Raw genomic sequence first — 101,500 nt, 5'->3', positions numbered from 1 at the left:
GACGGAGGCCACTGTTGGAATAAAGTTATATACGAAAAACTTCACAAAAGCTACGTGTGTGGGCTTAGATGTGATGTATTGTACATGTAGTCCCCTCACAAGTTTGTTTTAGTCAGATTCTTGAAATAATACTTGGAACCATCGAAGGGACAGCGTTTTAACGTACGGTAATGTAAACTTTTGAAAAGATCTTCTCGAAGCACAAGGCCCAAATATAAAAGTATATGTTTACACGAAGCATTAACTAGTGGACTTGTTCCAGTATGATCTGTAAGAAGGTCTTTTAGAAGTACAGATCACGACAGGTAACGCAAATGTGCCTCACTCCTCGGGAACACCATCTTTCACTCGTTATACAGACACATTGAACAGACACTAAAAGCTTCAGGAAATATATGTACGAGCACTTTAAAGGGACTTATATGACACTAAAAGATATAAAGGTCCTATCAACCTTAGCCTGCTGGCGGCAAGTGATTTTGCCTTTGTGACCAGTGCAGACCAAGATCAGCCTGCACATCCATGCAGGCTGATCATAATCTGCACTGTTCGCTATCCAGCCACTAATCGTTCGAATAATAAATGGTAATGCCCAAATTAAATGATGGATCAGTCCATTTTAGAAATTTAGCAGGGTAAATTAAGTTAAAACCTAGAATGCAAACAAGCAAGACAATAACATATTCAGTTTCAGTCTCTTCGCTAAAGGTAATGAAATGTACCAAACCTAATGCACCGTTTTGACCTCTGTTGTTCATTAGCTTTCAATTTGAATGGGTTCCATTATCTCAAAAGACCAGAAAATGTAACAATCCTCGTACGGGGAGACTTCTACAGCCACCAGAGGGCTCCTAAATACTCCTGGTGTGATAGATAATAAGGTGATATCTATAATAGATCTTTTGAAAGCATAGAAAGCAACTAATTTACGCTGATCCTGTGGTCAATTTATGGGATTTAAGCTACAGTCTGGCTGCTTTGATGAAAGTGTTCAATTTTTTCACTCAGGTTTCTAGTAACAATATTTTTTCTTTTGTAACTACAGACATTTTCATGCAAGACTGTGTTCTCGTTTGGTGTTTTTATGGAGTGATGCTACACCAACACGATGACAAAAGCGCGATGTTACTATGTCATCGTACCTTCGCTCCATCAGCATCGTGCTATCGTATTTTTTTCAGTTTCTTGAAATTGTATCTCAGTATCCATCATAAACTTCACGCGCCCCACAATATCCCACTCTCCAGCCCTGTATTTTTCACTGTCAGTTAAGTTTCTTGATATTGTATCTTGGTATTCTTCCTCCAAAACTCTATACCTCATACTCTAACCCCATCACCACCATATACCCCTTTCTCCGCCCCTGTACATTGTAACCCACTTTCTGTACCCCCTCCCCGCAACACGTAGCACAAATTTACCGCTCTTGTAATCTTTGTTTGGTTCCCTCGCCATCCAATTGCATCCCCCCACTTCTCCCCCACCCTCCCAACACATTTTCATTTAGTAGTCAATGTGTTTCATGCTTTGAGTATCCACTTTCATAGTCCTATCAGATTCTGCATGCGAACTGGCGTACTATATCCCGTTAGGCGGAGCTCTTGTTATTTTAGCATTAATGTCGCCTCAATTAGACGGAGTGTTGCGCGCAATTCCCAAGTCCATATCTCATAGAAACAGGCAAATAGAAACAGAAGTTTATATACGTCTTACCAAAAGAAGAATAGATTTAGACGAAGATTACAGAAATTCAACACCCAACTTATGAGCTTTCAAATGATACTTTTTCTATGCGCTTGAGATCAGTTACTTTTTCAATCGTGCAACATCGGGCATTTCCGTATTCTCCGGTAAATACGCCTCGTCTGTTGCGTAGCATAAAGGCCGAGGTGATCAGATTGTTACTTTTTGTGTCGTTACGTCGTATGATTATTCTAGCATAAAGCTGATGTTCTTGTCACTTTTCGGGGGTGTTTTAACAGGAGAGAAAACGTATATTAACAGAGCGCTCACGTACTGTTAAAACACCCTTTTATATACATGTATGCCCGTTCCGTGCCAAAGCGTAAACGCATTACGGCCCCAAAACGTATAATTCAAAGGAAAAGACGTCAACGTGAAAAAGCAACGCAGATGTTCGCGCGCGATCCATGGAAATTTATTGACGTTGAGGGATACTTTATTCGTTTATTAGTTTTTACGCGTTTTATGCTAGAATAGCTTGAACGCATGATCAGTTTTTGTTTTAACATCTTCAGAATCACTCGGGAAACGTTTGTACCCGAGCTCTGTACCTACAAATCCCTTGGAATTCTGAAGATGTTATAACACACACACGCATACGCGCGCGCACACACACACACACACACACACACACACACACAAATGCGTTATCCCAACAAATTAATGATCTATTTGATGTTTTCAAAAAAATAAAACTGTCAGGAAAAACGTTTTGCCATGAAAACCTTATTACGGGTTAATTGTTTTGCTGCCATATATTATATTATGTTACACCATATTTATATAGCACCCTCATTTCATGATAAACACGTGTATGGGTGCTTCAGATGAGAGAGAGGCATGTCCGGACAAAAAGACTGCATGTTCTTTACACACCCCGCCCGGTTTACAGCAACGATAAACGAAAATGCTATATTTCCTGGGGAAAAGGAGCGCTGGCCTCTTAATTAGATTGGAGAAACTCTCGTATTAATATATATATACATGCACTGCCTGTTACGGAACTCGGAACCCGGACCTCTGGATTGACAGCGTGTTGCCACTAGAACACCGGGCCACGCAAAACTGCCGCCAGTTTAGCCTTAATATTTTTCTGAACTGTAGATCTATATTATCCATTTGAATTAAACAATCAGGCAACATGTAGATAGTTATGAAAACATTATATATTACAAATACATTGAAAAAAATAAAGAAGACAGTTGAAATCTACATATAATACATATCTTAATCATGCAGTGGTAAAATAATAATTGTAGAATTTATATTTCATATGCCCATGTAATCTGAACGAAGTACATTTGGAAATCGAATATAGTATTTTCTGTCTGTGATTAAAAAGTTTTAAAAATTTGTATAACACCCGGACGGACTAACTCAAGTCAAATGTCAAGTGGCTTTGTACTGATCACTTGTGCAATTGAGATGTCTACAAATTGCGATTGTACTCTGTGACAGCTATGGGCGGCTTAAACTTATATATTTATGTGTAACTATTTAGACTTAACTTCAAAATCCTCCCCACCCCCACCATACACACACCCCTTGAAATAAAGGGTGACAGGATTGTTCATTGTTCAAGTCAACATTTAGGTATTAAAAAATCAATTATTTCAATTACTTGAAATGAAATCGCTTTAAATGTTTAAAAAAACAATCAACAATTTTGGCAAGTATATGATTCAACAGTTTTTTTCCTTTTTTTGATGGATTTTAAACCTTAGCCTACTGGCGACAATTGATTCTGCCTTTGCGACCGGTGCAAACCATGATCAGCCTGCACGGATGTTCGCCATTCAGTCAGTATCGTTTTGGTAAGCACCCTTTTTAACAGTTATGGTACTGTCCAAATTGAAAGACGGACAAGTTCATTATAGAAATTTAGCAGGGTAAAGGTTAAATCACACCGACACAATTTTAGGTGGCAACGGAAAACCACTGGTGCCCTTCTGGGTAATATTTAAGGCACCTGGATAGAACCATCGACGTTCTAGAATCCAGCTGAATGACTTCTTAAAAGTGTGATTTCGGACGAACAGCTGCGAGGGTAAGTAATTCGAAGCGACGACAATAAACATATATATGGACGCGAAAGCCACGGCACCCCAACGCGTGTAGAAAGGTTTGGACATGGTATTTAATCCAAGGAGAAACGGGTAAATTTTGGATATCTGGAAGTGGAATGGTTTTAAAGACTTTCGAAATATAGCAAATTAGTTAACTGTCACCATACGCACACGATTCTATAAAGGAGAAGAGCCGAAAACTGTCCATTGTGTGGAAGAATGGTCAATTCGTGGCGCAACGCGCCGAGATTCTAAGTGTTTAGGTGGTAAGTTACCGTGAAAAAAGTTACCCGAGAGCCAGATATTTCATTCGCTCCTTCAACCAGTGATAGATTCCTTTCCTTGCATACCGTATTCTTCAATTAACAGAACGGAAGATTTTTTATTATTTTAGCGTATGAAGTTACGCATTCATTCATGCATTTCCGGGCAACACGGGAGTCATCTTAAAATCCCGCAGTGTAAGATGAGTTTTCCCAGCACCGGTGGAAACAAGGAAAAATCCTGTCTGGCATGCAAAAAATGTCCATTCTTTAACATGGTGGATAGTTTGAGGTTTTTATCTGACTAAAACATGGTCCTCATGAAATGGTCAACACTGATGATATGCAATGCTGATTCTCAAGCAGATGTTTTTTTTTGCATTTGTCTTCTTTCGTCTTCAAGAACCAAATAAAAATACGCATCATTCTACAGGTCTTCATGGGTCTAAATGTCAGTGATGAGACATGGTGCATTTTTGCCCTTCCTTCAGTCTGTTTACTGTGCCAGAAATTGGCAGTTTTGTTGATGTTAGAAAACAATATATATCCTGGTCATTATAGAATATTCTGTCTTGCTCATTAAAAATATAACAGGCAAGTTCACTCAGTTTTTTCTTTTGTGAAATAACTACTGCATGCTTGTTTCTTCTACTTGACCTAATCTACTGTTATTACGATTGTGTACCTATTTAGTATTCAAATGGATGAAGATTTAAGTGTTAGAATAAAATTTGTTGTTTTTTTTCTTTCATAAAAGGCTGATGAATTCTGTAATGGCGAGAAGGTTCAAGCTCTGTGGAAAGATGAGACTGGTGAGAACTGGCTCAGTGCTAGAGTATTAAAGCTTAACAAAAATGGTATGTGTTAGATGATTGAATAAAATTTAATTGAACTTTTCAAATATGACAAGGGTACAAAATTAACCTCAATTGAATCTCAGTTTAAGGTCCAGGTTAAGCTTAATTGATTTTCTGTGCCCTTCTAGCAATCAGTGATTTTATCTACAGAATTCTGGGATCAGTTATGGGCAGTGTTTATTACAACAGTGAGATTTTTTAATCTTTAGCTGTACGGTACTTATTTGACACTGTTCAAGGGTTGAAGTTAATTTTCAGTACAGGGTTCTGCCGAGGCTGTGATATCGCGAGAATCAGGCATAAAAAATATAAATGTTGCACTAAAATTGGTATAGAAGCATCAGTTGTGGCGTTAGAAAAATTTTGTGGCCAAATGTTCACATGGGAAAACCAGAACTGAGTACGAATGGTACCATATTGGAATAGAACAATTTCCAGTAAAAATATGATTTTTGATCACCAGTGAAAAATTTCAAGCTACATTTCTATATCTGCAGACAAGAAAAAGGATTCATTGTTATGACTAGTACTTGTTGTTAACCGTTTTCCACCCACTGTCTCGGCAGGTGAAATGAAAGCATGTCCGTTGGCTGCTTAAAATCTGTCAATACTAATTGCCTCCAAAATTGAAAATGCGTCACAAAATCAAACCACAAAGGGTGCAGAAAATTCATTGAAACCAAGAAGGGAAATGACTCCAAATTTCAAGATCATAATTGATTCAAAGAGTATAGATCATTGGACTGAAAAAAAGACTTCAGTTTTAGTGATGTTACTGTCTTATTTTATTGCCATATGGTCAAAAGTTGTTATCCCCAAGATTTTGAAAATGTCCCCACATTTTTCATACCAAGGGGACATCTGTCCCCACCATTTTTCATCGTCGGCAGACCCTGTCAGTATGAAAGGGCTTTAGTTGTGACAGATTTTTATGATGTTGAATTTTTCAGACATAGCAAATTTCTTCCAGTAATAGAAATTTACTTGTATTTCAACTATTTTGAATATTATTTACAGATTATATTACTTGTGAAATAAAACAAAACATCCTTTACATGATTAAAAAATATTTCAGGTGCCAGAGTCCAGTATGATGTTGACAGTGGAGTGGCAAATATACCTTTCGCTTGGCTGAGAAAACTGGATAGTTGAAGTTACAGATACCAGTGTGTGTCTTGAAAGACATTAAAATGTATAATTGTTGTATGGTTTAAGTAAATAGTTATCTAGATGAAATAATATATATGTATATATATTAATTTATTATTAAGAGTTCACTAGTGATATATTAATGCTTTCATCATGAACTGATAGCAAAACACATTTAGTAGCTTGTAATCTAAGTTAACACACAGAAATTTGCATGAATTCGCTTATTTCAATGGAAAAATATAATTTTTTGTTGTCAAGATTTATCAAACTCATCCATTATATGGTAAGCAGTTGCACATGGTTATTAAAGACACTGTGAAAATGTTTGCTTTAAACATTCATGTACAAACATCAATGCTTTTAGGTATTTACGTTGGAAATCATCGATGTTATATATATATATATATATATATATATATATATATATATATATATATATATATATATATATATATATATATATATATGTATATGGAGTATTCTAATATGCTTGTCTCTGTTAAAACACTTTCGCTAGAATGATGTCATGTTAATGTGTGATAACGTAAATTTTTTGTATTTATTTTATTTTGTAATGGTGTATTAGAAATCAAAATGAATGATATCAAAATTGTGTTTAAGGATATTTATACACTCTGGCGGTAATACATCATACAAATAATTTCACCCAAGCTGTGCACTCATGAAATTAGTGCGCAGGATGTTTAACAACCCATCATGCATAAATAGTGTTAAAATAGTTTTTTGCTATAAATTATTTCATAAATATTTGTTGCATTGTGTTGCTTTTATTCAAAGTGAATATGAATAAATTGAAATTGGACATGCATGGTTTACACTTTATCTATTTCAAGACAGAACAGAAATTGTAAGTTATCTAAATATAGCGAAATAATCTTATAACCAGCCTACAGTTAAGAATACAAATACACCTTTTTTATACAATTGTCCATTGGAAATTTTATATCAATTCATGTACTAGAAATTCATTCATTCATTATGCTGGCTTATATGTGGTTAATTAGGCTTTGGTAAATAGGCAGGCTAGTTCAGAATTAGCAACTCATCATTTACATTTATTTGTGTTGACTGAGTTTTAGTATATGTTAGGTTTTCACTGCAACTATTTCTAAAATTTGATTTTCCTGTCCTGGTTGTCCAAGATAGCATTATTTAGGCATAGATATAAATTTAATAAATATATTTTGCCAAAGGAATAATGTGAGTATAAACACTATTGTCTTAATTTGGACAAAACATTGACTAATATTTCCTTATTTAAATTCATAGGGAATTCATCTTAATTATTACCGCCCTTTACCTGTTGCGATTATGCAACCAAGACTGATCGAAATATAGGAATTCCAAAGATACACCTTAATTTAAAACTTTTTGTTTGTTTTTTAGATAGTTGAATAATCAAATAGTCATCTAACGAAAATGTAAAACTGAAGATTATATTGTAATCTACAGAAATAGTCCATATTCAAATACTTGTATATTAAAGGGAGGTAATCCCCAATTTTCATAAAAATTGATAAAATGTTCATTCCGACAGGTATCAAACTCTGTGTATTGACTCTTTTGTTCCTTAAATAAATCTCTTAACAGAATGTATGAAAACTGAAAAAATTAATGAAATGTGGCTTAGCAATGACTGACCACCGTCCACAAATAAATATTGGAAAATGAAGGATGCTTTTTACAATATTTATTTGAAGAAACTAAACCTGTCTCATTGTTAAGCTAGTCAAACAGATATAAGCTCTTTTATTCATTTTTGTGCAGTACTTAATCTCACAAGTTACTTTGTTATGCCAGTTTAGCAAATTGTAAGAAATGTATGATGGTTATTACATGTACCATATTTTTTCAATGAAACTTTTATGTCTCCTTGTTAAGCTGGCTGAAAAAAGGTCTTTTTTTTTTTAAAGTGACTGGCCTCCTAATCGCTAGAAAACAACAACAACAACAAAAATGTGTAGATATCTTGAAACATGCAAATCTTGAGTTTCGTTTTCGTTTCAAGGTTTAACAGGGTTTTGGAAATAACTTGCGTGATTACTTTGGAACTTATTTAAATACTCTTTGGAATTATCCAGCATATCTTTATTCCTGTAAATCTTGTTTTTTTTTTGTACATTCGCTCCAGATTTGCTGATATGTATGAAGATCAATAGAGTAATACTCGCGTTGTTTCTGTTTTTAATATGTAATTGAGTAATTTCTGTTGATGCACTCAGGGTCACCCGTTAGGGTAAACTAATTAAGGATTATTTTGTGGTTTCCCATGTTTCTTCGTCCCCTCACTTGAAAGCAGGCTATATGTCTCTGAGTTAGGAGTCAATACTTTGGTTTTCTTGTAAGCGGTATTATGACACTTTAATTTGAATGTTTTTACTATAAAAGTAATTGTATATGTGTTATGCTCTTTACAACTGGAGGAATAAAAGTATCTGACTATAGAAATTGAAGTGTTTGTCACGCTTATATTCAAGGTAAACTGTCTTTAGATAATAGCGCTTTTAGTTATGATGACGGGAAATGCCGTTGTGATCCAGGGTTCGCGGTTTTCTTTCTTTCTTGATTTAGAATTTTTTAAATATTCAAGAAACAAAAATTCATATTCTAATATGTTCATAATATGACCAAACTTCAGTTTGAAAGAAAGATTATATTTTAGCCAAATCTGGTGGTCAGTGCCTTTAAACTCACAAATTATTTTTGGTCATTTCAGCTTAACAAATTGAAAGAAAGGAATCTTTGTTTTCACTATATTTGTTTCTAGAAACCAAACATGACCTTTTGTAAAGCAAGCCAAATAATTTTAACCTCCTTTTATTTGTTTTTCTAAAGAACAATTGATTTGAAATATATTAATTCTTGTATCACAGATTAATCCACTTTTCAATATTTTTAAATAAAATTATGGTTTTCAAAAACTTTAAAGTTGTCCTATTGTTAAGCCTGGCTAATAAATACTATTTTTTTTTTGTTTTATTTCTGCACAAAACTGTTTTATATCAAGCGCTTTTATCACCAGTTAATTTGTTATGCCAGCTTAACAATTTGTAAGAAATGCATTAGGGTTTCTATCATATATGTTTCAATAAACTAAACATGTTTCATTGTTAAGCCGGCCGAACAAATGTCACCTCTTTTTTATTTCTGTACAGAACTGTTCTATATATTAAGTGCTTTTATCACCAGTTAATTTGTTATGCCAGCTTAACAATTTGTAAAAAATGCATTATGGTTTCTATCATATATGTTTCAATAAACTAAACATGTTTCATTTTTGGCGAAAACGTATTTTGTTTTTTTTGTTAAGCCGGCCGAACAAATGTTAGATCTTTTATTTATTTCTGTATTGAAGGTACATGTACTATATCAAGTGCATTTATCACAAATTAATTTGTTATGCCAGCTTAACAATTTGTAAAAAATGCATTATGGTTTCTATCATATTTGAACATGTTTCATTTTTAGGCGGCTGAACAAATGTCAGCTCTTTGGTTTATTTCTGCACAAAACTGTTTTATATCAAGTGCTTTATCACCAGTTAATTTGTTATGCCAGCTTAACAATTTGTAAGAAATGCATTATGGTTTCTACCATATATATTTTGATAAACTAAACATGTTTCATTGTTAAGCCGGCCGAACAAATGTCACCTCTTTTTTATTTCTGTACAGAACTTTTCTATATATCAAGTGCTTTATCACCAGTAAATTTGTTATGCCAGCTTAACAATTTGTAAGAAATGCATTATGGTTTCTACCATATATGTTTCGATAAACTAAACATGTTTCATTTTTGGTGAAAATATTTTATTTTTTTTTTTGTTAAGCCGGCCGAACAAATGTTAGATCTTTTATTTATTTCTGTACAGAATTGTTTTATATCAAGTGCTTTTATCAAAAGTTACTTTGTTATGCCAGCTTAACAAATTGTAAGAAATGTATCATGGTTTTTTCCATATTTGTTTCGAGAAACTGAACATGTTTCATTGTTAAGCCGGCCGAACAAATGTAAGCTCTTTTAATGATTTCTGTACAGAACTGTTTTATATCCAGTGCTTTTATCACCAGGTAATTTGTATGCCAGCTTAACAATTTGTAAGAAATGCATTATGGTTTCTACAATATTTGTTTCGAGAAACTAAACATGTTTCATTGTTAAGTCGGTCGAACAAATGTCACCTCTTTTAATTATTTCTGTACAGAACTGTTTTATATCAAGTGCTTTTATCACGAGTTAATTTGTTATGCCAGCTTAACAATTTGTAAGAAATGCATTATGGTTTCTACAATCCGATATTTGTTTCGAGAAACTGAACATGTTTCATTGTTAAGCCGGCCGAACAAATGTTAGCTCTTTATTTATTTCTGCATTGACTGTATTATATCAAGTGCTTTTATCACAAATTAATTTGTTATGCCAGCTTAACAAATTGTAAGAAATGCATCATGGTTTCTACCATATTTGTTTCGAACAACTAAACATGTTTCATTGTTAAGCCGGCCGAACAAATGTCACCTCTTTAAATTATTTCTGTACAGAACTGTTTTATATCAAGTGCTTTTATCACGAGTTAATTTGTTATGCCAGCTTAACAATTTGTAAGAAATGCATTATGGTTTCTACCATCCGATATTTGTTTCGAGAAACTGAACACATTTCATTGTTAAGCCGGTCGAACAAATGTTAGCTCTTTATTTATAGTATTGGCTGTATTATATCAAGTGCTTTTATCACAAATTAATTTGTTATGCCAGCTTAACAAATTGTAAGAAATGCATAGTTTCTACCATATTTGTTTCAAGATACTATTTATATCTTTTTGTTAAGCCAGCCAAACAAATGTTAGCTCCTTGCTGCTTGTTTTGAAAATAAATAGGCTTCCACCAGAATGAATCTGTCTCATTGCTAACATAGCTGTTACATCGATGTTTTTGATAAGATTATGTTAAGCCGGCTTAACGATTCCTTGAGCTAACTTGTACTTTTGGAATAGAAAATAATTTACAACTAGAAAATTCCGCTTGCCGAACAAATTCTGCTTTAAGAAATGATTTAAAAAGACTGGTAAATTTTTCATGATACGATTTTGTTAAGCCAGCATAACAATTATATTGTTACAGATAGTTATTGTTAAGCTGGCTTAACAGTTGTTAACCGAAACATTAACATTTCAGCTCAGTTGTTATGCTGGCTTAACAAATGATATAAATATGTATAATAAATGTATATTTTTGTTTATTTATTTTCAGATTAAATGACTTTTAATTAAATTGAAATAAATTATTTAACAAATTATACGTGTTTGTTGTTGTCCTTTTATCATCAGAGGTAAAATAAGGTCATTATTTAGCAGGGTAAATTGGCCATATTTTGGATTTTAATTGGGAAGGTCTGGACATTCCCTTTTTAAAATAGACAGCGTTATATATTATAAGAAAATGCATTTTTTACAAGGAAATCTCCTGCAAATTGCAACTTTCTGTTTACATTTCACTTTATAGCTGAACTGTGTATGAGAAATTCCAACATCAAACATTACAAAACTTTCAATTTCAAATGCGTCAGATGTTTCTAAAACACAAAATGGAATTTTAACAACCTCAAAACTACTAAAGTCGAAGAGATTCGTTTGTGAAAAACTGAGATTTTTATCTTGTAATTGCGAGTCAGATTTTACATCATTATTACAAGAACATTACCTGTATCACGTAAAAGATCGTTATGACTTAAAATCTCGTTTTTATGAGAAAATACTGCATAGTATCGTTATTACAAGAAAGTCGTATCGAAAAAATTAAATTATATTACGGCCAAATTTTTCCGTAATACCGAAACGTGTAGTGAAAATTTAGGGAATGTGTCTTTTTTGAACTTTGTAGTAGAAAGGTGATATTCCACATTTCTGTGGGTTCTGATAGGAATTCGATAAATGTCTGTTATGGCAAAAGCTATAACCAATTTGCACATACAAATAGGCAATGTAGTGTACAAAAAAACAACAACATAATTTTCCTTCTTTTTCATATGCTGATAAAAACAGGTCTTCAGCATCTGAAAAAGAAGGAAAATTATGTTTTTTGTTTTTTTTTTGTACACTACATTGCCTATTTTCAGCTGTATTTCTGTGATTAAGAGGCATGATAGTGAGGGTTTTACTACATATGACGCTTGAAGATTTAGACTTACTAATTTTGGCATATTATTCGATTTTCATTTTTTCTGATAAATTGGGAAGATTTTGATCAAAGTCACTAGTACCCTTTGAGAATTTTTATGCAGCTGTATAATTTCTGCAAAACGTTGCAGTTTAAACTTTATATTTCAAGTCTTTGAATGAACTTACATACCAAAACGCTTAAAGTTTGATCATTGTCCATTCTTAAATTTTTAAAGTAGCAATTGTTTTAAGAGTTAATAATGGATAGTTATAGTAAAATTAAATAATCGTGTGTGTACAGTGGTCTATATCACAGGAGCTCAGTATACCCGAGTTTGTGAGTAATTTTTAAAAGTTGGTATAAGGGAATCGTCCGCCAATACATAAAGGCCTGATATGGCCGAAAAATCTGCGTTCCCGACCTTGAGCTAATGGAAAAAAGTAAAGTTCAAGTTCATTGAAGTTGTACTCAACACGTGGGCCTAATACCATTTAATCAGCTTATAGAATAAAAGATAATATTATGCAAACTTACAATAAAAATATGTTTCATGATAAAATCTTTCATCGAGCTTAGAATTGCGTAGCGTAATATATCATTGAAGAATACATTATGCAACTTTGAGTAAATTATCGGATTTATTGTAAGAAGTATTAATTCGACATGACACCAATTTTTGCCCTTTATGCCACTACCACTTTTAAAAAGAAGCCGTGACTCGGCGTATTAATTCGATATGGCACCAGTTTTTGCCCTTTGTGCAAGCACTATCACTAAAAATGAAGACTCGGGGTCCAGTTTTTTTAGTTTTCATGCAGACGAAGTTACTCAAGTAACATAGGCAATATGGCATTTTATGCTTTATATATCTGATAAATAGCGGTATGAAAATAGAATGTTGATATCTAAACCCTTACCCCCAAAACAGTCCAATCAATGAAAATGTAATTCTACTTCCTAGCATTTTTTAGAACTGAAATTAATAACACCATGTCACGTATAATTGTATTGTATTTAGAGCAAATGTTCGCTCATACATCGTGTAATATGATTTGAGATGAAATAAAGTGTTGTCTATGTCTATGTCTATGTCTAAAAATTTAAGAGCAATAATGTCTAACCCATTATTTGTTGACATACCGCCTCAATGACTAAAACATTTCAGTCATTTAAAAAAAAAAAAGCTCTATAAAAGTCAAAATTACAGCGTCAGTTAGCTATGACACGACCTTTGACCCCTTCAGTGTGACATTGACCGTGGCGATAGGGACCTCTGCGTCCCATGGCTATACTCTTGACCTTGACCTCCGATCGGGGTTTGGAGTTTGTGCGCGACACCTCTTCTCATTGTGGCAATTATTTATGCAAAATAATAGTGTGCAGGTGTGGAGTAAGAGATATCAGAGGGAGGATACCAAAATACAATATCAAGATTAACTGAAAGTGAAAAAAAAAAAAAAAATACAGGGATAGGAGAGGGAGTGAGTGCGTGTATGTTGGAATGTGGATCAAGGATACTGAGGTACAACATCAAGAAGCAGAAATGAACATGATAAAAATAGCAGTAGTAAAAGAAAAAAGGGTATGCGGTGGCGTGGAATGTGAATGAGGAATATTAAGATATAAGAAACTGAACTGGTGAGGGAGTTATTCGTGTGGCCTAGACTTCCCAAGATCAATATGGGCCATCCTCAAGTAGTTCTTAAGCTTCCACAAGTAGTTCTTAAGCTTCCAAAGGAGCTTTTAAGTTTTTACAGATTTTATTAGTCATGGTATAAAGTCTGAAAGCCATAACTGTCATACTTTCTGACTTCAAAGTCCGGAAAAGAAAAAAAATACCAGAAATTAAGCAAGTTCCCTTTGACCTTGACTTTTAAACCACTGACCACAAATCAATAGGGATCTTCCATTAGTGGTCCTTAGTAACTGCGTTTAGTATGAAAGCTGTAGCTACTCTGTTAGTCAAGAAGCAATTTTCAGTCTCAAGGCTACTGTGACATTGCCTTTGACCTATAGTATCTACAAACAACAAGGATCCCTCTAAGGTGGTGCTTACTCATCCTGCTCTACATAGTATTATACTTTCTTACCAGAAGTTGGCCGATGGACAGGTGTAGTAGTACTATCTGCTCAAGGCTACTGTTACATTGCCTTTTGACCTATAATACCTACAAACAACAGGGACCCCTCTAAGGTGGTGTTTTCCGGTAGTCATCCTACTCTAGTATTATACTTTCTTACTTAAGAGTCCACACACTGAAGTTGGCCGATGGACAGATGTCCAAGTTGTACAATCTGAAAGTCTTTGACTAAGGTCGCGTTTCACGAGTCTAAGATGCACTATAATTACCGCTAAAAATAAATAAAAGACAATTATAAATTATATTTTCATATTGCTTGACACAAATAACGAGAGGGTCATGATGACCCTATATCGCTCACCTGTTAAACTTGGCCTTGGAATCATCAAGATAAATATTCTGAACAAGTTTCATGAAGATAGGATCATAAATATGGCCTCTACAATGTTAACAAGCTTTTCCTTTGATTTAAGTCAGGTAACCTAGTTTTTGACCCATATGACCCAGTTTTGAACATGGCCTAGGAATCATCAAGATATTATATACATTCTTACCAAGTTTTACGAAGAAAGGGTCATAAATATGGCCGCTATAGTGGTAACAAGCTTTTCCTTTGATTTGAGCGGGTAACCTAGTTTTTGACCCCACATAACCCAGCTTCACACTTGGCCTAGGAATCATCAAGACAAACATTCTGACCAAGTTTCATGAAGATAGGGTCATAAACGTGGCCTCAAGAGTGTTAACAAGCTTTTCCTTTGACTTAATCGGGTGACCTAATTTTTGACCCCATATGACCCAGTTAGGAATCATCAAGATAAACATTCTGACCAAGTATCATGAAGATAGGGTCATAAATGTGATCTCTAGGGTATTAACAAGCTTTTTCTTTGATTTGACCTGGTGACCTAGGTTTTGACCCCCGCATGACCCAGTTTCGAACCTGGCCTAGAGATCATCAAGATAAACATTCCGTGCAAGTTTGTATCAAATAAAAGCAAAAATGAAACCTCTATATGGCTGAAAGGGCCAAAATAAAAAAGTTTGCCTCTTTCTGGGGCAGTAACTCTAGCACCCATGATGGAATCCAGCCGTTTTTTAAGACCAAGATCTTATTGTGACTTAACTTGGTTAAATTGAATGTAAAATGTCACTTCTATCGTGTTCACAAGGTAAAAATTAACAAATTTTGGCTCTTTCAGGTGTCAGTCAGGGACTGTAACTACAGAATCTATGAATGGATCTGATGGATTCATCATGGAACAGTGCTCACGTTGCCAGTCGCCATTATCGCCATTTGCGATTATTTTATTTAAATGGCGAATATTTTTTCATTTTGGCGACAGGAACTGGCGATTATTTTATTCAGAAGCTACATAATTAATTATGCCAGGTGATCAGCTAGTGTAGAAAATCGATAGAGCGGACTGTTTATTGCCTCGTGTATTCCAAACACGTGTCAACTGTGCCGAAAGCATTTAGCCCAATGCGGTAGAATGCAGACGACAATAAAACCGATTATAACCGAAGTTAATCTTATCTTGCTATTTATTTTTATTTTGCAATTACATAGATTACAAACATTAGCACATATTATATAGTATAACAAAATAAAATATTTTTAAGAAATAAAATAGATTAGATTGACATTTAAATAAAATAACAGCATTTCTATTGCACGGATTAAATTTTGATAAATTGCAAGTTCTGCATTCTTAAAAACAAAAAAAAAGCCTGTGTTAGTAATTCCCACTAGATTTGATTTTCCACACAAAATAGTATGATCAACAGTATCGAAAGCTTTCTGTAAATCAATTATTACCATCCCAGTAAATAAACCGCTGGAATAATTGTTCATTCTAATATAGTCTAAAAGATGAAGAAGACAGGTGTCAGTAGAGTGTGAACCCCTAAAATCCGACTGATGTTCGTACAATAAATTATTTCTAACTAAATACATTTCTAACTGCTTGTATACAGCTCTTTCTAAAATCTTAGAAATAATACTTAAAATGCTAACAGGTCTGTAGTTACCTACATCAAGAGTACTATTCTTTTTGTACAAAGGTTTGACCCAGGCAAATTTCATTTCATCAGGAACAGAATTTTCAACAATTGACATATTAATAATAAAAGTAACAGGCAACTTTAAAAAATCAGCACCTTCTTTCAAAATCTAAAAGGTATTCCGTCAAGACATGTACTTTTACATACATTTAAATTCAAAAGTTCTTTATATATAAAATTCTCAGACACAGTTTTCAAGTAAAAAGTTTCCCTATTTGTGTAAGAATTAGAATAAAAATCTTTAACAATACTAGAATCCAGAGTATATTAATTTTGTTTTTTCCAAGTGGAAGCTTAGCTACCAATTTCGAAGCTACCGTTGTGAAAAATTCATTAAAATGGTTAGCAACAGATGTTGAGTCATGACAATGTTCACTATTAATACTAAGTACAATGTTTGGACAAGAATTCTGCTTGTTTTTATAACCAAGAGATTTTAAATTTTGCCATAACTTCTTGGGACAAAATTTATTCTCTTCAACTTTATTAGAGAAATAGTCAGACTTTACTTTTCTGATTTCCTTTTGTAAATTGTTTCTTAGTTTACAAAACATTTTATAATCCTCTTTACGGCCATTCTTTTTAAATTTGTATAAGTAGAGGTCTCTTTGCTTAATTTGGTCAATAATATCTGAGGTCATCCATGGTTCAGTAGATTGCTTAAGTTTAATTTCTTTAATGGGAGCAACAGAATTTAATACTTTCAAGAAAATGTCTTTAAAAGCCAAGTTTACATCTTTTTGTTATAAAACAAGCATCCCAATTTTCACTCCAGGTCAATTTATACACAAAATCATCTTTATTATAATTTTTTAGAGATCTCAGTTTAACAATATTTTTTATAGTTTCTTTGTGGGTACCTTAACCGACTTTCGAGTATAAAATGTGAGGAAGTGATCACTAATTCCAACAGTTCCCGACTGGAAAAATTTCTCAGAAGTATTACAGATAACATGATCTAACAGACTACTAGTAGTATCTGTAATTCTTGTTGGTTCAGAAATAATCTGCTTAAGATCAAACATTCTTAAAATATTAGAATACAATTTAAAAATATTACTTGATTTCTTTTTAAAACAAATGTTAAAATCACCTTGAATTATGATTTCACAATCTGTCCTTAACTTAGACAAAGTACTTTCAAAATGATCCAGAAAGTCTGTTTGTTTGTGGGGTCTGTAAAATGTACCAACAATGATAGGTTTTGTTCAAGGAAGTAAAAGTTCGAAAAACAAAAATTCATTAGATGTATCATTTAAATCATGTCTTGTAGAAAAAGCGAGATCATTACGGATGTATGTACAGACTCTTCCACCATTTCTATTTCTGTCTTTGCGTAAAACAATATAATTATCTATGTGTATTTCCCCATCAGTTACTGTACTATCTAACCACGTTTCGGTTATAGAAAGAACAGCGGCATTGGTTTTTTGAACGATATATTTGACTTCAGACATTTTTGATACCAGAGATCTACAATTCATATGTAAACAAGAGGACCATGATGGTCCTGAATCGCTCACCTGTCTCCACATGACCCAATTTACATGAAGATCCATTAAAAATATGGCTTCTAGAGAGGTCACAAGGTTTTTCTATTATTTGACCTAATGACCTAGTTTTTGAAAGCACATGATCCAGTTTTGAACTTGACCTAGATATTATCAAGGTGAACATTATCACCAATTTCCATGAATATCTCATGAATAGTATGGCCTCTAGAGAGGTCACAAGGTTTTTCTATTTTTATACCTACTGACCTAGTTTTGACCACAAGTGACCCAGTTTCAAATTTTATCTAGATATCATCAAGGTGAACATTCAGACAAATTTTCATGAAGATCCATTGAAAAATATGGCCTCTAGAGAGGTCAAAAGGTTTTTCTATTTTTAGACCTACTGACCTAGTTTTTGACCAGTTGACCCAGTTTCGAACTTGACCTAGATATCATCAAGATGAATATTCAGACCAACTTTCATACAGATCCCATGAAAAATATGGCCTCTAGAGAGGTCACAAGGTTTTTCTATTATTTGACCTACTGACCTAGTTTTTGATGGCACGTGACCAAGTTTTGAACTTGACCTAGATATCATCAAGATGCACATTCTGACCAATTTTCATGAAGATCCATTGAAAATTATGGCCTCTAGAGAGGTCACAAGGTTTTTCTATTTTTAGACCTACTGACCTAGTTTTTGATCACAGTTGACCAAGTTTCGGATTTGACCTAGATATCATCAAGATGAACATTCAGACCAACTTTCATACAGATCCCATGAAAAATATGGCCTCTAGAGAGGTCACCAGGTTTTTCTATTATTTGACCTACTGACCTAGTTTCTGAGGCACGTGACCCAGTTTCGAACTTGGCCTAGATATCATTAAGATGAACATTCTGACCAATTTTCATGAAGATCCATTGAAAAGTACGGCCTCTAGAGAGATCACAAGGTTTTTCTATTTTTAAACCTACTGACCTAGTTTTTGACCGCAGTTGACCCAGTTTCGAACTTGACCTAGATATCATTTAGATGAACACTTAAACCAACTTTCATACAGATCCCATGAAAAATATGGCCTCTAGAGAGGTCACAAGGTTTTTCTATTATTTGACCTACTGACCTAGTTTTTGATGGCACGTGACCCAGTTTCGAACCTGACCTAGATATCATCAAGATAAACATTCTGACCAATTTTCATGAATATCCAGTGAAAAGTATGGCCTCTAGAGAGGTCACAAGGTTTTTCTATTTTTAAACCTACTGACCTAGTTTTCGACCACACGTGACTCAGTTTCGAACTTGACCTAGATATCATCAAGATGAACATTCTCATCAACTTTCATAAAGATCCCATGAAAAATGTGACCTCTAGAGTGGTCACAAGCAAAAGTTTACGGACGGACGCACGCACGGACGGATGACGGACGACACGCAATCACAAAAGCTCACCTTGTCACTTTGTGACAGGTGAGCTAAAAATGCAACCCTTTACTAGAAAAACATTGAAAATGGTCTGTATTTTCCTTTGAAGGTAAAGTGTTGGTAAAGCAGTTGAGCTTTCATACTCAAAATCATTAACATATATATCTGGAAGTTCAGAAAAGGTACACTTTCTACAAGTAAAACCAAAGTCTGTATTGTTTTGTACAAGTAAATGAGCCGTGCCATGGGAAAACCAACATAGTGGGTGTGCGACCAGCATGGATCCAGACCAGCCTGCGCATCCGCGCAGTCTGGTCAGGCTCCATGCTGTTCGCTTTTAAAGCCTATTGGAATTGGAGAAACTGTTAGCGAACAGCATGGATCCTGACCACACTGCGCGGATGCGCAGGCTGGTCTGGATCCATGCTGGTCACACACCCACTATGTTGGTTTTCCCATGGCACGGCTCAAATCATACTGTTCATTTGTAATGGACGCACAGCATTTAAAACGTGTGTCCAATCCTGGCAAATGTCACATTCAACGGCTTTGCTACGGGAAGTAACGCCTCTCGAGCGTATTACACATGTGAATTTGGGTTTCCTTCCTTTGGTATTGGATACTGTTGTTGTAGAAATGTTCTGTGTAGAAGATACAGGACCTGGATTTAAATGCTGTCAATCAGATTGAACTGTTTTCGAATGGAACCGAGATATTATGCCAATACAAGTTGACTGCAAGGTTGATTACAATCAATTGCAAAATGTGGTCTCTATCATGTTCACAAGAATTGTGGCGGATGGACGGACAAAGGGCGATCACAAAAGCTCACCTTGTCACTGCGTGACAGGTGAGCTAAAAACAATTATATATTATATTTTCATATTGCTTGACACAAATAATAAAATTAGCCAGGCCCAAAAAATGTGGAAAAGCAAATGTGTATACAAGTATATAGGGATATCCTTAATACAAATTCAACCACAAAAACTTTTTTTTTTCATTTTATTTTCCAAATTGAACAACTTTAAAGCAAACATACATACAAAACATACACTAACTGACAAATTAACAACAAACAAACAGACTTACACTACAATGTCAACCTGTGATTCAGAGAAAATTTCTTTAACCCTCGACTATAGAAGTCTGTTTCAAAATTTGTAGTAACTGTACATGTGCCATTATTATAGTAAAACTTGTTCATAACATTTTAAAGACCATTTTTGGAGGATCCACCTGCACAATTCAGGTTATATGGTGACTTTTTCGGCTTTTCATGCTGGCACCTACCTTCTATAATCTAGCTTGATGATTTCCTCATATGAGCCGTGCCATGGGAAAACCAACATAGTGGCTTTGCGATCAGCATGGATCCAGACCAACCTGCGCATCCGCGCAGTCTGGTCAGGATCCATGCTGTTTGCTTTTAAAGCCTATTACATTTAGAGAAACGGTTAGTGAACAGCATGGATCGTGACCATGCTGGTCACAAAGCTACTATGTTGGTTTTCTCATGGTGCGGCTCATATTAAGAATTGTATAACTCGAGCAATTGTATAACTCGAGCAACACTTTGAGCCCAAATTGGTGAAGGTCAAGACTGACTCAAAGCCAGTGACCGTAACCACTCAGCCACAGAGGCCACTCTATGATGATTTTTGGATCAACCTAAGAGACATTATATAGACTGGTGAAAATCTACCATTTTTCATGTGCATTTAAGGTAGTGGCTATCAGTTATATCCGTGCATTTAAGGTAGTGGCTGTCAGTTATATCCGTGCATTTAAGGTAGTGGCTGTCAGTTATATCCGTGCATTTAAGGTAGTGGCTGTCAGTTATATCCGTGCATTTAAGGTAGTGGCTGTCAGTTATATCCGTGCATTTAAGGTAGTGGCTATCAGTTATATCCGTGCATTTAAGGTAGTGGCTGTCAGTTATATCCGTGCATTTAAGGTAATGGCTGTCAGCTATATCCGTGCATTTAAGGTAGTGGCTATCAGTTATATCCGTGCATTTAAGGTAGTGGCTATCAGTTATATCCGTGCATTTAAGGTAGTGGCTATCAGCTATATCCGTGCATTTAAGGTAGTGGCTATCAGCTATATCCGTGCATTTAAGGTAGTGGCTGTCAGCTATATCCGTGCATTTAAGGTAGTGGCTGTCAGCTATATCCGTGCATTTAAGGTAGTGGCTGTCAGCTATATCCGTGCATTTAAGGTAGTGGCTGTCAGTTATATCCGTGCATTTAAGGTAGTGGCTGTCAGCTATATCCGTGCATTTAAGGTAGTGGCTGTCAGCTATATCCGTGCATTTAAGGTAGTGGCTGTCAGCTATATCCGTGCATTTAAGGTAGTGGCTGTCAGCTATATCCGTGCATTTAAGGTAGTGGCTGTCAGCTATATCCGTGCATTTAAGGTAGTGGCTGTCAGCTATATCCGTGCATTTAAGGTAGTGGCTGTCAGCTATATCCGTGCATTTAAGGTAGTGGCTGTCAGTTATATCCGTGCATTTAAGGTAGTGGCTGTCAGTTATATCCGTGCATTTAAGGTAGTGGCTGTCAGTTATATCCGTGCATTTAAGGTAGTGGCTGTCAGCTATATCCGTGCATTTAAGGTAGTGGCTGTCAGCTATATCCGTGCATTTAAGGTAGTGGCTGTCAGTTATATCCGTGCATTTAAGGCAGTGGCTGTCAGTTATATCCGTGCATTTAAGGCAGTGGCTGTCAGTTATATCCGTGCATTTAAGGCAGTGGCTGTCAGCTATATCCGTGCATTTAAGGTAGTGGCTGTCAGTTATATCCATGCAGCTGTATATTCTTGCATATTATTTTGGCATTTCTCGGACATTACTGTAGCTCATAATAAGCATATGGTTTTCCGTTCATGCCTGAGAATGCCAAAAACACATATGGAAAATACGTAATCAAATGGGAGTTTCCAACTGTTATTACACGTCCACTACCTTAGAATCGTAAGTTGCCAACTGTTATTACAGGTCCACTACCTTAGAATCGTAATGGAAGTAAGAGCCAAAGGCTACTCCGATGACAAGACAACAAAGAATACTGGTAACTTACATTACAACAGAAGTACAAGACTCACATAGACCAATGTTCCGAAGCAAACATAAGCAATATTTAATGTTATACTGAAAGCCTTTTCAATTATAAAAAAATATCATCTTTAACTTATTATGGACATTCATGAACTTATACCAAGTCTTATCTAGATGACATGCTTGTGACATTTTTAAGATTTTGATTTCTTGACATAAGTAGGTCAGGTTATAAAGTTTTATGAAAATTAATTGCTACAGAAAAATTTAATGATTTTTACACCAATCTACTTGTTTTTTGATTTTCCTTAATCAATTAAATATGACACTTAATTTTCAATGGGCAGATATTTTAAGGGAGACAATTGTAACACAATTTAGATTATACCATATACAGTCAAACCTGTACTTAGCAGCCAGTCAAGGCAGTAACATAACTTGGATGCTTAAGGAAGTTGGCTGCTTAAGTCAAGTTCAAATATGAAAAAAAAAGTCAATTTGCAAAAATTGCTGACTGGCATCTTAAAGTAAGTGGCTGATTTATTACAGCTGGCCTAGGTTTAACTGTACAGTCAAATGACAGTTAAAACAGCAAGTTTAGCTAATAAAATTTCAATAAACATATATCATGAAGAAGTATCAAGGAAATGCAAAATCATGAATCAAACGGTCATCTCCAATCAACATTCATACAAACTTTAACAGGCCCCAATATGGGCAATAACTAAGCCAAGACAATTTCCATATAAAACAAAACAAAAAATACTAGTAGTAAACCTGAAAGGGATATACAGGTTCACTAGTGAAAGAAAAAATCAATATTGTAACAGTAACAATACTTCTCACATCTTATTGAGAGACATGCATGTAGTTAAAATGGATAGATTACTGTTTACTTTGATGTCTTGAGTATATAATTTTAGTTTATACTAATTTGTTTTAGCTTGATTGTGATGAAAGCTTTAAGGTTATTGGAACCACTCTTGAGTCCGCTTCCTGAAAAAACCAGTACTGGTGTCATATGAGAAGTCATGGTTGTGACCCCTGGATGAGCGGCCAACACCTTATCCACAAGTATAATGCATAATACGAGGTTAGGATGAATTGTTATAAAATGTCATATTCCACTTTCATTCAAAACTTTATTTATTTTGACCATACACATATTGAAATAACTAGTTTGATTGTCAGATTCAATACTAGATGATTTGTTGCATTTTATTGGCGACTTTACATATAAACATAACGTAATTATTATAGCAAAATATAATTTGATAAATAGAGAATATTAATTTTGTTTGTTTCAGTGTAAGACTGAAATATCTTTCACCAGTGAACACCAGATGCAGTATTTTTATGAGCGGCATACCCTCAAGTGAAAATGTAAGATGTGGTGTTCATAAGTGAAAGATATTTTGATATTACATGTAAAAAAAAATTTCTTTTCTGTCATGTTTTGACTAAATGTACCAAATTTATAGTTTCTTACCAGTGAAAAATATAATTATGTGATATTCTTCACTGTGAAAACACCAGATATATTTCACCCTAAAACTGTGATAACTCATTGAAAAACATCTAATAAAATGACATCTCTTTGTTGCCTTAAATTGATCAAGTAAAAAAAAAAGTGTAAGTAAATCATGGATATATTTCCTGGAAAAATTACCTGGCTATCCCTTTAAATGTAACATTAAAGAACTGAAACAGAAATGAAATATCACAGCTAAAATTGGTACTATTGTAGTGCAAACAAATAATAAACTATCAACCATGATGCACTAACACCCTTGACGCACTAACACTTAAATTCACTAACAATCATAGAAAACTGTTTCAGTTCATTTCTAATTTAGGCAGAAACTTTTACAGGGGCAAATCTCCAATTTAAGATACATAACAATATCTGAATAATTAAAACTGACATTAGAGTCTGTAAAATATCAAAAAGGGTAATTCAAAAATATAGGATTGTGTTTTCCAGTTTGTGTCTTTTTACAAACTTTTCAGTCATATAACAATTAAGTGTCTACTTGAAGCCATGAACATAATAACAAACTTTCTTGAACTGCCTTGTTAAAACATTACACTGTTGACACATGACACAATACCTGACCCGTCCACATTATTTATTCTATTCTGTTGGGTTTAACGTCGCACCGACACAATTATAGGTCATATTGCAACTTTCTAGCTTTGATGGTGGAGGAAGACCCCAGGTGCCCCTCCCTGCATTATTTCATTACAAGTGGGCACATGGGTAGAATTACCAACCTTCTGTAAGCCAGCTGGATGGCTTCCTTACATGAAGGATTCTTGCCCTGAGTGAGGCTCAAACCCACATCAATGAGGGGCAAGTGTTTGAAGCCTTAACCACTTGGCCATGGAGGCCCCTCCTAGCCACATTAGATACAAATTTCAAGATACAAATTTTATTTAAAGTCGGTGTTACATATATAGACAACATTAAACCAATATCAGACAGACCAGTTTTAGAACTATCCTACTTAACTTTAGTACCTCTTTTATAAAGGATTCTATCTGACATAACTGCGGATCAAACCCCGACTTCTCGCAAGCAAGGTAGAAACTCTACTACTGAGTCATTGTTCTGTATTTTTAATGTCATGTAAGTTAACATTGTAAACCAGCACATTTTTACTGTGTGACTCACACTGTAAAGAGCTTTTCTAGATACATTATGATTACACTTGTGTTTTTATAAGTAGATATTAGCTAAAACTGCTTTTTCTTTTGATTTTTGTTATTGCAGAAATTAGATTAGTCAAAATAATTAACATACATCTGGAGTTTTGCCCCTTTGAATCCTTAAATAAATATTGCAAATTACAAATATCACAAAAAACTTAAAAATACTGTTAATTATATTTTATAACACAGAAAAAAACTGACAATAATAACAAACAAGAGCTGTCCGTAAGACAGCGTGCTCCACTATTCGGCGATTTGACAGTACTGTAAAATGAATTAATGTCTCATAAAAAAAAAAAAATTAAGTATGAAAGGGGCATAATTTGGTCAAAAATACAAATCAGAGTTATGGGGATTGTTACCACACATGCAGATGATGATGATAAAGATACATTTTAAGTTTCAAGTCATTATCTTATACTGTACTAAAGTCATATCCAGAAAGCGAAAATTGCCAAAAAACTTTAAGTCATATAATGAAAGAGGCATAATTCTGTCAAAAATACAATTAGAGTTATGGGTATTGTAACCACACATGCAAATGATGATTATAAAGAAATGTTTTTAATTTCAAGTCATTATCTTTTAAAGTACCAAAGATATGTCTATAAATGAAGCTTTCGAAAATAATTCCAAGTATAACAACTTGGTGACCTTGACCTTGGGTATAATGGGCCCAGCCCCTGCACATACTTTGTTTGTATGCTGGACAATGTTTATGTGAAGTTACAGAAAGATATAAGCAATAGTAACAAAGATATGACAGAAAAACAAAGGTTGCCAAAAAACTTTAACCAAGAAAGTGACATGCTGACGCCCACGCAAGTAGAATAGCACCCCCATTCTCCGAATGGTGGAGCTAAAAAATTAAAATCAAAATAATAAATTTCTCAAATAATACAAAAAAATCTGATTAAAATAGTTTGTGGTCCTACTTTTTACATGAGTATAAACAGTCAAAAGCATATTCATCATTACATCATACAAAACTTTTCATAAGCTCATTTAAAATGACATAACATCCATGATACCTTCAAATGATGGCATGTCTACATCAGCCAAAGTTATCTGAAATACTGAAAAGCTTTCCACTTTTAACCCTTACCCTGCTAAATTTCTATAATAAACTTGTCTATCTTTCAATTTGGACAGTACCATTAACTGTTAAAAGGGGTGCATACCCAAAAGATTGACTGAATGGCGAACAGTGCAGATCATGATCAGACTGCACAAACGTGCAGGCTGATCATGATCTGCAATGATCGCAAAGGCAGAATCAACCATGTCCAACATGATAAGGGTTAAAAAAAGTCAAATGATTTTTCTACATTGGAGCTTGCAACACACATGCATAAATTACTACATTAGTTGATTGCATGCAAAATGAAAAAAAAAAAACAACAGAAACAACAACAACTTAAAATCAACATTCTTACCATAATGAGAATTTTCACTGCTTGAAACACATATTGTTTTTTTCTAATTTCCTTTCAATATAATTTCAGTGGCATACATTTAAAAAACAGTGTTTTATATACCAGTCTCAGACTGCAGTCTTCCCAGTGGTTAATTCAGGGACTGAGATCAGAATCAACCAATCAGATACCAGTATTTTGTGACTGCTACCTTAGACACATATTTTAATGTCCCAACTCTATTTGATTCATGAGGCACACAACTGGTACAATAATATGATAATCTTAAAAGTCTTTGAGAGCCTCCATCATAATTGCGATTATCGAATATTACAAATATGAATATTACATAGGAAATGGCACCTCTATGTTGGCATAAACTATAATTTTCACAAAAATTTACAGAAGAAAAAACAAGAGCACCGCCTTGCGGGTGCAGACGCTCATCTGATTTTTTTTTGTCTCTGTATAATTGAAATATTGTCCTACCCATGATTTTCTAAGTCCAAAAGGGGCCAAAATTCTTGCAAAAAGCAATGTATTGTTACGGTACTTGCTGTGCAGAGTCAGCTTTAAATGGCACATAACTGCTCCAAGTTTTAAATCAATAGCTTTGACCGTTAAGGAGAAAAGTTGACCTAAACGTAAAACTTAACCAAGAAATCTGATATTTTCTAAGTCCAAAAGGGGTCATAATTCTTGCAAAAAGCAGGATGTAGTTAGGTTTCTTGCTGTACAGAGTCAGCTATTGATGGTGAACAAGTGCTGCAAGTTTTAAAGCAATAGCTTTGGTAGTTTAGGAGACAAGCTGACCTAAACATAAAACTTAACCAGGCAACGCCAATGCCGACGCCTACGCCGATCAGGTGATGACAATAACTCATCTTTTTTCTTCAAAAAATCAGACGAGCTAAAAAACCATTTAGTATTTAACAATACAATTTACTGCGGTAAAAGGTCTTAGTAACCATTGTTACAGAATAAGATTATTCAATAAATGAATATGCTTAATCTATGGGAGATTTTCACAATAAATGAGCCATGCCATGGGAAAACCCAATATCATGTTGGTTTTCTCATGGCATGGCTCATTAATAATGAATATTTGTTTTGGTGAAAGATCAAAATATCTGTTACCAAAAGGACACCAGAAACATTAGTTTAATGAATGGTGTAGCCAGAATTGAAAAATTAAGATATGGTATTCACTTGCAATAAACATTTTGACCTTACATGTACAATAAACACATTTTTATGGATTTTTAAAGTGAAAAATTCATTAAATTTTGATATTTTTCATTGTGAAAATGTCAGATGTATACATGTATTTCAATCCAATGTTGCAATAACTCACTGAAAAACATGTTAATAAACAGATTTATCTACAAATAAAAAAGACAGAGATTCTTTTCTTAATATATACACAACAAAAAATGTAAGAAACAAAAGTAATAATTTGAAACTTTAATAAATGACTAGGTAATGAAAACTTTAAAATTCAGATCAATGAATAACATCTGACTCTTGAAATATTTTGATTAAAAACATTACTGTAATCTAATCACACTTAAAATGCTAAGGGCGCTGTTTTGTGTAAAAGATTTAGCTTTGTGGAAAAAAGTCAATGATCATTAATAATAAAGTTCCTGGCAATGTTTTTTTAATGAAACAAGAAGCTGCGTTCAATAAACGCTTGATGCCCCTGGTGGCATCCTTGTCGGTACAAAGCAACCTAAGTCCAAAACGAGGTCAAGGTTAAGGTCAAACTGAGGTCAGGTGATGTTTGAAGATGAGGAATGGTCACAGGTTACATCTGCATTAGTATCAAGTCATTCTAGTAAGGGGTATTGATGCTAGAGGAAACGGTCCCATTTGGTTAACCAAGAGATGGCCCATACAAAGCACCCTAAGTCCAAAACGAGTTCAAGGTCAAGGTAAAACTGAGGTCAGGTGATGTCTGAAGATGAGGAATGGTCACAGGTTACATCTGCATTAGTATCAAGTCATTCTAGTAAGGGGTATTGATGCTAGACAAAACGGTACCATTTGGTTAACCGCATACAGACGGACGAACGGATGGACGGACAGGGCAATCACTATATGCCTCCCCCATCAGTAGATGTCGGGGGGCATAAAAAATGTTTTCTATAAATAATGCCCACTAATCTTGTCAATGCCATAATTAATACACTTTAAAGGTGTGGCTAACATTTTTGTTTTTGTTGTGAACATAAAATACATTTATTTCTTGCCAATTCCTTTTTTTGATAATTGTTTCCTCTAATTTTGTCACTAAGTTTTGAATATTGTTTAACATATTAGAAAGTTTTATTGAATCCTATGTTTCTGATTACATCCCTTTATGACTGTAGCTGTACATGCTCATGTGCAGTATTGAAAGTAGTGCTTTTCTAGTCATGTAAATATGCATAACATCTATTTGGACATCTGTTTTAACACAAAATTAAAAGACTTACATAACTTAAGTTTTGTTTACAAAAAGTTATATGAAAATTTTTCAGAAAGTATATATTGAAGAACTATATAATATACAGAATAAGATTACAACAGACCTAGGACTTCCTGTTTTCAAGATTTGCATCTTTCTGACTAAGTCAAGGGCCACAACTCTGGTCTGCCACAACTCTGGTCTGGCTGTGTGAAATCCCAATGACAACACCAGACGCAAGAACTTCACATAATGAATAACAATCCTGTGAGGTATGATGACTCTATTTGTACAAATGGACGGACACATGCAGACATGGAAAGGGGGGGGGGGGGGGGGGGGGGGGGGGGGGGGACACAAAAATGTATTATTGTTAAATAAAGGTCATCTTCATTATAATCTACAATCTATAATAACACTCTGGGAACCTTTAGAATGACACACACCAATCATTTTTATTGGGTTTAAAAATTATAAAGACATTTCTAAAACCCTGTTACCACACTGAAGATACACAGGAGCTGACATATGAGTAAAACTATAAGATGGATCTAATCATTTTGGTTATCCAGCAGCTACTTACAACTGTTATATTAAGTTAATAGGACAATAAATTTTAATACTCTACCCTACTAAAAGTTATTCAAAGACAATTATTTTATTAGCAATAAATTAATAAGTAACTTATAATCTTATGAAGCTTCAATAATGTTATTCAATCCGGCAATAAACAGAAGTTATCCCTAGGAGTTTGGGTAGGAGTGGTGGTGTGGGGGACAACCTTCCTATGAATTGCCGTAACTATAGGTCACATACTTCTTGAGATATCGTCACCTTAGCGCAAAAAGTGAACAAGTCCTTCTTTAAGTCAATGCAGTTTTCCACTTTTTGCGTTGAGTATTAGATAGGTCTGATGACTATGTAAAACACTTTTTGAGGTATGCTGAACACAAATGATGGACAGATGGACAGACAGACAGAGGCAAATCTAAGTGCATCCAAAAACGTTTTATGTGGACACAAAAAAATGTATGAAGCTGTAAAAGGGCTGCTTTTTTCTTTTAAAAATAGAAAACTCATTTATTTATAACTAATAATTAAAAAGAAAGTCAAATTTCACAATACAACCACAAATAACATTAACAGTTATCTACACTTTTCCAAGCTGAATAACTCAATGTCTGATTGTTCAACTTATGATAAGGTTTCTCTCCCTTGGATTGTAAGTGTGATATCATATCACATTGTTTTTGCTTTTAGTATTCCAAGATTTTGTCTTTTATATTCAAAAGTGAAAAGAGAGAATTCTTGGAGAATTTAAACAGTGCTAAAACAACAATTTCATATAAAGATTAGAGTGGCTACATATTTACAAAAGGGAAGTAATAAAATATTCTCTATTTAAACAAAACAATTTATCAATTTTAAAATTTTCTGAGAAAAAAAAATGTGTACAAAAATAGCAGATGACATGAAACTTCTGTAAAATGAGATATTTGAGCCGCGCCATGAGAAAACCAACATAGTGCGTTTGCAACCAAGATGGATTCATACTATTCACTTTCAAACCCTATTCCATTTAGAGAAACCATTAGCGAACAGTATGGATCCTGACCAGACTGCACAGATGCACTATGTTGGTTTTCTCATGGCATGGCTCATTTCAAGAGGCTAAAAATTCACTATTTTTAACAATGTGTGTGCTTGGCAGAATTTGGCTATATATGCCCAACTTGTGAAACACATAACACTATCAGCTCTTTTACAAGCAATTATATCTACTGCAAATACAGACAGGCAGACAGTAAAAACAGCAATAATCAATCAATCATCAAAAGGTGTACAAAAGGATTTGTAGAAGAAAATGGTCCAAAATTTCGAGAAACTTTGAAAGTTAATGGCAACATGTAAAATAATTTGCTATTATTACGCTGATATTTCATTATAATAAAAACTGTCTCATAAAGCATGAAAATCTTAGTAAAAGGACTCCTTACCAACATTTTCATCAAACTTTGAAGATGAATGCCCAGTTGTTTTTGTTTTTGTACAAAAAAATGGCAAAAATATCTATATCTGTGACGATTCAGAAGCAATTCTTTATGCTTTATAAGACATCTGTTTACATTAAACATCAAGGCAATTAACTTCTGAAACTTCCAAAAATTATAAGCCATTTCCCACTGCAAATCCTGTGTAACCCTTTCTGACATTTGTAATACTTTTGTTCCTAGTCTCATTTACAAATCTTATAAAGCACATTTAACACAAAAGCTTTGTAAAGCGGCTAAAATTTTAATTTCAACCATAATCTATTCTGGTTTTTTCTTTGGCGAGCTGGGATACTGTTGAGACAAGGGAACTAGGCTGAGCAGCATCAAATGACGCTGGTATTGCTTGCTGTTCCGGAACTGTACATCGGTACCATGTAGACGATCCAGGACGCCAAGCACTCCATAGTTCTGATTAAACCTGTAAATGGTCAATATAATGTAAATGTAAAATTTAACATTTTCTGTTGACAAAAGGAATTTTGTGTTGATAGATGAAAAAAGAAAACAAGAGAACAGCCTCTGGGTGCCAAAACTTACCTGACAAGGGCCAGACATTAAGCGATATGCAAGACAGAGTTACTGGCTCTGTCTAACTACCCAAAATTTTAACCAAGAAATCAAAATGCAGATCATAATTCATACAAAATGTGGACAGTGATATTTTTTTGACCCACTCACTCAAAAAGTGATGACAAACTAGTGACTAAAGTTTCAAGGCTATAGCTGTAATAGTATTCAAGAAAAGTGGATCTAAAAATTAACTAAGAAATACCAACTTTCTAAACACAAATGAGCTATAATTCTGAAAAAAAAATGCAACAGGGTGTTAATAGTTCATGCTCTTCTTATTTACCTAAAGATAATAGACTGGTATACAAACTTTCGAAACTCCCGGGGATATTTCAATTCTTTTCAATTAAAGTTAACTTAAACAATGCCAAAACTGAAGATATAAGACGTTAAAACAATACTCCTCATGATTTAAAAATCAAATGAGAAAAACCAAAAAGGCAATTAGAGTGAAATCATTTAATTCTGTGAACATGTAGGTAATTTGATTGTTTCAACCATGTCAGCTATTTCATAAGGACATGATTTCATGAATTTCAAATGTAGAAGTGAAATTTATAATGAAAACTTCATCAATTCATTAAGCTTTCAAATTCCAGAATTGACAGAACCTCAGAAAAAAAAAACAAGAAATTTTGTTTACCATGAATTGTCAAGATTTTACAATATCTTACTTGAGGTGATGATAATCGTGTGCCTCGGGGGACGGAAACAGAGGGAGATGGTATCCACAGTGGGAGATTGTTGTCGACATCAGTGCAATGCTGAACCACAGTAATGCGGTCGCTGAAACAGGAACATTTTTAATTTATAAAAAAAAACATTTCATCACTGTAACACCTATGTAGGAAATTCTTTTGGAGTAAAATCTCAGGTCCAGCAAAGTGAGTCCCTGGGGTAACAAGTTTAATAGCAATTGTGAGTCAAAGGTTCTCCACAATGCTGTTTAGAGAAATGTTTTCAAAATATATTCCTTCTTCTCTCCTATCTCATTTAAAGAATGTCCGCACTAATGAATGGAGAACAAGCACGACTTGCAAGAGATCTTTGTAACAACTTCAACATAGGATTACATCAGGTAGTGGATGCATAATGACAATTGGCAATCCTACTTGATTATGTATTCTCAGAATACAATTTCTTTTTCTGGAGATGCTGATACTCCATGATGAGATTTAAGAACTAATGTATAGAAAAAACGTGCTTTAACGTTATTAATGAATGGAAGAGCTTATATGTTTGCCGAAGAAATTTCACAAGGGCATAGCCCAAGTGAATTACACTGGCAATGTATAACCGATTTTGAATGTATTAATTAAGGTATTCTCAAGATACTGGACTGAAGCCGTTTTTTGTAACAACAGTCACCTTGACATTGACTCACAAACATCAAGTTAGAGGATAATAGATCAAAGCATTCTTATATTATTCTGCGGAAACAAAGTTTCTAGCAGACAGAATACCAGTAAATACCACCTAGTACTTCCGTTTAAGCATATAGGGATGACACAATATCTTTGACCTCTAACTGTGACCTTGACCCCTGTGCTAGGAATCTGAGCATCATATGCATGTAACACATTGCCTAATTATGGTTTGTATTTGCCAAGTGACCTGAATATCCCTTTATGCATACAAAAGTTACTGACCTTATTTTTTTTTACCTCCAAGTGTGACCTTGACCTTTGAGTTCATGGTCTGGGCCTTGTACATGACATAATTGTTGATTTATGGTGATCATAATTATGTGCTCAATTGATTATTTTGAAAATCCAACTATGTGTGGTAAAAAAGCTAGACTGATAATCATATGTATAAACTTGCAATGACATATAAACATCTAGCATTTTGAATTAATATATTTACTGCCAGTAATAAAAACACTAGCTTTATTCAATACGAATATATTCAGTAAAACAGATGTTAACCCTTAGCCTGCTAAATTTCTATAATAAACTTGTCCATCTTTCAATCTGGACAGTACCATTAAGTTGTAACAAGGCAGTCTGAAAGACAGCTAAATCCCCAACCACTGTTATAGTAAAAGAAAGAGTAAACCTTTGACCTTTAGCTGTGACCTTGACCTTGAACTGACATGGCTGACTCATGAATTCTGCACAACGCCTTGATGAGGTGATCATTTGACCAAAGTTTCATGAAAATCCTTCAAGGGGTTTAGGAGATACAGAGCTCAAACCTTTGACCTTGAGTTGTGACCTTGACCTTGAGTTTACATGGCTGACTCATGAGTTCTTGATGAGGTGATCGTTTGACCCAAGTTTGATGAAAATCCTTCAAGGGGCTTAGGAGATACAGAGTGGACACAAAATGGAAGGCTCAAACTTTTGACCCCTAGTTGTGACCTTGACCTTGAGCCGGCATGGCTGACTCATAAGTTCTGCACATCATTTTGATGAGGTCATCATTTGACCCAAGTTTTATAAAATTCCTTCAAGGGGTTTAGGAGATATAGAGCAGACACGAAATGGAAGGCTAAAACCTTTGACCTTGATACCGAGTCGGCATGGCTGACTCATGAGTCCTGCACATCGCCTTGATGAGGTGATTATTTGACCCAAGTTTCATATGAATCCTTCAAGGGGATTAGGAGATACAGAGCGGACACAAAATGGAAGGCTCAAACCTTTGACCCTCAGTTGTGACCTTGACCTTGAGCTGGCATGGCTGACTCATGGGTTCTGCACATCAACTTGATGAGGTGATCATTTGACCCAAGTTTTATAAAATTCCTTCAAGGGGTTTAGGAGATATAGAGAGGACACAAAATGGAAGGCTCAAACCTTTGACCTTGAGTTGTGACCTTGACCTTGAGCTGACAAGGCTGATTCATGAGTTCTGCACATCGTTGAGGTGATCATTTGACCCAAGTTTCATGAAAATCCTTCAAGGGGTTTAGGAGATATGGAGTGGACACGAAAGTGTTACAGACAGATGCACGGAAGGACAGAGACCATTCCTATAACCCCCCACTACTTGTTGCGGGGGGATTAAAAAGGGGTGTTAACCAAAAAGATACTGACTGGATGGCAGACAGTGTACTTCATGATCAGACTGCAAGGATATGCATGCTGATCATGATCTGTACTAGTCCCAAGGGCAGAATCAATTGTGTCCAGCATGATAAGGGTTAAATTATCATGACAATTTAGACTCACTACTGTCATGCTGATCTGATCTGCTATCAATCTTGTAGTTGTAAACATTGCTTTTTATCTAATTTTGAAAAAAGGCCATACCTGGGTAATACCTGTCTGACATTTGTTATACTAGGACTTTTCCAGGAAGCTGACTCAAAATGTTTCTCCTGTGTAATATTTTAACATTTATATTAGTCATTATATTATTCAGTCTGCCTTGCTGGTTAAGCAAGTTACACAGAAAACCACAAGTAAAAAGGGTCACAAGTTTAACCCTTATCATGCTGAACACTACTGATTCTGCCTTTTCAACCATTGCAGAATATGATCAGCCTGCACATCTGTGCAGTCTGATCATGATCTGCACTGTTCTCCTTCAGTCAGTACATTTTTTGGTATGCACCCCTTTTAGCTGTAAATGGTACTGTCCAAAGTGAAAGATGGACAAGTTCATTACAGAAATTAAACAGAATAAGGGTTAATGCAACAGTGAGGTGTATCTGCTCCTTGACGATTTCACTGAATATGAAGTCACTTATAATCCACAACTGAGACCTTGGGAGAAGATGTCAGTTACTTGCAGAAAACAAGTCAGTTCTAGAACAGTAATTCAAGGTCACTGGTATGGTAAATTGACAGCTGTTGCATATATAATTGAAATGTTGCTACACTGGCATAACAAACTCATCAAACAAATGAACCGCCTCGATAGCCTAGTGGTTGAGCGTCTGCTTCGAGTGCGGGAGGTCGTGGGTTCGATCCCCGACTGCGTCATACCAAAGACGTGAAAAATGGTACCAGTAGCTCCCTTGCTTGGCGCTCAGCATTAAAAGGGAAACTGGCTTCTTCTCTAATACCCTTGTGGCGATGGATTCCATCAGGAACGAGGTGTCGAGAGTGATTAATATAAGTTGTAGAACTTCCTTCACAATCGACCTAAAATAAATTCTGTATAAACTAAACAAATGAACATCTTCACAACAGTCACTTAAATACTTACCAAGATGGGATCCCATGAAGAGGGGACCCAGCGCTGGAGGAAGAATATTACTGATCAGGTGCTCTATTGGGTGAGCATATATAGCCACTATGCCGATAGGAGCCGTCCACTCATGGTGCCTCTTGTGAATGTGTTTATACAGACGTGGGTGATGTAGTAATCTGAAATAGAACAATCCATGAAATTGAACATCCTTTCAAACCTCACATTGAAAGGGATAGGTAAGTAACCTGCTGTGCTTTTAGAACTTCATTTACAGATGTAGTGCAATAATTATAATGGTCAGATTCTAGACTCAAAATTTCTGTGACTTCTCTGTTTGTCTGCTAGTAATATTCCAATATTTTTTTTTTATAAAATGACTTCTTTCAATTCATCTTTCTCTTATAAACTGGGTAAAAATGAATCATAAAAAACTAAACTTCCCTTAATTATTTTATTGAGTTTAGTTTATACTCATTTACTTATTTTGTTCCACTAAAGTGAACACTTCAAGCTTATTGAAATTACTCTCAAGTCCACTTTCTGGAAAAACTATATAGTTCCATGCGAGAAGGCAAGGTTGTGTCAGTGGTGTTTGAACCCATGACCTCTTGCATGAGTGGCTAACTTCTTAACCACTGGACACTTGCTCTCTTTTCTATGGCTTTAACATTTTAAGCCTGCTGGCGGCAATTGATTTTGCCTTTGTGACCTGTGCAGACCAAGATCAGCCGGGCGCACGTCCATTCAGGCTGATCAGTGTCTGCACTGTTCTCTGTTCAGTCATTAAATTTTCAGTGAACATCCCTTTGAATAACAAGAGCACCGCCAAGCGGGGCAATATATGCCCAAAGGGTTATATCATAGGATGGGAGCAAAACTAAAATAAAGAACTTGACTGCTGTAGCCCAAAGGACTGGAACAACAAAAGGAATACTTCAAAAAACAAATCTAAGTCCACAAAAAAAATATTCAAAGTCTACAAAAAAAAATCCTTATCAGGTACAGGTATGTAAAAATACACCTAAAAATTGGAGGTACCATCAATGTTGTACCAGAGAAAAGTGGTCTCAGCTTTTCCCTACGGCCAATAATAAAAAAGTTTCAAAATAAGCTATTTATAGTAACATAAAAGGGAAGTAATTCAAAAAAAAATTATATTAAGTGAACAAAAAGAGATCTGCCAAAAAAAAACAAGAGCACTGCAATGCAGAGCAATATACACAAAGCAAAGTCATATAAGACCTTTGACCCTTAAGTGTGACCTTGACCTTGAAGCGAGTCATCTGCAACATGCGCTCTGCAAGTCGTCTCAGTGTGGTGAACATTTCTGTCAAGTTTCTTTGAAGTCCTTCCAGCAGTTCAAGAGTGACAACGCGGACACGAAACAAACTGATATGACATTTGTCTCCTAAGTGTGACCTTGACCTTGAAGAGAGACATCCAAAACATATGCTCTGCATGTCGTCTCAGTGTGGTAAACATTTGAGTCAAGTTTCCTTGAAATCCTTCAAGGGGTTCTAGAGTTACAGAGCGGACACGAAATTGCTAACAGACAGACGGAGGGACGGACACCAGCGTCATAACATAATACGTCCCTTCGGGCATATAAAAAGTCAAGTGGAAGTACAAAAGTTGTACGGTGGGACGGTCTATTTCAGGAATTTAGCAGGGTAACTGTTAAGTCACACTGTCACAACGTGGGTCATATGGCAACTTTTCAGTATTTGACAACCGAGAATCAATTGACCCCCTCTGGGCATTTTTCAGGCTAGGGCAAGCAGCCAACTGGATGGCTTCCTGTAACAAACATATAAACTGGCTCGAACCCACAGAGATGAAGGGCAAATGATCTCAAGTCACTGACCTTAACCATTTGGCCAGAGAGCCCTATAATACCTTTTTTAAAGAAGACATTTGTAATACCTGTGTGAGTAATAGAAGAAGAACTCCTCAACAAGTGAGAAGATGAGTATTTCAAACATCACCCAGGGAAACGATGGTAACTCTCCACCAATTGAGTTTCCACGCTGTTGAAATGCAAATGCCACACCGTAACAAAACACCAGTCCAATTACAATCTGGTTGAACAAAACCAGCTTGAGAGTTTTCTTAAATTGTGGCATGTCCAACTGAAAATAGAGCAAATACAGAAAGAATTAAAATTCCAGTCACATGACAAACAAGGGGGTCATGATGACCCTGGATCGCTCACCTGAGTAATATGAGCTACACGTTTTAAATGTCAAATGATGCTAAAATATTTAGAAAGTAGGTCTGTAGGTCACAGTTATGGTCACTGAGTCAGAGAAAGAAGGTCAAGGTCACAGTCAAGTAATCCCTAATCGCCTGGGGTCATCAGGTAATTATAATTAAACAGTCTAGAAAATATGATCTGACAATTTTTGAAGCATTTTTTCCTGTATAACTCATATAACAAGTGACCCCCCAGGGTGGGGCCTCTTTTCATCCCATTGGCATAATTTGAACAATCTTGTTAGAGATCCACTAGGCAATGCTACATACCAAATATCAAAGGCCTAGGCCTTGAACTTTTTTATTAGACGAGCTTTAGTTTTTTTCCTATATAAGTCTTTGTTAAACTTGGTACCCCCAGGGCACGACCTCTTTTCACCCCAGGTACATAATTTGAACAATTTTGGAAGAGAAACACTAGGAAAGGCAACATACCAAATATCAAAAGCCTTTGCCTTGCAGTTTCAGACAAGAAGATTTTTAAAGTTTCTTTCCTATATAAGTCTATGTAAAACTTGAGACCCCACCAGACAGGACCTCTTTTCACTCCAGAGGCATAATTTGAACAATTTTGGTAGAGGACCACAAGGCAATACAAAATACCAAATATCAAAAATAAAGGCCTTGCAGTTTCAGACAAGAAGATTTTTAAAGTTTTTCCGATACAAGTCTATGTAAAACTTGAGACCCCCCGGGGCAAGGCCTCTTTTCACCCAAGGGGCATGATTTGAACAATTTTGGCAGAGGACCACAAGACAATGTTACATACAAAATATCAAAGGCCTAGCTCTTGTGGTTTTAGATAAGAAGATTTTTAAAGTTTTTTATATATGTCTTTGTAAAACTTGTGACCCCCGGGGTTGGGCCTCTTTTCACCCTAGGGGCACAATTTGAATGATCATGATAAAGGACTATAAGATGATGTCATATGCAAAATATGAAGGCTGTAAGCCTTGAGGTTTTAGACAAGAAGATTTTTTAATTGTTGAGTTTTTCATGGAATTCAATTCTTTGAATAATTTTGAAAGGGGGCCACCCAAGGATCATTCCTGTGATATTTGGTGTAATTCTGCCCAATGGTTTTTTAGGAGAAAATTTTTTTTAGAAAATGCTGACGGACGGATGAAGGATGACACACGACAGACATTAAGCGGTCACAAAAGCACATCATGAGCCTTAGGCTCAGATGAGCTAAAAAAAAACAAAACAAACAGATAATAATTAATATATGGAAGGAAACTGAAGTAATTCCTTTCTAATACTTAACTATTGTGAATTCATAAAAAATGTACATTACACAGAAATGAAAAAAAAAAAAAACACTCAAAACTAAATTGTTACTAATCACAGTGAATCTAGTAACTAGCATAATATTATGACTGTTGGTAAGAAATCTCAATTTGAGGCAACCTTCAAAGCCAGTCCAAAAAGCAGAAACTGAAACTTGTAGATAACGTGAATATTATTCATGTAAATTTCTTGCAGAATGGGAATATCCATGCAATTCTCTTTGGTTACTGTTTTTGCAGAGACTTGGCAGAACCTAGTCATCACCTTAATATTGTTAACAGTGACACAGGAACCAGATTTTCCCCACCTGAAACCAATAAAACAATTAATTTACAGAAATCAATGATATTTGTTTAAAGTGATAAATAATTCATAACTGACCGTGACTTCTTCCTGTATCTTGTACTTTTTCAGGCTTTGTGGTATCCCGGTTATATCCAGCAACATAAAGAATGAATTACCCAGCCAGAACACACAACTGGAAACCAACCACATTGCTGTAAAATAGAAATGAGCCACGCCATAAGAAAGTCAACATAATGGGTTTGCGACCAGCATGGATCCAGACCAGCCTGCGCATTCGCGCAGTCTGGTCAGGATCCATGCTGTTCACTTTCAAAGACTATAGCAATTAGAGAAACTGTTAGCGAACAGCATGGATCCTGACCAGACTGCGTGGATGCGCAGGCTGGTCTGGATCCATGCTGGTTGCAAAGCCACTATGTTGGTTTTGTCATGGCACGGCTCAAATGTAGTAAATGTTTGAGAAATATTGTTAATAGTATTAATGATATGTTGATCAATCATGTTGAAGATTCCTAAATAAATGATCTATGACATCATAACACAATTTTTGTCATTACAAAAGTTGACTTTCTAATAATGCCCCATAAATTAATCTAGCAAAATTTTCACCCTTAACTATTTAAATAAATATAAGAATAAATAAAGTAGAGGTACAACATGCCTAAACACCAGATAGGTTTTAACTGTATTTATTTATAGATTTAAGTACATGTAAAATTATTTCTTGTTAGTACTCAGAATTGTGCCAAATGACAATTCCTGTGCATTGTGTTCAAAAATACCAAATTTCTTTGAACCATAGTGACATGTATAGCTTTTTATGATCTTATTTTAGCCAAATCTCACAGATACATCTGAATTTCATCATGATAAATCAATGAGAATGCATTTTTTTATTCTGATAAATCGATGCAGAAATTTGGACTGATTTTCAATATATAGACAACAGTCAGATTCTCAAAATTAGATAAGGAATGTCAAAAGAACAGCATTTGGGCAAAACTAGAACTGTCACAGGAGTGACTTATACCCCCACAATACGGTCTTGTCACAGAAGAATGGCAACCATAAGTAATTTTAAAAATACTTAGAATAATCATAACAAGAGGACCATGATGGTCCTGAATCGCTCACCTCTTCCCACATGACCCAGTTTTGAGTATGACGTCATCTTTTCTATTATCTGACATAGTGACCTAGTTTTTGAGCTCATGTGACCCAGTTTTGAACTTGACCTAGATATTATCAAGATAAAAATGCTGACCAATTTTCATGAAGATCCATTGAAAAATATGGTCTCTACAGAGGTCACAAGCTTTTTTTATTATTTGACCTACTGACCTAGTTTTTGATGGCACGTGACCCACTTTCGAACTTGATCTAGATATCATCAAGATGAACATTCAGACCAACTTTCATACAGATCCCATGAAAAATATGGCCTCTACAGAGGTCACAAGGTTTTTCTATTATTTGACCTACTGACCTAGTTTTTGAAAGCACGTGACCCTCTTTCGAACTTGACCTAGATATCATCAAGGTGAACATTCTGACCAATTTTCATGAAGATCTCATGAAATATATGGCCTCTACAGAGGTCACAAGGTTTTTCTATTTTTAGACCTACTGACCTAGTTTTTGACCGCACATGACCCAGTTTCGAATTTGACCTAGATATCATCAAGGTAAACATTCAGACCAACTTTCATACAGATCCAATGAAAAATATGGCCTTTAGAGAGGTCACAAGGTTTTTCTATTATTTGACCTACTAACCTAGTTTTTGATGGCACGTGACCCAGTTTCAAACTTGACCTAGATATCATCAAGGTGAACGTTCTGACCAATTTTCATGAAGATCTTGTGAAATATATGGCCTCTAGAGAGGTCACAAGGTTTTTCTATTTTTAGACCTACTGACCTAGTTTTTGAAGGCACGTGACCCAGTTTCAAACTGAACTAGATATACATCAAGGTGAACACTCTGACCAATTTTCATGAAGATCTTGTGAAATATATGGCCTCTAGAGAGGTCACAAGGTTTTTCTATTTTTAGACCTACTGACCTAGTTTTTGAGGGCACGTGACCCAGTTTCGAACTTGACCTAGATATCATCAAGATGAACATTCTGACCAACTTTCATAAAGAACCCACAAAAAATGTGACCTCTAGAGTGGTCACAAGCAAAAGTTTAAGGACGCACGGACGGACGACGGACACCGCACGATCACATAAGCTCACCTTGTCACTTTGTGACAGGTGAGCTAAAAACGTGAAAAAAACTTACCGCTTTAAAAAAATTTTTTTTACTCGTCTTTGGAGTACTTCATCCTGGGCTTCTGCAGAGTAAGTAATACTAGTATATGTGCCCAGGATGATGGATGAGGTAAATATAAAACTCTCTAATATTAGAGATACACTAACAGTGAATACAAAAAAGTGTCTTATTGACACATGTTACCACAGAAAAATGTATTTACTTTTTACAATTAGGACTTATAATAAAAAAGTTAGAAAAATGCCTAAAATATTGAAAATCTAAAAATAGAATTTCTAAAAATAGACTAATTCTTGGAATTTAAGGGAAAGTAACTCAGTACAAAAGTTAAACAAGAGCTGTCACAGGAGACAGCGAGCTCGACTATTTCGATGATGGATAGTGAAACTGGGCACATCTGAGGAAGCTGGAGCTGTCACTAGGGTGTTTAATGAATCCAATGGTGGATGAAGATATTGCACAATAGCTTGAGTCTGTGTCAAAAATATTAAGTTATAAGAGGGATAAAGATAAAGTGTATCAAAACACTAAATAAGTATAATTCTAAGCAAAAAGGGGGCATAATTCATAAAATATTGGTGCAAGAGTTATACACCTTGTGTCATATGATAAAGGTAATGATGTCGAACAACTGCTTCAAATATGAATCAAATCCATTCAGTAATTACTAAGATATAGTGAAAACGCATCAAAATTAACTTTAAATTCTAAGTAAAAGGGGCATAATTCATGAAAAATTGGTGCCAGAGTTATGCATCTTGCGTCATATGATGTGGGTGATAAAATGGAACAACTATTTTCAGTCTGAATCAAATCCATTTAGTAATAACTGATATAGAGTGAAAGTGCACCAAAACTTTAACCTGAAATTCTAAGTAAAAAGGGGGATAATTCATAAATATTGGTGCAAGAGTTATGGCTCTTGTGTCATATGATGTGAGTGATTATGTTGAAGAACTATTTTAAGTTTGAATCAAATCCATTTAGTAATAACTGAGATAGATTGAAAGTGTATCAAAACTAACCTTAAATTCTAAGTAAAAGGGGGCAAAATTCATGAAAAATTGGTGCCATAGTTATGCACCTTGTGTCATATGATGTGGGTGATAAGATGGAACAACTATTTTAAGTCTGAATCAAATCCATTTAGTAATAACTGAGATAGAGTGAAAGTGCACCAAAACTTTAACCTGAAATTCTAAGTAAAAAGGGGAGATAATTCATCAAATATTGGTGCAAGAGTTATGGCTCTTGTGTCATATGATGAGAGTGATGATGTTGAACAACTATTTTAAGTTTGAATCAAATCCATTTAGTAATAACTGAGATAGAATGAAAGTGCATCAAAACTTTAACCTGAAATTCTAAGTAAAAGTGGGGGATAATTCATTAAATATTGGTACCTGAGTTATGGACCTTGTGTCATATGAAGTGGAAGACGATGTTGAACAACTACTTTCAGTTTGAATCAAATCCATTTAGAGTGAAAATGCACCAAAACTTTAACCTAAAATTTTAAGTAAAATGGGGAGATAATTCATCAAATATTGGTGCAAGAGTTATGGCTCTTGTGTCATATGATGTGAGTGATGATGTTGAACAACTATTTTAAGTTTAAATCAAATCCATTTAGTAACAAGAGATCACAGAGTGATCCTGGCGCCCACCATTGAGCGATTTTTGATTGTTCCAAATTTCAAGACTCTCTTAAGGTCAAAATCAAGGTCAAATATCATTTCAGTACACATCACTGTGCATGTGGTCTATGCATGTGGTCCAAATTTGAAAGCTGTAGCTTTAGAAATGTGAAAGTAGGTCACAAGATCAATTTCAAGGTCAAAGTTCATTTCGGTATACAAAACTATGCATGTGCTTCAAATTTGGAGGCAGCAACTTGAGAAATGTGACAGTAGGTACTAGATAAAAATCAATGTCAAATTTCAATTCAGAACACAAAAGTATGCATGTGGTCCAAATTTGAAGCCTGTAGCTTGAGAAATGTTAAAGTAGGTCACTAGGTCAAAATCAAGATCAAATTTCATTTCAGAACACAAAACTATGCATGTGGTCCAAATTTGAAGGCTGTAGCTTGAGAAATGTGGAAGTAGGTCACTAGGTCAATGTCAAGGTCAAAGTTATTTTCGGTCCATAAAACTATGCATGTGGTCCAAGTCTGAAGGCTGTAGCTTGAGAAATGTGAAAGTAGATCACTAGGTCAAAATCAAGGTCAAATTTCATTTTGGAACACAAAACTATGCAAGTGGTCCAAATTTGAAGCCTGTACCTTCAAAAATGTGAATGTAGGTCACTACGTCAATGTCAAGGTGAAAGTTTTTTCCAGTGCACAAAACTATGCATGTGGTCCAAATTTGAAGGCAGTAGCTACAGAAATGTGAAAGTAGGTCACTAGGTCAAAATCAAGGTCAACTCAAGTCAATGTTCATCTTGCCACTCAAAATATTCATGTGGTCCAAATCTGAATGTTGTAGGTTATTGACAAGAAGATTTTAAAAGTTTTTCCCTATATATGTCTATATGAACCATGTGTCCCCCGGGGCGGGGCCATATTTGACCCTAGGGGAATAATTTGAACAAACTTGGTAGAAAACGACGAGATGATGCTACATAAAAAATATCAAAGCCCTAGGCTTTGTGGTTTGGACAAGAAGATTTTCAAAGTTTTTCCCTATATAAGTCTATGTAAACCATGTGACCCCCAGGGCGGGGCCACATTTGACCCTAGGGGGATAATTTGAACAACCTTTGTAGAAGACTACTAGATGATGTCACATACAAAATATCAAAGCCCTAGGTCCTGTGGTTTTGGACAAGAGGTTTTACAAAGTTTTTCCCAATATAAGTCTATATAAATCATGTGACCCCCAGGGTGGGGCCATATTTGACCCTAGGCGGATAATTTGAACAATCTTAGTAGAAGACCACTAGATGATGTCACATGCAAAATATCAAAGCCCTAGGCCTTGTGGTTTTGGACAAGAGGCTTTTCAAAATTTTTCCCTATATAAGTCTATATAAACCATGTGACCCCGGGGCGGGGCCATATTTGACCCAAGGGATATAATTTGAAACATCTTGGTAGAGGACCACTAGATGATGCTTCATACCAAATATCAAAGCCCTAGGCCCTGTGGTTTTGGACAAGAAGATTTTCAAAAATTTTCCCTATATCAATCTGTGTAAATTATAAAAATAAACAAAGGGCCATAACTCACTCAAAAATTGTTGAACCAGTCTGATTTTCAGGGGGGACACAACTAGGGTACCAATACATCATTCTGACAAAGTTTGGTCAAAATACCCCCAGTAGTTTCTGAGGAGATGCGATAACGAGAAATTGTTAACGGACGGAATGACGGATGGACCACGGACGCAGAGTGATTTGAATAGCCCACCATCATCAGATGGTGGGCTAATAACTGAGATAGAGTGAAAGTGCATCAAAACTTTAACCTGAAATTCTAAGTAAAAAGGGTGGATAATTCACGTAATATTGGTGTGAGAGTTATGGCCCTTATGCCTTATGATGTGGGTGATGAAGAGGAATAACTATTTTAAGTTTGAAACAAATCCATCAAGTAATTACTGAGATAAGGAGAAAAAAGAGAAAGTGTAAAAAAACTTTAACCAAGATGGGGACATGGAAGGACGCCGATGCCAGGCTGAGTAGAAGAGCTCTCCATATACTTCGTATAGTCAAGCTAAAAAAAGGTTACTTTCCTTTGGCTCTAAGCCAATCAGAATGACATGTAGTGAAAATAAATCAAAATTAACCTTAAATTCTAAGTAAAAGGGGGCATAATTCATGAAAAATTGGTGTCAAAGTTATGCATCTTGTGTCACATGATGTGGGTGATGAGATGGAACATCTAATTTAAGTTTGAATCAAATCTATTTAGTAATAACTGAGATATAGTGAAAATACATCAAAATTCATCTTAAATTCTAAGTAAAAGGGGACATAATGCATGGAAAATTGGTGTCAGAGTTATGCACCTTGTGTCACATGATGCGGTGATAAGGTGGAACATCTATTTTAAGTTTGAATCAAATCCATTTAGTAATAACTGAGATAATAGATTTTGCGACGGGACGCGACAGGACGGAACACGACAAAACTGACTCCTATACAGCCACCAACCAAACATGTTTGGTGGGGGTATAAAGATGTGACTAAAGAATCTAAAAGTATCTTACCAGCAAAACTAAACATAAATTCATTGTCATGACCCCACTTGTTGTAGATGTAGTCCCAACAACTCTGCCAGAGACTCCCAGTTGCTCCCCATATTCTGTGAATCTGCCTGCAAAATTTATAAATAACATTTCATTTAATTTTCAGACAGTGTGCATTACTTTTGACCTTTAGCCTGTTGGTGGCAAGTGATTCTGCCTTTGTGACGAGTGCAGATTAATAATAACACACACCTGGCACTAATGCTCTGCCATAAATAACTTTTTTTAGTCTAGTTTTGATACAAATTCTGGCAACAACACAAGCAGATTTATAAACAGGTTATGGATGACTTTATTTCCACTTAATATTGCAATAACTTAATTTGAAAACAATTTCCAAATTTCTTTTTTTCCATAAATCTGCCAATTAACTTCACAAACTGAACATGGTTTTCAATTATTCATGTTGTTGAGAGTAAAATACAAATGGTTTTCTTCTCTGTTTTGAACATTTCTCTATTATTAGCAGACAGTTTAAAAGTTTAACCCTTACCATGCTGAACATGATTCATTCAGCCTTTGCGACCAGTGTAGATCATCAAGATCTGCACTGTTCGCCATTCAGTCAGTATCTTTTTTGTAAGCACCCCTTTTAACAGCTAATGGTACTGTCCAAACTGACAGATGGACAAGTTCATTACAGAAATTTAGCAGGGTAAGGCTTAAAACACATACTGACTATGAATTATTTAATACATGAAGAAATAACACATACCAGCAAAAGTGAGGTTGACAATATCTTAAGATCTGGCCTCTGTCATTTGTTTATTACACTGGACAACAACTATTAATTGGAACATTTGTCTGTACCACGGTTTTGGAAATGAATTAGTCCAACTAATTTGATGCGATCCTAGGAAATATTGAATTTTATATCTCGTTGCCCGTCACAAATATAAAACAATCTGACCGTCGGAATTATTTTGACTAGGAAATGAATAACACTTATTCTTCGTCACCTGATGAAGTCATTGGAAAACTTGCTCGTTTGGGGTTTCAGAAACAAATATAACTGTTAGGGACTGATTATATAAAACAATCATCACTCAAACAGAAATGTTTAACAATGAGTCTATAATTCACCTAAGGTATTCTTGTAACTTTTTCAGGTTGGGCAAAAGACAAGGAGTCAACCTCACAGCTCCTCAAAACCCTCAGATGCCCTAAGAGGCCTATACTGGCTGAAATATTTGACCACTTTGAAACTTCCTTTCAAGACTTGATAATTAAATTATTAAATGAAGTTATAAACTTTTACATTACATCTAGATTCCACAGTCAAGGTTAATTAATACATTTCATTTCATGCTTTTCAGTGAATTATTAAAACATTAAAATGAAATTTATCTGTGATCTAGAGGTTGTGGATTCGAATCCCTGTGAGAAGGTACATTGAATACACTCACAATCTCTCACCAAGACGCAAATACAGTGTGATCAGAAAGTCCAGGAAGCTGTCACTAACATCTTAGCCTACATTCAGATAGCTTCCTCTGCTCCTCCAATGAAAGATTTCAATGCTGAAAAAGTTCCATAGCAGTCAAGAGAGCTCAAAGTGCATGTGTTTCAACGTCAGCCTCCCAGATCACGTTTAGCTATGAAACTATCCAGATAACACAAACCAATTTGGCAATGTAAACAATTAACCTAAATCTGTAATTTTAAATACTCAGGTCAGTCAATCAATCTGGGCAATAACTTGAATCCAAGTGTTCACTGAATTTACTACTGAATAGTGCATGCACTGATCAACTCAGGATGTGCAGGCTACTTGGCTGATGGTCGCAAGGCAATATCACTTGCCGCCAGCAGGCTAAAGTTAACATTTAAAAACACATCCTTACCAATGGAATGAGTTCCTAACTGCAGCAAACAGTAGAAGACCTGTTCCCATAACAAACAAATACTTCTTCACTGAGTCTAACAGCCGTACAGACTTAGATCCTTTCACTTCTTTGGCCCCACTGGACTCTGGATATGCCTCAGTGCCCATATTGTAATACCTTGAATAAAAAGGCGTTATTTCAGAAAAGATTATACAAGTAACAAGGGTATTTTCAGCAGATGTTTATTAAAATATAATTACATGTACTTCTTTGATTTATTATTAACAAGTGAATGAAGTCCCCTACTGGAAGGCACCTTATTGTTTCTACTGCAGTATAACATAATGAATCGATATATGTCAATGATGTATAAACAATATTGTACTCTATATACAATATGTTATATACATGAAAAACCTATAGTTGCTTTCATATGTATTTATTTTGGCCAATTATGAAAAAGTTATCATATAAGTTATAGTAACAACAAAGGAAAATTAGTAAAAAAAAAAAAAATCTATTAGAAAAAAAAAATATTACAAGTCCACACAAAACTCTTTACCAGGTAGAGATAGGTCAAAATACATCTAAAAATTCAATGTAACACAGAAAAGTGGTCTAGATTTTTCTCTATGGCCAGTAATAAAAAAGTAACAATATAATCTATTTATAGTAACAACAAAGGGAGGTAATTCTTAAAACAAGAGGACCATGAAGGCCCTGTATCGCTCACCTGACCTATTGACCTAAAGATCATTAAGATCAACATTCGGACCAAGTTTCATAAAGATATGGTCATAAATGTGGCCTATAAAGTGTTAACTAGCTTTTCCTTTGATTTGACCCAGTGCTCTACATTTTGATTCCACATGACCCAGATTCGAACTTGACCTAAAGATCATCAAGATTAACATTCTGACTAAGTTTCATGAAGATACAGTCATAAATGTGGCCTCTAAGGTGTTAACAAGCTTTTCCTTTGATTTGACCTAGTGCCCTAGTTTTGATCCCATCTGACCCAGATTTGAATTTGACCTATAAATCATCAAGATCAACATTCTAACCGAGTTTCATTAAGATATGGTCATAAATGTGGCCTCTACAGTGTTAACTAGCTTTTCCTTTGATTCGACCCGGCAACCTAGTTTTTGATTCTACATGACCCAGACTCAAACTGCACCTTGAGACCATCAAGATAAACATTCTGACCAAGATTCATGAAGATATATTACAAATGTGGCCTCTGCAGTGTTAACAAGCTTTTTCTTTGATTTAACCTGGTGACCTTGTTTTTGATCCCAGATGACCCAATATCAAACTCGCCCCAGATTTTATTGAGGATAACATTCTGACCAAGTTTCATTAAGATTGGGCCAAAATTGTGACCTCTAGAGTGTTAACAAGCTTTTCCTTTAATCTGACCTGGTGACCTTGTTTTTGACCTCAGATGACCCAATATCAAACTTGTCCAAGATTTTATTGAGGGTATCATTCTGACCAAGTTTCATTAAGTTTGGACCAAAACTGTGACCTCTAGTGTGTTAACAAGCCTTTCCTTTGATTTGACCTGGTGACCTAGTTTTTGATCCCAGATGACCCAATATCGAACTCATCCAAGATTTTAATTAGAGTAAAATTCTGATCAAGGTTCATCAAGATTGGGCCAAAATTGTGACCTCTAGAGTGTTAACAAGCTTTTCCTTTGATCTGACCTGGTGACCTAGTTTTTGACCTCAGATGACCCAATATCAAACTTATCCAAGATTTTATTGAGGGTAACATTCTGACCAGGTTTCATTATGTTTGGGTCTGTATAGATATAGTTACAAATGTGACCTCTAGAGTGTTAACAAGCTTTTCCTTTGATTTGACCTGGTGACCTAGTTTTTGACCCCATATCACCAAATATCGAACTCGTTCAAGATTTTATTAAGGGTATCATTCTGACCAAGTTTCATTAAGATTGGGCCAAAATTGTGAACTCTAGAGTGTTAACAAGCTTTTCCTTTGATTTGACCTGGTGACCTAGTTTTTTACCCCAGATGACCCAATATCAAATTCATCCAAGATTTTATTGAGGGTAACATTCTGATCAAGTTTCATTAAGATTGGGCCAAAATTGTGACCTCTAGAGTGTTAACAGTCAAAATGTTGACGACGGACGACTGACGGACGGACGACGACTGACAACGGACACAGGGCTATCACAAAAGCTCACCTTTGAGCACTTCGTGCTAAGGTGAGCTAAAAAGGGTGTCTCATGGCAATGAACATTTGTGCCAAGTTACATCAATATCTCTCCATGCATGGAGAAGAAATGCTCTGGACAAAGTCATTCTTAAATTTAACCTTTGACCTCTAAGTATGACCTTGACCTTAAACCTAGAGACCTGGTCCTTGTGCACAACAATCCGTCTCATAGTGGTGAACATTTGTGCCAAGTTTCATCAAAATCCCTCCATGCATGAAGAAGAAATGCTCCAGACATAGTCATTTTTGTATCTGACCTTTGGCCTCTAAGTGTGACCTTGACGTTATACTTAGGGCCCGGGTTCTGCGCATGACATGTTGTCTCATCCAGAGAAATATTTGTGCCAACTGATATTTAAATCATGCCTTGCTTGACAAAGTTATAGACCGGACAGGAAAAAAATCCTATTGACCTTTGATCTCAAAGTGTGACCTTGACCTTTAAGCCAGGGTTCTGGGTGTTGCGCATGACACGTCATCTCATCATGGGGAACATTTGTGCCAAGTAATATTAAAATCCCTTCATGGATGGGAGAGTTATGGACCGGACAGGAAAAAAGCCCTGTTGACATTTGACCTCTAATTGTGACCTTGACCTTTGAGCTAGAGGTCTGGGTCTTGCGCATGACATGTTGTCTCCTCATGGGGAACATTTGTGCCAAGTGATATTAAAATCCTTTAATGAATGACCGAGTTATGGACCAGACACGAAGCAGACCCTGTTCATGCCATGTTAATGTTAGACTGCTAAGTGTATGTGTATGTGTATGTTCGGGTTTAACGTCTTTTTCAACAATTTTTCAGTCATATAAACGACGGTGTCTACTTGTAGCAGTGAGCACAATGCCCAACTTTATAGTGCTGCCTCACTGGAATATCACGCCGTAGACACATGGCATGATACCCCACCCAGTCACATTATACTGACACCGGGCTGACCAGTCCTAACACTATCCCCTTAATGCTGAGACTGCTAAGTGTAACCTTGACCTTTGAGCTAGGGGTCTGAAAGTTGGGCATGACACATGGTCTTATTATGAGGTGCATTTGTGCCAAGTAATGATAAAATCCCTTCATGAATGGGAGAGTTATAGACCAGACAGGAGAAAAGCCCTGTTGACCTTTGACCTCCAATTGTGACCTTGACCTTTGAGCTAGGGCTTCGGATCTTGCGCATGACATGTCGTCTCCTCATGGGAAACATTTGTGCCCAGTGATATTAAAATCCCTTAATGAATGACAGAGTTAAGCACTGGACACGAAGCAGACCCTGTTCATGCCATGCTAACATTTGACTGCTAAGTGTGACCTTGAACTTTGAGCTAGGGGTCTGAAAGTTGGGCATGACACATCGTCTTATTACGAAGTACATTTGTGCCGAGTTATATTAAAATCCCTTCATGGATGGGAGAGTCATGGACCGGACAGGAGAAAAGCCCTGTTGACTTTTGACCTCCAATTGTGACCTTGACCTTTGAGGTTGGGGTCCGATCTTGCGCAAGACACTTCGTCTTCTCATGGGGAACATTTGTGCCAAGAGATATTAAAATCCCTTAATGAATGACAGAGTTATGGACTGGACACGAAGCAGACCCTTTTCATGCCATGCTAACATTTGACTGCTAAGTGTGACCTTGAGCTTTGAGCTAGGGGTCTGAAAGTTGGGCATGACACATTGTCTTATTATGAGGTACATTTGTGCCAAGTAATATTAAAATCCCTTCATGGCTGGGAGAGTTATGGACCGGACAGGAGAAAAGCCCTGTTGACCTTTGACCTCCAATTGTGACCTTGACCTTTGAGGTAGGGGTCCGGGGTTTGCGTGTGACACGTCGTCTCATCATGGGGAACATTTGTGCCAAGTAGTATTAAAATCCCTTCATGGAGTTATGGACCGGACAAGAAATTGCGGACGGACGGACGGAATGACGGAAAAGCGCATTCCTATAGTCCCCTAAACTGGTTTTCAACCAGTAGGAGACTAATAAGTGGGAGAGATGAAAAAACAAATTCTTTTGTTGGGGAGGTAAGTATTGAAGCTCAAGAGAATCTAAGAAGCAATTTAAGAGATGTTAGTGTGAAAAATATAACAGGGGCCGAAACTGGTTTAGATGGAGGCTGGGGGTATTGTGGGAAATTTGCAGGTGTGTATAATTATAGGGTAGGTAGAGAGGTAGTGGTTAGAAGTAGGGTAATGGTTTTGAAGTGGAGCATATGAGCTAGGGATACTTGTACTAAGAATTATAAGTCAAATTGACAAGAGTGCTATAAATTTAAACCAACAATACTGACCACAGTGTCTGACCCTAAACCAAACAAGACCTGTTTGTAAAACATATATGCCCCCCTCCCATGACAGGTTGTTTCATTTTCGGTCCCGGGACCTACTAATACCCAAAACATTAGAGGTCATCTACTTCATAAGCCCAATCATGCTATCCAGTTTGAAGATACTGGTTCAAGTTGTTCTCAAGTTTAAAACTGAGTGGAAACTGTTTTCAAGGTTCAGTCCCCTGAGACCTTGACCTTTGACTTACTGACCTCAAATAAACAATGACTAGTATCAAGTTTGAATGTTGTTGGTCAAGTGGTTCTCAAGTTACAATGCAGAAATAGTTTTCAAAGTTCACTGGTCATGTACTTCAAAAGCCCAACCATGCTATCAAGTTTGAAGATTCTGGGTCAAGTGGTTCTTAGGTTATTGAGTGATTAATGTTTTCAAGACTGAGGCCCCTGTGACCTTAACCTTTGATTTACTGACCCAAGACAGTAAGGGTCATCTACTTCATAAGCCCATGGTATCAAGTTTGAAGGTTCTGGGACATGTGGTTCTGAAGTTACTGTGCGGATATCAAAGTTCAGGCCCATGTGACCTTGACCTTTGACCTACTGAGCCCCCAAAACAATAGGGGTCATCTACATGATAAGCCCAATCATGGTAACAAGCTTGAAGGTGCTAGATCAAGTGGTTCTCAAGTTGATTAGAGCAAACATTTTCAAGGTTTGGGCCCCTAAGACCTTGACCTTGGACCCCTAAACTATAGATGACATCTACTTCATAAGCCCAATCATGCTACCACACTAAGTTTGAACTTTGTGGGTGACTTGGTTCTCATGTTTTAGGCAGAAACTGTTCTGACTCTAAGGACCAGCTGACCGACGCGAATGACAGGAGCAAAGCAATATACTGGTACCCACTCTTTTTCGAAGGGGAGGGGTGGGAGCATAAAATGTGTGCTCTTTACTAATTACGAATAATGCCTGTGTGAGGTTTGATAATCATTTGGGCATAACTAAGTTAGGAAAAGTAGTGAGATTGTGAAGCTTACCCCTGCACTATCATAATATTCAAACCCAGTGACCTTGACCTTTAGGATACATAACCCTAAACTATAAGATATTTGCTATTTTTACTACCGATTATGTGAAGTCTGATGATATAATGGAAAGTAGTTAAGAAGATATAGTGGGAATTATAAGCTTGCTACAAAACTTTATCCGCATAATATCACAATGTTTGAACACAGTGACCTTGACCTTTAAGATACATGAGGTTAAACTACCCGATGTCTGCCATTTACCAATACCAACCCTTATTTGAATTATGATGATGGGTCGTCAGGAGATCCAGTAACCAGACCTCTAGTTTCTGTGTTTTGAAGTTTGGTTCCCAGACCCCTAGTCACATTCACATTTTTCAAGTACTGGTACTAGTTTTCTTTATTTCTATTGCATTGAAAGACTTACTCCTGTCCCTTATTTATAATGTTTGTATTGCCATATTTCTAATATATTGTTTTAATTTTCTTCATTTAACAGTGTTAGTAACTCCACCAGGTTGTTTCTATATTGACATTTTTAAAAAAGAATTCCCCTGGCTTTGAAGAGTCAGATAAAAATGTGCTATTTTTGAGGCTTATTTGTTTGTTTGTTTTGGGTTTAACGCCGTTTTTCAACAGTATTTCAGTCATGTAATGGCGGACAGTTAACCTAACCAGTGTTCCTGGATTCTGTACCAGTACAAACCTGTTCTCCGCAAGTAACTGCCAACTTCCCCACATGCTTAAAATCAACTTATAAATTGTTTGCAATTTTAAAACAAGAGCTGTCTAATGACAGGGGGCTCAACTATCTGAAGCCCTTCCACCTAATACAAATTACATACAAAAGCTTTAGCAACATTTTCTTAGTCGAGCAAGGGGCATAATGTTTCTTAGAATAGATGTAAATCAGAGTTATGAAACTTTGCCAAGTGAGGTCATCCCATACTGCCAAGTATGGGTGGTGAATCCGAAAACATCTGGTCAAGTAACTCCTGAGAAAAATGCTTACATCATCGTGCAAAACTTTAATCAAAATTCCTATGATAAAAAGGGGCCTAATTTTGACAAAATACAAGCTAGAGTTATGCAAATTGTCCCATGAAGTCAACTTGTGATGCAAAGACCTTTAGAGAATCTGAAAACATTTGGTCAAGTAATTCCACAGAAACACATTTACATGCACTAGCTGTCAGTCACAAAATTTCTATGTTATAAAGGGGCATAACCTTAATAAAAGCTGGAGTAGAGTTACTTGCCTTGTGAGGTTATCTCATGATACCAAAGAAATACATGACTGTGTAAAGTTAAAGCAGTTAGCCTAGTAGTTTCTGAGAACCCTGCTTTTTACATACAAAACTAAACTTTTTCCTGAAATTCTAAGTTAAAAAAGGCCAAGCATAATAAATCTTAAAAAAATAAAAGCTAGAGTTACGTAAATTGTCCTGTGAGGTCACCTCATGATGTCAAAGACGTATGACTTGTGAAGTTTGGAAGCATGTGGCCCAGCAGTTTATGAGAAACCTGCTTACATGCAAAACTGTAACCTTTTGTGATGCCTATGTACACTGAAGCCTGATGAAAGAGTGATTTCAAAAGCTCTACTATTTAAAAAAGTTCAACCAGTACAGTCAAACATTATAAACCATGCAGGGTTTTCCCTTGGAAATTTTGATAGGGGGTCATAATGACCCCTTCAAGTTTGACTTTGGGGGTCATTTTCAATCTCAGGGAGTCATTTTTGTAACTTATACTAAAAATGAATAGATAATGAAACTATATGAAAATCCAAGAGAAACCACTGTGTTTTTATATATTTACTAAAATTTAATGTGACCTTTATAATTTTTTTTTTTCACACTTTATTTTTTAATATCAAGACTGCAGTTTCAACCCTTTGACTTGAGTGCATCTGCGTGACTAATGGAACTTTGATGACGAGCAAGTGTAGTGTTGCAAAAATATTCACAGCCCAATACGTATGGATTGCTTTGGCTCAAATTAATACAAGGCCAGCATTTCATCTTGCCATTTTCGAAAAACAGCCAGTTGGATTTTGACAACCATTAAATGTTTGCAGATTCAGTTTCGGTTTTGTTCGAGGTCGAAGCAATGACAGGGTTTTCTTCACATGCAGAAGACGGAAAACATGTACTTTATAAATCTTTCGTTGGTGAGCCATTTTTGTTTTACCAGTATACCTTACTACTTTGAACCTACGTGCGAATTGGTTACTACCTACAATATTGGCTACCAAAATTCGCTCTGCCATAATTTCAGCCGCATTCAGAATTATTTTGACTGTCATTTTGAAAATCAGTGTGCTTTGTGCAACGGGGAAAACCCTGCCCATGCATGCAAGACAGCCAAGCTGTTGCATTAATTGCAAAATCTAAGTTGGATGTTTCTAAACATATTGAAATTGTAACAAAATTTGCTTCATTACAGTGACCTGTGCTATGTTTAAAAGAGCTTAAATGTAAAAACTGAAAAATTGACAGTCATACAGTTGGCAAGGGCTGACGACTAACTAAGGGTGCCAGTTACTGTCCCCAACTTGCAAAAAGTCACAGTCAGTGATCAAGATGTCTTTGTACAGTACTGAATAGTATTTCACAAAAATAAAATTTAGATAAATCTATTGTTATAACAACCAAATAACAATGTGGTTATGTCATAGTAACCGATATTATTTTAAACGTTACACATACTGACCTCTTAGTTTTTTCGCAGTTCGCTTTTAAGCGTTACTGTATACGTTACCAGGCAAAAAATATGAAAGAATTCTAAAACAGATATCTGTTTTAATTAACAGATTATGTACTCACGATGTAGCGGGCGTTTTCTCCACAAATTAGGAAAAATTAAAAATTATTCTCAAATGTCAATAGAACGGAACACAGGTGCCAGACACATAACCAAATATTTTACTTAATAGACCTATATATGTATATAATAGACTTTATATACATATATAGGTCTATTAAGTAAAATATTTGGTTATGTGTCTGGCACCTGTGGAACGGAAGTACACACAAGACGTAAATAATATCTGTTACGTGCCGTACCTGATTCAGGGACAGTTTTTCCGGATACCCGTGTTACTGTCCTTTAACCATTTCAGTCTTATATAACAGGATAGTACCTTTAATTTTCGGAGATAGAAAACAAGATAGAAAACTCTGAAATGTTCAAAGAACGATGAAGAGCAGCAAAAATATCGTTGCATTTTTTCGATATTGCATGGGCAATGCAACAAGACCGACTGGACGAAATGGTCAGAAATCAGTCACCGTCAGCAATACACTATTACTTTTTACTTCCCAGTTTTGATATATTTTAAGTTTGACGAAATATTTTTGCTTGCATTAATATACTGAAATACTATGCAAGACTTAGCTTAAGCAGAAGGATCTATTAACCTATTAACTGAAAATTAACTGCTCCCCCCCCCCCCACCTCTCTACGAATTATGCCATGATTCAAAAATACATTTTATTTATTTATTAATGTAAATATTCATGTAAATAAATAAAAAGTAAAAAAAATGTGGTTCAGAAAGTCCAAGTCAGTATTTTTATAACACGCTATACAATTCGTTAGACAAACACTTAATTATCAACGCGTTAGTAAAGCAGTACTACAGTATTAATTAAGTTCGTTTAGGCAGGAATAATCTATTTATGTCTCTGGTTTAGGTTAAAATTAAAAGTTTTAATGTTTTCGTACATTTAAATATCACCTTAGATTAATTCTAAATTATGTGGTTGGGTGCGCATCCTACTTCCTGATTATTGATAACGACAGATATGGTGCAATCGAAACTAAATAATAATCGGCAAATTCCCTTCGACTCCGAGATTTCAACATTCTCCGGTAACCGTTGTAATTAATTAACAGCCGAATATTGCCGAAATAGCATATTAGAACACGTGATAGCACGGGAATTTCCGTCAGACAATGAATTATGAATTATTAAGTTAAGCGGCGTACATGCAAGCGCGTGTGCGCTTTAAGTGGCAGGAACACACCCATGTTTTAACCATGGTCAACCAATTCATATATTAAAACAGGTCAGCTTTTTAAAATTGTATTACAACTAATGTGTTGCACACATGTAAGAGTTATCCCTATATTTGGCCTCTAAACAATACTTTATCCCTGATATCATAATCTGCTACAATTTTACAGGTTATGCAAATACATCGGCGCGTTATCTTTCCCTCAAATGTCCGGCTTTTCAAATTTCAAAATGGCGGCGCATAGAGAAATTCATTTATGTGGAATTTTTATTTGTTTTATTTTCCTTTTAATCAATTCGACAATTGGTAAGTGTTTATTCATGTAGATTTATAGCCCTGCTGTGGTTTATGATTCATGACAATGAAGATTTATTGTTAAGCATGTTATCTCTTAATACAAGCGGTAAGATCAAAGTTTCAAGGATGTACATGTACATTTTAAATCTGATGCTTAAAATAGTTCACAATATGCTCACAATGCTACTTTTTTAAAAATTCTTTAACATCAGTAATACAAAAAACTTAATACATTATTTGGTGTTCCACCGCAGCAAAACGTAAATAAATATAGCATGGTTTCAGGTTTGAACAATTATATGAGCAAGTTATTAAAATAACATTTCTAGTGTCATTAATTATAGCGTCACTTCATGATTTTTTACTGATAATTGAACAACGCATAATACACGATGATAAATTAGCTTAAAATAAATAAAGTATATTCAGGATGTGGACTGACTATAATTTTCTCGCGTTAATTAAGGTAGTTTTGCACGTTCGGATCATTTTTTTTCTACAATGTAGAATTTGATTAAACCCTGATTTTTCAACTTCAAATTATACTTAGAAAATTCTGCGAAAAAAGATAGGTTCGTGTGCTTGATTTTATGCTAGACTGGTTTGGAAAATTTGGACCTCACGCAAGTTTTCATAATGGGAGCCTATAACAATTTTCGTAACATTTTTGCGAATAGAAATTTTTCTACAAAGTACATTTAAATGAAATTTCTCAAAGTCGTAAATAAACATATGACCTATGAAATGGTGAAATAAAATATATATAGGTCCGTGTGCTTGTTTCTGAGATATTTGCCCATGATTAAAGTAATACATTTTTTTTGTACACACTTTTCAAGCTGGTTTTAAGTTATTATTTTGAATTATTTAACGTGTCAGATGTTTTAATATCATATTTTAACCATAGAAAGAGAGTAACGTTGTCATTGTAATAAATTTACTCACGGATTGCCATTAATTCATAAAATGATTTTCATTTCCGTACGCCGAACCCAGGCTTTATTCTACGTTATCCGGAAAAATGACGTTACGCAATCACTTCCGGTTTATAAAATGTGCAGAACTACCTTAAGTCTTTTTTTTTGTTGGATTTAATTAACGTCGCACCGACACATGATAGGTCATATGGCGACTTTCCAGCTTTAATGGTGGAGGAAGACCCCAGGTGCCCCTCCGTGCATTATTTCATCACGACCTTAAGTCTACCGCTAAAACTTATAAAATGCAGTCATGAGTTTCAGTTGCACGAAAACGTGTAAACATGTATTTGAAGACTGTAATAAACAAGTTTCGGTTGTGTACATAGAGAACATGTTTACGCATTTTAAGGTATTTGAAAATACACGTATTGTGCCCATGTACGTTGTAGTATTTTCACAAACAAAGCTACAGAAATGAGCCGCGCCATGAGAAAACCAACATAGTGGGTTTGCGACCAGCATGGATCAAGACCAGCCTGCGCATCCGCGCAGTCTGGTCAGGATCCATGCTGTTCGCTAACAGTTTCTCTAATTGCAATAGACTTTGAAAGCGAACAGCATGGATCCTGACCAGACTGCGCGGATGCGCAGGCTGGTCTGGATCCATGCTGGTCGCAAACCCACTATGTTGGTTTTCTCATGGCACGGCTCAAATTAATATATACACTATTCCAGTCACTTAGAAAAATATTTATGTTTCCATTTCCTATGACTGATTTTTGACCAATCTGTTTTTAAGTATGGTTACTATAGGCTGCTTTGTTCTCAAAGTAAATAGTTTTAGACATTAAAAAAATTCTTTTCATTTCATCATATTTGCGAGGCAAAATAAAGCTGTTTTTTTTCCTTCAAATATATAACTATACAACGCATCAATCATTTTGATAGTCTCTATGAAATTGTGCTGAAATGGTGGGGATTATTTTCAGTTATTCCTTTTAATGTATATTTAGCAACAAATTTTTAAAACCCGTGAGAACAAATCATATAGGACACTGTAATCAAAATCTATTTTCGTAGTGGCCTTGTAAAAATGTAAAATATTTACGACAATATGATGAACTGCTATTAGTGTCAAGTTAAACACAACTTTAACATTATCAGAGCAACACCGAGATTAGAGAATGACTCGCCGTACGCTTCATGATAAAATAAGTTAGTAATCAATAATATTGTGTCAACAAAACTTCCCACATCATTTTTATATCCCGGCCGCTATCGACAAGCTTATCTTAACGATGAGTCAATTTAGTCGGCGCTTGTATTTAAGAAATTTATTAGCCTAGCTAACACATAGCTAAGTAAGAATGTAAATAAATATTACGTAACAAAATGTACTAGTACATATGATGTTTAAAGATATATATGAGCAAGGGTTAAAGGCTCATAATGTCTGTGTTTAACCTTTAGCCTGCTAAATTTCTAAAATGGACTGGTCCATCATTCAATTTGGGCAGTACCATCTATTATTTGAAGGGGTGTTCACTGAAAATTTACTGTCTGTATAGCGAACAGTGCAGACCATGATCAGACTGCACGGATGTGCAGGCTGATCTTGGTCTGCACTGGTCGCAAAGGCAGAATCACATGCCGCCAGCAGGCTAAAGGTTAAAATTTGGCTGCCATGGCATAAAACATATATTATTTTCTTGTTAAATCGTCTTTCGCATGTATTTGCCACTGGTTTGAATATTCAATTAACATAGTTTAAAATGTTAAAATGGCTCTAACTGTATAAGATCATGTACAGTAATACTAGTATTAAGTAGGTGTTTTAACTATTTAATTATGCATACTAACATTCTTCATATGGACAGATGCTTCATATGGTTTTAACAAAAAATTACAAGCCACGTGAAGCTTAACTCTTTGGATATATACAAATTTTAGCAACGGTTTTAGAATATCTACTCAAAATCAACTTGCATCTAACTCGGGGAAAATAGCAGTAATTGTCTACTTTCCATGAAATGACAAATATAACAAGTTTAAAGCATAGCAAAAGTTCCTTCTAGGGCACATCTATATAAATATATAATGATCATCTTGTAAAATTTTGGTTGCAATGTCTGTTTTAAATACTGGTTATCAGTGTGTGGAACCCCAGGTTCGGACACAAGGACAAGACCATTCTACATTATTGACATTCGGTATCCCCCTGTTTAATCAGGGAGTCAGTGGCGCATTGGTTAGTAGTTTGGACTACAACGACAGCGATCCGGGTTCGATTCCCGGACCCAGATCGATTCCCGGTTGTGGCTGATATCCCAGCTAGTATTCAGTGGTTGGTGATTTAATTTACTTGATACTGTTTCCAAGAGTATCTGTCTAGACTGGATGTAGGGGAGGTAAATATGACGCCTACCGTGGGCTCGGCTGGAAATAAGTTGTTCCATCCATTCCAGGTGAGGTTTCGTGAACTACCCATGTTAAATGGCGTCCCTGGGGGGTTACATTTTGCACCAAGGTTGCGTTTATTTCACTAAAATTTTGAAAAAGAAGTACATGTTGTTTTATACTGCCAAAAAAATGTCAAGTAAGTATTTAAGATTGTTAAATTGTTAAATACTAATTGTTAATTCCAACAACAAGGAAAATCCGTTACCACTTTCAGTTGAGTAAATACGGCAATAAGACATTGACCCGGTCAATCCATTTCCACATGTAATGTACAATTCGATGCATAGAGAAGGAACAATTACATCACTGAGCTTTCTTGAACAGCTTGTAATATTTCATCAGCTTTCTAGGTCAGCTGATCAGTCAAGTGTAGCTTACCAAATTAAAGAATTCCTTCTCAAGAGAAGGAACAATAACTGTTTGGTCTGAGATAAAAAAAAACAAACTGTGTGGTCAGTAAAAGAACTAGTCGAAGTTCAAATTCTGTAAGGTACTAATGCAATCGGCTTCATCTGTTCCGGATTTTGTTGACCTTCAGAGGTGATCAGTCAATACGCGTCAACTGATACTGACTGTCGTTCCTTACAATACATGCTGTGTGATTTTCCCTGTTATTCCAACTGATCCAGAGAATGTCATGAAAGTCCACTTGCGACAACCAATACTGGGTAAAGCCAAGTCGGCAATTTACGCAGCACATATCAATTTGTCTTCGTTCCGTTTGTATCATTACGCACAATTTCCAATTTAAACTTTTAGTTCAGCAATTTCCATGACAGCTTCTTGTCCTTCTGTGACCATAAATTACGACCTCGTGCCACTTACTGATTTGAATTATATCTGGTTTTCTGAAATACATTTTCTTGTCTCATTTCCTTTCTTTAATCGAGAATAAGTTCGACATTATTCTTCTGCTTCTAGTAAACGTCGCCTTCTTCACATGGAATATATCAGTCAGTAGTGTTCAACCTGTCCTTCCCCATACAATGTGCTATTCTTCTAAGTTATCGTGTCTCCTTCAGTAGCGCCCCTTTATGAATGCAATAATGTTCCAGTGTAAGATCTGTCATATATCAGCCGCACAATGACCTTAGCAGAAATGCTACTTTTAAACGATGGTTACATGCCATGTTTACCTATTTCGGTTTATCTTCAAAGGCATGCCATATTTTCCGTACTATTTGTCAAAGAGCTCAGCCGATTTTGCTCTTCTTCTTCTTCTTCTATCTTCTTTATCTTTTTCTGGATCATATTCCTTCTTTCAGCTTGGTTTGTCTTAGCCAACTATGTCATTAATCGCCGGTAGAAACCGGCGACTATATTTGATACGCTTTTGGATTGTGCAGCTGATAGGAGAAGTTATTAAAATGTGACAATGAAAAAATGATCATATTTTAAATATAAAAGAAAAATAAGGCAGTTAATGAAAGGCTTACATAAAGGAATTAGGAGCTGAAAATTGCATAAGATTTTTATTATTTCAAAAGATAGCTTTTTAGAAAAATAGGAAAAATGTATATAGAACTTATCCCTTATATAGAACTTATCCCTATACTCCGTATCAATAGCCCTATCACGTGATCTGAAACAGGTAAACATTCTCACTACACTGCAGAGAGAATGCCTTTACAATGGGTTTACACCATGTCAGATTAATATCCACAGCTAATAAATAAACAATTAGACCCTCAACCTACACAGAATCCTAATTTAATCCCAGTCTTTACAACATTCTACAGATAATTTCAAAAATGGCCTCTAGTAGTTCTTTGAATTGGAGTAAAAATAAAATGGAATTCTAAATTATTGTTATTACATAAAAGAATGAGGAAATAAAACTTGGTCTTTGAAAAATGATACATTTTTTTTTTAAATTGAAAGTTATGTACACGATGAGTTTGTAAAACAGACAATAAATTCCTTCTAAAAGCAAAATGTTGTCGAAGTCGGAGGAAACATGAATTACCAGTACACATACATTGTCTAAAAGAATCAAACGTTCTTGACGGACAATGCATCTGCATTGTTGGGTAAATAAAAAAAAATGTGTACTTTCATTTAAACAATTGAAACTTTATTGAATTTTTGTGTGTTATTTATTCAAGATAATACAAGTTAATCTTTGCAATGTGTACATGTGGTATGTATCTAAACACACTGGCTGGGAAACTGTTTTCGGATCACGTGATAAATTTTGTCGATATGGAGTATATGTATATCATTAAATTTCGTTTTTTTTTACCTTATTGTAAATTCAGTTTTCCGGCGATTTGATGCTCTGCATCAAAATTTTACTTGTTTTTTTGTTGTTCTAATTCCCAGGAAGCCTACTGTTGGTATGGCCCTAGTAGTTTTATGCCCCAGTGCACTTTCAGCATGGCTTACTGTCTTTTGTGCTGACCCCTTTCTTCCGGAGCTCTTAACATTCCAGCTTTTCTTATTGTCTCCCTCAGGTCGTTTTGGTCAACGTTTTATTTAAACTGTAGCTTGAATGAACAGTTGTTCAGTACAATGCCTGTGAAACTATCTGTTACTCGTGCAAGCACATTTAAGTCTATTTTGCCACCTCGTACAACATTAAAGGCCAATACAATCTTGGAAGTACTCTGCTTCCCTTATTTCTTTACCCAGAGCAAGCAAGTTTTATGTACTAGTTTCAAACTCTTTGAAAGTTTGTACTTATTTCATGGAGACCGGTGTTATCCCTCATATTTACATAAAATCCCTTCTAAAAGGTTCGGATTGAGCTTAGATCTACAATTAATGGGATTTATTATTACATTATCATTTTTTTTACAAGATTTGTTCCTCGAAGAAAAGACTGAAAAGTCGATCCGCCTGACTGCAAGATGGTTCTTTCCACGTTTTCACTAAAAGCGTAGAGATACAATTATAAAATAATTATGTCTGATGATGTTTTATACTTTTTTATTACAGGTGCGTCTCCCATTTACACATTTAATGACACTTTCCATGCTGCAGCTGTACAACCAGCAGAACATAATACTCACTTGGTGAATGCGTCCGTACCAATCATATATAAAGGGAAATCTTACAGAGAATTTTTTGTAAGTAGTCAGAAGAGGGCTTCGGGACACAGTGTGTCCAAAAATTAGTAAAAAAAAATTTTCAGGAGGCAGAGGTAAGCTACTTGTTAACAAGTTCATAGTTTAGTTGGAAATTTGAACATATTCATGTTCATGGGCTTTATTATATACGTTGAAAAATACCATAAACGAAAGAAAATCTTTACAGAATATTTCTGAAAAGAAAGAACAATTCAATGTATACATTTACATTACATATGATATTATGAACGAGAAAATATGAAAAATTTGTATCATAATTTTTAAAAGAATATTAAAGACTAAGTGATTTTTTCATCTCCGTCCAACTTACTTTTGCAGAGCTGCATAAAGATATTCAATGACCTTGTTTCTGAGTAGCAAAGATGGACATCTTTTATCATAACTTATAGTTGCCCATTAGAAAAATTGCATTCATTTAATATCAACCTTTTACAATCATTAAAACTATTAATATTGTTTATTTGCTAAGAAACTATTATCATTATGTCGATAAACAGCTTTTCGATAATGTTTGCTTGTTTTATTTATTTATGTGTTTTTGTTTGTTTGCTTTTTGTTTACAAAATGACTATAAATAAAGTTTCTTGTATTATGTTTTTAGATCAGCAAAGATGGACTCATTGTGTTTACTAAAGAAAAAGCTGCGGTCACTTATCACTCTCAAGACTGGTCAGCATCAAATATTGCCCCCTTTATTGATCTGCCATTTATAGCCCCTTACTACCATAATGGACAAGCCCTGGACATTCTCCAAGATTACACCGGGCACGTGTTTTACCGAATTTTCGACAACACAAATGATAACACACGTAGCATAGACCTTCTTGATCTTGGCGGATATATTCGAGAACAAGTCGTTGGCAGTACGCACTTCGATCCGACCTGGGGCATTGTCATTACGTGGGAAAACGTGACGGCGACACATATAATCCAGGATAATTCGTGTTTAGGAACAACTAAAAGTCCATGCCCGGTTTGTTTTTATTTTCGAATGAGCGAAAAAAATACTATTTACTACTGTAAAGTCACCGTTTCTATATTAAGATCAGGAAATATAGTGTGTTTCACCATTTCTCGTTCACATAAAGACATGCAAGTGTTTTCTTTTTCCTATACGACAGGCGGCATATATAATGATGTTTTAAACAAAGTAAAAAATAATTCATGTAAAAATTAAAATAGTGGGGATACTCGTAAACCGAATCTTTATTTTACCCTTTACTATATGTATAGTTATTTGTAGAACAAACGCACAAAACTACTTTACATATATTTCACATTATACATGAAATCTTCAATAAACATACCAAAATCGACCTTTTTTCCAGACAAATACATTCCAGTTAGTTCTTCTGACAGACGGCACTCAATCGTATGCTATCTTTAATTATGGAACGATGGACATGACTCCAGCAAAATATGATCAGGTATAGAGTTGTTTCTCCTTTGTAAAATAATACTACTTCAGTTGTTATTAATATAACGTATAAATAATTGTGAAATGCAAGCATTTGATATGTATAATGTTTCATCACTTTTTGTTTAAGAAGTGTGAATAATTTCTATATAAAGCATATCAATAGAACAAATGAACATAATTATTTTCGAACAGTTTATCCGTAGAACAAAGATACACAATTATTCTTGACCATCAGTGAGCAAAAATAGCATAGATTCACAGCAAACTATTGAATTTCTCCGATGATTTATACATGAATTGCAAAATTAATACACGTACTTACCCGCCCCCCCACCCCCCACACACACCCAACACACACCCTAAAAAAGTGTAGATGCAGAAAATTTACAGCCATAGAAGTTTTCAATGTATTGCTGTCAAGTTACATCCAATATACTTATTCATATACTTTGTACTAGCATACCGTTTCTTAAAACTATTTTAGGCTGGTTTCAATGGTGGAAGTGGCACGGGGTTTACAAATATTGTTCCAGAAACACGATCCATTAAGTCGTTAAATCAGATACAAGGAAGTGATAAAATTGGAAGATTCATTTTTAGAATTTCTTCAGGGAAGGTATTCCATGGAGGTTGTTCTGATGATACGGCTTACAGTAAGTGTCTCAACAGCTTTTCTGCATTTTCATTCCGTGGAATATTCAATGTTCCTAAAAGTAGTAAGGCCTAAAAAAAAAATTCTTTGTTTCCGGTAACATGCTCAAAAAAATTAGGGTAGGTAGGTCGGAAAACTTTTTTTTTTTGGAATTTTTTTTTATCAAGGGAGACTTTTCGGAAATTATTTTTTGGTTAAAAAATGATTACAAATAAGGGGGTTATGCCTTTAGAGCATCAGTAAGTTGATTTCTAACATCACTGGCCATGTTTAAAGCATAAAAAGTGCAGTTTTGCATCTTTTTGTTAAAAAGTTGAAAAAAATATTCTCCAAGGCCATAAAAACATTTAGGGTCGGGCCAAAAATTTAGGGTGGGTCGGGATACCGGAAACAAACAATTTTTTTTTACGCCTAATATAGAATGTCTTAATGCCATCATTTGTTGCTTAAGTTAAAAAAAAACATTGAATCATGTAGAGTGACAGTGAAAGGCGCTTATACAGAGCATTTTTGGGCTTTTGGTGCTTCCATTAGAAGAGATTCCAGATAACTGAAATCTCATTCCGGCCCGTCACACAGGTCAATATTACGATATGAGCCGCGCAATGAGAAAACCAACATAATGGCTTTGCGACCAGCACGGATCCAGACCAGCCAGCGCATCCGTGCAGTCTGGTCAGGACCCATGCTGTTCACTAACAAAGCTTACTGCAATTAGAGAAACCGTTAGCGAACAGCATGGATCCTGACCAGACTGCGCGGATGCGCAGGCTGGTCTGGATCCATGCTGGTCGCAAAGCCATTATGTTGGTTTTTTCATGGCGCGGCTCATATGATTTTTGGTTAAAAACAACGAAAAAAGAGCGGAGCTTTCGAACCCAATGGAGGCTTTTTAGACGCCTGCTGGTTGAAAACCAGTTTCGGGGCCTATAGGAATGCGCTTTTCCGTCCATCCGTCATTCTGTCATTCCGTCCGTCCGTCCGTCCATCCGCAATTTCGTGTCCGGTCCATAAATCTGTCATTCATTAAAGGATTTTAATAAGGATTTTGATATAACTTGGCACAAATGTTCCCATGATAAGACTGTGCGTCATGCGGAAATCCCGGACCCAAGGCTTAAAGGTCAAGGCCACAATTGGAGTTCAAATGTCAACAGGGCGTTTTACCTGTCCGATCCATAACTCTGCCATCCATAAAGGGATTTTAATATTACTTGGCAAAAATATACCTAAAAGAAGGCAATGTGTCATGCACAACTTTCAGACCCTTAGCTCAAAGGTCAAGGTCACACTTGGCAGTCAACTGTTAATATGGCATGAACAGGCTCTGTTTCGTGTCCGGTCCATAACTCTGTCATTCATTAAGGAATTTTAATATTACTTGGCACAAATATTCCCCATGGTAAGGCGACATGTCATGCATAAAATCCGGACCCCTAGCTTAAAGGTCAAGGTCACAATTGGAGGTCAAATGTCTACAGGGATTTTTTCCTGTCCGGTCCATAACTCTGCCATCCATGAAGGGATTTTAATATTACTTGGCACAAATGTACCCCATAATAGGAAAATTTGCTATCCCCTATCTTAAAGGTCAAGGTCACACTTTGCAGTCAGATGTTAACACGGCATGAACAGGGTTTGTTTCGTGTCCGATCCAGAACTCTGTCATCCATCACGGGATTACAATAATACTTGGCATCAATGTTCCCCATGATGAGAGGACTTGTCGTGTGCAACATCCAGAACCCTAACTTAAAGGTCAAGGTCACAATTCGAGATCAAATGTCAATAGGATTTTCTTCCTGTCCGGTCTATAACTTTGTCATGCAAAACAGGATTTAAATATCAGTTTGCACAAATATTTCCCAGGATGAGACAACCTGTTATGCGAAAAACCGGGCCCTTAGCTGAAAGGTCAAGGTCACACTTGGAAGTCAAAGGCCACAAGGGCTTTTTTCATGTCCAGTCTTTAACTCAACAATCCTTAAAGGGCTTTTAATATTACTTGGCACAAATATTCGACACCATGAAACGGAGTGTCATGCACAAGACCCAGGTCCCTGGGTCTAAGGTCAAGGTCACACTTAGAGGCCAAAGGTCAGATAGAGGAATGTTTTTGTTCGGAGCATTTCTTCTTTATGCATGAAGGGATTTTGATGTAACTTGGCACAAATGTTCACCACAATGAGACACCCTTGTTTTTAGAATTACTTCCCTTTGTTTTACTATAAATAGGTTATATTGTAACCTTTTTATTACTGGCCATAGGGAAAATTCAAGACCACTTTTCTGTGGTACAACATGCATGTTACATCCAATTTTTAGGTACATTTTGACCTATCTCTAACTGGTAAAGTGTTTTGTGTGGACAATTATTATATAGATTTTTATGCCCCCGAAGGGAGGCATATTAGTTTTCAACTGTCCGTCCGTTCGTTCGTTAGTTAGTTAGTTTGTTAGTTAGTTCGTCACAACGTTAACTTTTTGTATGAAGGCACTTTACTCGCGAACCACTGCACCCAGGACCTTCAAACTTCACGTGCTGATAGTACTTATTGAGTACACCACCCCTACTGACTTTGGGGTCACCAGGTCAAAGGTCAAGGTCACAGGGACCAACGTTAACTTTTTGCATGAAGGCACTTTACTCGCGAACCACTGCACCCAGGACCTTCAAACTTCACATGCTGATAGTACTTAATATTGAGTTCACCACTCCTACTGACATTGGGGTCACCAGGTCTAAGGTCAAGGTCACAGGGGCCAACGTTAACTTTTTGCATAAAGGCACTTTACTCGCGAACCACTGCACCCAGGACCTTCAAACTTCACATGCTGATAGTACTTATTGAGTACACCATCCCTACTGACTTTGGGGTCACCAGGTCAAGGTCACAGGGGCCAACGTTAACTTTTTGCATGAAGGCACTTTACTCGCGAACCATTGCACCCAGGACCTTCAAACTTCACATGCTGATAGTACTTATTGAGTACACCACCCCTACTGACTTTGGGGTCACCAGGTCAAAGGTCAAGGTCACAGGGGCCAACGTTAACTTTTTGCATGAAGGCACTTTACTCGCGGACCACTGCACCCAAGACCTTCAAACTTCACATGCTGATAGTACTTATTGAGTACACCACCCCTACTGACTTTGGGGTCACCAGGTCAAAGGTCAAGGTGCTGCGGGGGCATTTGTCACAATTAGTGACAGCTCTTGTTTTAGGATTAACTTCCCTTTGTTGTAACTATGAATAACTTATATTATAACTTCTTTTTTCTTGGCCAAAAAAAAATCCATATGAAAATACAGGTGCTAGTGTAAAGAAATTTTATATGATGGGCGTATATTGTGACATTCTGGCACTCTTGTTATATTGATGTTATGAAACAATCAACAACTGTAGGGTTTTGTATATGCAAATTGTAATCAAAGTGTTTTGTTATAACATACTAGTATTGTAGATATAGTATAATAGTGTTTATATATCATTGACAGATATCAGTTCATTATGTTATACTGCAGTAGAGAAAGTTAGGTACCTTCCAGTAGGGGACTTTGTATTGTAGGGCAATACTACAGCACAAGAAACGGACCGCTTGACCTTGTTTTATAAAGGCCCCTTTTATAAAGCAGCTCTAGTATTATCTGTACAGATTTAGTAAACAAAGAAGCTTGGGTTTAGCTTTTTCATTATCCTGCAAACGTTTCAAATAGAAGTACCTGTTACAAGTTATTTTGTTTAGCTAACCTTTATTTCAGCGCAATTAAATGTAAATCCTAACTATGCCGGTATGTTTGGAGGTAAAATGATTGAGATTTCTGGTCCCTGTTTCACCGACAGACAACAGATCTTTTGCCGATTTGAAGATGTGAGTAAAAGATTACTGCAAGAATGGTAGTTAACTTCCTATAAGATCTCTCTTTGTCATACTTGTCAACTGAATACATACTCTTACATGTAGCCAGGGCCAAATGTCAGTTAAAGTGGTTAATCAGATTTGATGAAGTAATAGACGTCTGTTCGAAAGTTTAACAAATGATCATTTACAAGTGTTTGCGTTCACCGAGTGTTTAATGTGTGTTAGGCTTTCACGGGAAATATTTGTAAAATTTGATTTTCCTATTCTGATTGCCCAACCAAGAGAGAGAGAGAGAGAGAGAGAGAGTTATTTTCGCATAATATGTACATATTTTATAAATCATATTTTGCTTAAGAACGATATGCATATAAGAACTATTGCGCTATAATTATCTAAGATTTATATTAACAAATAAATGTATATATATTTAGTAGAAATCCAGTTTAGAAATGCATGTTTGTGAAACAAAAGAGAAATATTACATCCCTTTATCAATTTTGGTCGCACAGCTATGATAGATTGGAAGTGCATGAATTCTGACCCTACAAACAAACAGTTTTAGAATTTGCCTTTTGCTTCAGATATGCCATTATCTATCAAATGCAGATTATAGGAAATACATTTTTTAAAGCAAAATAACTGTAAGAAAACTGTGCCTTCTTTTTCAGCAAAACCACGTAACATCAGCATCTGAAGTACTGGCTTCCTACGTCAGTCGAACACATGTCAGGTGTGTGGTGCCACGCCTCCTCGTGCGTGACCGCGTAATTCTAAGCCTATCAACGGACAATGGGCGGACCTATCCTTACAGCACAACGTTCACTATTGGTAAAACAAATTAATTTCAGTCTGAAAACTGCTATCTGTATTGAGTTTGGATTTAGTAAAAAGTTAATTTATATTTGTTTCCAGTAATGCAAGAAATAAATGGTTAAATTTAAAATTATTAAATTTTGTAATATCAGAATAATTTATTTCGGCAAAAGATCAAAATTTACTTCATTGAGAGAGCAAAGTAGGTAATATTTCGACTGGCACCAGAACAGAAAGAAAATGCCTCTGTACATGTTATACCTTACCCCTAGGTATTCTATAAGAACCATGGTCATGAAGGGAAAAATTTACTAACCCGTTTCAATCGTGCATTTCATACTTAAAACACGCAGTTCCGTAAATGTGTACTATGGATATCAAACATGCGGTGATTTATTTTCAATTATGTCCCGGTCACATTTCTTCAATACTTCTTATCTTAGAAAAACAACGCGTAGTTTATAGTTATTTCAACGTTACACAAAAAACTTGCTTGACATTTCCTGGTGAAGTTCCGTCCTAGATTACAAAACCATTCTGATTGGCTGTAAAGTTGTGAAAATGTATGTCAATCGTCATTTTACTACACGTGTTCGCTAAAATGTGAAAATGCGGCATAAATGTGCAAAATGAATAAAATAAACAGAACAGATGCAGACCAATGTACGATTTCAAATTAAAAATCATAAACAAGATGAATTCCATTCATCATTTCAAGTTTTAGTGTAAAACGATATTTTTTTAAATTCTGTTTTTGTCTGTTTACATTTCGCCATACATGTGCACACAGCCGTGACCTCTAGACCGGATGTTCATTAGGGAAGGTCAAGCAAGTTTTTTCTGTAACGTTGACGAAAGCATAACATATATGTTGCTAATCTCAGCAATATGGAATATTGAGACAAGGTGACTGGTGCACGATGGAAGATAAATTATCTCTTGTTAAATATACTAGGTACCCATTCACCGAACTTCGCGTTTAAGTTGAGAAATACGATTGAAACGGGTTAGTATATTCTAGTTCATGACCATTGTTCTTATAGAATACCTAGAGGTAGGGTATAACATGTACAGAGGCATTTTCTTTCTGATCTGGCGCCAGTGAATATTTCACGAGTGATCGGCCAGGAACAAAATACTATTTATGATGTTCATGAAAAGAAAGAAGCTAAAAACATGTTTATTGATTGCATTTTACACAACGTAATACACAACAAAGATCAAAAAGAAGATTTAATTTTTAATTGTGATATTACATAACCAGTGTTATTTTTAAGGTGATGTCACTTTTTGAATTTCCGGTGAATAACAAAAAACCAAAGAATATTCAGTTCTTTCCAAAAACTGTTATATTATGATTCAACCAAATAGTTTACATTGTCTACCAGAAAGGAACAATTCTTACATCTTAATATTGAGATTTGATACCTTTATAACAGACAGTAAACTAAAACAATAGACATTCATATGTGACGTCGGTGAGCTCAACAAAGCAATTTCAAGCACAACTATTAATGTGGAATGTAAAGTAAGTTACACACTACAATATCCGTCCAAGATACTTTCAAAAACAATGCATTTGCAGAATAGAGAGATAAAAGTAATTTTGACAGCTCGTGAAAACTAATGACAAATTTTGACAGGTATATGATGACTCATGACCTAATTAATTTTTTTCTGTTATTTCTAACTTCCAGTTTGATTTTCATAAAATGGGTATTCTTTATTGTAGCTTACAATTCATACATTAAAACAATAAAAGAATATATTGTTACCTCACTGTCGTTTTGTCTGTCCATCTCTCGTACGAATTCCTATTGTTTCAGTCATTTGTTAGTAATTAGAGCAACTCACAGTGTTGCAATCATACAAAACACATCCCTTATTTTCACATAGATATTGAGGATTTATCTAATGAGCACATGTATTGGAAACACAATTTCAATACCGACTGTGTATTGTAATAATGCTAAACTATCTCAGCCGTGACATCTCCTTAAAGGGAAAAAACATACTTGCGACGGAACTTAAATTCTGAATCTATTAGTGATGAGTATTTAAAATTATTTAAACCCGTATTCTTTCAGTAGTAACTAAGACAATAATTCCATGTACTAGCAAAACTGGTTTGGATAATTCCACTTCTTAAACCAATTAAATTACGACCTTATATTTGAATTTATTGTTGTATAGTACATTTACGAGAATCTTTTCTTGTTCTAACATAAGATAATGCCTATTATGCACTCTATGTTGACGAATTTAATATTTACACAAAGACTTAAAAGACTTGTACTTCGAGAAAACATATGAATATGCATGTAATGAGTAATTATGTCTCCCATCACACAGTGGTGTGGGAGACATATTGATTTACTCCTGCCTATGTGTTTGTGTGTGTGTGTGTGTGCGCGCGCGCGTGTGTATGTGTGTTTGTCTGTCTGTCACAAAGCTTGTCCGCACTCTAAGCCGAACATTTCTCATCCGATCTTCACTAAACTTAAAGAAAATATGTTTGCCAATACGTCCTCGGTCAAGTTCGATAACTAGCCATGCAAGTCGGCTTACTAGGCACTTCGGAATTATGGCCCTTGAAACTTGTTTTTGATAATCAAAGCACTCAAGTCTGATGAGGCAGTTGAGGTCTTGGTGCATGGTTGACTCATATACTACATACTACTATTCAGATGATTAAACAGTTGTGGGAGACATGCGCTTTTCTCAAAAGCATCTCTACTTTATTTCGAAATACAGCAAAAAGGTAATATTGATCAAACACGGCAGTTTCCAAATTATATACTTTTATCCATATACAGTTTTTCCTGGAAGAATGTCTGACTCGGAGCATGTTAAAGCTGTGTATAAAGCAAATGATCTTGGATGGTACTCACATAATCCTACCACACTGAGCCTGACATGGAATAATGTGTTGTTAAGCAACAATAGCAATTCTCTTGTTGACATACATCTTATTGGTTACAGAGAGATTAATGGCGGGGTAATGAATATTGCTATGCTTAATCCTGTTTTTATTAAGATTTACATGTATTTAGCGCTATTCGGTAAAGAAAATAAGATTTTATTTCAAATATCAGTTGTTCTCATCAGTACGAAATGATTATTGTTTTAGTTATAATTTTCACTGTATGTTATTTTCCCCTTGTCTTAAAGGAGGGATCATTACAGAGCGTACAAGTTATTGTCCCCTTCAAGGTTTTATTGAAACGGACTATATTTCTAAAGCAATTTGTTTTTAAATCAAGAGGGATGATAGCATAATATTCAAATTGTATTATAGATATTTCCTTATTATTTTTAGGGAAGTTATTCACTGTTGATTACATTAGGCAAAGATATTCCAGCTGCCAGGGGACGATATACCATCAACCCTCAGGATTATCAGTGCAGTGGTCAAGATTGTTACAACTATGAGGTCGGACTGGTTGAAGTGAGACTCCAGGACCAGTTCGTGCCACATAGCCACAAGTGAGTTAGATTTGACACAACACTCAGAAATGTATTTTTAAGTTCGGTATAACTTTCGGCACAGGCCATACGTAAAACATAAAAGATATAGAGCTTATAGACAATACACCTGGCAGTATTCTGTAAAGACGGACTGTATTTAACAAATATACAACAATAATATTCCGCATTATAGTAGGCGGAAATCCGAATTCGTACTTTTTCTTTTAATTTAAACATATTTTATTGCAAACGATACATGTTTATAATACAAATAAACACATGCGTTATTTTAACATACATGTGTATATTAATGAAAATTAGAAAAAGCATGTTACGTAATGTATACATTGAAAGCAGACGCAAAAGGGTTGGGCCACAAGTTTTCCCAACATTAGCGACGACCATTCCACAAGAGTAGGGTAAGGTAACAGATGGATCTAGAATTTTGTATAAACATATGAGCCGTGCCATAGGCCAGAAAACCAACATAGTGGGTTTGCGACCAGCATGGATCCAGACCAGCCTGCGCATCCGCGCAGTCTGGTCAGGATCCATGCTGTTCGCTTTCAAAGCCTATTACAATTATATATAACAATATATGAGCCGTGCCATGGGAGAACCAATATAGTGGCTTTGTGACCAGCATGGATCCAGACCAGCCTGCGTATCCGCGCAGTCTGGTCAGGATCCATGCTGTTCGCTTTCAAAGCCTATTACAATTAGAGAAACGGTTAGTGAACAGCATGGATCCTGACCAGACTGCGCGGATGCGCAGGCTGGTCTGGATCCATGCTGGTCACAAAGCCACTATGTTGGTTCTCCCATGGCACGGCTCATATATTGTTATACAGAGAAAGATGATACAAAAAATTACAAAACAAGAATGTCTAATTCAATAAAGTCTCTTCAACAATTTCATTACATTCATGGCCCGGATTGTTTCAGAGCAACTGGACTCAAATATCAAAACTAAAAAGGAAGAGAAGAGGTATAGATCTTAAGGGTCAGTTGAGTTAAATAGCTTGATCTGAAATGCTATATAGTTATTTGCTTTTGTAGACTTTACCAGGAAAGATTGTACCCGGCGGGTGCGTGTCTTATTTGATCTAGGCTTTGCAAAAACCACTCCAGCCAAATACAAAATTACAGATAAAGCTACAGCAATAATAACCCAATTATGCATTAGTATGCCATTGGGAAGTTGTTCAACTGTTCTTGTAAAATACAGAACAACTTGAAATCTGTTATAAATACACGCAAGATTTTGGTGAATTATTTTTGTCGGGTTAAAAAGTGATCTTGCAAAGTTTCTCACAAAATGATAAAACAACGAATCTGGTCGTTTTCAGCTGTATGTCTTTTACAGCCGTCAACTCATTTTACATTAAATTTTATTTATATGCAAAGCATGTCGCAAAATAGTCAAACAATTATTTTCTAGACATTTTGTTTTCCTTAGAATACATGCTGGTTTAAAGAATGTCGGAACCAAATAACAACACTGTTTATTAGAATACTTGCTACCCAAACTGTAATGGATTCAGACTGGTTTTGAAGAAACTTCTAAAATCAAAGACTATGTGCGTGTCTCGGAGAAATATAACATAAGGAAAGTTGAATAATGAAAAGTAAATGTTACTAAATTCATTCACACGCGGCTCATTTCCCTTGGGATATAGCTTGTGCTTTTGTGTCGGTACAACCTGTAAGAGTTGACCTGAGCGCAGTATAATTTCCAGAGTGCCTCCAGGGTTCTCCTTTACGGTTTAAGTTGGGAAGTTACCATATGACCTAGATGACTTAGTAACTTACACCAACGTAAACATTGTAAAAACAGACTTAGTTATTGAAGATGGAAACGACAATCTTATCAATGCCACGTTGAGTACATTGTTGATATTCATTTCTAGGTTCTTATCAACAAAGGCTATTCCACTTGGCTGGTATGTCCAAAATGCAATGACTGCTCAACATGGCACGGACTGGCCATCCAGTTTGTGTATGAGCTGGTACAACAAAGCGTTTCAGGATATGAACTGGGTTAACTCACTGCTAAGTTGTCCGTGCTCTCTTGCTCAAGCTATATCAGATTTTGGAAGGTGGCAACACGATCACGGGTGTAATTTACAAAATTCCGAAAATTCCGGCAACTGTTTTTACCACCAGGAAGCTGTTCATTGTGTCAGAGCTGTACAACCGGTGTAAGTTAACTTTCAGCATGCGGCTTTTCTTTTCACGTTGGACAAACATGCATTAAATAGCTTGCCAGTTGCCATACAATGTAAATAGACTGGTATACCTGAAAGAAAAGATTAATTTATTATTAAGGATTGTAGTTACAGTACTTTTCTTTAGCGTTCTGTTTTCTATGAAATTTTGTAAAAGAATACCATTGATATGAAGCTGTAAACCACGTGATCACCTCGGTCTTATCCAATAATGTTTTTGTTGGAGGATACGGAAAACCCCGAAGTTTCTCGATTGCACAGTGACATTTTTTTCTTTACATTTGCAGACTATTTTTGAGCTTTGCCTTAAAGGTACGTTTTGATTATATAGAAAACAATCATTCATCTTGCCTTTATATAAAAGTAGTATTTGATTATTATTAAACAAACATTTTATGCCTGCATTTTAACGTTTTGAAGTGGTGGCGCTGGTAACCAATGTTGCTACGGTAAAAGCGGGCACCTAATTTTTGCGGCCGATACTTTCCAAGGGAGTACACCCGACAGGAGCCATGACTGGGGAGCAGCTCCTTACGGCAATCCTGGTTACGTGCCTAGCCTATCACACTGGATAGACGATGTAGTGACATTTTATTACTGCTGCCTATGGTCGGGCTATAACTCGTGTGATTATTATATGGATGTAAGACCGACCTCAGATTGTACTGGGTATTCACCACCGGTTCCAGGTACAATCCTGTATAGCTCAATAAGTTTAACATGACAATATTTTGAGCTCTTTAGTTTTTGCCTACAAAATTTTCTACAGTTGACACTCGGTATTTTAAATTCAAAGGGATCGAGAGTTTTACTTCGAGATAACCAAAATTCGACTTAAATGATTTTTTTGCACGCGTTTTCGAGACGGGACTTAGAAATCTTTGTAAACGAGATAGCCGGAATTTTGACAAAGGCGAGTTTGAGGTATCGAGTTTCAACTGTATTTAGAGACTTCCTATTTATGAAAATTGACTTTATCAGTCACATTATCTTTGTAATATCGCACAATTATTCAAAAATAATGCCAGAGGTTGAGGCAAATGTTGAGCTAGAATAAAATTAAACCATGGACCTCAATTATCATTTCGACACTCTGGACAAGATTATCGGACCGCTTAGAGTTATTCTGCCCAAATTTATAAATAATCTAAATGATACTAAATTGCAAGTTTTTGAAATGGCTAAAAGGATTCAGTGTTGCCTCTAGAACCATGGCCCTCTTCATAAGGTCCTAGTGTTGGTGCTGGATTTTCCTTCGAAGGTGCTGGTGATTAACTCTTTTTAAGCTTTAGTAGCTATATGGCTAAATAATCTTCTATCAACTTTCGTCTTTAATTGATTAAATACATTTATTTTATGCGACCAACAGCAAGCGTATATGGACAAGGTCATATTGCAACATTTGGTGGTCTTAAATTCCGTATGCTTGGGCCGGGTGATTTTGTTCTGTTGAGGGCAGGAAACACAGAGGTGCAAGTCAGATTCCAGAAAAATCTCTTCCCAACAGAAAGTAAGAGCATCTTTATAACTGTTAATGGATTTTCATAGTGGAATTAATTGCAATTTTGATTGCATTTTTGCATATAGAAGTAAATGTACAATTTTTTATGTCGATGAAAGTTTTCATATTTACATAATTTTTCATTCTCTTTCTTATCAATAAATAAAATGTATAGGCATACATGTGCTTATTTTTGAGACATCTGTAACTACAAAAGGTTTATAGAAGTGTATCCTAGATTTATTGTATGGCATGTCAAATTATTTCAAGTTCATACATTTCTTCTTTATATCCAGTCTACCTAGAGGTTACCGTAGCTACGTTGACAGTTTCATCAATAAAGATACGAGCCGTGCCATGGGAAAACCAACATAGTGGGTATGCGACCAGCATGGATCCAGACCAGCCTGCGCATCCGCGCAGTCTGGTCAGGATCCATGCTGTTCGCTAATAGTTTCTCCAATTCCAATAGGCTTTAAAAGCGAACAGCATGGAGCCTGACCAGACTGCGCGGATGCGCAGGCTGGTCTGGATCCATGCTGCTCGCATACCCACTATGTTGGTTTTCTCATGGCACGGCTCATACGAGTTATCATTTCTGTTGCCTTTCCCTTCAGATAAGAAGACGATAGAGACTACGTATTCGTTAACAGCCGTTGCGGTGCAAGACCGCGGCACTTCTGACAGAGTAGAACTGCGCCTGCGCGGACCAGAATTCAATCATGAGTATCAGCACATTGATGTCCTTGTAAATGGAGAATTCATTGAATTCAATGAAGATTCTTTGAAATGGCAAGACTTTAAAGGTAATTAACTCACAAAAAGGTAGTGTATGAAGTCCTCATACCGCTATATAAGGCGATCCGGCACATTTAAAGTTTTTGAAATTTATTTATATTGTTCAACAAATGAGACAGACACTGAATATATTGTCACTAACAAAATTACTATCTGAAGCCATTATTCTGATCGTTTCTTCAGTTTACAATAGTGTTATATTATATATATTATAGCATACCAGATTTATATAGCATCTTTTTTTCATGGTAAACACGTTGAAAGGCGCTTTACTTACATAGGTAGCCACTCAGGGCGCCATTTCATCCCATACCAACACAGACACAGAGCGATCTGAGCAGGGGTATAGAGCGAGAGAAAGCCCATGAAATAGAGGAAAATCTTTTAGATACAGGCTTGTTAGGCTAACTTAGCCTAGCCCTTTTTGAATAGATAACCTCGTTAACAAACTTTGTGTCCCGGCGGTGTTAAGCGCCGATGAACACGAAGCTAAGAACCAATACTGGCTTTGATGTTGTTTTCCCATTAAGAATTGTGTTGAAGTGTTACCGAGAAAGTCTCTTAACAAAAAGAATATCAACGAAAAAAACAACAACAACAACAATTTTTATAAATTAATCTTTTATCGCATCTTTATGTGTAATTTTGAAATAATAGTAAAAATATATGATATTATATTATGTTACCATTGGATGTTTTTCCTGTATGAGGTATGAAAATGTAAATGAAAGCTTTTTGAATATATTATAAATCACAGTGTGTGAGTTATGTACGTCCGGAGAATGCCGAGAGAGAATACATGAGCCTCGCAAACGCACTATGTTGGTTTTCTCATGGTGCGGCTCACATAATCACACGGAATTACCGGAAACCTTCATGTTGTTACATGTTGCTTTATTGTAAATTATTCTTTGACACATTACGGTCATTTTGCTTCCTTTTCCTACTGGCAAACATTGGCAAACTATTCAAATGTCTTAAAACTTAAAGTAAACAGAGCTAGATTTATTTTGACTCTACATTACAGGTGTAGCAGTTGTGAACACCGACACGAGAAAGGTGAAATCAAATTTTACCGTACTGCTTACGAATGGTATAGGCTTTCAGGTAGCAGAAATAGCCAACACGTTACAACTTGACCTGATGATGCCTTCAAATACATATGTAAGTATATAGACTGGTCAGAAATATAGCAAATTAATTTCTTTAAGAGGCGATGGTGTTAAAACTGAAAACAATGTATTAACACAGGAAATTTAAAAGAAGCTTCAGGCTCTCCCAGTCTTTTTTATCTCTACATTATTTCATATTTAGCTGATAAATTGTTACTCGTCGATTTTGAGTCGGCTAAACGCTTTCAAGCGTTTGACGAGTCCTTGCTATCGCCCGATTTCTCATTCTTATTAAATGGCCTCACAACACAGCGAAGTGATGTAGTTCCATTAGATTGTCTCTAATTTCAAAGAGTTCATTGATCGAATGAAGTTTAGTTATGTCAGTCCTATTTGCTATGACCAATATACGATGTAATCTGTCAAATTTATGACTTGTAATTGTGCAATACTCGAATAAAGCCACGTATTTTCTTCCGTGGTAACTCATTAAGCATAAACACGCATAACGATTCTGCGGGATTTGGTAATACATTTGCGCATATGATTATGGTGACGAATTTTATGCCCTTTTGTCACAAAATAGCAAATATGATGTTCACAAATTCAAATAAAAACTGCATATTAACTTATTAGCCAAATTATCCATTTGTTACCCTGTCCGTTTCAAAAAATAATCTTTAAAATCATTTGCGCAAATAACAAATTTATTGCGCTGTGCATTTTATGAATTGCGCAGGCTTACCAAGCTTGCGTATCATCCAGCGAAAGACAAAATATAGTTCCAGAACATACTGCTAGTATTTTATTGAGTGGGTACCTCTGAAAGCATTGGAATGTCTCTTATCAAAAAGTTTACCACATCAATGAAATTAAATTATGACAGCTTCATAAATACGCTAATTCTTCCGCGAGACTTCGCGGATGAATCCTAACTACATTCTGGGACACTTGTGGGCGAAAACGCGTGACCTGTTAATAACAACGCTTCTACGACTTTGCGTGGGTTGAATTTTGCAGTCAGTAAACGGATAAATTATCGGAAGAAGAAGCTCTTACTGGTTTGTTTAATTACTACTGATATTAAAAATGATTTTATTTCTTATTTTTCGAGAAATAAACAAATCGGCGAAACATTAAATTGTATTTTCTTGTAGTTTTTGAAATCGAAAGTAGATCGTCTATGTTTGGCTGCTTTGACGAAACGAAACAACTTTTTTTATGAAAAGATTTAAATAAGAGGTAATTTAATCGTAAACTTCAATGTCAGATATTGCCAATTGCTGCTAAATGTCTTCGTATCATCACAATTTGTAAAACATATTGTTGAAACTGGAGATTTAGAAAAGTGTAATCGTATCCGGATATAATATTTTGGGTAAATATCGAGCTGTGTTATGAAATTTTAACATTCAAGTAACAGACATGATAGATATCAATGTAACAGAAATAATTCTAGAATTTATTTTATAACACCTACATATAATCTATATCAGACTGGTATTCTAGTCCTGAGGCATGATCTGAAAGTAAAAAGATGAAGTGACAGTCATTCATACTTTGGATATTGTAATACTAGAAAGAATCTAGATATAGTCATGGGCAGTATCTTAGTGTCAGCTGTCAAATTGTAGTTTGTACTTTCAAAATTTTTATTTCTGCGAATCACTCTTCTATTTTAGAGAAATATATTGGGTTTAAATACTTGTATAATGTAAATCAAAGTTTTACTAGGCATCGACCGAATGTTCATTTCGTTTATTGTAAAAAAATCTCTCTTTAGTTGGGGGAAAAAAACTAAAAACAAACTGAAACTGGTAGACTATACTACAAGTACATCAATCATTAGCCGACACAGGCCCTTCAGGCCTTTGATTTTTCTTATCAAACCTGTTTAAAATTGAATAAACTTCTTGATGCTTCACTTTGTAAGGAAAACTGTCTCCTGTTTTTGTATATCTTTTCATATTTATTTTACTGTGATAATAGGTTTGTAGATTTCCTTGTTTTGTTAAGACGTTGCTGTTGTGTAAAATGAAGACCTCTTTTCAAACTGTCCAACAATCGTGTTTTGTTTTCTCCAAGTTAAAGTGAAACTGGACTAAATGACATGACAAATGGTCCGGCTCAATTTCAGTCGTCCATCCATATTTAGTAAACATATACTTTATCTGACGACGTCTTCTGAACACTTGGCTCCTAGGTGTAAAATAACAGCTTTTAAATCATAACAAAATTATTAGAACATGTAGATATATGATTTATAGAACACATTTTATGATATTTAAGACCAACCAGTCTGGATTGTTGGGCGACATCGGTGGAATGAAAACCTTGCCAAATGGAACAGCATTCTACATTGATGCAGATAATAGAAGCGCTTTATACAACCATTTTGAACTTGCTTGTAAGTAACATTATATTTTTTTTTTACAGAATGTAGTGAATTATCTCTCCTGTAGTGAATTTTCATTCTGGAGACTTCAAAATATGTAGCGTTTTGGAATACGTCAGCCGAGAACCGACATTTGCCCAAAGTTCTCCATCATGATTAACTTTGAATTCAATTTTCCAAATGGCTTACATTGACTGTTGCAAAAGTTATCCAGTCACATTACGGGAAATAGTCTGATATGCCCCATTAACACAGCTAGATACGAAATGTATAAGATTACGATATATGAAACTCAGAAACATGAATTGAACAACGGTGTTAACTATTTCAATCGATTCAAACACTAATTTTGTGATTCATTAAAAACTGATATGTTTAAATCTACTCGAATGTTTCTCGTTTATTTTAGTTAATGGGATGCTTAGCAACAATGCATGTCAGTAGGTTGATACAAAATACAACTTTCACAAAATAAAATTTGTAAGATAACGCAAAGGGGCGACTTTCACTTAGTTAACACATGTGGTACTTCCATGCAGTATTCACATAAAAGTAATAATGATAACAATAGAAAAAGTAGTTCTACATGTAGTTCCAGTTATCATAATATTCCATTTAATATGTAACAATACAACACTCATACTGTGTCACAGTATCTTTCTCATTGCGTATATTTTTTCTTCAAAAAAGTTTTTAAGTAGAACTTCAATATCATTGTAGTTTTCATAGTGACTGGAGATTTTCCTCGTTTATAATTTAACTTTCTATTCATTTTGGAAATATTGTGATGACATCGATTATGTCATAAGTAATTTTATAAATGGCATTATCAGTGAAATTAATTATTTTAAATGAATTGATTCTTTAACAAATACTTTTTCTAGTTTTTGCAAGCGTAATATAGAAATTATTGAATTGTATTCTAGGGAAATGTTCCTGGGACTCCATATAGTTAGAAATTGGTCATTTAGGACATATGCTTTACAATTCTATATTTTCAGGGGCGGTAAATGATACCAGCAGTTTGTTCAGTGACATACTGCCTGCCAAATACGCATTTCAAGGCAAGATTGAACTATTCCCAACAGAAATGCCTGATCATGATAAAGGGTATACTTCTTTATGTGGCATACAGGGAGGAAGTTCCAAAGAATGTATATTTGATGACAGGTTAGAAAGCTTTGTCTAAAAATAGAAAATGTGACCTAATTATCTCTTGAAAAACGGGAATTAGTTAAGTTCTTACGTTTAAGTTCTTACAAACGTTTCTGGTTGCATATTTTCCTCGATTTAAAGGAATTCTTAAATTTCTTATATTCAGTAATAAGATTGTTTGTTTGTTTCTTATGTTTTAACATTATATCCGCAAATTTTAGTCATAAAATTAATACTATTATAATGGTCGCTTCCCGGCTTTTAACGTTGATGAAAGCCTCCCACCTAACCTATTATCATTTTAGACGGCGGTATAGTACAAACATTGACCTTTCTTCCACTTACAGATATGCTACATTTAATTATGATATGTATTTAAATCTTCTGTGTTTTGCTCATGCATATTATTTTGACATTTATACAAAAGGTATACTGGCTCACGAGATATTGCACGTGCTACAAGAGACGCTGCTGTAAGATATGCCGCACTGAGCGCCAATCTTCAACCAGGTAAAATGATTGACATAGTTGGAGAGGCTTAGTTCCTCCGTAAACACTACTCCTTTATGTATTCAATAACAATGGTTTCTTATCTGTTTCGGAAACCTCACGATTGCTGTGAGCGCTTCACGCATTCCCAAGTTTAGCCTCTAATTTTCAGTTGACGAATAATAACTACTGTGAGATTGTTTTGACGACGCGCACAGAGTTAGTCTCCCCTGACGGTAGTTGGGCATATCATTGACATGTTCTTCTCCGATTATTTATTCAAGAGTTATTGTCCCTTTAATGTATTTGTACCACTTTCTTCAGGTATACTGTAAGCGAAATGAATGATATTTTTTCCTATACTGTTAATGGGAAATGAACTTCATAGAAATAATCTGTACCATACTTGGTTTTGCATATTGTATGGGTGTCATGGATAAATGTGTTTTTCACTGAGTTATGGCCCTTTGGTTTTTATACATAATGTTAATATAAAGATTCAGCCTGGTACTCATGAAATATTGCCCTTGCATCTCCACCTAAATTGTTGATCGGATTTTAACAAACCTTCACAGCATATTTATAGGAGTTATGGGTAGCATATCGTCTGCACGTTTCGCTCCAGGCTACATTTCCAATACCCTTGATCTGATGTGAATGACAGTTCATAGGGATGTATATTTTACGAGTTTTGCCGTTTATGGTCCTTTGGTTTTATACATGAGTCTACAAAGAAATTCTCGTCTGGACTTAATAACTCTTGTGGAGATTTCGATGAAACTTCACAGGAGTAATTTAGTGCATGCCTTCAGCATGTTCTTGTTGGTTGATTGTTCATGGAGTAATTGTCGTTTCGTTATTTTTTTTTGTTTATAACACCATGCCTCTGACATCAATATTAAATGCCAGGTGATGCACTTTTTATTTTTTCATTTAAAAAAAATGACCTTCTAATTTCAAGTTCCTTTTTCATGTTTGTGAAGAGGAATATTCAGTCAAAACTGAATGAATTTCATGAGAACTCATGCTACAAAACATTCGTAATAGCTTCCAAGCTACGTCTGTTTTATTTTTCATTCACTTTGCTATTTATTCAAAAGTTCGACATATAAAATGGTCAGATAGATACATCTAAGAATCTTGTTTAACGAATTATAGCAGGAAAATGCCTAAAACATGGACGGAAACTTCAAAATGCCATCATACAAATATCCATGTCCTACTTCTTATTGCTCTGTATGTAAACAGATTCTTCAGAGAAATGTAACCCGTTTTTGACTCAAAGGTCTTTGATTTTTTTTTAATGTTTACTTTTTATTTTGATGCACGATATTTTCTATGATCTGTTACATGAGGAAAGCAAATTCAGACCAGGTATCAAAAGATTCAAAACAGGATCTTTTGGCATCTGGACCATATACATGCTTGGCTATTTATTTGTGACAGTGTTGAGTGTTTTTATGTTTAATCTTCAGACGAAAGCTGTAAGCTTTTTTACACATAAACAAGTTCAAATGATATTACTTGCAGTGCGATCTTGTGGTTTATTGAACGTCCCTCGATCCAAGAAGAGCAATTACGGCTACACGATAGGTACAACTACGACCATAACAGAGTGCAGGACTGGTTCTCTGTCTGGTACCAGGTCGTATACATGCGTGGAAACATCTAATGTGACGCAAGAATGGTCCCCGGCCGTCACAGCAACATGTGATGGTAAGTGGTTTATGTGTCATAGTAAAATGTCGTATAAATCGTAAAGTCTGAAATAGTAACAGAGGCATAATCCATGATGTCACGTAAACCGCCGAAGTTATTTAATTTACCAGTAATAGCGTATATGAATGCTTTACATTGGCCTTATTTGACTGTGGCATCGTCATGGAAAATACGAATGCAAACACCGAAAAAATATAGGACCCCAATAACAAAAACTTCACAGGAACGGGCATTACCTCAAAGCCCTACAGTTTAACAACCGAATTTAAGTATTCATTAATTGAGAGTATTCTCATGAACTCAGAAATGATAAAAGTTTTATTTTGATGAAAACACTTGTTTAGGCAAATTTGTAACTCCTAAAAACAAGACAAAATATGTTTATGACAAATCATTGTCTTAAAACTTCAAGATATAGAAATCGTTTACACATCCAGCCTTAAATATGATTCTGAATATCACAATTTGTAATTCTAGAAATAAAAATGTTTAATTGCGTACGGAAATCATTTTAAAGTTTACACTTTATTTTGCAGTATTATTTAATATTTAAAGTATCGCCATTTACAAACATATAAAATGCACAGACATGTAGGTATGTATATACAGTAAAACATGTAAATGGTCATTCAAAGTCAATTATACGAGATTGTATATTCCACAAACTCTTTAATACTAATCTAATGTTATGAAACTGTTTCTCTAATTTTTTTTATAAATATGACTTTATTGCTCTGTCACATATCAGATCATAACATTATAGTTCACTTATTACGACTTGAGTCAAATATCCTAATGCAATGTTTTATTGTTTATTCAAGTCTCATTCATATACATATGTACATATATCACATTTACATATTAATTGTACAAATACATGTATATGACCATTCTAAAATAGAATTATAAGAGACTACTATTTAATACACTTAAGACCTGCTATTCAAACACATATACATATGTTAAAAAACACATAGATGCTGCTAATCGGCATTAAAATCACTTAAAATGCAGTTGTTATTTAAAACACTGAGATACAAAAAAGACGCTGACGCGTACGGATTCAAAAATGTTTTTAAGAAATCGATATCCTATTTAATCAAATTAAAGAGGGCCTGATTAACAACATCTATATGTACTATATAAATACACAATTATTTAACTAAGAAATACAGGGACATTATTTACACATTATAAGAGATCGCTTACGTAAAATATTAAAACAGGTTTTGGCAGTAATCCTTATCAATTGTGGGTTTGAAAATAAATAAACCAGTTTGTCAATATCGGTCATGTTTGAGAAAGCAGGACATACATGCTCTGCTTTCATGTAAAGTTCTTGCCTATATTCTCCGTATATATGACAGTTAAACAAGACATGACATTCAGCTTCTATAGCATTGCAAAAAGTGCACTTTCTGTCTATAACACTAAGATTTTCATATCGACCAGTTTCAATTCTTAACGGTGCCACTCCACACCGAAATTTACTGAAAGCTGACCGATGTTGGTGGGGTAATATCATTTTACAATATTGTTCAACATCAAAATTTCATTTAAACAGAGAATGTGTGCGTAATTTATTACGGCCTACATTACCTATACCATTTACTCTGTTAATAGATAATTTCTACTCGTTAATGAATTCGTCCATTAACTTGGGCTTTACTATATCAAATAACATGTTTTACCTATATGTTGGTTGATAGTACTGTATACGTGACAATTCAAACTAGTAAGCCTATTCATTACAGTATAGGACCAATTTCTACATCTAGAACTAGCTTTAGACTGAGCCCAGAGTGCAACACGTCTATTTATTCTACGGAATGGAAAAGAAGACATACGGCACCACAAGTTACATATAGTCTTCCATTGTCGGACTATTGGAGGATCCCATCCCATTTCACCAACAACTGCTGCATTTGGTGTATATTTCCCCACGCCAAGGAAGAAACGCATGGCTCTATTATATATAGCATTAATACATGAGAAAGATTTCAGGCCCCAAATAGCTGATCCATAGTCAATAACAGGCCAAACCAATGAGTTGTATAATTTCGTATATACATCATATGTAAAACCACCTATTGCTTTGCATTTCGCTATCAAAAGTCCAAGGGCTCGACTTGCACTCTGGGCTACAACTTTAGCAGTAACATTATAGCCAAGGTGTTCATGCAAAACAAGGCCAAGATAGGTATATCTGTCGACAATATCTAAGGTAAAATCACCACACTTGAAGACAATGTCAACTCTAGTAATAGAATTAGGTCTAACATGGACAATTTTGCTTTTAATAAGATTGATTTTCATGTTGTTTCTACCACACCAATAATCTTAACTGGTCCAATAAAAATTGTAAATCTTCTTGTTTGTCTGCTATTAAAACAATATCATCAAAATACAATAATATACATACCACGTCATAATCAACTTTAATACCAACATTTAACGACTGGAGAAATAAAGCCAAATCATTGACATATAAATTAAACAAAAGTGGAGATAACACACATCCCTGCTAAAAATAATTTACCAGTTACTCCTATATTCTGATGACGTTCCCAAAGTTTGGTTCTATTTATTAAATCATATGCTTTTATAAAATCAGTAAACGCACAAAAAGTCGATTCTCTACCCTTTTCCTTGTTTCTATTATGCTAGTCAACGTAGACAATTGATCTATTGTGCTACGCCTTTTTCTGAATCCATTCTGTTCATCTACAATTTTAAAGTTATCCTCTGCCCATTTACTAAGCCTAGTGTTTAATATATTGCAATAAAGTTTGTACATCGAGTTAGCCCGTGAAATACCTCTGTACGATAACGGGTTTCTCGGATCGTTAGCTGAAGATTTTGGTATAGGATTGATTATGCACAAGCCCCAAAGAGACGGAATGCAATGTGTAGTCAACAGAGCATAATTTTCCCGCGGAGTACACCCATAGCAATCCACCCCAACCACCAGGTGAGTACCCCGAGGCCTAAATACCAGGGAACGCCAATGAAACTGTCACATTCTGTATTATGTTACAGTCTGTGACAGTCACATCCGCACACCCTGCCCAAACACCACATATCACACACCAAAGTTCCGAGTGATCCACTACGGGCGCAATCCACAAAGGACGAATCCACTTAACTTATTCATATACTTAATTGTTTCAACTGCTGCTTGCTAAAATGAAGATTGATAGATATTTTATACCAAACATTTGTTACTGATCCATTCTGTACTATTACTAGTAAACATATCAATTGGTACAATAAAATAACTTCCTAGCTCTTTACTATAATAGTCATACATGTTTTTATATTCCTTCATCACTAACTTCTTATATCAATTGTTGTTTTCTTAGCCTTATACACAACACATTATATTCATTCTCTATACTCTCTATACTTTATTAAAGAGTGTGAATATTTATCAATCATGACCTAAAACACATATTATGTAAAACTTTTTGTTCTATTTACATTTCAATTCAAACTACAAATATACGTGATAATAATTGATTTTTTTAAAAAATTATCATGGCCTAAAGTTTATTTATAAAACTCACATTTATATACATGTTTAGTATATGTGTACCTAAGCCTTTAAACATATAAGCATTGATTTCTTTGTTTAAGAATATCATAACAGGCTTTGGTTATGTTCCTTATACTGCTCAGATCAGAAAACAGAAACACAAATGTTTCGTCATTAGTCATTTGGCAAAAAACATCATTTCTAGATTCAATATTTTCAAAAAGCTCTGTCCGGATATCCCTATATAGCGGACATTCCATAACTGCGTGGAATTCTGTTTCCACGTATGTGCCACAGAACGGACATTTTCGTTAATCAACAGGAAGGCGTTCATATCTTCCAATTTCAATTCTCAGAGGAGCTGCACCACTTCTGAACCTGGCGAAAGCAGACCTATGTGTTCGGGGCATGATTATTTTACAATAAGCTTCGGTCTCAAAATTTGTTTTTAACAGTTTTTATGTTCGAAGTTTATTCCCACTTGATCTGCTTCTTCCATGCCAAGAAGAGATGTAGTTCCTCTAATTATCAACAAACTTACTAATACCACTCCTTTGAACTTTATCTAACATAAAGCGTTTTGAAACTGCAATATTACCATTACAGAATTTCTGACAATCTATACTAATAAACAAATGCTTTGTCTGATAACACCAATTCCTACACCTGTTACCACTAAAACTGTTAGCATATCTAAATATTCTATGTGTAAGTCTGGTATTTGACATTTTACAGAGTCGACCAAAAGTTAGAAACACAGTACAACTGTCGATTGAAAGTTGGTTCCATCCCATATCTCCTATCATTGCAGCATTTGGCGCATAGCGTGATGTTCATATTGCTCTTTGCTGTATGGGGTCAATACAAATGGAGGGTTTAATTCCCCAAACTGCCGCCGCATATGAAACCATAGACCACACTAAAGAATCAAAGAGCTTGCTGAATACATTAAACGGCATTCCACCAAGCGCCTTAAACATTGCGATCAATAAGCCTAATGCACGACTAGAGACTGGACAACTACCTTTGCAGTTACAGAGTAATCTAAGTGTTAAGAGAGTAACAAACTTAAGACAGTGTACTTCTCAGTTAAAGAAAATTATCTGGGCCATAGCAAAAATTGAACTGTCCTTCTAACAATTTTGGTCTCAAATGCAAAACATTACTCTTGGGTGGATTAATCATAATATGACTTTCATTTGACCAGTCAAATAACGTATCTAACATATGATGCAAATCATTCTCAGTATCTGCTAACAACACTATGTCGTCTGCATAAAGTAAAATACACACTTTTCCTTATTACCAATATCTGCTCCAAGATTTAGAGCTTTCATCGCAGTTGCTAAATCAGTTATAATTTCTAAAGTTGAACAACATTGGTGATATCCCTGACGCAGACCATTTTTTACATTAAACCAGTCAGCATGAAAACCATTTATTCTAACACATGACGAAATATTGTTGTACAGCGATTTTACAGCATTATACATTTTAGCAGTAACTCCTACATAATAATATACATGTAACTTGAATTACACGGTAACCTCAAATAGAGTTTTTCAAATTTTACACACTCATTTACTTTATGCTAATTTATTTCTCGTCTGTGAACTAATTATTTACTTTATGCTAGTTTGTTTCTCATCTGTGGACTATCATTTACTTTATGCTAATTTGTTTCTCATCTGTGGACTAATCATTTACTCTATGCTAATTTGTTTCTCATCTGTTGACTAGTCATTTACTTTATGCTAATTTTTTATCATCTGTGGAATAAGCAAACCGATTATATATTTTTCAAACTAAAATCTACCTTCAGTTCAGACGGAATCAGCTGCTATAGGGTTGATAGTGGGCGTCACAGTGGCTGCAGTAGTTGTAGTGGCTATTGCTATTGTCACAGCCATAGTATGTATAAGGAAGCGGAGGAGAAAGTAAGTCTTTATTGTGTTGTTTGCGAAACAGTTACCTTTTTAACATCAGTAGCTCATATAAATTACGTGTTATTTACAAAGTAAAATGAAATAAAACTAGTAAAATCCCCTTTCGTTACAATTTTTATGATATTTGATTCACTTAGAATATCAATGATAAACTAAAACATTATAATAAAGAGTATATACAGTAAAGTCTTTAAAATGTTATGAATGCTTATTTTACTTATACTTATTAGTGTAAAATGGTATAGATTATAACCCTTACTCTTTCATTACTTCGTCTCCCAAATTTCGATTTGTTTTCAAGTTTGATAATTATTGAATACAACAAGTCGACTAGGATAGTGCAAAATATTTGTAAGCGTAAGCATTTATGATTTATATGGTCTTTTTCATCGTACTTTCTATCTTTCTGTTACATTGCTGAAGTACATGAACATTGTAAGACATTTTTTTTTGAAAAATATGTCAAAGAAATAATTGTATTATCCACATTATTTTCAAAACATATTGCACGAATCTAGCGTTAGATTAGTTTGCAGATATTATGAAAGGGCAACTTGCATTCTGACTAAGATTTACTATGGATGTTCGATATGTAATGTTTAAGTATGCATTTCCTTGAAATGAGTAGTAAGGCATAAGGTGTACATTGATGTGTAATGGGTACATTTGATATACTTTTAATTTATTCATAACAGTTGTTTTCAGGTATAATTACTATTTAAGTATCATCTTTATTAAAAGACAATAGTAATGTAAGAAATTATATAATTTATATTTTTAACATTTACTTCGTCATTTTAGAGCTTTGTGTTCAAACTGTTTAACTCATGAAGTACTAACGCTTAACTTTTGAAATTGTTAGATGTAAGTCATCCAGTCGTCCGTCTGTCACTCGTCCTCCGTCCACAATCGGTTTTTGTTGCATTTACACGTCTAAAGAAAACACCAATCAAACTTGAACACAATGATTATGGCGATACGATCTCAGTCAGTCAAAATCCTTTGTTTTACCAGATTTGCCACATTGAACCATGTTTATATCCTGTTTCCTTCATTTCTACATTGATTGTTATTGTATTTAGACAGAATCTATAGGAGGTTAAACTCCCAATTAGGAAAGTTTTGCGTTAAAATGGACAAGTAGGCCCACAGTTTGATACCCTTGAAATTTCAAAAATGTCAAATTTCACTACGAATATTTACATTTTTATACCTTTATTTTTTATCAATCTAATGATATTCGCACAGAACGTGTATACTTCTAAAATATCACTCAAGTTGTACCATAGACTAGAGAGGAATATAAGGTAAAGAATGATCTGTCAAATAGTGCCATCTTTTACCCTTTTGAACCCTCATTTCTTCACAATTATAGTTACGAGGAATATGTATATTTTTAGGACCATGTTCTGGTTCTGTTCTAGATATAATCGACACTTACCTACGTCAGTAGTTAAATGCCATGATTTATGAAACATTTATGTCATATTTCAATATGCTAACCATCTAGCACCTTCATTTTTATCTGTTCATTGTTATTTCACCGCAAAAAAAGTGTAAGTCTGTAAGTTCTCACTAAAGCCAGATTTTCAGCCCTTCATTAATCAAAGGGCCTTATTTCACTTTATTTACAATCTATCACAATTATTTCTTAACCAGTCCTTACTATATTTGAATAGAAATGTATAGCGTTTGTGCGAAATTTGGCAGTGAAAGTTAGCCGAAGGAAAAGCGTCGGTATATCGATGATTGTCAGCGTCACTGTTCAATTTAACATGTTTAATGATGATGAAAATTTCGCCGACGAGCACGTCTTGCAAAAGAAGACGCCATGAGTACTCAGTACATCTCTAGTCAACATAACTATACTTAAATGTTTTATTTTCAAATATATTTCAACATTCAGTATAAGTGTCAAATATTCTAGAAAACAGGTAAGGGTCGTTATATTTATACAGACTGTTTGACTGAACATAAATTGTTTTCCGTTTCTGGAGTGTAGATTTTGCTGCATCAAATCTCCTTGACTGAATTTGTTACTAGCACTGGAAAATGACCCTTTCTTGTTTTAAATTATGCAGATACCCTGTGAAAAGAAACAGTGTTTTAATCAGATTTTTGTTTTATTTGGTACAAATGATTATACCATGATTACCTACATGAGGTTGCTTGACACTGCATGATTTAAACATTTTAACTTTTCAAAATGTGTGGCATCAACTGTACTTTGTGTGTTTATTTAAACTGGAAAATTAGGTTATGACATCCTTTTATTTGACAAAACGGCAAAAATTAGTTCGGCTTTTATTATGTATCAAACTTTACACGGTGGATAAAACACGTTATATGAATATCTAATTTGTTAGAGTAAACTGTAATTCAAGATAAAACATTATAATTGTAACTGTTAGGTAGTATCATAAGCTAGAAAAGAAACAGTTTGGCTTAAATAGTGAGAGTACAGGAACTATATAATTTACTAGAGTAAATTAAAATTCAAGATGAAACCTTTTTATAACTGTTAGCTTGTATCATACGCTAGAAAAGAAACAGTTTGGCTTATATAGAGAGAACGGGGTCTAAAGTCTGCATACCAGTTGCTATGACATCACGGAAAACAAGTATACTTGAAAATATATACTTGTAGATGTTAGAATACATTTTGCATTTATATCGAGAGGAATGATATACTATCTTCTATACCCAGAAATAGTAAACATTTAAATTAAAGTCCATCAATATTTTTTCAATATTTCATAGAACATCATATTAAAAATGTTATCATTTTATTCATAAGAAATGAAGACGAGATGTTTAGGTCAAGAACAGTCTTTGCTACTACTATAACCAATTTAAGCTGGAAATAATATTATAAATATTCTTATGTAGCCAAAGTCGTTCTTAAAACCTATCCCTATCTATATTTGTTTAAAGGGACATTCATGGCTATGGTCACTTCGTTTAAAAGGAAACTAAAGTGGGTCGATTTAGAAGAAAAGTATAACAGGCTTACATGTACCCGATAACATTGCCAATTTTGCGATACAAAACACAGCTGTTACTGTAACATGTATAAATATCATTAATGAGCCGCGCCATGAGAAAACCAACATAGTGGGTTTGCGACCAGCATGGATCCAGACCAGCCTGCGCATCTGCGCAGTCTGGTCAGGATCCATGCTGTTCGCTTTCAAAGCCTATTGCAATTAGAGAAACTGTAAGCGAATAGCATGGATCCTGACCAGACTGCGCGGGTGCGCAGGCTGGTCTGGATCCATGCTGGTCGCAAACCCACTATGTTGGTTTTCTCATGGCACGGCTTATTTATGCCTTCACGTTACAAATAATATCCATATATTTAATCTTTGTTACTTTGTAAATTATAAATTTCATATAAGTAGATTTATCAATTTTTATAAAATCTGGACTTGGTTGTTCTGTGTAACCAATTATGCTGTACCTGCTTTGAAAAAAAAATCATTTTAAAAATAATTTTCATAATAATTTTCATTAGTTTGGTATGCAAGACATTTTGTATAATACTTAACTCTATTTAGAATGAATAAACTCCAGATTTTATAAGTATATGTTTCATTACTCCATTGACCCTCCATGATCTCCAGATCAGTTACGTTTTACACATACAAATTATGTAGAAATACATATCATAGTCATATAGTAGGCATGATGTTGATTTGCTTGCTTTTAGATGCTAGACTTTTCCTTTTCTGCATATGCTTGTATTTACTATTGTGTATACATACATTTAATTTGCTGTCGTGGCATTTTTGTATGACATCGGAAGACGATAACATTTTATTTCTAGAGAATGGAAAAGATCGGGAGAGGCGAAGACCGGAGAAGAGGCTGTGGCTATGAAAACAGCAGTGTAAGTTGCGGAGGACCAAGTCTTAGCCAGAACAAGAGAAAGAAAAAGAACAAAAAACATTTGAATCAACATCATGTCTATATTGTGTTCAAATTACTGTTGACTACCTGTTGTATCCAGCACTTGTAATTAATATTGTCTGTAACCGCTTATGTTTTATTCAACTGCCCCTTTGTATACCTCAGACGTCATTCTTGAAAAAATATTTGTTGCATACCATTTGTAATTTATGCGACACTATATAGACCATTATTTACTGTTGTAAGCCAATATTGTTTATATATGATTTATGTACTTGTATGTTGTATATAAGCTCCTGTGTTTGATTCACATGTCCCATGTTTTGTATACCGAAAATGTCATGCTTGAACAAAATTTGTAACAACATGGTTTTGTTACACAAAATGATTGAATAAAACGTATTTTAAAATGAAAAACAAAATAACATACATTACACAAAAATAATATTTTAATTGATGTGAGATCGTGTTGTGAATAGTCAAGAAGTACAGTGCGACATTTTTTCTACATGCTTAATAACATTTAATGTGTCTAGATATGCTTTATTGTTTTTTCACAAAATTATATTTCTGCATAATTTGGTTTTCTTAAATGTTTAGATATCATATGTACATTCAGTTAAGAAAAGTAAGTGCCATTTTAGACGAGATTGGCAAACCATTAAACGTTTCTGTAGAAAGGTTTAATACACATAGTAATCACCATTAAAAATACCCGAACTGTATGTTTTTAAGGTCATATTTAATTGGAGAACTTACTATTCTATGTATGATATGTCTCGCATGAACCCTGTGCTATTAGTTTGTTTATCTGTTTGATTTGGGTTTAGCGCCGTTTTTCAACAATATTTTAGTTACGTAACAGTGGGCAGTAAAACTAATAATGTTCATGGACAAAACCAGTGTTCCTTCATGTCACACTTGTATCGTATGTTACTGTTTCTAATGTTTTCCTTGAACCACGTGTTACTGTATATGTGTCAGGTATAACACTTGAACCATGTGTTAATGAATATACATCATGCATAAAGCATGTAATTCTGTATGTGTCACATGTAACCCTTGACTCATGTGTTACTGTATGTATCAATTATCACACCTAAACCATGAGTAACTATATGTTGCCATTCGTTTTGTATGTATGATATGTCACATTTACTGTACGAAGGCAGTGGAATACAAATACAAACATCAAGTGTCCCTTAGCTTATTTCAGATGTACGTGTAGCTGACTGCATCAAAGTTCACAAATCTGAAAAAAAAAAACAATGAAAGGATCATTTTCGGAAAAAACATATTTGAGAAAATTGAAGACAATTCCGCTAAAGCTTTATTGCAGGCTTGGGCAGATTTGTACCTCATGGCATGGAATAAGCATGCATAATTACTTAAGATTTTGGTATAACTTCAATTGCTCAGTGATCAGCTATTAGAAAAGAAGAAATTTGAAAGATCAAACCAAGAAATATCCTGGGGAAACTGTGACATTTTTAGTTGTGAAATATTTTAACAAACAAACGATTTGTTTGAAAAAAGTTATAACCCACAGAATCTCACAAGGTGAAATATGTTGATTAAGCTACTGATGGGAAGGGAAAAAATAGCCTTTTGGGTAGAATTAAGGTTGACACACGGTGTTCACTCATAAATTTGCTTTTTATAAACGGGTTATTTCCCTTGAATAAAGAGGGTTTAGGGTAAGTCTTTACTGTATGTATTTAATGTCACCCTTGTACCACATGTTTTGTTTCTAATACTCTACATGAACCATCTGTTATTGAACAAATGTATTTGCCTGATCACTCACCTCGACCAAGTGCCACTACCATACATGTATTAGTTAACTTATACCACATGTTCTTCTGAAAATGACATTGCTGAAGGACTATGTTCACATATGAAACTATTGTAATATATTCTAGTGCAAACACCGGCAAGGAAAGAGGATATGGTGATACCGAGATGTCTGGAGGACGGTCGGGAAATGAATATACCATTTGATAGGATGTAGCAAAATATGACCAACTTCAGTATTATGTGACATACTTTTGTTTAGACAAAACAAAGAAATTTAAAATTTAGTGCTACTTACTGCACATTTTATTTTGCTTAAAATAACTGATTATTTCTTGTCCAGTAGATATTACAATTATCTTCTATTATTGTTTGGAGCAGCATAAATATTGTCACCAATGTGTTAAATTCGCCTTATATATCATCATTACAGACTATGTTTGCTTAACATAAGCGCCGACTTATCTCCGAGAATTTATCAAGCGAGAACATATTCTTTATCATACATAGATTACATGTACATGTTTTGTTTACATTCCATGACAGCATATTTTGTTATCCAGGGTTGTACTCTTTTATACGTCATTTTTACATTTGTAAATAACATTACGTTTCATACTGAGTCAGCAACAATCATCACAAAAAACTTCTAATCATGTATATTTTTTTGTAAGACAGCGTGAATGTAGAAATTTCTCATTTTTCTCATCTTACATATCTGACAAATTAGTTGCGTGCTTAGTTGTTGTTTGTTCTTTTCGAAATTTTGATATACTTTTTCAGTCTATTCCATTGTCAGGTTTGAAATCGACACTGAGTATGCTAGAATGTACATTGTATTGAGATACATATTTTATATACTTAGCATTTTAAGAACTGTTATTGTATAAGTATTTTATATACATTTATGTGCGTGACGATTTCATTTCTCTTATTGTATAAAACACTCATAACGTTTTTGCATCACGTTTGGGATCCGGTATTATTGCATGAAAAGCTTTTTCAAAATATGTCATGTTTTGTCGAATGTTTACGTAAGCAGTAATTGTAATTAAACAATAACCAATAATACTATTGCACATAAGCTATGTATAATTCTTCTCCCTGATTCCACAGCAGAACATTAGCACGGTGGCGCATACATGTTTCAGTTTACTTCTGACGTTTTTTTTTTTTTTTTTTTGGAACACTTTGAATTCATATTTAACAAAAATATGACCATTGACTCTTACATCACTCTTTGTGTAGCACTAAAACTATTTTTTCTTCTGACATGTTTTGGAACACTTTGAATTCATATTTAACAATATATGAACATTGACTCTTACATCACTCTTTGCATAGCAATATAACTAAGTATAATACACATACTAAACAGCTTTGAGGAATGGAAATATGAAATTGGGTGTTAATGTGTTAGGCTAAGTCACTGGAATGATACATTCATAGTTATGTCTCCCACCACACAGTGGCGTGGGAGACATATTGATTTACTCCTGTCTGTCTGTCCGCACTCTAAGTCAAACATTTCTCATCCGATCTTCACTAAACTTGAACAAAATGTGTTTGACCATAAGACCTCGGACAAGTTCTATAACTAGCCAAATCAACCGAAGCACTTAGGAATTATGGCCCTTGAATTACCGAAAATCAGCCTTTTTACTCTTGTCCGCGCTCTAAGTCGAACATTTCTCATCCGATCTTCACCAAACTTGAACAAAAATAAGTCCTTGGGCAGATTTGATAACTAGGCAAATCGGCCCAGGCACTTCGGAATTATGGCCCTTGAATTACCGAAAATCGTTCTTTTTTACTCTTGTCCGCGCTCTAAGTCGAACAGTTCTCATCCGATCTTCACCAACTTGACCCAAATGTTTTTGATCATAACTCCTAGGCCAAGTTCGATAACTAGCCAAATCGCCCGAGGCACTTCAGAATTATGGCCCTTGAATTACCCAAAACTAGCCTTTTTACTCTTCACAGGTATATTTGTAGTGAGTAAACAGTATTTGAAGACTATTTAGATGATTAGGCAGTTGTGGGAGACATGCGCTTTTCTCAAAAGCAGCTCTAGTTTTCATAGCTTTTCTAAATATTCTAAATCCATAACATCATTGTTTCATCTGAACAAAATCTATTTTTAAGAAGACCGTTTTTAGAAAGCTTTGTGTGTACGTTTTAATCTAGAATATTAATGAAAACTTGTTAAGGATATATACTCTTTGCATTTGTGGAAATAATATGTCGATTGGCTGTTCAGCATAAGAAAGAAAGGGATCTTGCTCTTTTCCTAAACACAGAGGTATACATACATGGCACTTCATAAGAAATTCATTTGTACTTGTATTTTATCATTATCATATCGATTTTAAACAGTCATCATTGTACATTGATATATGTGTATGCTTGAAAACTTGTATAATTCAATGTCTTCATTGAGCACATGAAAATAAACACCTTTTTTCAAATTATATCTTAGCGTGGTTATTATGTTATTTACATTGTATTGAATATTAGTGCATTTTCCTTATCATTACTTGAACACCATAGTTTGATTACATAATTTTGTGTTCTTTTCTTGGTAAAGTTTCTCAAAACAAGAAATTTCCCCATGAGCCATTTAAATATAAAGGTAATGCACTCTTAATGACACTCGGCAATTTTCGTATAATTACGTATCCCTGTAAGGCAATTCGGCATTCTTCGGACGTGAAGTAGCTCCACGCACAGAATGGTCCTTAAAAATTCCGGAAAATGCCGAAACCACATACAAAGAATACGTACTTTGCCGATTGTCTTTACGAGTCCACTGCCTTAATTGTGTAGTTCAATGTAGGAACGAATGGCCTTGATGTCCTGAATAGTATCAGGGAGTAAGCTTTTGCGATGCCTTCAGAAAATCAGCAAACATTGTAATAGTGAGAACAGTTGATACATAGTACCTTAAATTGTTTTGTTGTTTTAAGAGCAAAATCCATTTCAGTACTTGACTTAGGGTACTGCTTTTATAGTTTAAGAGTTGATACCGTAGCTGCTGTGATATAAATCAAGCTCATACTGAGTTTAATACCGTAGCTGCTGTTAAGTAAATCAAGCTTCGGCTGAGTTGATACCGTAGCTGATGTGATGTAAATCAAGCTTTGACTTATCGTTGGTACAGAAGCTGCTGTAAAGTAAATCAAGCTTCGACTAAGTTGGTACAGTAGCTGCTGTAAAGTAAATCAAGCTTCGACTAAGTTGGTACAGTAGCTGCTGTAAAGTAAATCAAGCTTCGACTAAGTTGGTACAGTAGCTGCTGTAAAGTAAATCAAGCTTCGACTAAGTTGGTACAGTAGCTGCTGTAAAGTAAATCAAGCTTCGACTAAGTTGACAAAGTAGCTGCTGTAAAGTAAATCAAGCTTCGGCTTCGACTAAGTTGGCACAGTAGCTGCTGTAAAGTAAATCAAGCTTCGACTAAGTTGCTACAGTAGCTGCTGTAAAGTAAATCAAGCTTCGACTAAGTTGGCACAGTAGCTGCTGTAAATTAAATCAAGCTTCGACTAAGTTGGCACAGTAGCTGCTGTAAAGTAAATCAAGCTTCGACTAAGTTGGTACAGTAGCTGCTGTAAAGTAAATCAAGCTTTTGACTAAGTTGGTACAGTAGCTGCTGTAAAGTAAATCAATCTTCGACTAAGTTGGTACAGTAGCTGCTGTAAAGTAAATCAAGCTTCGACTAAGTTGGTACAGTAGCTGCTGTAAAGTAAATCAAGCTTCGACTAAGTTGGTACAGTAGCTGCTGTAAAGTAAATCAAGCTTCGACCGAGTTGATACCGTAGCTGCTGTGATGTAAAATCAAGCTTCGACTAGGTTGATACGGTAACCGTAATAATGTAACCGTAATAATAATAATAATAATGATAATGATAATGATAATGATAATGATGATGATAATAATAATAATTTATAGAAGGTAGCACATGAAGATATAGATCAATACAAAGTACAAATAATACATCTTAATTTTAAATGTGGCCTTCTGAACAACAACAGCAACAACAACAACCAAATACAATTTACACTATCAGATAATCTTATTAATATCACATTCATTCTTGGACAAATACCCCTTAAAATAGGTATTGCCTTTAAGTATCCTTTTATAAAATTACCATTTCGGCAATCAATTAGTGACATAATATATACATTGCATAATTATATTATAATGGCATAGTTATAATTTAGCTGATATAAACAAAGAGATTCTTTAAGTAGTCAACTGTAAGATATAATTTTTATACTTATTTTTAAAAGATGTTAGGGAACATGCGGAGCGAATTTCATTTGGTATTGAATTCCAAACATTTGCACCATTGTAACAAAAGTGTTTTTTTTTACCATAATTTGTACGATGTTTAG

At 35.2% G+C, this 101,500-nt stretch overlaps 3 protein-coding genes across 5 annotated transcripts; 1 reads left to right on the top strand and 2 right to left on the bottom strand.

The window, feature by feature from the left end:
* Positions 1–20,327: 20,327 nt before the first annotated feature.
* LOC128557012 (uncharacterized) lies at positions 20,328–29,293 on the bottom strand. Its single transcript, XM_053543414.1, has 2 exons — positions 22,347–29,293; positions 20,328–22,304 (listed from the first exon to the last, which is right to left on the bottom strand). The coding sequence occupies exon 2, from the start codon at positions 22,143–22,145 to the stop codon at positions 21,051–21,053; it is 1,095 nt and encodes a 364-aa protein (XP_053399389.1). The 5' UTR covers positions 22,146–22,304; positions 22,347–29,293; the 3' UTR covers positions 20,328–21,050.
* A 32-nt stretch (positions 29,294–29,325) lies between these two features.
* Positions 29,326–56,441, bottom strand: LOC123557162 (fatty acid hydroxylase domain-containing protein 2-like). Of its 2 annotated transcripts, none has more exons than XM_045348459.2 (8): positions 56,347–56,441; positions 47,967–48,125; positions 46,084–46,190; positions 39,665–39,780; positions 37,664–37,869; positions 35,756–35,916; positions 32,272–32,383; positions 29,326–31,445 (listed from the first exon to the last, which is right to left on the bottom strand). In XM_045348459.2, the coding sequence occupies exons 2-8, from the start codon at positions 48,113–48,115 to the stop codon at positions 31,286–31,288; spliced, it is 1,011 nt and encodes a 336-aa protein (XP_045204394.1). In that variant the 5' UTR covers positions 48,116–48,125; positions 56,347–56,441; the 3' UTR covers positions 29,326–31,285. The 2 variants fall into 2 exon arrangements, with proteins under 2 accessions (XP_045204394.1, XP_045204395.1); XM_045348460.2 differs by having other exon boundaries at positions 56,234–56,354.
* Positions 56,442–57,722: 1,281 nt separating this feature from the next.
* LOC123557163 (sushi domain-containing protein 2-like) lies at positions 57,723–99,569 on the top strand. Of its 2 annotated transcripts, XM_053543411.1 has the most exons (21): positions 57,723–57,846; positions 64,155–64,285; positions 64,908–65,279; positions 65,635–65,733; positions 66,211–66,379; positions 70,143–70,252; positions 70,912–71,071; positions 73,873–74,054; positions 74,376–74,542; positions 76,435–76,725; positions 77,173–77,441; positions 78,122–78,262; positions 78,871–79,059; positions 80,079–80,215; positions 82,453–82,570; positions 83,560–83,728; positions 84,141–84,223; positions 85,733–85,918; positions 91,279–91,393; positions 95,229–95,291; positions 97,234–99,569. In XM_053543411.1, the coding sequence occupies exons 1-21, from the start codon at positions 57,747–57,749 to the stop codon at positions 97,310–97,312; spliced, it is 3,330 nt and encodes a 1,109-aa protein (XP_053399386.1). In that variant the 5' UTR covers positions 57,723–57,746; the 3' UTR covers positions 97,313–99,569. The 2 variants fall into 2 exon arrangements, with proteins under 2 accessions (XP_053399386.1, XP_053399387.1); XM_053543412.1 differs by lacking the exon at positions 95,229–95,291.
* The last annotated feature ends 1,931 nt before the right edge of the window (positions 99,570–101,500 follow it).

This window comes from Mercenaria mercenaria, chromosome 5, assembly GCF_021730395.1.
Source record: "Mercenaria mercenaria strain notata chromosome 5, MADL_Memer_1, whole genome shotgun sequence".
NCBI lineage: Eukaryota > Metazoa > Mollusca > Bivalvia > Venerida > Veneridae > Mercenaria > Mercenaria mercenaria.
Note: the sequence above shows the minus strand (reverse complement) of the source record. Positions and strands in the feature narration are given on the sequence as shown.

Excerpts from the sequence above, each read along its gene's own strand:
- LOC128557012 (XM_053543414.1), bottom strand. The coding sequence starts at position 22,145 with ATGGATATAACTGACAGCCACTACCTTAAATGCACGGATATAGCTGAC.
- LOC123557162 (XM_045348459.2), bottom strand. The coding sequence starts at position 48,115 with ATGGGCACTGAGGCATATCCAGAGTCCAGTGGGGCCAAAGAAGTGAAA. Across the intron at positions 39,781-46,083 it reads ATTTATGTTTAGTTTTGCTG|CAATGTGGTTGGTTTCCAGT; the intron begins GTAAGATACTTT and ends TCTATTTTACAG. Across the intron at positions 31,446-32,271 it reads CACGATTATCATCACCTCAA|GTTTAATCAGAACTATGGAG; the intron begins GTAAGATATTGT and ends GACCATTTACAG.
- LOC123557163 (XM_053543411.1), top strand. The coding sequence starts at position 57,747 with ATGTCCGGCTTTTCAAATTTCAAAATGGCGGCGCATAGAGAAATTCAT. Across the intron at positions 83,729-84,140 it reads GAATGTATATTTGATGACAG|GTATACTGGCTCACGAGATA; the intron begins GTTAGAAAGCTT and ends TTTATACAAAAG. Across the intron at positions 91,394-95,228 it reads ATAAGGAAGCGGAGGAGAAA|AGAATGGAAAAGATCGGGAG; the intron begins GTAAGTCTTTAT and ends TTTTATTTCTAG.